We start from the raw sequence: 144,179 nt of genomic DNA, 5'->3' as shown, positions 1-144,179 counted from the left end.
CCATGGGATTTAATAACCATGTGGAAAGCATTGTTCAGTGTACTAGAGGTGGCCCCTTCAGGTGAAATCTTAAATGTACCAGCAAAGCAGGATGGGAACCTCCTCTCTCTATTCAGTTCTTAATCTGTTTCTTTCTGGGGCACTAAATTCATAGCTTCAAGTTGATTAAATTAGAAATCCAATTAAATACATATTTTTGAGTGGACACACTTTCTTTGAATGGAACAGCATCTTTTGAATTACAATCAGTTTTCAGAAGTAATATTCATCAGATGCAGCCTGCCATGTTCTGTAAGAAGTTATTTAGCATGTTTTAAATTAGAAAATTTAATATGTACTCTGAAGATCAAAGGACAAATAGTTAAAAGTTGAATATAAATATCTTCAGGTAATTTTCTATTATTCTGTTATATTGAGGATAAAAGACTTCCTAGGATGCTCTGTTCAAAGAAATATCCTTTTATCATTTTTATATTTTAAAGTTTCCTCCTGCACTAATCATTCTGTAATGCTTTATTCATACTATTTATTTCAAAGTATATAATAAATTATTCTTTCACAAGTTTCCCTATAGGAAAACACCGTATACTTCTAACATTAATATTGTGTCACACTAGTTGAGTATTATTTTGATAGATTTATGAATTTGTATTTTTATAAATGTAGAAGGAAAAAATTCTTATAAAAAGTTAAAAATTTTCCAGTCTACCTTTCAGCAAAATAGAGATAAGACATTTTTTAAAAATAAAATATTATATTATATTTGAAGCTTTATTATTCAAAGATGTAAATTAAGTATACTATTTCAATAGTTTAATGTAAAGCAAACTAACAGATATAAAGTTATTTAATTAAACTTCTTTAAGAGATGTGTTCTCAGCATAACATAAATACAACTAAGATTTTCAGCTACATGAATGAACAAACATGATTCTGAAATACATCCTCAGTCAGCCACTTCCCCTAAGGAGATGAAGAATCCCAGGTTTCATTTTCCGTGTCAAATAGCTTGACATTCTAAAGTAGGACTGCTACAAATGCTATTCACTGAAAGACATACAATTTTGCCTCTGAAATTATACAAAATCACAATTATATTGAGCATTTTAAGGACAACACTTTCTCCTTTATTTGAATTCTTAGGACTTAATGTATCACATAAGAGTCACTATGTGATTAGTGATCAGTAAATACTTACTATGTTTGTTGGGTTTTATTGAATTAATAGCTGATCCCCATAAAGTAGTATTAAAGCAGACTAAAAGGAAGAAGCTCCTTGCATTGAATTGCTTTGAGCTTTTAGTTGTTTTTATTAGGTACAGCATGGATTTTGCTGCATGACCAAAGCATATTTATTGTACTTGCTCTACTTACTGAGAGTCACAAATATTTATCACATTTCTGAATAGTATTGAGGGAGTACTCTGCTAAATTTTTAGTTACAATGAGATCTATACATCATGTGTATTAGTTTTTAGTGGCTTTAAATTCAGACATAGGGTCAGCCTATAAAAAAGGATTGAAAGAGAACGTGGACTCCATCTACAGATTAACTTTTTGGCTACTGAGTATTTGAAAAACCAAAAAAAAATAATAACGACTTTTAAACATTTTCTTGTGTCTTGCTAAGAAGAAAGGAGATTTCTCATATCTCATATCTAAAAGATTAAAGCATAGAATTTTATAATTAATATTTATAAGGTAATTCTTTCTCAAATATAAAGATACAATTTTAAGAAAAATAACCATACTTCCCTTCTCCCTCAATGCCCCATTTTCTTTCTTCCCCTTCTTTTTTGCGGTAACATACTTCCATTTTTTTAAGATTTATTTATTTATTTGAAATTATGAGTTGAGAGAGAGAGAGAGAGAGAGGTCTTCCATTAGCTGTTCACTCCCCTAAATGGCCTCAACACCCAGGGCTGGGCCAGGCTGAAACCAAGAGCCAGGCATTTCTTCTGGGCCTTCCCATATGGATGCAGGGCCCAAGCAGTTGAGCCATTTTCTGCTGTTTTCCCAAGCCATTAGCAGGGAGCTGGATCAGAAATGCAGCAGTTGTGAATGGAACTGGTGCCCTTTTGGGATGTTGGCACCCAGGTGGCAATTTTACCTGCTATACCAAAATGCCAGTACAGCAGTAACCTCTTTTCAAATTATTTTATAATCACAGGCCTAATACATCACTAACCATCATGTTCAATAAGTAAAAACTAGAAAGACCACTGTTCCACAGGAATATAGATAGGGCTATAAACAATGATCAAATCATAAACTGTCAGTTTCATTCTTATACAGTTTCATATTAACTGCCACATTTCAGAGATAACATATGATATCCATCTTTTTGAAAAGGGCTTAGTTCACTAAGGGTATTCAGTTGCATCCATTTTGTTGCAAGACAGGATTTAATTCTTTTTTTACTTCTGAGTAGTATTCTGGAGTGAAACTAGCCCACATTTTCCTTATGCAGTCATCTGTTGATGTCTATCTGGATTGATTACATCAGCTATTGTGAATTGAGATGCTATAAGCGTAGGGGTACAAAAACTATTTCAAATGATGAGTTCATTTTCTTTGGGCGAATTCCCAGGAGTGGAATGGCTGGGTCATATGGTAGATATATTTTCAGATTTCTGAGGAAAATCCAAACTGTCTTCCATAACGGTTGTCCTAATTTACGTTTCCACCAACAGTTGAGTTAAGGTACATTTTCCTCCACATCCTCACCTGAATTTATTATTTCTTGATTTTTTGATGATAGCCATTATAGCTTGGATGAAATGAAACCTTGTGGTGGCTTTTATTTGCATTTCTCTGATGACTAGTGATCCTGAGCATTTTTTATGTGTCTTTTGGCTGTTTGTATTTTCTTTTTTTTTAATAAGATGCAAGTATATTTGAGACTTTTTTATTGGCATACATTTCATAAATACAACTTTAGGAATATAGTAATTATTACCATTGCACCTGCCCTCCCATCCACATTCCTGTCCCTCTTCTTCCCTCTCCTGTTTCTAGTCTTGTTTTTTACTAAGATCTACTTTCATTTAGCTTTATACACAGAAGATTAACTCTATTCTAGGTAGAGTTCAGCACTTTTTATGATGGAGAAAAAGAAAAAGAAAGACAGAAAGAAAATATCAAAAGAAACAAACAAAAAAACCTGAAACAAACAAACAAACAAAAAACCATGAAAACAAAAATGTATTAAAAGAAAGCAAGAACAAAAGCTGTTCTTCAGCATTCCAGACAAGGGCTGTCAAAGTCTTTACATCTCGATGATAATTTTGCTTTTTTTTAGAAGCTTAATTATCTTTAAAGAGGAACCCAATATTGATACATCTTTTGCGAGCACTTAGACATAACTATAATTTGTGTGACATAAAAATATCCTTCACGTAATACACTCAAATGAAGTAATTCTTTGAGAACAAATTTTACTATTAAGTCTCATAATACAGCTCTCTGACAGATATCCTGCATGGGAAGTTAATGCACAGTGACTCTCGTTTATTTAACAATTAACACTCTTATGTATGACGTCTTGATCACCCATGGCTCTTTAAAAGAGCTGCCTAGGCTGTGGAATCCTTTTGGATCCACAAATTCCATCAGTATTTAGACAAAGCCATAAGCAAAGTGGAAGCTCTCTCCTCCCTTCAGAGGAAAATACATCCTTCTTTGGTGGCCGCTTCTTTCCACTGGGGTTTCACTCAGAGAGGTCCTTCATGTAAAACATTTTTTTAGCAAAGTCTTGGGTTTCCATGGCTGAAATGCTCCCCTGGGCTTTTCCGCCAAACCAGAATGCCTTAAGGGTTGATTCTCAGGTCAGAGTGCTATTTAAGGCGATTATCATTCTTTGAGTCTGCTGTATGGACTGCTTCCCATGTTGGCACATTCGCTCTTTTTGAATTCTCCCTATTATAATTACCAAACACTTATTCTATTTATATGATCACTTTAACACTTAATCCTATCCATATGATCTGTATAATACTTAGAATGCTATTTTTACCACCTAGCTTAAGGGGATTTGGGGTCTTGGGCCATTTGTATTTTAATTCTTATGATGATATAGATAGAATACAGAATTGTTTCAACAACTAGCTCACTGAAAAATCATGAAAAAATGCTATTTTCTTAAGTAATTTTGAACACTTTCTTTAACAATATTTCTACATAGAAAATTCTCCTGATGCTAAAAATACAACATAAAATTTATTTTCCATTCTCCTGTTATTTTCAGTCACATTCTTAGAGAAGAAGATAATTAAATTACTCCTAAAGTATTGTTTTACCAAGATTTGTTCTATCTTAATTCTTAAAGAATTTTTACATAAATTCTTGATTATCTAATAGAGAAAATTGCATCTTATTTATAGTTTTTAAAAATACTGTTGGCATTTAAGAATTCAATGTTATTAACTCATAGAGACCCAAAACATAATTTAAACAATAGTCAAGCTTTATTTCTAAGCAATCATGCATTATAGTTTGTTAAACAAAATTAATACTTGTTTCATGCATGTATAAAAGGCAATTTTAAAATAATCCTTTATGCATACATTAATGCAAAGAATACTTCTATCTCCTCTCTCCTTCTTCATCTCTCTTCCTCACTATTTCCACCTCTCCTTTTCTTTCTCTCTCTCTTTCCAGAATCTGATGGAGTTCCTGGCTCCTGGCTCCTGGCTCCTGGCTCCTGTGTCCTGGCTTTGGCCTGGTTCAGTTCTGGCCACTGTGGTCATCTGGGGAGTCAACCAGCAGTTGGAAGATCTCTCTCTCTCTCTCTCTTTCTGTAATGCTTTCAAATAAATAAATAAATTTTTAAAAAGTTAAAGTAAGTCTTAAGAAAATGCATTCCGGATTTGCTGAAGTCAGGCGCAATTGCAGGAGCTATGGAGGAGCATTGCCCATGGCCAGTTGTGGCTGATGGAGGTGGAGCCTTCTTTGTGGTTGTCTTGGAAGGTGGTGTCTTCATAAGGTTTTCTGCAATGTTCCTGTTAGAATTCCATACCAGCTGAGAGGCACTGTCAATGCTATGAGGATCTGAGACCTGGATTGGAGGTAGTGTTGTGGTGTGTGTAGGGGTGGGATGGGTAGGAGGGGTGGCAATCTGTTCTGCACCTTCTTCCGGGACATGCTGTGGCTGCAGGGCAAGGAGGGTCCTAGAACTCCGTCACTGTAGATCATTTACTGTGGCTGTGCTGGCTGCCTGCAGTGGCCCATTGGCTGTGTGGGCTTGAGGGTGATCCGGGTGTCCCGCAGCTCTCTTTGAGATGGTTGGCATCCTCTTCACTAGCTACACTGTTTTTCACTTCCACAATGTGCCCATTTTTGTGGAGGACTCCAGCCAGCTCCCTGCTAAGGAGGGTAGCCTCAGCCCAAGCTATCCCAGCTATCAATACCACTAAGGAAGTGATTAACACCATCACCATGGGAGCTGCTCCTCAATTCCCTCCTAGATGGTACATATCCAATGGAGGGCTGCTTTCCACCTAGCCCTGGGACCTTCCAATGAGGGCCTTTACTAGATTCCTCTGTCCCAGAGTTGGGGTAGGACACCTAAGCTGCCCCTGACACTTGGGTCTCCCTTTTATCTTCCAGGGCACCCAGCCCCACACCACATGCAACAAGCTCTCAACCCAGCTCTCCAGTGTGGCAGCCTGATAAGTAATGAAAACCAGATTTTAAACGCACTTTTTGAGCCACCATGGGCTCTCTTCCTCAGGACAAGAGCTGGAACCCCCTCCAGGGACTCAGAAACCTGTGAAAATGGAGTTTCCCAATGAGTGTTCTCCAGTAAATATTTGTGGAGTGAATGGGTGGGAAGGAGTAATGAATGAGGGTGCAAATCAGGTACATGAATCAAGGACGTGGGTGCCCCCAAAACGCAGTAGGATCAAAATGTCATCTTTGACCTTCTCCGTATTTATAATTATTGAGAGATAGTTAAAAAATGAAAAGAAATAATATTCTAGGGGGAAATTTTCTGTATGAAATCTACCTCCAAGACACTGCTAATGTATGTCTGCTTGCACAGGGATAGCAAATGCATTTCAAGCAATGTGTACACTACTATTGCTTAGTCATGAAGACTTCATAACAGAGTGAAACCTTGGAGAAACACACATATTTGGCCTTATGTTGGCTGATTTGTCAGAGTTTGACATGGAGGCTGGTTGTTTTATCACTGTGCTTCAGAACTTGGAGGATTATTGTAGAAGGTGAATCAATATCGTGCTCTTGTACTTTCAACTTCTGTCTTTAAAAAGATAGCATTTTCTTGAATCTTGATGTGAATGGAAGTGGGGAGGGAGGGGGAAAGAGGAGGGTTGCGAGTGGGAGGGAAGTTATGTGTGGGGGGGAAGCCATTGTAATCCATAAGCTGTACTTTGGAAATTTATATTCATTAAATAAAAGTTAAAAAAAAAAGATAGCATTTTCTCTTAAACATTCACTTTGGAGAGATGAAGTTTTCCCCTAAAATGATACAACACTCTCAGGATTGTGAGAAATTTAGTTCACATGTTGAACAACTGCTTCAGATAAAGAAGGAAAACTAATTGTTAGTGAAGAATGATGCCGTCTTGCAGTAAAATACCTTGAAATGCAGCAACAGTTCCCAGCTTTCAGTTCATTCTCACCACTACCACAAAGCTGAGTTTATACCCTACACTTTCATAAGCACTGAAGACACTGTTGTATAAAGGTTAACATAATATTTTGTTTGACCTAATAATCCCCGCCTGTCCTACATATCCGAGTTGGACAACAGAGATATCATTGATGAGCTCTCCTCCCCCCAACAGGATCATTTGATGTCAGAATTTCTATTAACTCTCACTGGATATTTTCTACATACAATACTTTTATGAACCATTTAAAAGATATCTGTAAATGCCAATTGTTTTTTAAATTGATATATAACAGTAGGATTGGGAAATTTTTAAAATCAATGTACTTAATTTCATTGAGTTTTAGGTATACAGAAAACTGAAGCGGAAGTACAGACACTATTTTCACTCCCCACTCCACTTTTCCCTGTACTGTTCCCCTTTATTACACCTTGTGTTCCTGTGGACCATTAATTATAATTGATGAACCAATACTGATACATCATTATTAATAAAGTCTACTGTTCATAGTCTTTGTTGCACAGTCTATGGGTTTCTCTAAATAGATAACTTCATGTATTCACCATTATAGTATCATGCAAAATGGTTTAATTTCCCTAAAATTCCCTGTAATCTTAATCTCCAATCCCTGGCAATCACTGATCACAATATTCCTATGGCTCTGCTTTTTCCAGAATTTCATGTAATTGCAAACAAATAGTCTGTATTCTTTTCAGATTGGCTTCTTTTAATGAATAACATTCATTCAAAATTCCTTTATACATTTTGTATACTAATAGAATATTTACTTTTCTTGGTGGTTAATTTTCCATTTGATGGACAAATAATAGTTTGTTCAATTGTTCACCCATTCATTCCTTAAAGAACCTCCTGGTAATTTCCAGTTTTGTCATGGGGAAGCTTTGTAAGCAAATAAATAAATTTTAAACTCCTTTGAGTGAATAAGTTGTAATGTCATCACAAGAGAATGGTAAGAACATGTTTTGTTCTGAGAGGTTTAGTCTATTAAAATTCTTAACCTCACACCATTCACTATTTTTTAATTGATATTCTGGAAAGAGCTCAAAAATTCAACAGCCTCCAATATATAATATTAATTCACAGTTCAATGTACTATTAATAGCTATATTTGCTACGTTCTTAAACAAGTTCAAAATGTCAAATGGAGCCCATTAAGCAACATGACTTGGCTCACCTCAATGTTTGAGTAGCTCTACAACAATGTCTTTATCTGTCACTTCTTTGAGTAGTAGCCACAGCAGGATTTGAGTAGGAATTGTTGCTTTACGTTTGGAACATATCTTATATGATTTATAAGAATTTCCCAAACGTTTTGTTTAAAGTTGAAAGTATGTTTTGAAAACAAAAAGGGATATTTTTAGCTTTGTTAAGGACTTGCCGCATTGCTTTTCAAAGTGTTCATTCCATTTTGCATTTCACCAACAGTGAGTGTTTCTGTTGTTCCACATCATCACTAGTATTTGGTGTTGTTAGTGTTTTGGCATTTTAGTACTTATAAAAGGTATGTAACAGTAAAATTCATTTTATATTGCAGTTCCCTTATAACTAACAACCTTAAGCATCTTGACTTGTTTATTTGGTATCTGCATATTTTTGTTGTCCAGGTATCTCTCTGGAACTTCACAGAAAACATACATGAAAGAAAAATTTTGATAACTGGGCTTCATGAAAATTAAAACCTTCTGGTCTCTGAAAGTCACTATTAAGTTAAAGACAAGCACCAGAATGGGATAAAGAAATTGCAAACATTCATCCAATAAAGACTTGTATCCAAAATATACAAGGACTCTTAAAACTCAAAATAAAGAAAAAAACAAAATACAATAAATTGTGGGAAAAATATTGGAGCAATTTTTAAACAGTTATAAACATTATATACTTGCAATGTAAAATTAATTATAGGGCTATGTACAGTCTGAAGAGCTACTTGATTTTTATGTTTATCACTCTTTAATTTAAAAAATACTTACAGAAAGGGAACAAATATCATGTATTTCATACAGTCTTAAGAGCATAATATTTCCTGTCCTACCCTTTCTCCCTGCCCAGCTCCTGTCGTCTCTCCTTCATCCCTTGTTTTCAAACATATAGAAAATGAGTGCAGCACTCAACAATACATTATTGAGAAAAGCAACTAAACACAGTGTCAATAAAAATGAGAATATATTATTATGTATATAGATAACTGGAATAAAACCCAAAAAGAATGCTGTTCATTTATTAGTTTAAATAATGGATTTATTGGCTGGCGCTGTGGCTCACTTGGCTAATCCTGCTCCTGCGGCGCCAGCACCCCAGGTTCTAGTCCTGGTTGGGGCGCTGGATTCTGCCCCGGTTGCTCCTCTTCCAGTCCAGCTCTCTGCTGTGGCCCAGGAAGGCAGTAAAGGATGGCCCAAATGCTAGGGCCCTGCACCTGCATGGGAGACTAGGAGGAAGCACCTGACTCCTGGCTTCAGATCAGAGCAGAGCACCCACCGTAGCGGCCATTTGGGGAGTGAACCAATGGAAGGAAGACCTTTCTCTCTGTCTCTCTCTCTCTCACTGTCTAACTCTGCCTGTCAAAAAAATAACAGATTTATTGAGATATTATTTGCATGTCATAAAATTCATACCCTCAACAGGTATAATTGCTTTTATAATACTCCAAAGAATTGTGTAACTATCACCACCTAAATTAAAACATTTTCATCACCCCAAAAAGTCCATACTGATTGAAGTAGTTCCTCATCCATCTCAAATGTTAAGTAAAAGTATGATATTGTAAAAAATAAAAGAAAAATAAGAAAGGAAGGATGATGGAGGGTGAAAGTGAGGGAGGTAGACAGGGTAGGGTGGGAAGTATTATACTCTTAAAACTGTGCATATGACATATATGAAAATTTGTTTTTCCCTGTATATAAATAAAATATTAAAAAGAAAAAATGGCTCAGTAAAGACTCCCAGGCAACATATTATAAAACAAATATCTGAAAAATACATTGAGGGGCCGGTGCTGTGGCATAGCAGGTAAAGCCACTGCCTGCAATGCAGGCATCTCATATGGGCTCAGGTTCGAACCCCTGCTGCTCCACTTCCGAATCAGCTCTCTGCTATGGCCTGAGAAAGCAGTAGAAGATGGCCCAAGTCCTTGGGCCCCTGCACCTGCGTGGGAGACCAGGAAGAAGTTCCTGGCTCTTGGCTTTGGATAGGCACAGCTCTGGCCATTGTGGCCTACTGGGGAGTGAACCAGCAGGTGGAAGATCTTTCTCTCTCTCTTCCTCTCCTTCTCTCTCTGAGTAAATCTGACTTTCAAATAAATAAATAAATCTAATAAAATATATTGAAAGCCAAAAGTCTGGAATAGATTCTTAATTTTATGTCTGAACAGTCTTTGTATTTCTGCACAGATTTTTAAAATTGTGGCCTGGTTTTGTGTCACAGCAGGTTTACCTGCCTCCTGAGATGCTGCCATCTGATATCAGAGTGATGGTCCTAATCCTGACTACTCCACTTCCCATCCAGCTCCCAGGTAATGTACATGGAAAAGCAACAGAATATGCCTGGAATGCTTGGACAGACTCCGGTAGCTCATGTGGATGAAGTTCCTGGCACCAGTTTCTGTCTGGCCCAGCTGTGGCCGTTGTGGCCATTTGAGGAGTGAACCAGAAGATGGAAGTTCTCTCTCTCTCTGTGTTTCTGTCTCTCCCTCTTGATCACTCTGCCCTTCAAATAAACAAGTAAAACATATTTTCAAAATTAAAACTTGCATTATTATTTTGTAGCATGAGATGTTTACTTGCAATCATTTTGTAAAACATAATTTATACTATTATATCAATGATATTTGTTTCAATTTATGTGCATGTCCAGATAGTCAAATTAATGGTAGTAATGACTGCCTTCCAGAAAAGAAGCTTTCTTGTGATTTATTGCAAAACAAGTACCTATCCATGTGTCTGATATTTTCAGGGTGAGTCTTCCAAAGCAAAATTCTGGTATTTTGATAAATGCTGTATTTTGTTCTCTATGTTATTTGAATACCCATAGAACAACTTGATAAATTGACTAGATCACTTTGGAGTTTAACTGGTTTAGTGTTCTTTTAGGCACAAGCCAAAATTGTCATTTTTTTTCTCTTTCCTATTCAGCTGTTCCTGCAAGTGCTTATACATTTATCAGTAAAGGTAACCCATTTGCCAAATTTCAAACTGGATACCGAAAACAGAGATGCCATCTTAATAACCTGACTGTCTGAGACTTTTCAGTATTTCAGTCTCAGCTCTACTGTTATCAGATCATTAATTCCCCATTCTAGATAAACCCTTTCAAATAGTCACTATCTATCACATCACATTGTTTGTTATTCGTTCATGGTTTTCATATATTTCTATTATTTATTTAATTCTTTTCATAAACATAATCTGTTTCCTTCAATAGAAAGTCATTTGCCAAAGATCAGACCTTTTTCTGGTATGCACGGACATATAAGATGTGACAGACTCTTCCAATGGTCATGTTATCTAAGCTTCTAGACGGGGCTAAGGGCGAAAACTGGGTCCTAGACTTACTAAGTAAATTAATCGATCACACCAAGTGAATATGATAACTCAGGGAAATATTGGAAAGAGCTTTGGCAGATAAAATGTTGGTGGGAAGGGAAAATTTATGAACCGACTGTGAACATGTAGGGATGGTTTACATATGGGAGTAGCCATTCCATTGGTTCGCTCCTCAAACACTGTTACCAGGTAGGACTGATCAGCGACAAAGCTAGGAGCTGGGAATTCAGTTCAGGTCTCCTACCCAATTATTTGAACCACCACTTTCTGCTTCACATTTGTTGGAAGCTAGAATCTTGAATGGAGCTTAAAATAGAACCCAGGCCCTTGAGTTATGGGCTCCTTAACCACTAAGCCAGATGCCCACCCTTCCTACTCCTTTTTCAAAGTAGGAGTTCCAAGTTCCAAGTCTTACATGATGAAACATTTTAATCTGAGTCATCTGATTAAAGCCACCTTGAGGGGCCAGGACAGTGGCACACTGGGTTAATCCTCCACCTGCAGCGCCTGCATCCCATGTGGGCGCTGGTTCTAGTCCTGGTTCCTCCTCTTCCAGTCCAGCTCTCTGCTGTGGCCTGGGAAGGCAGTGGAGGATGACCAAGTGCTTGGGCCCCTGCACCCACGTGGGAGACCAGGAAGGGTCATCTAGCTCCTGGTTTCAGATTGGAGTAGCTCTGGCCGTGGCGGAAGGAAGACCTTTCTCTCTCTCTCTCTCTCTCACTGTCTAACTCTATCTGTCAAAAAATAAATAAATAAATAAATAAGGGAAGTAAAAATAACAGAAGACATAGCGACTTGTTTCATGAGGTGATGTGACAAAGTCTGGTAATTGTCCCCTTCCTAAAGAAAAAAATTACTTTAGTTCAACAATGATATTTAAATAAATCAAGAATATTGGTTATTAATATTCTAATAGGAGTAAGAAAATGTCAATATTTTCAAATGTAAGTACTACATTTCTTTAATTTTTTATTTATTTAAATAGAACAAACTTCATGTATTACATACATATACTTTTTTTTTTGACAGGCAGAGTAGACAGTGAGAGAGAGAGACAGAGAGAAAGGTCTTCCTTTTGCCGTTGGCTCACCCTCCAATGGCTGCCGCGGCCTGTGTGCTGCGGCCGGTGCACCACGCTGATCCAATGGCAGGAGGCAGGTACTTATCCTGGTCTCCCATGGGGTGCAGGGCCCAAGCACTTGGGCCATCCTCCACTGTACTCCCTGGCCACAGCAGAGAGCTGGACTGGAAGATGGGCAACCGGGACAGAATCCGGCGCCTGGACCGGGACTAGAACCCGGTGTGCCGGTGCCACAAGGCAGAGGATTGGCCTAGTGAGCTGCGGCGCCGGCCATATACATATACTTTTAAGAATATGATGATACTTCCTACGTTCCCTCCTCCTTCCTTTCTTATTTTTCTTTTAATTTCTGCAATGTATGCTAAATTACAGAAATTAGGATTTTTGGAACATAATTTATCCAATTCAGATTATGCTTATAATATCAGTAATTTATTACTTAGGGTTTATTTGCATAAATCATATTTGCCTTGTACTACATTCAATATCTGTACATAATACACTGGTATACATTGCTTATTTTATTTACTGATGTTTACAAATTATAATATTATTACAGTGAACTCAATTCTAACACACAGTTGTGCTTTTGGACTACAAAAAACAGAATAAATTATGTATAGGTCAGAATCAAATAGCACCTCTCCTACTCAAGCACATGTTTTAATTTTCAAACTTGGAGATAAACCAGTAAAAATTCATCAATATTTTCTTATTTAGATTTTAAATTAAGAACTCCTGAATCTAAAAGCTATTGTCCTTTTTTGAGTTTGCCCTTTCATGAAAAATCAGTAATTTTTTTTGATTTAACATTAACGCGGAAATGGAGTTAAAAGGAATAAGTTAAGATAACAATTATGTAACTAGAAAGATAAATAGCTTTTCTTTTCCACAACTGAAAAGAATTATAAAAATGACCTAGAAATCAATTTTTTCGTGACTAAATTTATCATTTTAGTTCATTGAAATTTATGGAAATCAATTATAACCATTTTTAACAGCTGCTTTCAATTTCATTTTTATTTATAATTCAAATATTCTATAAAATTTATTCAATAAACAAACATGAGTATAATTAATTAAGTAAAGCTCTTTGAAAGTAGTTTTTTAGCAAGTACAAGCAGGGCTTCAATTTGAAAAACGCACTTGAACAATAATTATAAATAATGGTTTATATCCCACGGGGTCTTGTCAGTGCAGTCATTTTTCTGTATAAAAGTCTGTCTTAGATTCTGAATGAAAATTAAGGCACTAAATGTCTGTATTAAAGGCTGACTTCTCTGAATCTCAACATGCACATCTACTGATTTTAGCTGCTTTTCTTTTATTTGACATTCATTCACCATGTACCTTAATGCGGCAGTCTAAAGAACACAAAGACAAATAGTCTATACACTTTCAGGAGACCCAAGTGACAGACATTAGGGCCTCTTGACTGCCTGTCTTGCAGTCAGGGGACATCCAGAGTGGTGCAGGTGGGGATTACATAAGGACAAGGAACATCTGCTTTGCCATGTAGAGAGTCAATGATACTGCTGCTTAATCCTGGAATAAACCTAAAGGTATAGGCATATACTTTAAAGTGGAAATTTCTATCAAACATAGTTAGTGCCAGCAGGTGACAATGAAATCTTGTGTGCATGAGGAGCTACTCTAATAAATAAGATCATATTGTATTTGCAATACACAAAGAAGAAGGATGAAAAGGACCATCTTGAGTAAGAGTACAAAGAAAGGAGAGAAACAAAGCAAATCTGATGTGTTCTTCAGCCACACTGCTCCGTCGCTTCTCAGAATATGTATTGAATACCTCAAGTCAGCTGGGCCTGACCGCCCTGTCACGGAAGAGCTGCTGGGAATTGATTTGTCGTAAATGTTAAGCAAAATAAATTGATTGACGCTAGAGATTTTGCTAAGAAATGTGAATGAACATGCTGTTTTTCACATTTTGTCACTTCTTAGCTTATTATTCTCACATGGTCCTTGAATGCATTTGCTGTGGATGCTTTTTTCCAGATTGGCAATGGGCACTTTTGAAGAAAGAAGGATTTTTTTTAAGTTCTCTAGTCAATTGTGCCTATTAATAGGCATATTAAATTTAGTCAGTTATGCCTATTAATAAACACTTGTAAAATAAATCTAATAATTTTATTAGATGTCTATGATCTTCTTGATACATTTAAAATTGGATTCTATGAAGAGTCAAGGAACATGATATTCCAAGATAGAATGAGGCAATCAGCTACTGAAGCTTTCAATAACTAAGAAATCTCAAAATGTACCTCCTAAGAGTGAATTGCAGGAGTTTTTAAGGGACATATGGAACTCCAGTGAGCATTAGAAATTTCATTTCAATTGTCTTGCATGCTAAAACAGATAGAACCTAAGTTGAAGACTAAATTGCTTTCTGTAGATTACTGAAAACCTGTACATCATCACTATATACTTCAAACAATATAATATGGTCTGAAGGTATGTACATTCCCTTCAAATTAACATGCAGAAACCTACTCCCAGGTGATGGAAACGGGAGGTAGGGCCTCTCTGGAGGTCATTTGATCATAACAGCAGAGTCCACATGAATGAACTTAGAGCCCTTACAAAAGAGTTCCCGAAAGCTGTTTTGCCCATTCTGCCATGTTGGGTGGTAGGAAGGAGAAGCCTTCTATGAAGCAGGAAGTGGGTCCTCATCAGACTGAATCTGCCAGCACCTTGATCTTGACATTTAAGCTTCTGGAATTTTGTGAAAAAACTTCCATCACTTATAAGTGGGCCATTTAATGATGTTTTGTTATAGCAGCCTGAATGGGCCAAGATCATATTTTAATCTTCAAAATATGACTGTAGTATGTCAAATTGGAGTAGTGTCATCTGAATTTCTATAATAAGGCTTTTTTTTTTCATTTTAAGGCCTTGTAAAGAGGTTGTACTGTACCTCTATTCTCCCAACCTATATTAAGAATGCTTACACTATAAGGAAAAGTTAAATGCTTGAAACAATAAATACATGTACCCTGATTGGACATTATACAACATATACATGCAATATTACATCATATAGTACTCCATAAATATGTACAGTAAATTTGTATATGTATGTAAATTTTACATGCCTATGAAATTTTTTAAATAAAAACGTTTCTAAAGAAACTTAGTCCACCCCCATCAGACACCAGGAAGCTGAAGAAAAGTATTATTGAATATTTTAAAAAATCTTGTGGGATACTAATATGCAAAAACTAATTACACAAAAACAGAAAACCACAAATCATACTCATGATAAAATGGAAGTTACATTTTTTCCAAATAGAATATTTGAAGAAAAAATTTAAAATTAAATAGTTGCATATAATCTGTTAAAGTTAAGTTATAAGGAACTGTATTTATTCAACTAATATTTTATACCTATAGATTTTAAAAGATCATTTTAAAAAGACTTTGTTGTTATTTGTACTCAATTTAATATTTTAAATCAAAGATCAAAAAAGATCTTGTTGTTATTGTTGGAGGGACAGATTCTGAAGATTTCTGTAAGATTTTTACATATTACAAGCTACAACCAGACAGAAATGTGCTCTTGGACATTTGTAAGCCAATTATGAATCAAGGAAGTACAGCTCTGCTTCCTGACCAAGAGGAAGCTACCCAAGAGCGACATTCTAACTCCTGAGAGTAATTTTTCCTTAATGGGTTTTACTTGAGTGACTCATTCTGATTATATAGGACGCAACACAATTAGAAATGCTTCGATGTGGCTTTGCACACATGTACACGTGTATTGGAAACAATGCATTGACATTTGCAGTTGCTTCCTCAAATGGCTTTAAAAAAGGAACAAGCAACAGCATACAGATTACCAATAGCCACTTCAGTGAAGAAGAGCCGGAGAGGCTAGATAGGACACGAACTTCAGGCAGAGGGAAACAGCAAGGCTCATGGAAAAGAGGTTGATTGTTTCTTTAAGATTAGGAGTCATAAGGCTGATGGGAGAGATGGGAGCTAGAGATGTGATTTGAAAAGAATCAATTAAGTCCAGAGAGGCAGGGAAGTGGTTCCAGATGGCAGGTAAAACATAGGAGGAAGAGAAAGTGGCGGCGTGGATAGAGGTGAAGAGGGTGCAGAGACGAGGGATGCTTTTAAATCTGAATTTAATGGCAGAATTAAATAGTACAAAAAAAAACCCAAATCTAATGTAATTCAAGATTAGAGTTTTAAGTATATTTGCAGTTACTGAGGTGTACAATATCAAAATCTTTCGCAAGAACCTCCTCTTTTTTGCCCTAGCTTCACGCGGTCACCACCACAACCCATGACTTACATGCACAGAAACACATGGCTTATTGCCTATATTTTAAAAAAAGCCTCATATACTTTAAAAGTTCTTTAACTCTGTAATTATTAGATTTACATGCATTATCAGGAAAGTAGAACTAAGCTGTAAAACTATGTTTTCCTGAGTTGGGCTGGATTTCCTATGCCTATCTACCAATTTCCCTTATGGGGTTTAAAACACAAGGGATACAGAACATCACATAAGCATGTCCTTGATCTCAACCTGCTGTTCAGATAATAGGGATGGCACCTCTTAGAATGTCAGTGATTTCCCCAGTATAGCACTCAATCTGTTATTCCTAGTGACAGCCCCTTAAGTAGAAGCTACCAGCAGTGGGGAACAAGTATCTCTTTGTTTGTGCTCTTATGCTGGGAGGCTTTCTTTGCACCTGTAGTCAAAGGCGCAGAGTAAATTTGATTTTTGAGAACATATGCACTTTTAAATATTTATTGTTTTAATTTTTTAAAAGACTTATTATTTTATTGGGGAGGGGAGATGAGACAAAATCGATCTTCCGTTTGCTGGTTCACTCCCCAGATGGCCACAACAGCCAGGGTTGGACCATGCCAAAGCCAGGAGCTTCATCCAGGTCTCCCACATGGGTGCAGGGGCCCAAATACTTGGATCATCTTCCACTGCTTTCTTAGATACATGAGCAGGGAGCTGGATTGGAAGTGGAGAATTAAAACATAAAGTTATTTTGACACTAAAACATTTGAAATGCATGCATAGTTTTCTCATAATATGTTTTCAATGAACTTTTTTGAGATTCCTTGTGGGGAGCAACCCGGACTGGACTAAGTTACTGGAATTAAGACTTATTCTATGCATCTGCTCTCCCACAATATGGCGCTGGGAGAGGAGAAAACAGCTTCTACGCAGCTGCCTCTTGCCAACTTGAGTGATGACCTCCAGGAGCTGATCCTGCTCCTGATTAGAGGAGAGCAGCGTACTCGGCGTGTGGGCAGCCGAGTTAGGATTGGCGGAGGAGGACTATAAAGGAGGAGAGAGACGGCATGCACCAGGAACATCTATCTGAAGGAACACCTGTGAAGCCCCCGAGAGAGCCGGCCGGCGGTGTGCCGCTCCCCCGCGGAAGTGGGGAATGTGGCAGGGGGAACCGCCCTTCCATGGAGGTGGAAGGGACGGTAGCCAACCCGGGAAGAACCAGCAGCAAACCCGGGGAGGGCCGAGCAGACGAAAAGAACAGCGCAGGGTCCTGTGTCATTCCTCCACAAAGACGGGGAGCGACAATTCCTCATGATGAAGATCTAATGAAGTAAGATTCTACGTGCATTAAGGTCTTTAGATTATCATTACTTTTTCATGCAAAGGTAGGTTTGGTATTTGGGAAATATTGGTTTAGGGATGAAAATTTGGAATTAAAACCAGTGGTAAGTTCTCCACCTGCATCTAAGCTGTGTCACTGTTCTGTGAATAAGGATCCAAACTTCATACCCTACACAGAACAGACTTAACCAGATTCATTTTTCTGACGCATGTGGTACAGGTTCTCGGTCCATGTTTTATCATATCTTCTACCTGATGTACTCAAAACAAAAGTCAACTGCATCTAAATGCCATCTGTGAAAGTTTGTGAGTTTTGCCACTGCCAATATCAGAGATGGATAATTCTTGAGAGTATAAGGAGGAGTTGAACAACAGAAGAGTTTGGATAGTAAACACGTTAATGAATCTATCAAATCATTCTTTTCAGCAAGTGTAGACTCAAAAAAAATTGCATAATAAAATGTTATTTTAACTCCCTTGCATTTTTTGTGTTCTGATCCATTATTCAAGAGGTACCTATGGGTTTTGCAAGGACTGAATGTGATGTCTGAGAATTTTGCAATATTAAGCAATTAACAGTAATCTTAAGGCCAGCACCGCAGATCAATAGGCTAATCCTCTGCCTGCGGCATCGGCACCCCAGATTCTGTCCCGGTTGCTCCTTTTCCAGTCAAACTCTCTGCTGTGGCCTGGGAATGCAGTGGAGGATGGCCCAAGTGCTTGGGCCCTGCACCCCATAGGAGACCAGGAGAAGCACCTGGCTCCTGGCTTCGGATCAGCGTGGTGCGCTGGCCGCAGCACGCCAGCCGCGGCCTCCATTAGGGGATGAACCAACAGAAAAGACGTTTCTCTCTGTCTCTCTCACTGTCCACTCTGCCTGTCAAAAAAAAAAAAATAGTAATCTTAAGTTTGTATATGTGTAGGTCTGGTGTGAAATGTAATTTTGATCCTTTAAAATGATTGCAAAAGAAATACTAAACTCTAGAATTCACTAGAAAACATATATGGAAAATATTCATTTAAAATGTATTTACTAGCCGGCGCCACGGCTCACTAGGCTAATCCTCCGCCTTGCGGCGCCGGCACACCGGATTCTAGTCCCGGTCGGGGCGCCAGATTCTGTCCCGGTTGCCCCTCTTCCAGGCCAGCTCTCTGCTGTGGCCAGGGAGTGCAGTGGAGGATGGCCCAAATGTTTGGGCCCTGCACCCCATGGGAGACCAGGATAAGTACCTGGCTCCTGCCATTGGATCAGCGCGGTGCGCCGGCCGCAGTGCGCTGGCCACAGCGGCCATTGGAGGGTGAACCAATGGCAAAGGAAGACCTTTCTATCTTTCTCTCTCACTGTGCACTCTTCCTGTCCAAAAAAAAAAAAAAAAAAGTATTATTTGAAGGAGAGACAGAGACAGACATAGAGATCTATCATTCACTAATTTATTACTCAACAAAACACAACCAAATTCACAAGACCATGATCCATAGAATTTACCACTAGCATACAAGATTTTCTAAATATATGCAAATCAGTTAGTACAATACACTATATTAATAAAATGAAATGAAATATAACATGATCTTTGTTAATGGATGTAGAAAAAGCATTTAATGAAATGTAATTTCAATTGATGGTAAAACTCTTAATAAACCTAAGAGTGTAAATTGTTAAATCAACAACGGGAGTCACTGTGCACCTACTTCCCATGTAGGATATCAGTCCTTAATGTGTTGTACTATGCGAATTAATGGTAAAATTGCTGCTCAAACAGTACTTTATACTTTGTGTATCTATGTGGGTTCAAACTGTTGAAATCTTTACTTAGTATATACTAAGTTGAGCTTCTGTATATAAAGATAATTGAAAATGATTCTTGATGTGAGTGGGATGCGAGAGGGAGTGGGAGATGGGATGGTTTCAGGTGGGAGGGAGGTTATGGGGGGAAAAGCCACTATAATCCAAAATTGTACTTTTGAAATTTATATTTATTAAATAAAAGTTGAAAAAAAGAATACACCTCAACCAAATGTCATATATGATAATCTCACAACTAATACACTCAGTGGTTGACAAATTTAAATATTTTTTCTTTAAAAAAAGACATAGAGAAAGGGTGCCTACTTTCATCATATTTACATACTAACATAATGATGAAAGTCCTAGTGAAAGCAATTAAACAAGAAAAAATGCATTCAATTGAAAAGGAATATGTAAAATTATCTTTGTTTGCAGATGGCATGGTCTTATATGAGGAAAACCCTAAAGACTACAGAAAGAAACTGTTAGAGCTAATAAGCAAATTCTATAAAGATGCAGGGTGTAACATACAAAAATTAATGGTGTTTCTATACAACAAAAACATGCTGCCCAAAAGAAATTAAGAAAGCAATATAATTTACAATAGAATAAAATATAATAATATACTTACAAATAAGCTAAATTAAGGTGGAAAAAACATACATAGACAATTATGAAATGTTGAGCAAAGAAATTGAAGAAGACAAAAAACAATGAGTAAACATCCTTAGATCATAGATTAGAAGAATTACATTGATAAAATCTCCGTACTGGGGCTGGCACTGTGGCATAGCTGACAAGGCTGCTGCCTGCAGTGCTGGCATCCCATAGGGGCGCCGGTTCGAGTCTCGGCTGCTCCACTTCCGATCCAGCTTTCTGCTATGGCCTAGGAAGGCAGTGGAAGATGGCTCAAGTTCTTAGGCTCCTGCACCTGTGTGGGAAACCTGGAAGAAGCTCCAGGCTCCTGGCTTCAGACAGGTGCAGCTCTGGCCGTTGTGTCCAACTGGGGAGTGAACCATATGATGGAAGACCTCACTCTCTTTGCCTCTCCTTCTCTCTCTTGTAGCTCTGACTTCCAAATAAATAAATAAATCTTTTTTAAAAAGAATATAAGAAAATCTTAAAAGAAAAAATACATAAAAATTAAAAATATATGTCCTATGGATCTACAGATTCGATGCAACCCCTGTCATCATCTTGAGAGCTTGTTTGGAGGTTCTAGCAGGTGAGCACAGCTACTCATCTACCCTTGACTGAAAACTGGACCTCCTGTAGTGGGAAGGTTGTCCTCTTCCATTGAGCACATAGTTTCAGGAGGGAAACTCGTGGAGCAATGAGGGAGGATGGGGACACCTGCCTAGCCAGTCAGAACAGAAGAATCAACCCTGGCAATGAATGGGGTGACAGATGTCATAGCCAGATTGCTCCTCATGTCCTGTCATCATTTTCATGGTTTTTTTTGTTTGCTTGTTTAAAAAGAAAAAGATTTAATTGTTTATTTACCTAAAAGGCAGAGTAACAGAGAAAGGGAAATCCAGAGAAAGTGAGAAATCTTCCATTCACTGGGTCACTCCTCAAATGAAACAGCAGGGGTTTGGCCAGATGAAAGCCAGTAGCCAGAACTCTATCCAGTGAGTGGCAGGAACCCAAGCACTTGGCCATCTTCTGCTGCCTTCCCAAGTGTATTAGCAGGGAGCTGGATCAGAAGTGGAACAGTCAGGACTTGAACTGATGCTCATATGTGATGCCAGCATCACAGGCAGCAGTTTAACCCACTGTGCCACAACATTGACCCCCACCAATAGCAATTATTTACATAAATTTAAAAAATTCTAAATTTTGTTTTGTCACACAGATATTGAATAGCAAAAGTACTTCTTGTATGAAAGAACAATATTGGATGCATTACATTTTCTAGTTGCAAAATACATTACAAAGTAATAGTAACTAAAACATTATGGCAATGACATAAAATAGATTTTAGACTAATGAATTGTACCCTAGAAATAAATTTATCTATGTTAGATCACTTGATCATCAGCAAGGTTGCCAAGAATACACAATGAAGAAAACAATGGTGGCTTCAACAAATAGTGGTGTGAATACTGGATATCCACATATAAATACAGTGAATTTGCACATGTCTTACATTCTACATGAAAACTAACTCTTTAAACCAGCAGAATATAAAACTCAAACGTAAGCCCTGAAACTAAAATTCTTCGTAAAAAGCTGAGGAAATTTTCCTTGACATTGTTCTTAGCATTGATTTATTGGATATGGCACAAAAAAAAAAAAAAAAGAAAAGAAAAGAAACAAAAGCAAAAAGAGATTAATCAAACTACATCAAACTAAAAATCCTTGCACGGCAATCAACGCAATGAAAAGATCTCCCATGGAAGGAAAAAAAAAAAAAAACATTTGCAAACCACTTATCTAATAAAGGATATCTTAGTCCATCCTGTCTGCTATGACAAAATATCTCTTGGTATCTAGCAAGAGCCTACTGGCTGGTCATGGATGGGTCTTTTCATTATAGTCTCACATGGTGGCAGGAGTAAGAGGTCTCTTGGACCTCATTTAGAAAGTCTCATGACATCCATAAGGACTCTGCCCTCAGAACCTAAACCCAAAGTCTCCATTGCATAATACCAAACCTTAGAAATAAGGACCTCAATGCATGGTTCTATCAGGACATAAGTGTTCAGACTCTAGTAAAGGCTGAATATCCAAAGTAGATAAGAAATACCTACAATTCAGAAGCAAATAAGTAGACATACAACAATCTAATTGACAAGTGGACCAAGTACTGGAGAAAATGTGGAGTTCTTGAAACCTTTGTACAATGTTGGTGGGAGTGCAAGATAATGTAACCACTATGGGACGAAAATGTGGAGTTTCCTCAAACATGTAAAAATGGGGGCTGGTATTGTGGTGCATTTGGTTAAACTGCAATTGTGATGCCAGGTTCCCATATTAGAGTGCTGGTTGGAATCTCAGATGCTCTGCTTCCAATCCAGTTTCTTGCTAATGTACTTGGGAAAGCAATGAATGATGGACAACGTACCCAAACCCCTGCCACCCACATGGGAAAGTAGGGTGGAGGTTCTGGATCCTGGCTTTGTCTTGGCAAGTCTTAAGCCAGGATCCAGGAATTTAATTCTGATCTCCCACGTGGGTGTCAGGAACACATTACTTGTACCATTACCACTGCCTCCCAGGGCCTGCATGAGCAGAAAGCTGAAATCAGGAATAGAGTTAGGATTTAAACCCAGGTTTCCAATATGAGGGTATACGAAATGGGATCTTAACCACTCAGACATTTTTAAATGTCTTAAGTGTCTCATTTGTCACTATGTATTCTTTTTATTAGAAAGAGAGAAAGTGAAAGGGGGAGAGAGATAGAGGGATGCAGAGAGAGAGAGAGAGAGACAAAGAGATAGAATAATCTCACCTACTGTTTCACTCCCCAAATGCTTGCAAAGACCAGAACCCAGAACTTGGCCAGGCTGAAGCCAGGAGCTGGGAACTCAAGCCAAGTTTTCTGCACAGGTGTTAGGAATCCAAATATTAGAAACCTTATCTGCTGCCTCTCACAGTCTTCATTAACAGGGAGCTGGATTTGGGAGTTAGAATTCAGTACTATGATGAAGGCCATTGTTATCTTAACAGTCAGGGCAAAAGTCCACATCTATCAATTTTCTTTTCAATGTAAATGAATTCTCTTTCTTAATCACAAGTCTGTTTACTTGTAAGATCTTCCCCTACAATAATTTCTGCACTTTCATTTTCTGTCCCTGAAGTTAATATTTCCCACTCTTTGTTGCCTTCTTTTCTGAGGTTTTAGTGCACTATCATTTGATATTCTAGTTGTAAGCTTATCAGAACTTTGAAATAAGATGTGCAGAAGGCTATTTATCAATCACTTGTTGGGTGTGATCAATGATTTTAATTGGGAGTAAAATGTTATTTCTTCATGATAAACATCTGACCATGAATTCAGAAATAAGAAATATTCCAATTATTGGCTATCAAATAAACACGAAAGAAGGTCATGTCTGAATAATGGGCTCTACAGTTTTTCCTCATATGTCACTACTGTTTTCCATATTCATTAATCTGCAACCCTAGCCAATAGTGATTGGACCAGGAATTAACATTAGGTAGCCATCAGTAGGCTGAATATGAAAGGGACCAACTGTGTATAAACAGTCTTATTTGAAAATTGTTACAACTAGGAATTCTCTCTTTAAGTTTGTAAATAGTCATACAATTAACCAATGGTCACAAAATCTTGTCCTTGGGGAGTTTACACTTTATCTTAGCCAAAAGGCTGAGCAGCGACTGAGGATTCTAATATGAATCACACACAGAGGTAGTAATGTAGAACTAATATAGACATTCTACATTAAAGAAAAACAAATTATACGATACAAAGTTCCACAAGTAAATCCTCAGGAAGAAATATTAGTAGAAATGGTAGCAGAAAGTTGAAGACAAAGAAAAGTTAGTCCTCAAGAAAGATGGCCACCTTAAGTTAGTGAGTAGGACACTGCTACGGCTGAGGTATCTGCATTTTTTTTTTTATTTCCCCATGTGTCCCTTGAGTTTTATCCCACAGGAAGTTGAACATCCATCTTTTCCTTGAAATAATGATTCTTCTAAATACTGGACATCCAAAGCTACTTTACTCTGAAATCTACAATATTTTGAGTTGTTGAAGTAATTAAGGAAGGGAAATCCATAACTGCCTCTGTCCATCAGCTAATCTTTTTATAGCTCTTTGTTTATCCTTGAAATACTTGGAAAATATTTTTATTTTCCTTGTGAATGGCCTTATGAATGACCAAGCTCAATTTTAGTATATTTTAAATTAGCATTGAAAGAGACATTGCACTTTCAAAATAAGGATGTTTCTAATGGACCTGATTAACTACATTTCATTGATCCCTTTAGATGTTGATGAAGGCACAGCAGGATAATTGCTACTGTATAATAAATGGTGTGTTTTTATTATGCTCATTCTTGGGAATCATAGTGTCAAATCTAATCTTATAATAACAATTATAATGCTATTAGGAGTAGAGAAAGACTCCTGAAAGAATCAGGCTGCTACTAAATTGGTTAGATTCTAGTGTATAGTAATTTGTTGCTCTTAGCTTAGAATTTCTTTGTTATCATATTTGTGACTTGACCGTAAGGACATAGATTTGCACTGAATTCCAGATGATGTAAAAAGATGTTAAAAGATTTCACTCTTAACATGGTAAAGAGGCACCGTATTTTTGGAATTAATTTTCAATCCCAGGAGATTTTCTTTGTAAAATGTGTATGAAAAGGAAAAATGTTAATTGAATCTTCTCATTTACACCTTCCATCTGTTTTCATTCCAGCTGTGTGTCCTTCAACACTTGAGAAACCAATCAGGTTTTCACTTGCACTTAAGGATTTTAACTGATTGCTGTTGTAATTTAATCAATCTATTACAAATAAAAGGAAAATCTGAGGAAATGTTTTATATATTATATGGTTTATAGCAAATGTACAAAATAATGATTCTTGGACTAATTCTGTATGAAAAATTTAATCTAGCTGATCAACTTTTCCATTAGGTCATTTGATTATATGTTGCATGCAGACCATACAGCATTCATATTTAGTTTAAGTAAGTCAGAGTTTTTCAATCTTGGTGCTATTGGTATATGGATTCTGTTTGTGTACATTATAAGATATTTAGCAGTATCCCTGGTTTCTATTTATTTAAAATCAGTAATAAACCATCTTACACTCATGACAATCAAAAATGTATTTAGATTTAGTCAAATATCCTCTGGTAGGCAAAGGCTCAAGTTTAGGAGTAGTTACTGTAAGTGAATAATGTAAAATATTATGCAGAAGGCTTTTGTAGATGCCCTAATCATTGAAAATATATTTATCTATTGGGTGAAACCAGAATCTAGAAATTCATCACTTTTTTTTTTTTTCCTGGAGTTCCTTATGTGCTAAAAGTGAGTAACTCTATTCCTGGTCTTTTTATTGCCTTAATTTCTGCAAGGAGTAAATATGTCAATACCTTCATCAATATATGCAGATTCATCTACTTGACTACATAAAATAGGAAATAAAAAATGTATTATTAAAAAAGAATGAATTACTGCTTGGACCAATACTTTCCATATAATGGAAATTTCATAAATATGAGGGTACTTCAAAATGTTAATGGAAAAATGTCATTAAAAGACATGTCTAGATGTGGTTATTGTGGGGCAGTGGATTGAGTCACTGCTTTGAATGGCTACATCCCATATCAGTAATGGTTTGAGTCCAGCTACTCCAGTTCTGATTCAGCTTGATGCTAATAATTCTGAGAGGCAGCAGATAATGGTCCAAGTAATCAGGTTTCTGCTACCCTTGAGGGAGATCCAGATGGAGTTGTGTTGGCCTGGTTTTGGCCTAGCCACACCCTGGCTATTGTGGGCATTTGGGGAGTGACCCAGCAGATGGGAAATCTCTCTCTCTTCTCTGTCTTTCCCTCTCTCTTTCTCTGTCACTCTGCCTTTCAAATAAATGAGTAAATCTTTTTTTTTTTTTTTTGCTTTCAAACTTTTATTTAATGAATATAGATTTCCAAAGTACAGCTTATGGAGTACAATGGCTTCCCCCCCAATAACGTCCCTCCCACCTGCAACCCTCCCCTTTCCCACTCCCTCTCCCCTTCCATTCACATCAAGATTCATTTTCAATTCTCTTTATATACAGAAGATCAGTTTAGCATACATTAAGTAAATATTTCAACAGTTTGCTGCCACACAGAAACATAAAGTGAAAAATACTGTTTGAGTAGTAGTTATAGCATTAAATCTCAATGTACAGCACACTAAGGACAAAGATCCTACATGAGGAGTAAGTGCACAGTGACTCCTGTTGTTGACTTAACAAATTGACACTCTTGTTTATGGCATCAGTAATCACCCTAGGCTCTTGTCATGAGCTGCCAAGGCTATAGAAGCCCCCTGAGTTCATTGACTCTGATCATATTTAGACAAGGCCATGGTCAAAGTGGAAGTTCTCTCCTCCCTTCAGAGAAAGGTACCTCCTTCTTTGATGACCCATTCTTTCCACTGGGATCTCACTCACAGAGATCTTTCCTTTAGGTTTTTTTTTTTTCCCCAGAGTGTCTTGGCTTTTCTTTTTTGAAAAAAAAAAATATGTTTATTGTGGTGCAAAACTTTGTTGAAATCCATGCATATAGGGAGAGTTGCCAAAATGTTTATGGAAAATTTGTATTATGAAAAAATAAGGCATGGCATGCAAAATTTTCTGCATCAAAGTATGATTATATTTCCATTTACTTTTGGATGAACTTTTTGAAGTATCCTCATATTTGTTGAATATAAATAAATGACATTAGTTCTTGCTAGACTTTATAGTAATTGAATTCATTTTAACATGATGGCAAAAAAATCAGATAGAGCAACTTATCTATTTTTTAAAATTTCTATTTATTTCTTTCTATGAAAGGCAGAGTAGCAGAGAGGGAGAAACAAAGAGACATGGAAAAAGAGAAAGATATTTCCATCTGCTGTCTCACCCCTAAAATGACCATAATAGCAAGGATACAGCCAGGCTGAAAAAGGAGCCAGAAACTTCACCCATGTCTCCCATGAGGGCAGCAGGGGCCTAATTACCAGAGCCATCATCCACTACATTTTCAGGAGCACTAGCAGGATGTTAAATTGGAAGCAGAGCAACTGGCACTCAAAATGGCACTCTGATATGGGATGTCAATGTTGCAAGTGGCAGTTTTAAATGCTGAACCACAATAATAGCCTCAGAGATAATTGCTTATTTTTAAAAATATGGAGAAAATTGACAGCTCAAAAGGCTAATGAGAAATCATGATTTACCTCCAGAGAGGCTCCACAGACAAACAATTGCAATTGTTTTTCCTTCTAACAAAATAGAAGACTCAGATTGAGATTCTCAAATGTTCAGATGACATCAAGTTGGTGCAGGTAGAATGAAAGAGTTAAACACTATTCCCTTACACTATCAACCAAAGAGAAAATGTGCTGCATAAACACTTGTGTTGTAGAATAATACAGAACCCACAGCAAGGATGTTATTAGATTATAATAATTTACTTTTATGAGTAGAAATATAAAATAGTAGTACTAAAATTTTATAAATCTCCCAAATTACTTCTTTTGTGGAAGTGAGAAGGAAAATGGAAGGAGACACAGTAGCCAAATTTTTTATTATTAGAACTCTGATAACTATTATTTGTTTAAGCTCTGTGCAACAAATTAAGAAAATAATTTAAATCATTCAACTAAGCAATCTTTAATAATTATTTCATGCTGCAAACATTATTATATTCTTAAACATCAAAAAAATGTGGTGACATGCTTTAGAGATCTGCTACAAATTCCTTAGTTGCTTTTGTAAGTAGTTACTCTACAGCAAGCAAGTTTAAGTAAAGTGATTCCAGAGTATCTGTAAGTATGTTACAAGATCATTATCAGAAAATCTAATTTTGAATTCATAGACTATTCTTTATTTAAAATATCTATAGTGAGAGGATATTGGGCTTTGGGATTCTTCAAATATTGCTTGCTTCATTTTGCTCTTATTTTTGCATATATATATCAAACCATATTAAATGCAACTATACTAGTGTAAACACTAGGTTCATAGTAGGTTTAATTATTGATGAAATAGCAATGTTTCTATTTTTCCCTTTAAATGTGAGGATTATAGAATAGACTAAATTTTATGAAGGCTACAGTAATGGATAAACTCAATAGAACAGATGTAACTCCATGGCATTTGGCAAATAATAGGCATTAGGACAGGAAAATAAGAAAATTGCTGAGGTCAAGATTTTATCTTTCCATCTTAAAGGATCTTTCAGTGCTCTCAATGAATGTTAAACTTGAGCTGAAAGTCATCCTTTTCAAAATACATACTAGTCCCTGAAAGATTTCACTACTTTTATCCAATATAACAATGATCTAAAATATGTTATAATGTAGACTTCTGTGAGCAATGAGTAGGCTTGAATTGTTTACTTCTGGCTTGGGATGACTCTCTGTTGATATACTTGGCAGACTAACGAGTCTAAAGCATACACACATTCTCTCAAAATCTGCGAATGTGTCTACCATAATAGGGATTAAGCACAACATCTTTTCCATCTTTAGGTTCTTGGCTGAGACACCTATAATAAAATGGAGATTAACAAGTAAAAATCATTAAAAATTGATTTAATGCAAATTTCAGATGACATCAGAGTCTTCAGAAATGAAGGTCCAAAGAAATCATGGATATTTGTATGCATAGGTTTGATGAAGAGTGGACAGTTCCACAGAAGCAGGAATGAACAAAGATGGCAATAAAGTGGTGGGAACTCAGCCAGGCCTGTTCATTCAGATTCTTGTCTGATTTCCTGTGTCTTCAGAGATAAAGGCATGGCTTTCCTCTGGGTATGAAGTGAGCATTCCTGAAATGGAAGTTTTATGACTTGATTTAGGAGAGAAAGGCAAGGGAAAGATGAGAGTGATGATTCTACTACTGCTTTGTCAAATGGCATAGTTTGCAACAGCATGTGCTAAGCCCCATCACTATCTTAGGTAACAAGGGAGACTCAATGTCTTAGGTGGAATCAGGATTGCTAAGAGGCTGACCTGAAAAAAGGAGATTACGGGGCTTTCCGGCAAGATGGCGGAATAGGAAGGGAGCACACTGATACTCTGGGGAGAGATAGTTTAATAAAAGTGGAGATACTGCAGGTTCAAGGAAGAGTAGGGGAGGAAACAGCAGAAGAAACTCTTCCGGAACGCGTGACTCACAGCAGACCTGCGTGGAGAGCGTGGGAGCCCACAGTTCGGGACATCAGCGGCAGACTCAACACACCAGCGCTGGAACGCGAGGTGAGCCGAACCTCAATAGCCCGAGACACCGGCAGGCAAGCGGAGAGAGGAGACTAGAGGGAACGACCCCCGGGGGGGGGGAAGTTCACAAAGCTAACTGGAAGAGAGAGAGAGAGAGAAAAAAAAAAAAAAGGTGACTAGTACGGACACGGGTTTCTCTCTCTCCGCTCACCTCTCAAGGGCGAGCAAGACAAAGAGCAGGCGCCATCTTGGACATACGTCATAAGCAGAGCGACCTCAGGTCTGCACCGGCCCTGAGCCTAGCAGAAAAACCTGACTCTGGGCGGGGCGAATTAACAGGACATTAGGACCTAGTAAATTTGTGGTGCTACTGAACTGAGACTGTGAAAAAAGAGACGGTGGGGGAGAGAACTCACGGAATTCACGTGAGCACTCTCCAGAGACGCTACAATTCCGTAACTTTGGCAACCCAGTGGGAGGCTGAAGGAGAATTTGAGCCCACTCTGAGGGCCGAACAGATTCCCTGTGGGGATCTTGGGAAAGAGCTTCCGATCTCTGGCTCCTGTGGGTATATCATTTGCCTGCTAACTACCTCCAACTTCGTTCAGCTGTGCGGAATTACTTCCCTTTTGAATGAAAAAAAAAAAAAAAAAAAAAAAAAAAAGAGAGAGAGAGAGATTTACCATGCCTAACCTGGGAGTGTCACCTTTGGCACACCAAACAGATCTCTCAGGCCACACCCATCTCAAGCCCTAAGGCTCCATCAAAAACAGATAGTCCACTTAATCTAGAGTCATAGTATAACAAGAAAAAGCACCACAGTGAAGAAACCAAATATCTCCAATATGCCAAATAACAAACGCAAAAACCGAGGTACTAAAAACAAGGAAGTCACTATGATGCCCTCAAATGAAAAAGACACCCCAATTCAAGATTATGAAGATGATGACATAGAAGAAATGCAAGAAGCAGATCTCAAAAAATTGATAAGAACATTAAAAAGTTCTCAAAAACAAATTCTGGAACTACACAAATCCTTAATGGACAAGATAGAAAATCTCTCTCGTGAAAATGAAATATTAAGGAGGAATCAAAATGAAACGAAACAACTAGTACAACAGGAAACTGGGATAGTGACTGAAGTGAAGAATTCAATAGATCAAATGAAAAACACAATAGAGAGCCTTACAAACAGAATGGGTGAAGCAGAAGAGAGAATATCGGACTTAGAAGACAGAGAACAGGAAAGGATACAGTCAGACCAAAGAAAAGAAGAGGAAATTAGAAATCTAAAACATATTGTCGGGAATCTTCAGGATACTATTAAAAAACCCAACATTCGGGTTCTAGGAGTTCCTGAAGGCATGGAGAGGGAGAAAGGATTAGAAGGCCTTTTTAGTGAGATATTAGCAGAAAATTTCCCAGGTTTGGAGAAGGACAGAGAAATCCTAGTACAGGAAGCTCACAGAACCCCTAATAAACACGACCAAAAGAGATCCTCACCACGACACGTTGTAATTAAACTCTCCACAGTGAAACATAAAGAAAAGATCCTAAAATGTGCAAGAGAGAAACGTCAGATTACTCTCAGAGGATCTCCAATCAGACTCACAGCTGACTTCTCATCAGAAACTCTAAAAGCTAGGAGGGAATGGCGAGATATAGCCCAGGTACTAAGAGAGAACAACTGCCAGCCCAGAATATTATATCCTGCAAAGCTATCATTTGTGAATGAAGGTGAAATAAAGACTTTTCATTGCAAACAGAAATTGAAAGAATTTGTTGCCACTTGTCCAGCCCTGCAAAAGATGCTTAAAGATGTGTTACACACAGAAACACAGAAACACGGTCATCAATATGAAAGAAGGTAAAGGAAGGAAATCAAGGAAGGAAACCTCACAGCAAAAGATCACAGGGAATTCAAAGCATATATTAGAACTTATCTTTGGCAAATGGCAGGGCAAAGTTACCACTTATCATTAGTCACTTTGAACGTGAATGGCCTGAACTGTCCAGTTAAAAGACACCGATTGGCTGATTGGGTTAAGGAACAAAACCCATCTATTTGCTGCTTACAAGAAACACATCTTTCCAACAAAGATCCATACAGACTGAAAGTGAAAGGCTGGAAAAAGATATACCATGCCAACAGAAATGAAAAAAGAGCAGGCGTAGCCATCTTAATATCGGACAACATAAACTTTACCACAAAAACTGTTAAGAGAGACAAAGAGGGACACTATATCATGATTAAGGGATCAATTCAACAGGAAGATATAACAATTATCAATGTATATGCACCTAACTACAGGGCACCAGTTTATCTAAAAGATTTATTAACGGACTTAAAGGGAGACTTAGACCCCAATACAGTAGTACTGGGGGACTTCAATACTCCACTCTCAGAAATAGACAGATCATCCGGTCAGAAGTTCAACAAGGATACAGTAGATTTAAATGACACTATAGCCCAAATGGATCTAACAGATATATACAGAACTTTCAATCCTACAGCTAAAGATTTTACATTCTTCTCAGCAGTACATGGAAGCTTCTCTAGGATTGACCACATACTAGGCCATAAAGCAAGTCTCAGCAAATTCAAAAGAATTAGAATCATACCATGCAGCTTCTCAGACCATAAAGGAATGAAGTTGGAAATTAGCAACTCAGGAATCCCTAGAGCATACGCAAACACATGGAGATTGAACAACATGCTCCTGAATGAACAATGGGTCATAGAAGAAATCAAAAGAGAAATCAAAAACTTTCTGGAAGTAAATGAGGATAACAGCACAACATACCAAAACTTATGGGACGCAGCAAAAGCAGTGTTAAGAGGAAAGTTTATATCAATAGGTGCCTACATCAAGAAATTGGAAAGACACCAAATAGATGAGCTTTCAATTCACCTCAAGGATCTAGAAAACCTGCAGCAAACAAGACCCAAATCTAGTAGGAGAAGAGAAATAATTAAAATCAGAGAAGAAATCAACAGGATTGAATCCAAAAATACATTACAAAAGATCAGCCAAACGAGGAGCTGGTTTTTTGAAAAAATAAACAAAATTGACACCCCATTGGCCCAACTAACTAAAAAAAGAAGAGAAAAGACCCAAATCAATAAAATCAGAGATGAAAAAGGAAACGTAACAACAGACACCACAGAAATAAAAAGAATCATCAGAAATTACTACAAGGACTTGTATGCCAGCAAACAGGGAAACCTATCAGAAATGGATAGATTCCTGGACACATGCAACCTGCCTAAATTGAACCAGGAAGACATCGAAAACCTAAACAGACCCATAACTGAGACAGAAATTGAAACAGTAATAAAGGCCCTCCCAACAAAGAAAAGCCCAGGACCAGATGGATTCACTGCTGAATTCTACCAGACGTTTAAAGAAGAACTAACTCCAATTCTTCTCAAACTATTCAGAACAATCGAAGAAGAGGGAGTCCTCCCAAATTCTTTCTATGAAGCCAGCATCACCTTAATTCCTAAGCCAGAAAAAGATGCAGCACTGAAAGAGAATTACAGACCAATATCCCTGATGAACATAGATGCAAAAATCCTCAATAAAATTCTCGCCAATAGAATGCAACAACACATCAGAAAGATCATCCACCCAGACCAAGTGGGATTTATCCCTGGTATGCAGGGATGGTTTAATGTGCGCAAGACAATCAATGTGATACACCACATTAACAGACTGCAGAAGAAAAACCATATGATTATCTCAATAGATGCCGAGAAAGCATTTGATAAAATACAACACCCGTTCATGATGAAAACTCTAAGCAAACTGGGTTTGGAAGGAACATTCCTCAATACAATCAAAGCAATCTATGAAAAACCCACAGCCAACATCCTATTGAATGGGGAAAAGTTGGAAGCATTTCCACTGAGATCTGGAACCAGACAGGGATGCCCACTCTCACCACTGCTATTCAATATAGTTCTGGGAGTCTTAGCCAGAGCTATTAGGCAAGAAAAAGAAATTAAAGGGATACAAATTGGGAAGGAAGAACTCAAACTATCCCTCTTTGCAGATGACATGATTCTGTATTTAGGGGACCCAAAGAACTCTACTAAGAGACTATTGGAACTCATAGAAGAGTTTGGCAAAGTAGCAGGGTATAAAATCAATGCACAAAAATCAACAGCCTTTGTATACACAGACAATGCCATGGCTGAGGAAGAACTTCTAAGATCAATCCCATTCACAATAGCTACAAAAACAATCAAATACCTTGGAATAAACTTAACCAAAGACGTTAAAGATCTCTACGATGAAAATTACAAAAACTTAAAGAAAGAAATAGAAGAGGATACCAAGAAATGGAAAAATCTTCCATGCTCATGGATTGGAAGAATCAATATCATCAAAATGTCCATTCTCCCAAAAGCAATTTACAGATTCAATGCAATACCAATCAAGATACCGAAGACCTTCTTCTCAGATCTGGAAAAAATGGTGCTGAAATTTATATGGAGGCACAAGAGACCTCGAATAGCTAAAGCAATCTTGTACAACAAAAACAAAGCCGGAGGCATCACAATACCAGATTTCAGGACATACTACAGGGCAGTTGTAATTAAAACAGCATGGTACTGGTACAGAAACAGATGGATAGACCAATGGAACAGAATTAAACACCAGAAATCAACCCAAACATCTACAGCCAACTTATATTTGATCAAGGATCCAAAACCAATCCCTGGAATAAGGACAGTCTATTCAATAAATGGTGCTGGGAAAATTGGATTTCCACGTGCAGAATCATGAAGCAAGACCCCTACCTTACACCTTACACAAAAATCCACTCAACATGGATTAAAGACCTAAATCTACGACCTGACACCATCAAGTTACTAGAGAACATTGGAGAAACCCTTCAAGATATTGGCACAGGCAAAGAGTTTCTGGAAAAGACCCGGGAGGCACAGGCAGTCAAAGCCAAAATCAACTATTGGGATTGCATCAAATTGAGAAGTTTCTGTACTGCAAAAGAAACAGTCAGGAGAGTGAAGAGACAACCGACAGAATGGGAAAAAATATTTGCAAACTATGCAACAGATAAAGGGTTAATAACCAGAATCTACAAAGAGATCAAGAAACTCCACAAAAACAAAACCAACAACCCACTTAAGAGATGGGCCAAGGACCTCAATAGACATTTTTCAAAAGAGGAAATCCAAATGGCCAACAGGCACATGAAAAAATGTTCAAGGTCACTAGCAATCAGGGAAATGCAAATCAAAACCACAATGAGGTTTCACCTCACCCAGGTTAGAATGGCTCACATGCAGAAATCTACCAACAACAGATGCTGGCGAGGATGTGGGGAAAAAGGGACACTAACCCACTGTTGGTGGGAATGCAAACTGGTCAAGCCACTATGGAAGTCAGTCTGGAGATTCCTCAGAAACCTGAAGATAACCCTACCGTTTGACCCAGCCATCCCACTCCTTGGAATTTACCCAAAGGAATTTAAATTGGCAAACAAAAAAGAGGTCTGCAGCCTAATGTTTATTGCAGCTCAATTCACAATAGCTAAGACCTGGAACCAACCTAAATGCCCATCAACGGTAGACTGGATAAAGAAATTATGGGATATGTACTCTTTAGAATACTATACCGCAGTAAGAAACAACGAAATCCAGTCATTTGCAACAAAATGGAGGAATCTGGAACACATCATGCTGAGTGAAATAAGCCAGTCCCAAAGGGACAAATACCATATGTTCTCCCTGATCGGTGACGACTGACTGAACACCAAGAGGGAAACCTGTTGGAGTGAGGTGGACACTATGGGAAACGGTGGCTTGATCAGCATAGCCCTGACTGTTAATGAACAACTTAATACATTATCCCTCTTAGTAGTTTTTTTATCTGTTCTACTTAATATGACTGGTTTAGATCTGTAATTGATGCACAGTTATTCTTAAGTGTTGAAAATTAACTGAAATGTGATCCCTGTTGAACATGGTGGTGGGAATGGGAGAGGGAAGAGATGTATAATTTGGGACATGCTCAGGCTGACTTGACCCAAATGGTGGAGTTGGAAGCATACCAGGGGATTCCAATTCAATCCCATCGAGGCGGCATGTACCAATGCCATCTCACTGTTCCAGGTGATCAGTTTCAGTTCACAGTTGGTCATGGTGGAGGGACTGGGAGTCAAAGGGAGCACATAGACAAGTCTAGTACCTGCTAATGCTAACCGATGGAGTAAATAAAGGGGAGAGTGATCCAACATGGGAAGTGAGATACTCAGCAGACTCATAGAATGGCAGATGTCCTAAATAGCACTCTGGCATCAGAATCAGCCCTAAAGGCATTCGGACCTGGCTGAAAACTCATGAGAGTATTTCAGGCATGGAAAGCCAAGACACTCTGGCAAAAGATCTCTGCGAGTGAGATCCCAGTGGAAAGAACAGGTCATCAAAGAAGGAGGTACCTTTCTCTGAAGGGAGAGAGAGAACCTCCACTTTGACTATGACCTTGTCTAAACAAGATAAGAGTCGGAGAACTCAGAGGGCTTCCATAGCCTTGGAAACTCATGACTGGAGCATAGGGAGATTACTGATGCCATAGACAGGAGTGTCAATTGGTAAAGTCAACAACAGGAGTCACTGTGCACTTACTCCTCATGTAGGATCTCTGTCCTTAATGTGCTGTACATTGAGATTTAATGCTATAATGAGTACTCAAACAATATATTTCACTTTGTGTTTCTATGGGGGTGCAAACTGTTGAAATCCTTACTTAATGCATACTAAACTGATCCTCTGTAAAAAAAAAAAAAAAAAAAAAAAAAAAAAAAGAAATTATCAACTCCCAACTTGACTCTCACTGGGATTAAACATGACAATAGGTCTGATCTGATTTCATCATCATTTAAAAAAAAATCATCTATTATTTTTCACTTTATGTTTCTGTGTGGGAGCAAACTGTTGAAATCCATACTTGATGTATACTAAGCTGATCTTCTGTAGGTAAAGATAATCGAAAATGAATCTTGATGTGAATGGAAGGGGAGAGGGAGTGGGAAAGGGGAGGGTTGTGGGTGGGAGGGACGGTATGGGGGGGAAGCCATTGTAATCCATAAGTCGTACTTTGGAAATTTATATGCATTAAATAAAAGTTAAAAAAAAATAAAAGCAAAAAAAAAAAAAGAAAGAAAGAGAAAAAAAAATAAAATCTATCTAGGATCCAAAAAAAAAAAAAAAAAAAAAAAGGAGATTACCTTGATTATCCAGGTGGTGTCACTAACACAGCCACAGGATCCTTTAAAGGGGAAGTGGGAAGCAGAAGTGTAGATCAGAGTGGTATGCTAACAGGAGGAGTGGACAAGCTGTTGCTGGCTTTGAAGCTGGTGGCAGGAGGACACATATTAAGGAATGCCAGAATTATCTAAAAGCTAAAAAATGTTAGAAAACATATTTTCTCTCAGTATTTATAGGAATACGGCCCCAGGAATACCTAGATCTTAGCCCAATGATAATAATGTTGGAGTACTCACTTACAGATTTGTAAGTTTAAAAGCTTGTAATTTTTTTTTGTCCATTAGGTTTCTGATAATTTCCCATAGTAGACACAGAAAATGAACACAGTTGTATGACAGTGCTTTTATTTCCAGTAAGTACATCATCATCTGCTTTTAATTAATTTGTATAAATTTATATCTGATTTGTACACTAAAAGTACATTTCCAGGTCAATTTCTTCCCTATGTCACCCAGGAATATCTATTCAGTTAATTGTAAATAAGCTTAAAGAGAATGTAAACAAAAATTTATTGTGGGATGAGATCTCTGTATGCATATCCCAAATCAAAAATCAATACAAATGGACCTTTCTATCAGTAAGATTTATTTGCAAATTCCTAACTTCAATGTGATGTCAACTATTGTGAGAAGTACTAGAATAATTTAAATGTTGGGATTTTCTACTGATACAAATTGTACACATAAATTAATGTGAGAAATCTGGAAAATCCATATATAAATACAGGCAAACATAGATATACACAAGTAAGTAGATGGGTCTGAGCTTCCAAATTCAGTGAACAAAAAATAACATTTTTACTCTTGTCTTCTATATCTTCTGCCTAGGCTTATGTACAATTTTGATTATTCTGAAATTCAATTATTATTGTATTCTGGACTTCTTGCCTAATATACTTTAAACTACTTTACTTTTTACATTTAACCATTACTTGATTGGTACAAATTTCCTTTTTGTAATTACTTGTTATTACAGAATGCACTTCAGTGAATATTCTGTAACATAAATTTGGTTTATTGCAAGGTAAATGTTTAGAGTTTTAAAAAGCTAGTTAAAGGTATGTATGATTCCTATGTTGATATTCTGCAGTTGCCAGCTCCTAAAAATCATGTAAAGAAGGGTCTACTTTTCCAAGTAGTCACAATACTGGGTCCCTGCATCAGTTTCTTGAATCTGTTAGAAACAAATGGCAGTTAATTCCACACACTCCACCTTTCCACACACATCATGAAGTTTCACTAGAGGTATAATTGCAAAACAAAACACATAAATTCCTCCCCACATGGAATCTGTAGAGTTCTTTGAAAGTTTTTCTTCTTAAAGAATTTTTTTCTGTTGTCATTTTGGTGAATTTCCTGTGAATTTCGTTATCAAATTATTTGCCAATTTTACTGTGGAATGTTTGGCTATTAATGATTTAGAAGATATGTATAGGGGTCTGTGTTGTGTCATAGCAGGTAAAGCCATTGCCTGACATGCCAGCATCCCTTATGGGCAGTGGTTCGAGTCCAGGCTGTTCTACTTCCAATCCAATTCCCTGCTAATAGCCTAGGAAAAACAGTGAAGATGGCCCAGGTGTTTGGCCCCCTTCCACCTATGTGGGAGAGCAGGATAAAGCTCCTGGCTCCTGGCGTTGGCCTGGCCTATCCCTGGCCATTGCAGTCATCTGGGGAGTAAACCAGCAGATAGAAGGTCTCTCTGTCTTTCCTTCTCTCTCTGTAACTCAGATTTTTAAATAAATAAATAAATATTTAAAAAAGTATGGGTATTAACTCTTTGCAACACACATATATGCATATATCTTCATACATATTCATACACATAATATATTCACACAATTGTATATATGTATAAATACATAATTTATGATGATGTATACACATAATTCTACATGTATATAATATATACATATATTTATACTTTTTTCTTTAATAAGAAAACCACATCTGTCTATTGTCCACCCTGGGCCTTTCACACTCCACTTATGTGCTTGTCCCTTCATGCATGTAACTTCCACAGCTGAGTAATTGAAGAAGGTTCTTGGGGAGGGCTTATCTTTGACGAGGTGAAGTTAGGTCTGGCGATGGAAGGATAACAAATGCACTATAGGGTGAGCTGAGGGAAAGGCCATCCCTGCAGAAGAAAAAACAGCACAAGAGACACCTGTCTTTCTATTCCTCACATTTGAAGGAAGGAGGCAGGCAGTAAACAGAGGAGTACAGGAGTAAAGAAAAGATGCATAGATTGCATTAGAAAAAAAAAAAAAACAGGAAGGGCTGAATAATTGCAGGTCCTGAAAAAACACTGAATTCAGGAGTATGTTCTTAGGAAAGATAGCTTTTAAAATTTGGCCTGAGGGATGGAAAGGAGCAGACATAGTAATTAAAAAAATAAATAAATAACTGGTTTGAGTCCCCATGGTGACAAAGCTCAAAGAGCTGTGACTGGCAGGACAGTGTGGTGCTGCCTGGGGCCTGCAGCAAACGCAGTGAGCCTGGACTGGGTCCCTGAACAAAATCTGGAAGAACCTACCAGATAGTGTACAGAACATATTGTGTGTGATTCTGGACAAAATGGAAAAAAAAATGAAAGTTTTTGAATTTATTTAACATGGCAGTTATTTGATATTATCTCCATTCAAAAATGATAGCTCTGACTACAAAAAGTGGGGTATCTGCCTCTATGTTTTTTATCTGAAACTTTCTTTCTCCAGGTATTTTCATCGCTCACACCTGAACCTCCTCAGGGGATACACTCAAACACCAAATTCCCAGTAAGTCTCTGTGTCCTCAGTTAAAGACTTACATTTCATAATTTCTGTTCTTTGCCCTTCCTTGTTTATTTCCCCCTTCTGACCACTTTTAACTATTTAAATCATACCTGTATATTTTACTGTGTTTCCCCTTTAGGGAATAAGCTTCATACGTATGGGAATTTTTATCTTCTCTGTTCAATATTGTGTCTCCCATATCTAGAACATTGACAGGTTCGTACGGTATGTGTACAATAACTATATGTCTTTTTTAAATAGGCAAAGAATGTGAGCAGACATTTCTTTTGGTTTTTTTTTTTTTTTTTAAGATTTATTTATTAATTTAAAAGACAGAGCTACCCGGTGGGGTGGGGTCTTCCATCTGCTGGTTCACTCACCAATTGGCCGTGACGGCTGGAGCTGTGCTGATCCAAAGCCAGGAGCCAGGAACTTCCTCTGGGTTGCCCACATGGGTATAGGGGCCCATATTCTACTGCTTTCCCAGGCCATAGCTGAGAGCTGGATCAGAAGTAGAGCAGATGAGACTTGAACCAGTGCCCATATGGGATGCTGGCAATGCAGGTGGCGGCTTTACCCACTATGCCACAGTGCCGACCCCAATAACTACACTTATAATTAATAAACAATGTGCAAAATTCAAACCAGTAAAAACGGGTCGAATTACCCTCAGTTCATGGAAGGGATTTGGTTGACTTGGATTATAAAATGGAGGAATGGCAGTAAGTTCAAAGCAAAGAAATGAATGAATGGCTGGGATCAAGGATAATTGCTTGATTTGTGCTGATGTCACATTTCATTCAAAAAGGAAGCAAAAGAGAAAGAAGGAAAGAAAGACTAAGAAAAGAAAACGATGTTGTATCAGTACTGCACTGTTTGTCCAATGCATGAAAAAAAGGTCTCCACTGAAGTCACTACATTTTCCTGAGGGCTTTCTATAAGTTTATGCCTTCAGAGAATCTCCCTGAATTTAGAGAAGTTATGTTTACGAAAGACCTTGATCCATTCTTAAATGTCCATTGTTCATGTTAATTGTAATCAGTACTGTCAACTCTGAGAGACAGTAATATGTTACCTTTCATCTTTTAAATCCCAATAAAGAACACTTGTTTTCAAGGTGTTGAGGCAGTGAGCATTCCATGTTTTAGTTCTCAGCATCGGGCCCACTGAAGGGATTTTCCACAAAGGAAAAAGCAATTTTTCAACAAAAGAACTATTTTCTTTCAAGTTAAAATTCATTGTGGAAATGGGGAAATATGCCTCAGGAAAATATTAGGACTTCTGTTTAGTTCTATTTTAGGCAGAAAATGTCTTTGTGGACTAATTATAGCCACTTACCATAATAGCTTTGCTTTCTATTTTATGCATGCCCTAAGTCATCACTTTTAAAAAGTGCATTTTTTTAATTAAGTGAAGTTAAGATGCACCTGTGGCTTAATGAGAAATATCTAATTATATTTACAAAATAGCCAACCATTTCCATGTTCTCTATCCTATTGTTAACCACTCTTCTCATTTCTATTACAAGTGGCATAATTGAGCAAAGTTCAGGAGGCCTCCTTTACTTCAAGAATAACATTGTAAATGGTCAGGTGGGTTAAAAGTACAACTTTTGTCATGATGACCCTGACTTAAATTCCATAAACCTTTTCCTGTTGAGCTATTGTACCGTGGGCTCTGTGGAGACAGCCACTACCTGAGCCTCTTGTCTCTTCTTCCTTTCAAGCACTCCAGCAGAATCTAGTATTGTCTATACTTTTGTACTTTCCACCAAATTGGCTTTTTTCTTTTACTCCTTGTTTTATATATATAATATACATATATTATATATAATATATATTAATCATTATCAATATCTTAGAATGTCTTTACACTAAACCCCTGCCCCTATCCTTCTTCTCATTTTTAAAATGATAATTTGTGCAACTTTGTTTTAAACTTCTCTGTCACTTTAAGTTAATGACATTTCAGTGCACACATATTTGGATCTAGCATCATACTCTCTACTTCTTTGATCTCAAGTACTTTTTCCCTACTCCTTAATTCAGGGCTCAATTTCATGTGGGCTGAAACATTATCCTTTCATTAGGCAAGAATCATTAAGTAGTAAACTAGGTATTTGCAAGTCTGAGAATGCATTTAATTTACTCTCAATATCGAATAATACTGTTTCTGGGTCTATAATCCTATGTGAAGGCTAGTACTTTATTCTATTGTAAAGATATCTTACAATGATCTTTTATATCTATATTGCTACCAACAGATCTGCTCCTTTATAAATAATGTATTTTCTCTCCTGGCGCTCTTTAAGAGTTTCTTATTTTTGTCTTTACTTCTTTATCGTTTCAATGTGCCTTGTCTAAATCTGAATGTGTTTTCTACTGCCATTCAGGACATAATATGCAACTTTAAAAATTCTCAGGTATTATTACTTTTTTAAAAAATTTTTTGACAGAGTTAGACAGTGAGAGAGACAGAGAGAGAGGGATAGTGAAAGAGAGACAGACAGAAAGGTCTTCCTTCCACTGGTTCACTCCCCTAATGGCCACCATGGCCAGCGCTGCACTGATCCAAAGCCAGGAGCCAGGTGCTTCCTCCTGGTCTCCCATGCAGGTGCAGGTACCCAAGCGCTTGGGCCATCCTCCACTGCCCTCTCGGGCCACAGAAGAGAGCTGGACTGGAAGAGGAGTAACCGGGACTAGTACCCAGTGCCCCAACTAGGACTAGAACACAGGGTGCTGGTGCCACAGGTGGAGGATTAGCCAAGTGAGCCATAGCGCTGGCCAGGTATTATTACTTTTAGCATTGACTCTTTTCTGTTTTGTCTATTCTTGCCTACACATATGTTGATGCTACTGAGAAGTATTTTGCTAATCCACTAATTTTCCCTGCTTTATTTGATCTATAAGCCATCAGCTTTCTATCTTTTTTTGGAAGAAGATTTATTTTATTTATTTGAATGGTGGAGTGATATAAGAGTGGGAGAGATAGTGAAAGGAAGATTTTCCATCTGCGGGCTTATTCCCCAAATGGCTCCACTCTTGATTCCAGCTTTCTGCTAATGTACACCCCTGGTGAAAGCAGCTGATAGCTCAAGTACTTTAGTCCCTGCCACTCATGTGGGAGGCCAGATCGGGTTCCTTATCCTTGGTCTTGGTCCAATCCAGATGTGGTTGTTGTGGACATTAGGGAAGTGAGCCAGTGCTGAAAGCTCTCCATCTCTCTTTGTCTCCATCTGTCTTTTTGACTTTCAAATAAATAAATAATAACCATAATAATAATAATAATTTTAAAGAAGAATGGGCATCACATGAGAGATTTTAAGCCAAGCTAAAGGAACAAGGAAGGTTAGTAAGGTTGCTGAAAAATAGACATTAGGTCAGAGAAGGAAGTAACTTATTGCAGAAAGTATTTCACTTCCAGAAAATCTTAGGATCAAAGAGTCACATGTAGTTTCAGCCTTGGTCTAAAACAAATGGCACAGAGATTGGAGTTTGGGTCATATGGAATTTTGAGGTCTTGTAAGCACCTCAGACTTTGCTTTGAAACTTCAGAAGAGCCATGCTGAGAAAGAGTGACCATATTTTAAGATCATGAAATTTGTCTCTGGAGCAGGTATTTGACCTAGCAATTGGGATATTGCTTGAAATGCCCACATCCCATATCAGAATGTCTGCGCTACTCGTGGCTCTCATTGTGCAACCTGAGATGCAGCAAATGATAGTTTGAGTAATCGGAGGATCACTGGATAACCATGTGAAAGACCTGGTTTGGGTTCCTGGCTCCTGGCATCAGCCTGGTTCAGGCCCTGTGATTGCAAGTAGTTGAGGAGCGAACCAGCAAACAGATGAGTTTACTCTGTTTCCCTGAAACTACATAAGATTATCTGGCCTCCCACTCTAGTGGCAGGGAACAGGAAACAGCTAGGCTCTTTCAGAATTCTAACTGCTATTTCCTTCTTGTTTATCGGCATCCAAATAGTGAGAAGAGTCACATGCAGATATGAGGTTATCCCTCTCTGCACAGACTTCCCCTCAACATGCAGGCATTCTTGAAGTCCAAACTCCTTTTTTATGACTCTGACCCAATAAAATCAAGGCTTTCTTCTTAAATTACGGCCTTTCAGTGTTGCTGTCTTTTCCTTTAGTGGAAAGCTGAATAAACAAAGATTTCACCCTGCATAGTTTCCTTCTTTCAGAGTCGCATCGTTTCCAGACTCAGTCTGCATTTGGTCCCTTTACAGTGCATTCAAGTTGTTGTTTTTAAAGAAATGTTCCTGGCCTTAAAATGTTAAGCCAGGAGAGTTATCTAGTACAAGATACATTGCTTTTACCAAAATCAGAAAATCCTTTAAATTTAAAATTTTTGCTTTGACTTTTAGTTCTTGAAGTTACATAGAATTGATAACTGCTTATGATAGAATACAGTGATCAAATTTAATATTTTCTATTCAGAAAAATTGTCAAATACTAATTGTTGAATACTCTATACCAATAATTTTGTAATAATCTCTATGTCATATAGTATGTGTGTGTGTGTGTGTACTATTTGTGTACTCTATACATTTTTTATTCTATGCTGCTATACTCAGTTGCTCACCAGTTAGGTACTGCTGCTCCAGTATCACAAATTTTAAATACCTTTGCTTTTAAAAGTATAATTGCTTATATGATAATTAAAGGACACAAAATATTCTTCTTCCTCAAGACTATCTTTCTGTTTGGGGGAAGTTGCTCTACCAGATTACCAGATGAATATCAAACTTTTATCATCATCCCCTAGAAATCAAAACCAACCAAACAAAAACATCCATTTATATGAACATGTAATAAATTATGAATTTGTGGAAAATGGTTTAATAGTACACTGAGCCTTGAAACTGAATTAGTTGTATTTTAGTATTTCAAATAAATACTAAAATTATGTCATACTTTGCCAAATCCATTTCATTACATTTATTTCTGAACATCTTATATGTGCTATAATATGACACAACAAATGCATTTGTCCGATTATATTTCTAGTTATTATTGATACAGAAAAAACAAATGGAATTATAAAATTTATTTAGATCTAGAGAAAACTCTACCTTCTCATCTTAGCTTTTGCTGTTTGCATGTCTATTCTTTTGTATTTTTTCCATGACCTGTCACATGGATTTTATCTGAAGCGAACATATAACGTACTTTTTGATTTGATAAAATTGCTCTGTTGTGCCTCTTTCTATGCAGGCAAGCCCTAGAGGACACAGCAGAATGGAAGATGGAAAGGTAGGCTTCCTTCCTAAAGGGAAAGCTGCTAATGACTTAACAACTAAGCATTGTATTTTCTATAGCTTGTAGTGGAAACTATCATTTTATTAAATTTTTCTCTTATCTCTGTGTCTTAGAGATTTTAAAATTTTATGTGCCCTCATAGCATCGAATGAAATGACTATATTTTAATAATTTCTAAATGTAATGAATTATGTTAAAGTGTTTTCTAAAACCAGTGAACATTTGTAATACTGGAAAATAGTCTGTTCACTGAGAATTATTTTTAAAATTATGACTGCATTTTATAAATTTAACTAAGATTTTCTTTTTTTTTCTTTCTTTTTTTTTAATGAATATAAATTTCCAAAGTACAGCTTATGGATTACAATGACTTCCCCCCCATAACGTCCCTCCCACCCGCAGCCCTCCCCTCTCCCACTCCCTCTCCCCTTCCATTCACATCAAGATTCATTTTCGATTCTCTTTACCTACAGAAGATCAGTTTAGCATACATTAAGTAAAGATTTCAACAGTTTGCTCCCACACAGAAACATAAAGTGAAAAATAATAGATGATTTTTTTTTAATGATGATGAAATCAGATCAGACCTATTGTCATGTTTAATCCCAGTGAGAGTCAAGTTGGGAATTGATAATTTCTTTTTTTTTTTTTTTTTACAGATTTTATTTTTTTTTAAAGTTGTAGTCATTTTTTTGGAAGGTGGAGTGACAGAAAGGAAAAGAGGGAGACAGAGAGGGACAACTTCCACCCACTGGTTCACTCCCCAGATGGTAGCAATGGGTTGGCCAAAGCTAACTCCAATGGGTCTCCCACATGAGTGGCAGGAGCCAAACACTCAGACCATCTTACACTGCTTTCCCAGGTGCATTAGCAGGGAGCTGCATGGAAAGTGAAGCAGTCAGGGCTTTAGTTGGCTCTCATAAGAGATGCGGGCATCACAGGCAGCCGCTTAACTCCCTGTACTACAACACCAGCCGCTTAAATAAGATTTTCAGGGCCATTTTTATAGAATGTTGGCCTTAACATTCTTTTTCGGGACACCATGACTTTTCATTTCAGTACCCATTTACATTTCAGCATTTAGCGGTTCTGACTGGAGAGTGGGAAAACGCAGCAGTGTGCAGGGTACCTAGCCCGCCAACCTCGGGGATCTGCCATGCACCCCGAGTTCTTTCTCAGTCCTTGCCGAACACCGAAAGAGGCCGCAGCACCAGCAGCAAGGTGCACGAATGGAAGGTTCTTTTTGTTACAGTTGTCTGATTCCAAACCAGACCCAATGCACTGAGAGGACAAGTGACCAAGCGACAGCCTGTTTAAAACGTCTTCAATGCTGAAAACCAAAACAATTACAGGAAAGGAGAACAATTCAGAGAGCTCCTGTGTGCACAAGGGTCTCCCAGTAGCCTTTCCCCAGGTTGAATGACCAGGGACTTGGAAAGCTGGCAGATCTGAGCTACCATGCTGACGCCATTCTGGTCACTCTATCAGACCCTGGGCTGCAAGAACACATCAGCGGCTGAAGAGAGGTGGAGAGTGAGTGAATGTGGTTCCCAGACTCCACCAAAGAGGTGGAAGACTCCATCCTTCGCTGATGGCTTCTGGCCAAAGCAAGGAAGTGCACGGGGATGCTGGGTGGTGACAGTTGGGAGTTGAGGAGGGGGGACATGAAGATGGCTTGAAGCGGGCATCATTTAAGACTCAAAAAAAAAAAAAAAATCCGGGTGCAGACAAAGCACCCCAATACCCAACAGTAGTCCCACAGGCTGCCACCTGAAACCTTCACCTCCATTCTAAGGAGGCACCTTAAGCTGGAGGGCTGATGTGGGTTGGGGGCAGGGTAGAAAGCAAAGACCCAGGCCAGGTTATCAGCAGCAAGCTGCCTGTGTGATGTGTCTTTTCATGCTTCAGTTGACTGTGTCCCACCCGTGATGATGGGAATCAATTTAAATATGAATTCTTGGTCGTGGAAGTGTGCACAGTGGTTACACGTGAGAAGATGATGTAATAGCACAACTTACATATTTCAAATGGACAAAAAGCATTAGTGTCGCTTACAGAATCTTCAGATAAATGGGAGTTCCACTTCCAGTACTTTGAGGTCGCTAAGATGAACCTAGAGAATTTACTGCTGTGGAAATTGAAGACTGATCAAACCGCATAGCAAGGTGGCGGGCAGGGCCTGTGCCTGGCCTCTCTGGTTAGTTACTGTAGCACTGTCCTTAGGGTGGCTGAGGGAGCTTTGTATTCTCTTAAGATGTCAGCAGGTGCCGCAGCTCTCACAGCAGACTTTGATGCTGTATGAGTTCTGCCATTTTGCTAGTACTGATACGGCTCTTGGATCCATCACTCCCTTAGAACTGTTAACTCCCTTCATACTAACTTTTCTACAAATCATACAAAGGGGGGGTGTTTCTGGATATTTAAGTCCACATTCTATTTTAAGGCTGTATATTTGGGTTTTGTAAATTGTTCTTGGAAGCCTAGTTATCACCTCTGTCCATCTTGTAAGTATCATGTCTCCCTCATCTGCTAGATCACAGCTAAATTTGCCATCTCCTACTCTTTTCTGACTGTCTTTGAATCCTTCCAACAGTGAGAAATTGCAAGGGACATTTACCCTTGAGTGGTAACTGCCATCTTGCATTGTTCTTTAAGACTTTTTAATCAAATATGTTTCTTGCATAGTTTTATATCGTAATTATAATTAGTCTAAGAATAATTTAGTGTTGTACCTAATTTTCTTTACAAAAAGAAAATCGTATAAATTTGGAACATTGTTTTGAATATTTTGTTATAAATCACTTGTAATGACATTTGCTCTTTTGTGAGAATAGAATTTTTTAAGACAAGTTCACGTTTTTCAATTTCTATTTAACTTTATTACACTTTTGGATAGAATTGATGCATTTCCCTGAGAAAATTATCCAGATCATCTGAGTTTTCCTGTGTGTTAGTATCATGAATTTACAATAATCTATTTGCATATCATTCTCTATAATACATATCCATACATATGATTGATATTTACTATTGTGCCATTTCTCAATTTTTCCTTTTAGTCCAGCCAGTGTTTGCTGCTGCAATGTATGCTTTTTTTTTTTTTCAAAAAACTATCCTTTACTTTGATACTATAGGATTTTGTTTGGTTGGTTCTTATTGTATTAATTATTATTCTTATTTTTAACATTACATTATTATGACATATTGAATGAAGGTATAATTATCTTTTTGGCAAGTGAGTGAATAATGCGATGAATGCAGCCAAACCCTGGGATTGATAACATGAGAAATAAACTCAGGATTTCACAGGAATTCAGAAAATTTTCCACCTTTTTCAGCAGATAAAAATAGATATCTATAAATTAGCATGGAAATATGACAGTCTATAAAAATCCACATGAGATATTTTATTTCCAGGTATGCATTTATATTATAATAAATAAAAAATGTCTTATAATGCCTTATAGACTATTTTAAATTGTAAGAATGATAAAGGGATTTTGGAAAAAAAAATGAAAGTTTTGTGTGAGCATTATGACACAGTGTGTTAAGTGCCATTTTGGATGCCTGCTTCCTGTATCAGAGTGCCAATTGTTCTGCTTTTGTTCCAGCTTTCTGTTAATGCATCCTGGGAAACAGTAGATATTAGCTCACGTGCTTAGGACCTCATCAACCACACTGGAAAGATGGACATAGTTCTGGGCTCCTAGCATGGCCTGATGTAGGCCTTATTCTTGTGGGCATATGGGTAGTGAATCAGCACATGGAAGATCTCTCTCTCTCAAAATAAATATACCAAAACATCTGTATTTTTCATAGTTGGTGTTGACACAGTAATGGAACAAAAGTTCAGTGGAACAAGAAAAATTTAACCCAAAATAGATACAGATATAGACAAGGATTATTATGAGATAAAGGTGATGTTAGTAATCAAATGAGATGAATATGATGAATATATGGTTTTTGTTCCTTTGTTTGTTTTACAGGCAGAGTGGACAGTGAGAGAGAGAGACAGAGAGAAAGATCTTCCTTTTTCCATTGGTTCACCCCCTAATGGCCGCTGCAGTCAGCGCACTGCGGCTGGTGCACTGCGCTGATCCAAAGCCAGGAGCCAGGTGCTTCTCCTGGTCTCCTGTGCGGGTGCAGGGCCCAGGGACTTGTGCCATCCTCCACTGCCTTCCCAGGCCACAGCAGAGAGCTGGCCTGGAAGAGGAGCAACTGGGACAGAATCTGGCGCCCTGACTGGGACTAGAACCCTGGGGTGCTGGCACCGCAGGTGGAGGATTAGCCTATTGAGCTGCGGCACCTGCCAAATATATGTTTTAATTAATTGTTCTTGGTGGGGTCTGTGATACCGCACTGTGGAGTAAACTGATCATAATGCTGGCTTCCTATATTGGAGTGTTAGTTCAAATCCCAACTATTCCGCATCTACCAGCTACCTGCTAATGTGCCTGGGAAGTGAAAAAAAGATGGCCCAAGTACTTTGGTTCCTTCCATCAAGGTGAGACAAATGGCGTTCCTGGCTCCTGGCTAAGGCCTGGCCCAGACCTGGTGGTTGTGGCCATTTAAGGAATGAACCAGTGGTTAGAAGACTGATCTCTCTCTCTCTCTCTCTCTCTCTCTCTCTCTCTCTCTCTCTCTGTCACCCTGCCATTCAAATGGATTTTAATAGATTAAAATAAATAAATAGTTCTTGGGGCAACTGATATTCTATTTAAGATACACACATAAGGATCTTCAAAAAGTTAATGGAAAATGCATATAATGAAAAAGTTATAATTTTTGAAACTATTTTGCATGAAATCAAACTAATACTAACATTTTATAACATGTCTAAATAGGATCCAGGTTGAGGAACTAAGAAGAATAAGAATTCAGCTGAAAAAGACTCCTTCAGAGTAATGCAAATTCTGCTAAAATTTAGTAAGAGTAAACATTAAATTTGTGGTGATGCTTGAGTAGAAGGATGGTGAAAATATTGATGCTTTCTGAAAATTTTATGAAAGCAAAACTCCAAAAGGATTGGCAGTTTACAAATGGATAATTTGTTTTAAGAACTATTGAGACAACATTGAAGATCAAGCTTGGAGCAGCATACTATCCATATCAATTAGTGAGGAAAAAGTTAGTCTTTTCATACGCTAGTTGAAGAGTTTAAAAGAAGCAACAAAAAAAAAAAAAAAAAAAAAAAAGAAGAAGCAACAATAGTCAACACCATAAACTTCCCAATTCTTACTTACAATTAAAGTGGAGCTTACTTTTTTCTGAATGGGGACTAAAATCTTTGTAGTCAATGAATATAATGAATAAATAGGAAAAAGATGCTTTAGAGTATAACTAGAAGCAGATACTTCAAGTTTCTTGCTCCTATGCTACTCTATCAGGAAAAATTACCTAAAGACTCAATTCATTATTAATGCTAAAAATCATATTATTTAACATATGTTAATGTATATTTAATTACCATTGAACACAGTCCCAGAATTTAATTCCCTATGCTTGGATTACTCTCTGATTAGTTGGGAAATTCCCAGTTGCTACTTGGAATGTGGAAGAATCTAGGACCAGCCAGCAATATATCTGAAAATAAGGGAAAAAAACCTCCATCCTAGGGTCAATTCTATCTTATGAGGTCGTTCTTATTTCCACATTGAAGTGCTTTGGGTAGGTGAAAATGGCAATGCTGACTGGCTTATGTTACCAAGGTCACAGAAGGGGCTCACCTTTCATTGAGAGCCACTTAGAGACTTCAGCACAGCATCCTGATGAGAAAAACTTCAGACTCCAACTTGCTCATGATCTGTCTGAGTGAACTGATTGGTAATCAATGCTATTGCATTCTGCATCTTTGCTTCCAGAATAACTCAATATCTCCAAATCAAAGGAGTAAAAAACACAGAACAAAAAAATTAGATGTAATCAGAATCAATTATCCAGATGGATCATTAGTATTAATTTGAATTGCTATACAATAGTAATAGTAATAGTAATTGTAATAGTCATTTCTTTTTTTAAGTTTTTATTTAATGAATACATTTTTTCATAGATACAACTTTAGGAGTATAGTGGTTCTTTCCCCTATACTGCCCCCAACTCCCATCCCACCTTCCTCTCACTGTTCCATCTCCTTCTTCATTATTGTTCACTTTTAGTTTGACTTTATATACAGAGGACCAACTCCATGCTAAGCATAGACTTCAGTAATTTGCACCCACACATATACACAACATATAGAGTACAGTTTGGGAAGAAAATTTGCAGTCGATTCTCATAGTACAATTCATTAAACACAAAAGTCCTACATGGGGAGCAAGTGCACAGTAACAATTGACACTCTTATTTATGAAGGATAGTCATTTCTAAAAGCGAATTTTGAGCCCCCTAATGGTAACCTTTTTGAAGAAGATATACCATTGGATATATATAATTTTTATTAACTTGATTGCTTAATTTTGATTAGCTATCTATTTGAGAAACTTTATTCAGACCCATTGCTAAATAATTCATGCATTTTTGATGTAGTAATGGTTAACATGGAACACAGGGAAGACATCCACCCATATATGCAGTGTGTGTGCAATTGGTACATAAACATTCACATACACACACATCTGAAAAGAAACGTCTGCATTTATTTAAATGGCTGAAAATAGCAAAAAGCTGAACAATGTCCACAGATTTATAAATTTCCATTCTGACAATCGAGAACCAAACTAAGACACAAACCGAAATCTTGTCTCACATAAAATGTAATGAAACTTTATTTCCTTAACCAATACAAGTCAATTATATGGCAGGACTCACAACCAAAACCAGATAAACTCTCTGGGAGAAATTGGGAATTTACCTGAGAAGGAAAGAGTAGCTGGAATAGTATCAGCTAAAGCTGTTGATGTGAAATCATATAACAGTTCAGATGAAAATTTAAAGTCATCTTTTCTAAGTTGGCACATAAAAACAAATTACATATGGTTCATGGCTTCAACAATCACTTCAGGAAGCATTCTGTACACTCTCACCTGAGGTACAGACTCCAAAACCCCTATAAAAGGATCATCTCCATATTTAGTCATAGCTACATGACTATGGCATACTTCTGTATCCTTCCTTTGACTTCCCACTGAACTACATACATAACCCTGGATTTTTATTATACTGGTTTGAAACACATCTTGTCTCTACTTACACTTCAGTTTAACTGTAAGGGCTTTTATCGAGTGAGGAGGTTCTGGGATGTAGCAAAAGTGGATTTCAGATGATAGATATGTATTAATAGAGTTCTTACTGGGAACCCAGGTGCCTGAAGCACTTCATTTGGCTTTTGACATTAATCAGAAATTAGCTAACACTTCAGAGGCATGTTTTAATACATGGATTTCTTTATTTGAAAGGCAGAGTGACAGAGAGAAAGAGATCTTTGATTTGATGGTTTACTCCACAAATGCCCACACAAACCAGTAGTGGGCCAGGTCCATGCCAGAAGCCAAGAACTCCATCTGAGGCTCCCATGCTGATGGCCAGAATCCAAATACTTGGGCTATCATCTTCTGTCTCCCAGACACAGGAGAAAGAAGATGAATGAGAGCACTGAATAGTGTGAACTCATTCAACATAAGATGCAGGTGTCTCAAACAGTGGCTTAACCTGGTACATCACAATGTCTGCCCACTGAAGCGTTTTTCATGGTGAAATTTTATTCCTTTACAAGATAAAATACAGTTTGAATAGACCATGACCTCTTTAAGAACTGGGTCTATTTTCTTATTTAGTATATTGCTCAATATACTATAAGTGGTCAATGAATGTCAGATGAAAGAATCAAAAAGTGAAAAAAAGTCAAACATACCTTACTTAAATAAATTTGTTCTCAACTACTTATGTAATACATATTGCTGAAATATTTAGCCTGATTATACAACTTTCAAAAATCAAACTATTACTGAAACATCTTTGATTTCCCCCATTAGATTCATGAGAAGTAATGTGTTGAATTTACTTTTAAAATTTAAATCTAAGCTTCCTATTTCCAGTTTTTGCTAAGGGTGTTTTTAAAATAAAGTCTTAGTTTATTTTAAATTTTAAAAAATATACCAAACAATATTTTTAGTTCGCAGTTTATATTTCTTAGTCACAGTGTTTCTTACTCTTAGTTCCTCTTAAGTTCCAGATCTTTCCAAATCTATTTCAACCAGTCTTTATTCCAGCAAATTAGCCCCACATCACTGAGTTTCTCTTGTACTTATTATAAAGGATTTTTGTTTTTGTTTTTCTATATGACACTTCTGCAATAGCAGCCTTGAAAAAAATACTAAAACCTTTTCTCTACTTTTAGCTTCATGATAATATTTCTTCTTTATCATGGCATTTAATTAATTGTGTATGTTCAAGTAAACCCATTTTCTCCAAACTTTATCTTCCAGTTTGTTTTGCAGCCTGACAATTGACAGGTAATAAAATGTTTAGATCAGCACTTTTCTACAAACATAAAAAGTGAGACTTGGTGTCAAGCTCTCTCAGACTTATTTAATCACTAAGAGTGGAAAGGAAGACGGATTTTGATTAAGACTTGCTAAAGCGATCAATAAAGACCTTGAACTTGCATAAGTCAGCACTGATGCAGTGATAGCCTGAAAGTCAACCTTTGAACTATGAGCATAAAGTGAGCAACAGAGAACTTGACCAAAGGTGGTTTTTTCCTGTAAATATTATTTCAAGTTTTATTCTGAGCATTCAAATTTAGCTTTTTTTTTTTTACTGTTGTCATTATTTTCCTTTCGGTAATATATTTTCTCTACCTTATCATTTAGATAACATTATTCCCAATGTTTTATTATAAGTACAAGTCGGGGTAATCACAGAAAGAACTCAGCTGCATACCTGTTCTGCCCACCAGTTTTACAAATCCCAATTAAGATGAAGTAGGTGAAGTTCAAAAGGCAGGTAAAGTCAAAGTGAAGGTGTACTACTTCAAAATCCTCAAGATACATTGGATATGAGACTTAAACAAACAAGAAATTACTTTCATTGATTAAATGTAGATTGAATTAGGAGGAAAAAAATGATAGACATGGCTAAGGTTATGTCCTCCACTCATTGTTTAACTCAGCATGACTGATTCAATCTACTGAGCCCCAAGGAAAGCCAAAGATGTCACTCATGGACTTCACACAATGCAGGATCCTTGGAAGAGCAAAATCGAAAAGTTGCACTTTATCCACTCACAGCCTGGAGCCACTGTTCTCATTCCGTCTTGTGTTAGCAGAACAATGAACTGCAGCAGGCATTGGGCTGCTCCGCATAATAATTATAGGTATCCCACAGGCAAAGCTGTTGTTGCTTTTAAGACTTGACAGAATGTGTCTTGTAGGCATGACCTAGCAGATGGGGACTTTTTCCTTTCATCTTTTCCCAAAAGCCACCTAGGTGAAATATATAAAGCAACTTGATAAGGGATATATTTTCTCCGATAGGGGTAGGTTGATTACTATAAGCTGCTCTTCTTGTTCATTCACCTTAAAAATAATTGCCACTCTGTGGTGGAAGAAGTCAAGTATAGCCACAGAGGAAGGGGTAGACCTTTTGCTCTATCCTGCTAATTTGTGTCACCTACTGCACTGCCTTATGTATTGATGGTAGAAAAAAAAAATGAAGCAGAAAATTAAGTCTGAAAGGATTTTTTGTCCGGCTGTCACTTTGTACAACATTTAGTTCAGTTGACATGACACTGTGCCTTTTGTTACATAAAACTGTCACATTGTCCTCTTCTAGTTAGCTGCAGTTACTGGCCAAATCAATAATATCTGTCAAAACTGTCAAATAATGAAAGGATCCTATGATATGTTGGCTGTGGTGAATGATATTTTAACTATCTTTTAAAAATATTACCAAATTAGCTTCCAAAGCATATTAGAATTATAGAAAAAATGTATACTTTGTAAATGATATGACAAACTTGCAATTGAGAATATTGGTTACGCATATTAGGTATATATTATTTGATATATTGCTTGCAATTTTAAAGGAAATTTTCAAAGATGAAATCAATTTCAGATGGATCATGTTTATAGCATAATACTTTTAATGCTTAAGCGAAGAAGTAACTAAAAAATCCTGAGTTTCTAGTAATTTTCTGCTACACATAATGATAATATTTAGCTGGTTATAGCAGACCAAGGGATAATTTATTGCAAGTTTAGTTACCAGTGAAGGAACACCTAAGATATTGATGGATTGGAAGCAGGACTTGTCACTTAATGTTAGTGTTTGTCATCTGGGAGACTCAGCAACTGCACTCTAATATCATTTGTAAGTAGGAAACTAAGATGGAAACAGCTGTAGCTGGAGCCAATGGCCTTAAATGTTCCTTATCAGTCCCCCTAATTGAATACTATCAGAGAAATCTCAAGAACTGTTCCTGAGGTGCTTCCTGTGAACAAAAGAATTTCATTTTGTATTTTAGCTAAACTAATCTTGATACACTTTTTCCCCTTAGGGATAGCATCCTTATGTCCTCATGGTCTTAGTCTGTAACCAAGCAGTGATCACACATATGAGATTATGTTACTGTGAGTTACCCGATCAACCTATTCCATGCTTTTTAAAATTTATTTTTTTAGCCTTTGAATTCAGCGTGATCTCAGTGCCCTTCTTCTAACCATCTACACTACATACTCCAGGTTTATCCAATTTTCAGAAAAATTCAGAAACTATTTCCTTCTTTTACACCTGAAGTGACTTAGAATATTTGGGTTCACAACACCAACACAGTTTACTGAGAATCCTCAGTTCTACAACATGTAAAAATTTGGTGCTAGAGGAGGTGCCAGATTTCAGTCTGAACTATGATTTTCAAAGACTTTTCCAAGTATTTTGCGGTGCCTATATCTTGTAGGGTTTCCCCAATGTTCTCTAATAATTTGATGGTGCCAGGTCATAGATTTAAGTCTTTAATCCATGTTGAGTGGATTTTTGTGTAAGGTGAAATATAGGGATCTTACTTCATGCTTCTGCACATGGAAATCCAGTTTTCCCAGCACCATTTATTGAATAGACTGTCCTTACTACAGGGATTGGTTTTGGATCCTTGATCAAATGTAAGTTGGCTGTAGATGTTTGGATTGATTTCTGGTGTTTCAATTCTGTTCCATTGGTCTATCCATCTGTTTTTGTACCAGTACCATGCTGTTTTGATTACAACTGCCCTGTAGTATGTCCTGAAATCTGGTATTGTGATGCCTCCGGCTTTGTTTTTGTTGTACAAAATTGCTTTAGCTATTCGAGGTCTCCTATGTCTCCATATGAATTTTAGCATCATTTTTTCCAGATCTGAGAAGAATGCCTTTGGTATTTTGATTGGTATCACATTGAATCTATAAATTGCTTTTGGGAGAATGGACATTTTGATGACGTTGATTCTTCCAATCCATGAGCATGGAAGATTTTTCCATTTTTTGGTATCCTCTACTATTTCTTTCTTTAAGATTTTGTAATTCTCATTGTAGAGATCTTTAACGTCCTTAGTTAAGTTTATGCCAAGGTATTTAATTGTTTTTGTGGTTATTGTGAATGGGATTGATCTTAGCAGTTCTTTCTCAGCTGTTGCATTGCCTGTGTATACAAAGGCTGTTGATTTTTGTGCATTGATTTTATATCCTGCTACTTTACTAAACTCTTCTATGAGTTCCAATAGTCTCTTAGTAGAGTTCTTTGGGTCCCCTAAATAAAGAATCATATCGTCTGTAAAGAGGGATAGTTTGACTTCTCCCTTCCCAATTTGTATCCCTTTAATTTCTTTTTCTTGCCTAATAGCTCTGGCTAAGACTTCCAGAACTATATTGAATAGCAGTGGTGAGAGTGGGCATCCCTGTCTGGTACCAGATCTCAGTGGAAATGCTTCCAACTTTTCCCCGTTCAATAGGATGTTGGCCATGGGTTTTTCATAAGTTGCTTTGATTGTATTGAGGAATGTTCCTTCTATACCCAATTTGCTTAGAGTTTTCATCATGAAAGGGTGTTGAATTTTATCAAATGCTTTCTCGGCATCTATTGAGATAATCATACGGTTTTTCTTCTGGAGTTTGTTAATGTGGTGTATCACATTGATTGATTTGAGCACATTAAACCATCCCTGCATACCAGGGATAAATCCCACTTGGTCCAGGTGGATGATCTTTCTGTTGTGTTGTTGCATTCTATTGGCTAGAATTTTATGGAGGATTTTTGTGTCTATGTTTATCAGGGATGTTGGTCTGTAATTTTCTTTCAATGCTGCATCTTTTTCAGGCTTCAGGTTTAAGGTGATGCTGGCTTCATAGAAAGAATTTGGGAGGATTCCCTCTTTTTCAATTGTTCTGAATAGTTTGAGAAGAATTGGAGTTAGTTCTTTGAATGTCTGGTAGAATTCAGCAATGAATCCTTCTGGTCCTGGGCTTTTCTTTGTTGGGAGGGCCTTTATTACTGTTTCAATTTATGTCTCAGTTACGGATCTGTTTAGGTTTTTTAGGTCTTCCTGGTTCAATTTAGGTAGGTTGCATGTGTCTAGGAATCTATCCATTTCTGATAGATTTCCCTGTTTGCTGGCATACAAGTTCTTGTAGTAGTTTCTGATGATTCTTTTTATTTCTGTGGTATGTGTTGTTATGTTTCCTTTTTTATCTCTGATTTTTTTGATTTGGGTTTTTTCTCTTCTTTTTTAGTTAGTTGGGCCAATGGGCTGTCAATTTTGTTTATTTTTAAACTTCTTATTAGACTGTTCTAAAGCATTCAATTTGGAAGTTAGAGGCAAAACTGTTCCAATTCATAGATGACTTGACTATGTGTATTTAGAAAGTTCTATGTAATCTAATAAAATGATCTACTAGAAATAATAACTAAATTTAGTAAATTTGATAAGTAATTGTATTTTCCTTTATTGGAAGAAAGTGGGCATGCTTGGGTTTGCAATTGATGTAAGTTTTGGAGGAGGGTGTTTTCTGTTCCTTTTTTCCTCAATGTTAAAGAGTAGAACAAATTTGCCAATGTTAGAAGTCAAGGCATACACTTTAGTGGGAGCCCATCATTTGCATGTTCTTCAACAGATTTATTTTATTTATTTCAAAGTCAGAATTACAGAGAGAGAGGTAGAGACAGAAAAAGAAAGAGAAAGCCGGCGCCGTGGCTCACTAGGCTAATCCTCCGCCTTGCAGCGCTGGCACACGGGTTCTTGTCCCGGTTGCCCCTCTTCCAGGCCAGCTCTCTGCTGTGGCCAGGGAGTGCAGTGGAGGATGGCCCAAGTGCTTGGGCCCTGCACCCCATGGGAGACCAGGATAAGTACCTGGCTCCTGCCATTGGATCAGCACGGTTCGCCAGCAGCGGCGGCCATTGGAGGGTGAACCAATGGCAAAAAAAAAAGACCTTTCTCTCTCTCTCTCTCTCTCTCTCTCACTGTCCACTCTGCCTGTAAAAGAAAGAAAGAGAAAGAAAGAAAGAAAGAAAGAAAGAAAGAAAGAAAGAAAGAAAGAGATATTCAAACCTCTGTTTCACTCCCCAAATGGCTGGAACAGCCAGTGCTGGGCTATGGTGAAGCCAGGAGCCTGGAACTCCATCAGGGTCTCCCATCTGGGTGGTAAGGGCACAAGTATTTGTACTTGAGCCACCATTCACTGTTTTCCCAGACACATTAGTAGGGAGCTGGATAGGAAGTGGAGTAGCTAGGACTCAGTGGTGCTCCAAAATGGAATGTTGGTGATGTAGGTCATGGCTAAACCTGCTGTGCCACAATTCCAATCCCTGAAGTAATCTTTCAATATGTCTCTGTATTTCAAATTTCTCATTATTTACATAGAATTAAAAGAATCACTATACATATCAGCCTTCCTTGCCTTGTGATACAGATTTCTCTTACCATATGAGTCACAATGGGGCTTTGATATAAAACTATTAAGCAGTCAAGTGGGAAATGCGCTATACATATTGACACTGGCAATAGCAGATGCTGAATACTTCTGGGAATGCAGACAGAAGGAAAAACTTCCAGGTACTATCAGCAAAGAAGGGTTTTGGTGCTAGAGGAGGTGCCAGATTTCAGTCTGAACTATGATTCTGGAGGTTTTTCCTGAAGCTTGATGAAATCCATTGTGCCTTGAACTTGATAGAGAGGATTCAGTGGTAGAAATCTGAGGATCCTGATGGATTTTACATATTTGTAAAATGGCATCTCTACCTGGTCTTCCTTATACTCCAATTAGAATGACACTTTCAATTTTATGCTGACTGTGTACTTTGTTCTAAAATGCATAATTTATTCTTAATGCCTGCCTTTACTTTTTGAAAGTAATATGTGTAGCAATTACTAATGTTTCACTTATTTTTGAAAGTCTTCCAATATCACACCAGAGGATGCAATTAGTTTCTGTGCAGTGCATAGATGTAAACATATTTAAGCCACATTTTGAAAAGTGCACTTACTTTAAGGCAAAATGGTACATATAATAAAATAAAAGCTTCCTCTGCAATAAAACAAGGACTGATATCCCGCACTTATGTGAAACCAAAGTTTGATACCTTCTTCCCTACTTCAAACAAAGGATCCCAAAGTAAAGTCTCTTTGAAATAGCAGTAGGGATCTCAGAAAACACAAATCCAGGAAAACAAGTGGCAGTAATACAGGCTGGGTATCTCTTACCTGAAGTTCTTGGGATGAGGAATATTTCAGATTTTGGAATTTTTCAAATTTTGAAATAATTTCATAGATTTAATCAGTTGAGCATCCTTCACATGAAAACTTGAAATTTGAAGTGCTCCAAAATCTGAAAGTTTTCAAGCACTGGTAATCCAAAAGTTTTGGGTTTCAGAGCACTTTGGATTTCAAGTTTTTGAATTAGAGATGCTGAATTTGTAGTAATTCTGAATGGGCTAACTACATAAGGAAGGTGATATGCTTTGAATATGTCCCTCTGAAATCCATACTAAAATTTAATCTCAATGCAAGAGTATTAAGAAGTGGAGTGTGAAGAAGGTGCTATGTTATGAGGGTTAGGTTATGAGATCATTGCTCTTACTTGTGGGCCAAAGGACAGAATTCAACACTTCTATTTTTTTTTCTGAAATATGAGGGTACACATCATTCATCCCTTTTGTCCTTCTGATTTTCTGTTTGTGAAAACATCACAAAAAATGCCCACACAGACAATAAATTTGCAGGTGCCATGATCTTGGATTTCCAAACACCAAGAATTGAGAGAAATACACTTTTCCTTAACCATAGTTTAGGACTATTTGTGAATTGGTGTTAAAAATCACTGAAGCAAAAATCAAAGAACATACTGTTTTCCGTTACAAGCCCCCAACATACAAACAGACACACACACACACACACACACACACGTATTAGTGTGGGAAGTAAAAAAAAAAAAACACTTTGTATGTGGGAGGAAGTAATATATATTCAAAATATTACAAATTCTAAAGTTAGCTCTACAAGTCATCTCTTTAAGAAGTTTCTGTATCCCAGACGTTTTTGAAATCCAAGGATTTCACCCCTGAAATGTTATCTATTTGGATTTCCAGGTTGACCGCAGAACTGCATAGAATCTTGGAATGTCCTTAAAGGCTCACTTAGTGATCAGGAAACCGTAAAACCCGAGTCCTTCTGTTGAAATGGAAGAGGGAGACGGACAGAAGAAACTATTCAAATTTCATCTTCTGAGCTGTTGCTTGTGGTCTCCACCACTTCCTCTGCCTCCTTGAACATTGCTCCCCTTTCATCTGTCATCAAATCCACTTCAGGCCCCTCACGACCACTCCTGCCTCCAAAGTCTCCTCTTCCTCCACCGTGGCCCCTAAAGCCACCCTTCACCATTAGGTTTGACCAGTCCAAGGTAACTTTGTTTCCACCAGTTTCACCAACTTTCATGTTCACTTTGGCAGCTTTGGAAACTCCCTCACTGTTGAAGTCTACAAAACCAAGCCTTTTGGAGGATCTGGTCTCCTGACCTGTGACTAACCTTGTATAAACAGAACAATCCAAGTGTTCTTACCATGTCTCCTCAGACAAACCTTTGACTAATAAGATCTTAGATGGTTGGATATTGCAGTGGATAACCCCTGAGGTGCTTGTAACTCCAGCTTGGCTGCTTCACCCTCAATTTCCAATTTAAATCTTCTTTATTATCTAATAAAGTTACACATCTTATAAATGTGTCTTTTAGGTTTGTCATTATGATTCTGTGGTGCTTTGATAAAAGTTGTCTTCTCAAATGCTTCTGAAGAGTTTCACCTGTTAGCACAGTAGGAGACATTGCTTAAACCCAGAGTTTTTGATTCACCACTCCAAGTACTAACTTTTCCACATCTATAGTCTTCATTTTGACATTTCTCTCCAGTGTTGAACAGGGAAATGGATTGCCCATTGATCTCTGATCCATGGCTTTCTTTTAAGGTGTTCTCTGCATCAGCTTAGGTTTTCAATTCAATACAAGCATTTCCTTTCTCCTCTCCATCCTTCCAAACTAATCTGATATTGATGGAATCTTCAGACACTTCTTTTAATTAATCTTGAGTGACTTTGTATGGGTTACTTTTGGCCAAAGTGGTTTTTCATCTCAATCCTTGCTGTCTTTTTCTTTTGGTTTCTCCAGTTTTGTTTCGTTACCAAATACTTTTAACCTATTGAGTTCCAAAGCTTTTCCCAGTATGCAAGCAGATTCAAAATCCATAAAATTCCTAGTCATGCCAGTCCTGGCATCCACAACAGAAAGATAATTTTTATCAAAACATCCCTGATACCAGTTTTTAATTCAGGAGCAGATTTGTTAGAATTCATGCTTCAACAAATAGATTCAACATTGTAGTTGGTTCTGTGGCTTCTACTTTCTGTTTCTTGTCTTCAGCAGCTGCTTTCTCTTTTATCATTTCCTTCTTTCAATTTCCAGATGTTTCTTTGATAGACTCTTCTTCCTCCTTTTCTTCATCGCCTACATACACCTCATTCACATCCTTGCTATCCTGTTCTTCATCCTCAGCCTCAGCAATACTAGGCTTTGCAGGAACAGCTTTTGCAGATTTCATTATTTTGAGTGGTGTAATCTCCATTCTGCTTCTTCAGAATCACCTCTCCCTCCTCCTGCTCCTTCTCCTCATCCTCCTCGTCATCCTCATCCTTTGAGGCAGGGGCACCCTTTCTGCTTTCATCACTGCAGGCATAAGTTCATCCTCACCTCATCCTCATCCTCATCCTCCCCACTGTTACCATCCTCTTCATCATGACTGTCCTTCTTGGCATTCCAACTGTACTTTACCTCCTTAGTTGGGGCAACATCACTGCACTGCTATCAGTGGTTTACCTAGCGTGGCTCCCTTCTTGGCAGATGTCACCACTGTTTTGCTGGTGTAACTGTCTTCATGGCCAGTGTGGCAGCTGCTTTTTTCGCCTGGGGTGATGACTGCTTTCTTAGCAGGTGTGGCAAGTATAGTTTTGGTTTTTTTATTATTATTATTAAGGAAACCAACACCTTCTTTGCTAGAATTGTAGAAACTTCTTACCTTTTATTCTGAGGCATAACAGTCTCTTCTCCATACCTGCTTCATCTTTTGACACTTCATCAACGTCACTATCCTCTTCTACATCCTTTGGGGGAAGAGTCGCTTTCTTGGACTCACCTTGATTTTTACCAGCCTTTGTGAGTTTCACCCTGATTTTGGCTTATGATGATGTGCTGAATGGTGCAGATGAGCCTGCAAGAGCCCAAACAATATTGAAGGAAGTTGCACATACTCAAATTGCCAGAGCACATACACCTGGATGCTAGCAATAGCTCGAGATGTATAGACATTTATTGTTTGTAAACTATCCAGTCTGTGGTAATTTGTTATAGCAGCCTGAGTGATCTAACACAGGAAGACTCAAAGGCAATACAGTTTGAGTTGATTTCTTTCTCCAGGAAAGACACTTGAGTTATGATCTATTTGCTAGTTTAAATATATCTTGGTTATGTTCGCATCAGTGTTTGCTGTTATAATGGACTCAAGAAGAGGATGAAAAAATAAAGTTGGAACAGATAAGTAAGAAGTGTCACTCAGTTTTTCTCCCCAGTTCCTGAGAAGGCAGTGTACCAAGCCAGTATGTAAGAATAGACTTTTGGTTCCAAAATGCCAATGAATCTGTGGTTGAATTTCCAGTGAGGTTTTTTGTGATAGGTATAATGACTATTCATCAACTTCTAGTTCTTTTTTTTTTTTTTTTTTTTTTTTGACAGGCAGAGTGGTCAGTGAGAGAGAGAGAGACAGAGAGAAAGGTCTTCCTTTGCCGTTGGTTCACCCTCCAATGGCCGCCGCAGCTGGCACGCTGCAGCCGGCGCACTGCGCTGATCTGATGGCAGGAGCCAGGTAATTATCCTGGTCTCCCATGGGGTGCAGGGCCCAAGCACTTGGGCCATCCTCCACTGCACTCCCTGGCCACAGCAGAGAGCTGGCCTGGAAGAGGGGCAACCGGGACAGAATCCGGAGCCCCGACCAGGACTAGAACCCGGTGTGCCGGCGCCGCAAGGCGGAGGATTAGCCTAGTGAGCAGCGGCGCCGGCCCTAACTTCTAGTTTTTTACATTGAGGAACATGGAAGATATGAACCTCTAGGCTTCTTTGAAGTTATGTTTAAGAATATGGTCTTATTTTCACCAATTGATGATGAATAAAAGTGGCACATGTCACTTTTAGAAAGAAACATGCAATATCGGGTCCTTGACTCTCCATTACATGTTTGCCTTTAAGTAGCAGCATTTATTGAGGTGAACCCTACAATGCCTGAATGTCTGAGTGACTATGACTAATGAACTCCTATGGCTGACCCATCAATAGCTTAAGCAAAATATAAGCCTTCAATCTCTGCATCCATTGAAATGGTTCAAAAAGTAAGATGCAGGGTGTTTTTGCCAAAACATAGTGAAGATTGTTTTGACTGAAAGGAGAGGAAAAACAATGGAGAGAGGGCACTACCTCACTGAACTAGTGTGAAGTGATATCGATTACTATAAATGACTGTGAAGTCATCTCAGAATTAAAATACAGGACAAAGAGCAGGGAGTGTTTTCTATGCCAGGATCCCTTAAATAAGGGATATTTGTGGCCTTAAGTCAGTGACTGTTTCTACCTCCCAAACCATATAGCCTCCTTTGCAGCCCTTAGCCCTATCTCACCTTCCATCTTCTCTGGGACCATTAGCTCTCATTTTTTTTTTCTATAGACTAATATCAAATGCATAAAAATGTAAAAATTGAACTTTGTTTATTTCTCTACTCCTTTTATGGGGCACATCCCGGTTCCAAAAGACCAATCATATAATCCCTAGCTACTGCCTCTTCGTGAGTGCAGGGTTTAATGGAAGCAACCTGGAAAGAAAAAAATATATTGGTTTAAATTTTAAATTTTTATCCTATTACATATTTATGCAATTTCTTCATGTAAGCAAATATACACCCTTTCATAGCACTTATAATATACAAATACTTATTTTAAAAATAACTAATGGGGCCAGTACTGTGGTATAATGGGTAAAGCTGCCTCCTGCAGTGCCAGGCATCTCATACGGGTGCCGGTTCAAGTCCCAGAAGCTCCACTTACAATCCAGCTCTCTGCAATGGCCTGGGAAAGCAGTAGAAAATGACCCAAGTCCTTGGGATCCTGCACCTGAGTAGAGACCCGGAGGAATCTCCTGGCTCCTGGCTTCAAATCAGCCCAGCTCCAGACATTGGGACTATTTGGGGAGTGAACCAGCAGGTGGAAAACCTCTCTTCTCTGCCTCTACCTCTTTATAATTCTGTCTTTCAAATAAATAAATAAATTTTAAAAAAACTAACAAAGCCAAAAATAAATCATGCAGAAATAAATTACGTAGGCCATATTTTTGGCCAAAAAAGATACAGAAAGTTAATTTTCTATTCTCAGTTTCTTAGTAATTTAAGAAGTATCAAATAACTGTTAGATTGCAGTCAGAAATCAACTGATTACAGACTTAAAAATCATAACAATGGAAAGTTCTATGTTGCAGCCAAAGCTATAACTATTTTAATAGAAATTTTCTCCCATCTTACTGTGGACATCCCAAGTGCCAATTGGACTTCAGTGTTTTCTTACAGCTTTTATTTATTTGCTTCCTTCTTTAAGGATATTAGTCCTCATCTATACTTGTAGAAACTATAATTCTAAAAGCTACCTCCTGTGTTCATAAAAGACTAAAATTAGAATATAACTTGGTTTTTCCATGCTGTTGTCTCCCAGCTGGCCAGGAACATGCCTTGTCACTCTGCTGCTCCCAACTGTAATTAGATAATATTGAAAAGCAAGTCTCTGTAATCCTGAATTTCCCAGAAGTAATCAAATTCTGTATTTTTATCAGATAAGTGAACAACCACTCAATAGTTCCCTCACATCCTCAGATTCTCTTTTAGAAAATGTTTTTCTGTATCTTTTATCAAAACAGAAACCATGGAATTACTAAGAAACCATTTCTTTCGGTGCAGAAGGCAGTTCCTGAGTTGACTCTGAATGAATGACTGTATTCAAACATAAATGTATTCCAAATTCTTTTTCAGCCATTGAATATTCTCAACCCATTGGGAATAGGAATGGTTTTTAGTAAAATGATCCAGGTTGATGTCAGTCAATAGTTGACCTTGACATATCCTTTCTGAAAGTGATTAACCTGTATAAAAATCCACCTTGAGGTTTGCCAGCTCAGTTTTCTCCACCCTCTACCAAGATATATTCTTGATTCTTTCAATCTGGTTCTTTCGTTTTTATTTATAGTTGGCAAATAACATTTTAGTTATTTATTGGCTGATTTATTATAACTTAATACAGTTACACATGGGTCAAGTCAGGGAAATCAGCAATTCCATGTCTTCAAATATTATCATTTGTATGTGTTGGGAAATGTCAAACACTTCTCCTTTAGTTGCTTTGAAATGTATAATGAATTATTGGAGGCTGTAGGTGCCCTGTTATGGGACTATATCACTTCAGTCCCTTCAGTGTGTTTTGCAACCCATTATTTACTTTCCCTCTATTTCTCCCACTACCTCTGCTTCTTAATCTCTAGTGACTTTCCTTCTGATCTCTATTTCCATGTGATCAACTTTTTCAGCTTCCACGAATGAATGAGAACATGTGGTATGTGTCTATCTGTACTGCTTTGTTTTACTTAACATGATATCCCATAGTTCACCTATGCTGCCATAATAGGATTTAATTGAATAATGTTATATTGTGCATAGCTGATTCATTTAGGTTTTTTTTTATTTTTTTGATTAATTAATTTATTAATTTATTTTTGCCAGGCAGAGTTAGACAGTGAGAGAGAGAGAGAGAGAGACAGAGAGAGAGGGATAGACAGTGAGAGAGAGACAAAGAGAAAGGTCTTCCTTCCTTTGGTTCACTCCCCTAATGGCCACTACAGCTGGCGCTGTGCCAATCCGAAGCCAGGAGCCGGGTACTTCCTCCCGGTCTCCCATGAGGGTGCAGGGACCCAAGCACTTGGGCCATCCTCCACTGCCCTCCCAGGCCACAGCACAGAGCTGGACTGGAAGAGGAGCAACCAGGACTAGTACCCGGTGCCCCAACTGGGACTAGAACCCCGGGTGCCGATGCCGCAGGTGGAGGGTTAGCCAAGTGAGCTAATAAATAAATCCACTCTTTGTTTTATTTATCTCTCTTGTTACATTTTAATTCTCTATTTCATATGTTCTGCTCCAGTACTTGCTATTTCTTTCCTTCTACTAATTTTGATTGTAGTTTGTTTTGCTTTTCTAATTTTTGAGTTGAATTTTTAGGTTGCTTATTTTTAATTTTTCTTTTTTTTTCTAATTTTTAGTGTAGGAAATTATTGCTCTCAGCTTGTCTTCTTACAGTATTGCTGTATCCCATATATTTTTATGTCATGTTTCCATTTTCATTTGTTTTCAAGTATGAATTGACATTAGAAAACAGGCAGAGAGCTTCTTTAAGGAATGATGATGTTTATTTAGTAATAACAGAGCATTGCAGTGGCAATGGCAGAGTATGCATACCATAATGAACTATGGGCTTTGTCAAATGGGCTGCAATTTGGAGAATGAATGAGAGGATGGAAGATTCTCTCTCTCTCTCTCTCTCTTTCTCTTTCTCTTTCTCTCTCATACTTTCTCTCTCTCCCTCTCGGTCTTTCCCTCTGACTTTGTAATTCTGACTTATAAATAAATAAAATAAATCTTAAAAAAAGAAAAAAATTTGCAAAGCTGTGAAATTTCCACACTCTGTGTTCAGCAGTTCAAACATAAACTTAGAGAAAAACTGTTCTTTGATTCTATTCAAAACTGAGCTTTTACTGGGAATATGACAAGTCAGAAAAATTGAATGAGGAACTGGTGTAGGTTGACACAAAGCAGTTGAAGGGATGGGCAATGCAGTCTAAACTGGAAAGAGAAAGATGTCAAGTTAAATGGTTTCTTACAGATAGGGATGAACTACAAGGATTGAGGACTAAAGATCCTGAATGCTACTTAACAGTAGTGACTCAATGGGAGTGTTGGAGCTGGAGGGAGAGGCTGTTAGAAATAAAAAATACAGCACAAATAGTAATACACACTTGTTCTAACCATCCCTTGGCCTCTTAATCCATTCTCTTTTTATCATTCTGATATTTTTGTAAGAACTGAATCACAGCATCTGTAATAATGTGTGTGTATGTTTGAGAAAATGCAAAAATGTGTAAAGAACGTATGTCTAAAATATAAAAAAATAAAAATTCAATTAGAAATTTGGCACAGGATATGAGCAGAACTTCACTAAAGAGATAATTCATGTCACTAATAAATACAATAAGATACATTTAATATCATTATTAATTACTTATTCAAAATATAAAACCACAATGAGATATCACTACCTACTTAAAAATAACAAAAATAATGAAAATACCAAATGTTTGCAAGTATGGACAAAAAACTGATACATGAATATTTCTAATGGTAATTCAAATACACACACACACACACTCAAACCAACAAGGTCAACCTGACTTTTACACTTTGAAGGTATAGGTCATGGTGTCTGGAATAGGGTTTATTTGAATATTCAAAGAAGATGGGTTGGGGTGACTTTAGTACCACTTTTTCCCACACGTTTTCTGGAACTATAGTAAATGTCATTGCATCAGGTGCAATATGGGCATGGAGTTACTCTTCATGGTAATTTTATTATAAGAACATTATAATGACCAGCAACCATATTGAAGTGTATCAATGCATCTCAAGGAGCTAGCAAAACAACAGCAAACTAAATTCAAAATTAGTAGGAGAAAAGAAATAATTAAAATAAAAAAACAAAATTGAAATGAAAAATTACAAAATATCAGCAAAGCTAAGAGTTGGCTTATTGAAAAAATAAACAAAATTGATAACTATTGGCCCAACTAACCAAAAAAATGAGGTACACATGAGTAACACAAAAAATCAGTAGCTTTTGTATACACAGACAATGCCACAGCTGAGAAAGAATGTCCAAGATCAATTCCATTCACAATAGCTGCCAAAAAAATTACATACCTTTGATAAATTTAACCAAGGACATCAAAGATCTCTACAAAAGGAATTATAAAACACTAAAAAAGAAATAGAAGAAGACATAAAAATGGAAAAATCTTCCATGTTCATAGATTAGAAGAATCAATATCATCAAAATGCCCATAGTACTGAAAGCAATTTACAGATTCAATGCAATACCAATCAAAATACCAAGGACATTATTCTCAGATATAGACAAGATGATGCTAAAAATAATATAGAAAAACAGGAGATCCCAAATAGCTAAAGCAATCTTCCATAACAAAACAAAGCAAGAGGCATAACAATACAAGATTTCAAGACATACTACAAGGCAGTTATTATAGAAACATCCTGGTACTGGTACAAAAGCAGATGGATAGATCAACAAAACAGAATAGAAACTCCAGAAATCAACCCATATATCTATAACCAACTTATGTTTGACAAAGAAGCTATAATTAAACTCTGGAGCAAGGACAGTCTCTTCAACAAATGGCACTGGGAGAACTGGATCTCTGCATGCAGAAGTATGAAGCAAGACCTTTACCTTACACCTTACACAAAAATCCACTCAAAATGGATCAAAGACCTAAATCTATGACCTGATACCATCAAAATTAGAAAACATTGCAGAGGGGCTGGTGCCATGGATCACTTGGTTAATCCTCCACCTGAGGTGCCAGCATCCCATATGGGTGCTGGGTTCTAGTCCTGGTTACTCTTCCAGTGTGGCCCAGGAAGGCAGTGGAGGATGGCCCAAGTGCTTGGGCCCCTGAACCTGCATGGAAGACCATGAAGAAGCACCTGGCTCCTGGCTTCGGATAGGCACAGTGCCAGCTGTGGCGGCCATATAGGGAGTGAACCAACAGAAGGAAGACCTTTCTCTCTCTTTCTCTCTCTCTCTCTCTCTCTCGCTGTCTATACTCTACCTGCCAAGTAAATAAAATAAAAAAATAAAACATTGTGGAAACTCTGCAACACATCGGCATAGGCAAAGACTTCTTGGGAAAGACCCCAGAGGCACAGGAAACCAAAGCCAAAATTGACAGATGGGCTTACATCAAATTGAGAAGCTTCTGTACTGCAAAAGAAACACTCCATAAAGTGAAGAGGCAGCTGACAGAATGAGAGATATCATTTGCAAACTATGCAACTGATACAGGACTAATAACCAGAATCTATAAAGAGCTCAAGAAATTCAACAACAACAAAACAAACAAGCCAGTTAAGAAAAGACTTAAACATTTTTCAAAAGAGGAAATCCAAATGGCCAATAGATGCATGAAAAATGCTGAAGATCACTAGCCATCAGGGAAATGCAAATCAAAACCACAATGGATTTTAACCTCACACCCATTAGAATGGCTTTCATACAGAAATCAACAAGTAACCAATGCAGGTGAGGATATGGTGTTGGCGGGGTCGGGGGGGGGGGAATATACTCAAATCAGCATATCAAAGAGTTATCTGTACCCCCATGCTTATTTCAGCTCAATTCACAACAGCTAAGATATGGAATCAACTCAAATGTCTGCCAACTAAAGACTGGATAAAGAAATTATGAGATATGTAAACCACAGAACACTACACGGGGTAAAAAAAACTATGAAATCCTGTTGATTGCAGCAAAATGGATGCAACTGAGAAACATTATACTTAGTGAAATAAGCCAGTCACCAAAGGACAAATACCTTATGTTCTCACTGATGTGTGGTAACTAGAGCACCTAAAAGGTATGAAATTGACACTTTGAGATGCCATGACTTTGAACAGCCCTTGTCTCAACTGTTAAGGAACAATTTTTTTTCATGCTATTTGTTGAACTCTTTACTAAGTATAAAGTTAACCTTATGAGTATAAAGTTAATTAAAAATAGATCTTAGTAAAAAATAAGAATGAGGGAGGAAGAAAAAGGGTGGGAGTGTGAGTGACTTGGCAGGTAGGGTGGGAGAATCACCATGTTCCTCAGTTTTATTTTTGAAATGCATGAAATTTGTATACCTTAAATAAAGGTTGCTGGGGGAAAAATGCCTGCCACGATTGCTATATTTCTCTAAAGTTTAATTGAACTCTGCTTCAGGTATTTTGAAGTTCTTAGTATATATGCACACTGACTTTACTCAGTTATAATTATAAGATAGCTCTTTTGTTGGGTACTATGGATATATAGATTTAAACTGATATTCATTTGAGCTTCCCTATGATTAATGTTTGCATTGTAATTTTTTCCATCCATTTTATAAATTTTATTTATTTGAAAGGCAGACAAACAAAGAGAAAGTGACAGAAAGAGATTTTCACATTCATTGACTCCTCAAGTACCAGTAACAGCCAGCGCCAGGCAGGGATGAAGCCAGTAGTCTGAAATGCAGTCTGGGTCTCCCACTAAGTGTGGTAGGGATCCAAGTACCTAACCATTGTGTGCTGCTCTACAGATTGTGCATTAGCAGGATTCTGGATTCAAAAGCAGAGCAAAAGTAGAACCAAGCCCTCCAGTGTGGGATGGATATGTACCAAACCACCTCAACCCACTGTACCAAACTCTCTCCGTTGTAACTTATTTGTATCTTTACAGTATTGGTAGTACATATTGTCTAGAGCTGTTTTCACATTAAACAACATAGTTGAGCACTTGTGATTGAAACCTGGGATATGCCTAGTAGGTTGTCCACTGATGACTAAATTGATGTGTCAACTTGGCTGACTCTGATGCATAGTGTATGCAATATTTGGTGCTATGTCTCCCATATTTAAGACTCATGGTTCCAGAAATCAACGGGTGAAAATCAAAGGGTGACATCACTCCCTATTACCCCTAATGATTCATTGACAAAACTTGTTTCCTGTGCTTTTGGCTTTACGCTCTTCTTATCAAGAGACCTTAATCCCAAATGGAAAGGATGTTTCCAATAGGAGACACAACAATACATTTGTTGAACTGAATGTTAGGACTGCTATCCAGTCACGGTAGTCTCCTCATATTCTAAATATACAGGCAAAGGGAGATGAGGTGATTGATCCTGCAAGCCAAGGAGGAGGTATACTGCTGGTCTACTAAGAAGGTAAGCAGGGGTAAGAATGCAATCCAGGAGATCCCTTTAGTATCTCTTAGTCTCACCTTATTCTATGATTAACTTACTGGGGAACCAAAACAACCTAATTCAGAATGGACTACTTATGTTTCTGACCATTTACAAATGAAGGTTTGGGTCACCCTACCAGGAAAGTACCACAATAATTAGATGTATTTGCTGAACACACACACACACACACACACACACACAAAATACAGAATAGATAGTAGAAAAATGTAACAGTACACTGAGAACTTCATCAAAAATAGAATTAACAAATCAATTTATCTCACTATATTTTTTAGACCATAAATACAAGAAGTCTTCTAAAAGTTAAAGAAAATTATATTATGAAATAGCTAAATTATCCACGTCCCATATCTAGTATTTTTTCTTTAATTTTAAGTAACTGTTTTGGTTTTTTTACTTTTATTTAATAAATATAAATTTCCAAAGTACAACTTTTGGATTACAGTGGCTTTTCCCCCATAACCTCCCTCCCACCCACAACCACCCACGTCCCATATCAAAATAACTTCTGAGTCCTGGCTTTGGCTCCTGATTCTGTTATGTGCAATAGTGCCCCCAGCTGGGCGTATTCCAAGTTCTTTCAGACATAAAGGTGCCCAGGAAACCAGAATTTATTTAAAGCAAAGGAAAAGTGCACTCTCAAGAATTAAGTACAGACAAGCTCAAGAGAGAAAAGTGAACAAAAGGCCCAGAAACATACAGAAACCAACTCGGGTCAAGCTGCCCTCTTCTACTTTTGGAGACATAGGATGTGGTTTCTTGAACAAGAATTAATTGAATATTTAAAGAGAGAAGGACTTGGGGTACAGCTTCAGTTCCTTCTATTTCCAGGCCTTTTTTGGAAATATAATAAGAGTCACTGCATCAGGTGGTACATTATGGGAGTAGAGAGTTGCCCTTCATTGTAATTTTATTATAAGGACATCATAATGACCTGCAGTCATTTTAGATATTTGGAGCTGCTGCTGGTTCTAAATTTGCAATACTACAGAACTTGCAGTTTCTGCTACATGGAAGACAGGAGGCTTGGTGGTGCATGGAAGGAAGGCAGGTTTTTCAGTTCACAGAAAGGAATGTTTGGATGGTGCAGATCAAGTTGGTACATGGATCAGTTCCGGCTGTCCTGAGGAGATTGACCACAGCTGCAGAGGTAGCCTGCCACCACTTCTTCAAGAGTCAACATGGTGAGCCAATCAGAACTCTCAAACTGCAGGTAGACTGGTGCCAACCCACCTCAGCTTGTCTTTCTAGCTACTTATTGCCCCAAGCTCCAGTTTCCTGCTAATGTGCACAGGTAATGGTCTCAAGTAACTGGGTCCTTTCCCTAGCCATTGTAAGCATATTGGGAGTGAATAGTTGATGGAAGCTCCATTTCTCTCCTTCTGTCTCTTTCTCTTTGCCTCTGTCTCTCTGTCATATAATGAAAATACAAATTTTTAGATAAAGTGAAATATAATTACACTACTCCACTAATATTCATTGTTAATTGAATTAATATGGAATGTGATGTATTTGTTCATATATTTTATTCAAAATATGCTAGGCATATTTTATTTATTTGATTTTTAATAATATATAATACAATTTAATTCATTAGAATATCACATTTTTAATGACTGTACCATTCAATTACCTAGAAGTAACAGAGTAAACACGTTTCATCTATGTTTTGGAACACTTTGGTTATTGTTTCCAGTGTATTAAGAAAACATACAAAAAAGCCTAACTGTATCCACATTTTTGTAATTCTGTTTTGGTCATAAAAATGTCAAAGAAATAGAATTGCACCTTCAAATGTTATGGACTTTTAACATTTTTATTCAGATTAATAAATTACCATTAATTTTGTTTTAAATATACTCAGCATGAGGTAAGTAGAATAAGGCCAAGAACACAATAAAAATATAGGCTGAAATCCAAAAACAAAAAGAAGATGCACATTAGACACATGTGGTTGGATCTCCCAGGAAGCCCAGGCAAGAGAAGAAAAGAACCAAGATGAATGAGAACAAGAGGAGAAATGTTTGACTCATTGAAATTTAAGAAAAAGAATGGAACTGTCAAGGTGTCCAGTCATGAAGAATGAGATAATGTACATGTGTGTAAAGTAAAAGAGAATTTCAAGAAGGATGTGTTTAAATTATGTATGAACACCAAGGAACTGTTAGTAGGCTAAACATGAATTCATTGAGTTTTTTGTTTCAAATGTTTAGTTATTTTGTTTCATTTGAAGGCCAGAGTGTCACAGAAAGTGAGGCAGAGAGATTGAACTTCCATGAGCTGGTTTACTTCCTAAATGCCTTCAACAATCAAGGCTGGGTCAGGCAGAAGCCAGGAGCCTGAAATTCTGTTCTGGTCTTCCATGTGGATGGTTGGGGTCCAAACTCTTGACCCATTATCATCTGTCTCCTAGGATATGTTAGCAGGATGCTGAATGCAAACAGGAGCATTCACGACTCAAACTGACACTCCAATATATGATGTGGGTATCCCAAGCAACAGCACTATACCACTATATCCACCCCATGATTGGGCTTTGATAAAAATATTCAACAAGTATTTGTTGAATGCCAGTTATATGTTAGGCACTATAAGAGGAAGCAAAGATATATGACAAAGTGTCTTATATATAAGATATATATGACACTTTGGTTATTGTCTCCAGTATATTAAAAAATATACAAAAAATCTAAATGTGGGGAGCAACTGAGACTAGACTAAGTTACTGGAATTAAGACTTATTCTATGCATCTGCTCTCCCACAATATGGCGCTGGGGAGGAGTAAACTTCTATGCAGCTGCCTCTCGCCAATTTGACTGATAAGCTGCAGGAGCTGATCCTGCTCCTGATTGGAGGAGAGCAGCGTGCTCGGCGTATGGGCAGCAGAGTTGGGATTGGTGGAAGAGGACTACAAAGGAGGAGAGAGAAAACATGCACAAGGAACATCTGAAGGAACACCTGAGCAGCCCCCGAGAGAGCCGGCCGGCAGTGTGCAGCTCCTCCGCGGAAGCGGGAAAGTGGCAGGGGGTACCGACCCTCCACGGAGGTGGAGGGGTCGGCAGCCAACCCGGGAAGGACCAGCAGCAAACCCAGGAAGGGCCGAGCAGACAAAAGAACAGCGCAGGGTCCTGTGTCGTTCCTCCGTGAATGGGGGAGCGACACCTAAATGTACCCACTCTTCTAATTCTATTAATGGTCCTAAAAGATATCATAAAAATGGAGTTGTACCATCAATGTTATGGACTTTTAATATTTTTATTCAAATTATCATTCATTTTATTTAAATATACTTAACATGAGGTAGCAATAATTTCAATAATTTAAACTTTAGTTATTCTGTTAAGCATGTCATGGACTCTAATTGAAAATAGATAGGTGAGTGTAGTAAAAAATAATGACACTATTATATCTACATAAAAGAAAAATAAGACAAACATTAATTTTTAATTAAAGTTTGGGTATTAATTAATTGGCAACTTCCACTTAGTCTTAGGTAAAGAATTGGTTAATTAATAACTCATAATTTTCAATTTCCCAGTGACAAATTTTCCAGAATACTGTTAACTAATTGTGTCTCTTATTAACAAATCCAATGATAATGCATTTGTTAAATAAGCTTGTTATTTAATTTAATAATCTCATGAGTTTATGAAAAACAAATTTGAACTTTTGCTAAGCATAAACAAGAAATAAATAATTAGCATAAAGTAAGAAAAATTTTTATTTCATTGTTTGTGTATTTTTTGCACTCATTAGATGAACTCCCTAATAGATTCTATATTCTTTATAGATAGAAACTATACATATCTTAAACCTTTTTGATATTTCTCCAGTGTCTTTCCAGAGTACTGTATACATAAGTGCTGAACAAATCAGTGATTACTTGAAAGAAGTGATTTCAGAAGAAAGATATGTACTAAAAACTTAATTTTTGCTGTTATATGGGTAAATTTAACATCTTCATTTGTTAGTATTATTTTTATGTAAAGGAAAATAATAAAACAAATAAAAATCAAATTCCACTAAAGGCATTTGAAAGGATGCCCTCATACTTGTGCACTTATATCCTCTTTGTTCTCCTCCTCTCATGATTTTATTTTAAAATAGAAGCAGTTTTTGGAATTGCATTTAATTTTTCCAGTTATACAGACTAAGTAATGTTGATGTTTATATTTTTTATTTTCTGAATATGTAATATGCATTAATATTGTATGTATTAATAATATGTATTAATATTGTTCCATATTTCAAAGCAATAAACATAACATTTTTGTTGTTTTGCTAATTTTCAGAATCAAATTTTAGGGACAAATTTTTCCTCATGGAAAATCGTGAAATCGCACCCACTAACCTAGTTATTTGCCTGAAATTTTAATAGTGAAGTGATTGATTTAAGATCCTGCATCTCCAAATAGGGAAGTAAGGACAGGTACAAGCATTTGAATATCATGTGTTAAGAGCTTACCTACCCAATTGGTGAAACACAGCATTCAGCCTGTTAAACTATTGGTTCAGAAGGACAGTGCTTATCAAATTAACAACAAAAGAAGAGGATATTTAACTTTCGAAAAGTGAGAAACATGAAATTTTTTCAAGCATGTGTTTTCTTTCACATGTCTACAAAAAGCTTTAGGACATAGATCCCTAACATAATTTTGTGATTTTTTTTTTTTTTTTTTGATAGGCAGAGTGGACAGTGAGAGAGAGACAAAGAGAAAGGTCTTCCTTTGCCGTTGGTTCACCCTCCAATGGCTGCTGCGGCTGGCGCACCACGCTGATCCGATGGCAGGAGCCAGGTACTTCTCCTGGTCTCCCATGGGGTGCAGGGCCCAAGCACCTGGGCCATCCTCCACTGCACTCCCTGGCCACAGCAGAGAGCTGCCCTGGAAGAGGGGCAACCGGGACAGAATCCGGCGCCCCAATCGGGACTAGAACCCGGTGTGCCGGCGCCGCTAGGCGGAGGATTAGCCTAGTGAGCCACGGCGCCGGCCGTGATTTCTGTTCTACAAGGCAGCCTTTGTTGTATCAAGGAAAAAGTAATGCATTTGGCATGGATATAATTTTGGAAATGATGTAAATTCTGTGATGCCTAAGGCAACAGTATTTTAATGGAATTTCCAAAAACACAACTCTTACAGATTAATTGTAGACAACCTAATGGCAACTTCTTTTGCCAGTACATTTTTTCATGTTTTTATAGCTACTGTGATAAGGAAGAAAAAAAAAGCAAGATATACAACAATTTCCTGGAGTCTGTGCTTCTGGAGTCTCATAAAAAGCTCACAGAGAACTAAAGCGAGATTCTACCCCAAAAAGGAATTGCGGCATCCCTGCCACAATATTTGGCCATCCAGTGCCTCAATAATGATGGAATTTGCATCTGTAAAGACTCGCACATCTCTCTGGTGTCCAGCACATGTACAGGTCCAGTGAAGATGAAACACTTAAAGGTCAAACACTTAAGCCGGTTTCTCAGCAGCAGCACTAATGACATTTTTGGCTGGAGATTTCTTCATTCTGGAGGGCTGTCCTGTCTATTGGTATAAATTTAGCAGTGCTGTCTCTTAATCTAAATATCACTCCTCTCCAATTATGAAGCCAAAATGTCTCCAGATTTTACCAAATTCCGCCTGTTGGTCAAAATCATCTCTGTCAACAGCCACTGCTTCAAGCTAGCATCTCTTTAAACCAAAATAGGAGAGTCTGAGAAAAGTACCCTTCATAAAGAGAACATGCACATTTGACTTTCTTACACTCAAAACCTATTTGTATTTGTCTGGAGCTTTATGTCTTATATATATTTTTTCAAATTGGAAAATATTTTCATAGGAGCAATACGCATATGGTGAGGTTGATAAAAGTTGAGAGATTCACTCCCATTTGTCTAATTTAATTTGTCATATAATCAGAATTAGAATAGTCTTAATAGGGCCTGTATTGTTGCTTAATGGGTTAAGCTGCCCCCAGCAATGCCAGCATCCCATTTGAGTGCCTGTTTGGAAATAGCCGGTTTTATTTCTAATCCAGATCCCTGTTAATGCTCCTAGAGAAGTAGTAGAAGATGGCTCAAATCCTGGGCCCTGCAGGCTTGCAGGACACTTCTAGCTCCTGACTTTGGCCTGGCCCAATCCAGACTGTTAAGGCCATTTGGGTAGTGAACTATCATAGTGAATGGAAAATCTCTCTATCTTTCCCTGCCTCTCTCTCTCTCTGTAACTCTGCCTTTCAAATAAATATAAAGCTTTAAAGAATAGTCCTATCAGCTCTAATTTAAGAAGTTTTTCAATAAGTTAATTTCATAATAATATATAAATTTCATTTTATCTTAAATAGTATATGGGTTCCAATTAACAAAACTTCAACCATTCTTCATATATCTTACAAACACATACACATTTGTGTGTATACATAGTTATAGTTTAGCTTTAAAATAGATCTTTTTTATGCAACTTTACAAAAAAATAAAAACAAAGCTAACCTGTAAGTTGAAATATTTCAAATTTTTAAGTGCCTATATCATTAATCCAAATTTTTATATCTTCACAGATTCCTCTTTTATTTGGCCATTTTTAAATTAAAATCCACAATCTCAAATGTTCAAATGAATGACTTTTAAAATAGTTTTCCATGTGGATTTAGAGCAAGTGTTTTACAATACTACTACTAATAAATAAACATAATTATAATAGTAGTTGTAACAGCACATTTTTCCAATCACGTTTCTTTACACACGTTATTTATTGAATGTGCATAGCAATACAAGAACAATGTTACTATTTCTCTCACCTTACAGATGAGAAAACTGCATAGGGAAGCTAGGAAGTTAGGTAATTTTCCTGGAATTTAACAAAGAGGAAGTGAGACAGCTGACCCCAACTCACCTAGCTTTTGAGCCAGTATTATTAATGAGAGTCCCATAGAACTCCACTTTATTCACTTGCCCTCACTGATTCATACTTCATTTGTCAAAGTTTTGAAAAACGGAATTTGACTTTGTTTTTACTTTAGCCATATGCCTTACAGTGAAGATTTTTATTTTTGCAGTCTTGGAAAATTGAAAGGTTTTTCTTCTATTGCATGTTGAACAGCTAAATGCCACTTCAGCATTTCTAACAGAGGTGTAAGCGTCAGAAAGCTCATCCCTTGATCTTGAAATATATACTTCACAACTCTCCTTGTGATAGGTTCTAATCCTTTTTGAGCTAGATTTTAATTGTGCTATATGGTTTTTTTCAGGTATTGTATCTACAAGTGGGTGAACTGTAAATCTTTGAGATCAAAATGCAGCTCAGACCATAACACATCGAAGCTGTCTAAGAAACATGACATTTCACTCTAGATACATGTGATGATAGATAAGAATAAAGATGGGTTCTTAATTTTAACAGCAAAATGTAGCTGGAGAAGAAATAACCTATATGTAATATTTTATAAGTGGAAAAAAAGTAGGAGATTGACATTTGTATGATACTCCAAGGGCCTGAACAAATTGTATTTTTAAATAAAGTTAGATTTTCCATATTAAGATTTTGATTCTACAAATATAATGAGTGGATTTAGCCATAAATACTGCATTTCAGATTTTTATGGATTGTATCCTACTTTCTAGCCAGTAATGCATTGATTATTACACCAATGGTATGCTCTCATAAGCAAAAATGTGACATTCTCACTTATGACAAACCTCTAATGCTGTTTGTAACACTAATACTGTACATTAAAACAAAATGCTGTGTATTGTAATAAGACATACATTTAATTGCATTTTGTCTTAAATTCTAAAATCTAATTGCTTACACAAATTTAACAGAGGTATTTTATGAATGTATAAATCCCAAGGAAAAAAGTGCTTATGAAGGAACACAGAATTTTAAACCTCCACATCAATGCTTAGAAACACACAAGCACCTTGAATACACATAGATTTAAACAAAAAGGAAAATACCATCAACAAAATAGACTTCCTACAATGGTGATTCGTGCTATCTAAATATGGGGGAATTAACACAATGTATTCTTCTGTTTATAAATAGAAATTTAAGTAATTAAGTAGTGGCTCATGGAATAGTTCGCTTGTATTATGAAAATATTTTCCAGAAAGCCTTTGACATGCTAGAGTAAGGTATATAAACTGTATTGCTGCTCACGAATATTTAGAATATTTCAGATACTAGAAATGACACAGTCTTTGTGTTTGGTATGTCTTTAGTACAATTTAGACCACCATTTGTCCTCAAGTAGGTCTATTTAAAGTATAATTGACTGCCCTAGCAATTATTGTGAATAGCAGCTGTCTGCTGTAAAAAGGCATATATATAATGAGGGAGAAAGGATCAAATACACGCAATAGAAAAGAAAGGCATAAAGAAAATACCTATATGAGGTTGCTTCTTAGCCCAGATTTTATATTTGAAAGGCACAAGGACTATTAGCCGTTTCCAATTAGGGACTATAAAATAAATGAATGAAAGTACTCATCTATTTATGAAAAGCAGCTGGGATTCCCTAAATCCAAAACTAGTAAAAGTTTATTTGTTCTAAAATTGTTACAGCTCACAGCATTTCACTTATTTTCATTAGCTATGGTAGGTTTTGTGAAAACCTTTCTTGTATCATGTACCTTCTGCAACACACAAAAACACCTTGCTTTGTTTTTCTCCTAAATAGCTACATAATTAGATGGATTATTTCATGTGTCTGTGCCTGTGTTTGCTGAACAGAACAAGCCAGATAAATTAGCACTTAGCAGAACTCACAATAGCACATAATATGCCCTTGTGTTTCATATAAAGCTTTATTTGTCATTCACGGCTGGTTGGCAAAACTGACTTTGCTTTTGAAAATGACAGGTGGTACTCTGGTTAGCTCTGTATGGAAAAAGAAACAACCTTCACCAAGACAGTTTCTGTCAATAGCTTTCATGATTTAGCATTCAATCTGGTCTTGTGTTTCTTCAAAAGTTCTGTTTCATTTGCATCTCTTAGGTCTGGCTTCACCAAGGCTCTTTAATAATTGGGATTCTATACCACAAGGCTAGAAATCCAGGCTTCCTCTTTCTCCACAGGCCTGATTAAAAGACAGGTGAAGTTCAGTATATTTCAATAAGCCTCAACATTCCATGTCAGGAATCAATAGCCCTCCTTCTTTTTTTAGGGGTTATTAAATTGCAGCTGTAACATTAGCCTTCTTTATCTAATTGATTGTCTTTTCACAGGGCTAAGAAAATCAATAACAGTCAATGGGACTGCCCTGTTTTTACCTAATAGATGTTTTCTCCTAATTGGCTGCCTGGGTGGCTTCACCGAGCTCAGTATGTTTTCAGAAGTCCACAGTATGTTGCAACCCTTGTAAACTATTTTACCCTGTGCAACAGTTATTGATTTTATAATGAAATCTAGAAAAATCGATAGCAATCAGGAATATAGATCAGGATTCCTAGGTACGTTATGACAAAGGGCAAACTCACTTTGCTACCACTTCAAACTGTGATTCAATTAAATGTGTCCTTAAAACATTACATTTTCCAAAGACTTTGATCAAAGTCACTTGATTGTTGTCTAAGACGCAGCTCAAAATCTGAGAATCAAAAGATGCTAATTATGGAGTAATACAGAAGTTTTTAATTGACTATTTCATACAAAATGAGAAATGCCAAAATCGTTCAGCCTAAAGGATAAACTGCTGAGAAAAATGACCTATCAAAAGTCATTGTACAGAAGATACTGGCAACTATACTAATTTCCTAAAAATTACTAATAAAATGTGTAACTTCATGTTAAAATTTGAGTTTTCATTTGCCAAAATTTTTACATTTATATGATACTACAGGCAGTATTGCCTCAGTATGGGAGAGGCACAAATGTGTTTCTAAGGATCTTGGAACACAGAAGCTGAAGTTCAGTCTTTGAATGTAATTAGATTCTGCCCTCTGAAGCTATTTTGAACAATTACCTGTATAACTAAGACAATGTTAGAGATCAGTGAACGCTATCATCAGGGTAACAAGTTCCTAGGAAGAACCGTCTCTTCCTATGAAAGGAAGAAAAATCACAAATTAAAAATTGTTACTATGAATTATGGCCTTAAAATGTTTAATTTCTCCTAGAGAGAACAGTTATTTCAGCAATGCAAAGAGAATCATTTTATTTTGTATTTATTCTTTCACATTTAGTTTATTTTGTTGGCTTCTATTGTTTGCACTTATTTTTATACAAATTCATCTTAGGACCTTGTCATTTTCCTGATATCTTGAATTCTAGGAAAGAGATTTCTCTGAGGTATTTTAGATAGTGTCTATTTTTATTCCAATTCCAGATGAAATTCTTGGGTCCATATTAGTACTACTGTTTTGATTCCTAGTTAGTAATAAATCAAAGAGAAAAAGTCATAAATTGCCATTGACAGCCTGCAATTTTGTAAACAATTCTTCTTTTTCCATTGTTATGACAACACACTGGACATTGTCATTTCTCAAACTAGAATCATAGGATGCAGAGCAGTGTCCTAACACTTTCCAGATTAGCATGCATGTTGCTCGGTCTCCATCACTCTTCAATGAATTGACATGCCATACTAAAGTGTCGTGCCATTTAATATGTCTAACCATGACGCAGATGACAGTTCCATAGTCGGTGACAGTTAACCCAAGTCTGTGGAGCTGTCTCCAACTCCAACATTATACATCTGGTGCATTTCTATTTGACCTCAGCTCCACCATGGTTCTCCATTATCTAGAATATGAATAATTAAATCAATATACAAATAACACCACAAACCAAATACCATAGCAAGAATATTCTTTTAAAATCCAGAGCCAAGAGAAGATTAAGTAAAAATCTTTTCATTCCACTAAGCTTTATAGAATGGTGCAGGGATAGTGGGTGGAGAAGAGCATTGAGGATAATGATACCTTTCTCAAGCCTAACAAAGACAAATGTCACAGAAAGGCACCAAAACGTCAACCACACATTGTTGATAAGGTCCTCATGCTTCAGAGCATAATGCTGATTTCTCTACTTTTAAAGAGTAAATCAGAGGGCTTCCTCATATTGTAGCACAGACTAAATAACAGTGAAAATTGAGAAATAAACCAAGTTAGCTTCCAATTTCTTCTCCCCTCCCCTAAGGTGGCCTCAAATTCTAATGGAATTAAGTGCATGGTGTGTTCTTGCTCCCCTATCTCCTTATTTGTAGACTTTCAAGACAGGACATGATAAACTGATCCGTGTTAAATATGAATGACTGAAGAGGTCATCTCTTTAAAGCACAGCAACATTTAATGTGGATTAAAAGATAATGTCATGAGTTTGAATCACTAACACTGATTTATAAGTTATATAAACCTTAATTATAATATACATTATTTTTATATAATATAATGTTATATATAATATAATGTTTATATTGCATATAAAGGACTTGGGATATTAACCAAAATGCTAATTTTTCATGGAATTTTGAAGTTATGAGCACTGGTTGTATTCAGAAGGTTACAGTCAAGCATAATACATGCACATATATAGGAAAAAAAGATTTTATTGAGTTACATATATTCTGAGTTTGCTGTATTATTGAGCATGCTTACAAATGTTCAAAGAGCTTTTGCTTGGAATAATTTCTAACTTGGTTATTATACTAGTACAGGACCTTACAATTCATCAAATACACTAAAGTTTTTGAGCCAATAAAATAACTTCACTACCCCAACAAATGCCTCCAATTTTGATCAATAATCAATGATGTGATACAAAAGAAAGAAGAAATTTTGTGTTATTATAGTATTAGTCTTTACCATTGGAGATTTTTGGCTGTACTTTCTCTGATTTCTTCATGTGTGTGTGATACTCAATAAAACAAACAAATCTCCTTTTTGTCCCAAATTGATCTCAGTGCACTTTTAATAAAAGAACAATTCTCAATCCTAAATCTAAATGAATTAAACATATACTGTGTATGGGTTGGTATATGTATGTGTGTGTACTCATGTATATGTCCATATGTATACATAAATTTAACATTTAGCAATGTATGTATGTGCATATTCATATAATAGTTGCTGTAACTATATGAGCAGGACACATTTTCAGTGAAACTTTATCCTCCCTACATTTCCACTGCAGAGCTCATAGCAACAACAAAGATGATGTTGTCAAGTTCTACAACATTCACGGTGCACCTGCTGCTTCTCCATCTCCTCCCCCTCCTTCATTAACATCACTACTGTCATAATTATTGTTATAAATCCAATGTGATTATAGTTCTAATGATAAGGATAGTGATTTTGTGGCTGATTTCATTTGAAGGGCTGTAGTTATCTTTTTATACATTTTCTCACATCTCAATTAACCCAACTCAAAAGACCTCTTTGGATACCAAAACATAAAATATTTGTATCAGAGAGCAGAAGTAAATTAAGGGAAATACTCATCCCTTTGCTTTCTTCCTTGAGTGCCTTTTTTAGTAATGGGAATAAGCATGCTCTATTGTAATCCACATGATCAAAATATTTCTTGATTGCTTTTTTAACTTTTTACATACAAAAAATGGATTGCTGCCTTCAAATTTTACAGCATTTAATTTTCAAAATGAAGAAAAACAATGCTTTATTTATTTATTTATTTTTTGACAGGCAGAGTTAGACAGTGAGAGAGAGAGACAGAGAGAAAGGTCTTCCTTCTGCCCCCAAAATGGCCACTGCAGCCGGTGTACTGCACCAATCCGAAGCCAGGAGCCAGGTGCTTCCTCCTGGTCTCCCATGCGGGTGCAAGGCCCAAGCACTTGGGCCATCCTCCACTGCACTCCCGGGCCACAGCAGAGAGCTGGACTGGAAGAGGAGCAACGGGTACAGAATCTGGCACCCCGACCGGGACTAGAACCTGGGATTCCGGCGCCGCAGGCTGAGGATTAGCCTAGTGAGCTGCGGCACCAGCAGCAATGCAGTTTTAAACAAAGCAATTTTACATGTAAGCTTAGATTTCAGTCTTGTGTTTAAATTCTTCTGTGTCAGATCAGAAATACTTATTAATGAAGTCATTTTATTGTATTTCAAAAATAAGGTTTTTATTATGCTTTAATAACAAGCATATGAATTAATGATTTTTGTGCAAATATTCACTAATATCTAATAGAGAGGAGTAGGCTACAAAGCAACCTTACATGAATAAAGTCATACAATGTGTTCAAAAAAGGACAAGGTGCACAGTCAAGGAAGTGAATGAAACACCTTAAATGAAGAACCTATTGCTCCCTCTATAGTTAAAAGCAGCATCCTCCATTTGGGTTGCCTTTCTTCTCCTCCTTTTCCCCACCTTCAGATGAAAGCTGGAATGTGAAGAATATAATCATTAGGAAATCATGTGTTTTATACTGAGAACTGAGAGGAAGGACTCTTCAAGAATGTGCAAGAACAAGGAATTTATCTGATCTCTGCAAAGAAAAAAAAAAGCTGGATAATTTAGGAACTGAGACGAAATGATGGCAGTGTCATGGCTAAATTCTAACCTTTGCAGGATGGATTGTCACAAGTTATTGAAAGCCTGTTGGCAATAACACAGTCTGTCTTGAGTTGGAAATAGTTACTGAATACAGGTCTCTCTTTGACAACATAATAAGCCATAATTGTTACAACACTTGGACTTCACATGAAAATTAGAGTAACCTTATGCAGTATCAATCCTGAAGTGGGTGTTCAGGATTTTTAAATATTTCTTAGCTTTCTGCATCCAAAAGAATAATAAATCATCCATCTAGGGTGTTTATCAAATAAGAATGCTTGATCATGGTTCTTATTATGAACATAGGTAGCAGTACAAATCATGGAAATCATTTCTCTCAATACATTTCTTTATAATCTGCTTATATCACAAAGAGAACACAATTTCAAAAGAAATTAATAGCTCCATTGGGATACCAGCTGTGACAAAGACACTCTGCACTGTGTTGATGCTGTGTATACGTTGAAAATTGAATGAATCTCTCTTAAAAACTGACATTGAGAGATGTAATAGAGCAACTGAAAATTTTAAAACCCTTCCACTTTCTATGAAGTTATTAATTTTGTAGATATTTATTTTTATGTACACCAGAAGGATGGTATATATATATATATATATATAGAGAGAGAGAGAGAGAGAGAGAGAGAGACAGAGTTTCCCATTATATATGAAATAAAAGTAAATGTTCTATTGAAATGGCACAGAAAAGCCAAGTCTGCCTCACCTGGGAAAGTGGTTGCCCTCTAGCCTTAAGACCTCTCATAGTCTGTTCTTGCTTGGTCCTTGATTAATACCGATAGAGTCTTCAACAGTTTATTAACCTTTTTAAAGTCCAAACAGTGCTTTGTTTATTGCATTATTATCTGTTATTTTACTTTTTTATGCTTTGGTCGTTATTATCTCTTTCCTTTTACTTACACTGGGTTTGGTTTTAATTTTCTTTTCCTATTATTGTGTTGCTTCATTCTTGCCTTTTGAGCCTAACAATTATTTTCTTGTTTTTTTTTTTCCTTTGTTCACCATTTCATTTTTTCTTCTCCTTCTTGACTATATCATTTAAAAATAATTATTTTTAATTTTTTTCCATAGGGCTAATTATAGGTACCACAATGCCTTAAAATCCATATAAAAGCAAATCTCTTTCCGCCTACCTCACTTCAGGGCCTTCTCACTGCCTACTTCATGCTTCCCAGATCTTGGTGCCTACCTGACACTGTCTCTTGTCCAACTGTAATACACTTAAAACTGTTATGATTTTATTTACCCATCCACATCCTTTGTATTATCATTGTCATATCTGTGGCAATCATATGTCACAAATCCCTGCTTACTGTATATTATTTCTGCTGGGAACACTCATTTGTCTTTAAGAAAAAGTTTTAAAAGTGTTTTACGTTTATCCATTTATCTGGCATTCCTGACTCTCTTTTCTATAAATTTGGCTTTTTCAACCAATTTAATTTGTCAACTTGAAAATCATTTAGCATTAATTAGAGTGTACGTCTGATAAAAAAAATCCAGGATTTGTTTTTGTTTATGAGATTTTTTTTGTTCTCACTATTGTAGTGTGTTATCTCCAATATTATCTCCAATATTATAGTGTATTATCTCCAATTATAGTAGTTTTTGTGTTGGTTTTCAGTAGTTTGATTAGAAATTGCTTATCTTCTTGGTATTTGATATTTTTAGAGTTTGCTAAAGCACTGAATCTATAAGTAAATATTTTCATCAAATTTAGGAAAATGTTGGCCATTATGTATTTTTTTTTTTTTTTTGACAGGCAGAGTGGACAGGGAGAGAGACAGAGAAGGTCTTCCTTTGCCGTTGGTTCACCCTCCAATGGCCGCCGTGGCAGGCGCGCTGCGGCCGGCGCATCGCTCTGATCCTAAGCCAGGAGCCAGATGCTTTTCCTGGTCTCCCATGAGGGTGCAGGGCCCAAGGACTTGGGCCATCCTCCACTGCACTCACGGGCCATAGCAGAGAACTGGCCTGGAAGAGAGGCAACCGGGACAGAATCCGGCGCCCCGACTGGGACTAGAACCCCGTGTGCCAGAGCAGCAAGGCGGAGGATTAGCCTGTTGAGCCACGGCGCCGGCTGGCCATTATGTATTAAAACATTATTGCTGGTACATGTACAATGTAATACTTTATCCATTTTAGTATTTTTTTTTTGTTCTAGTACCGTTGGTTGAACTCTGTAATTAACTCACAATTATTCTTAGGTGTTTAAATCGTAACTGAAAAGTGATCCCTGTTAGGAATTTGGAAAACATTATGCTGAGTGAAATAAGCCAATCCCAAAGGGACAAATACCACTTGTTCTTCTTGATAGGTGACAACTAACTGAGCACCAAAAAGGAAACCTGTTAAAGTGAAATGAACACTATGAGAAACGGTGACTTGATCAGCCCTCACCCTGACTGTTGATCAGCAAATTGATATGTTATCCCTCTTAGTATTTTTTTTGTTTGCTCTACTTAATACTTTTGGTTGAATACTGTAATCAATACACAATTCTTCTTAAGTGCTGAAACTTAACTGAAAAGTGATCACTGTTAAATATAAGAGTGGGAATAAGAGAGGGAAGAGATGTGCAATTCGGGACATGCTCAAGCTGACTTACCTCAAACGGTAGAGTTAGAAAAATACCAGGGGACTCCAATTCAATCCCATCAAGGTGGCATGTACCAATGCCATCTCACTAGTCCCAGTGATCAATTTCTGTTCACAATTGATCATAATGATAGGACTAAGAACCAAAGGGATCACAGAAACAAGAATAGTGTCTTCAAATACTAGCTGATAGAATAAAAAAGGGAGAGAACGATCCAACATGGGAAGTGAGATACACAGCAGACCCATAGAATGGCAGATGTCCTAAACAGCACTGTGGCCTCGGAATCAGCCCTTAAGGCATGCGGATCCGGCTGAAAAGCCTATGAGAGTATTTCAGGCATAGAAAGCCAAGACACTCTGGAAAAACAAAAAACCAAATGAAATATCTCCGTGAGTGAGATCCCAGTGGAAAGAATGGGTCATCAAAGAAGGAGGCACCTTTCTCTGAAGGGAGGAAAGAACTTCCGCTTTGACCATGGCCTTGTCTAAATATGATCAGAGTCAGTGAACTCAGGGGGCTTCCATAGCCTTGGCAGCTCATGACAAGAGCCTAGGGTGATTACTGATGCCATAAACAAGAGTGTCAATTTATTAAGTCAACAACAGGAGTCACTGTGCACTTTCTCCTCATGTAGGATCTTTGGCCTTAGTGTGCTGTACATTGAGATTTAATGCTATAACTAGTACTCAAACAGTATTTTTCACTTTGTGTTTCTGTGTGGCAGCAAACTGTTGAAATCTTTACTTAATATATGCTAAACTGATCTTCTGTATATAAAGAGAATCGAAAATGAATCTTGACATGAATGGAAGGGGAGAGGGAGTGGGAAAGGGGAGGGTTGCGGGTGGGAGGGACGTTATGGGGGGGAAGCCATTGTAATCCATAAATCGTACTTTGGAAATTTATATTCATTAAATAAAAGTTTAAAAAAAAAACATTATTGCTGGTGACAACTGACTGAACACCAAAAAAGGAAACCTGTTGAAGTGAAATGGACACTATGAGAAACGGTGACTTGATCAGCATAGCCCTGACTGTTAATGAACAACTTAATACATTATCCCTCCTAGTTGTTTTTTTTTGTCTGTTCTACTTAATATGACTGGTTTAATTCTGTAATTAATACACAGTTATTCTTAAGTATTAAAATTTAACTGAAATGTGATCCCTGTTAAACATAAGAGTGGGAATAAGAGAGGGAAGAGATGTACAATTTGGGACATGCTCAAGCTGACTTGCCCCAAATGGTAGAGTTAGAAAGATACCAGGGGACTCCAATTCAATCCCATCAAGGTGGCATGTACCAATGCCATCTCACTATTCCAAGTAATCAATTTCAGTTCACAATTGATCATAATGAAAGGACTAAGAGTCAAAGGGAACACATAAACAAGTCTAGTACCTGCTAATACTAACCGATAGAATAAATAAAGGGGAGAGTGATCCAACATGGGAAACAAGATACTCAGCAGACTCATAGAATGGCGGATGTCCTAAATAGCACTCTGGCCTCAGAATCAGCCCTAAAGGCACTCAGATCTGGCTGAAAAGCCCATGAGAGTATTTCAGGCATGGAAAGCCAAGACACTCTGGCAAAAGATCTCTGCGAGTGAGATCCCAGTGGAAAGAACAGGTCTTCAAAGAAGGAGGTACCTTTCTCTGAAGGGAAGAGAGAACCTCCACTTTGACTATGACCTTGTCTAAACAAGATAAGAATCGGAGAACTCAGAGGGCTTCCATAGCCTTGGAAACTCATAACTGGTGCATAGGGAGATTACTGATGCCATAAACAGGAGTGTCAATTGGTAAAGTCAACAACAGGAGTCACTGTGCACTTACTCCTCATGTAGGATCTCTGTCCTTAACGTGCTGTACACTGAGGCTTAATGCTATAACGAGTACTCAAACAGTATATTTCACTTTGTGTTTCTATGGGGGTGCAAACGACTGAAATCTTTACTTAATGTATACTAAACTGATCTTCCGTAAAAAAAAAAAAAAAAAAGAAAGAAAGAAATTATCAATTCCCAACTTGACTCTCACTGGGATTAAACATGACAATAGGTCTGATCTGATTTCATCATCATTTAAAAAAAATCATCTATTATTTTTCACTTTATGTTTCTGTGTGGGAGCAAACTGTTGAAATCCTTACTTAAGGTATACTAAGCTGATCTTCTGTATATTAAGATAATCGAAAATGAATCTTGATGTGAATGGAAGGGGAGAGGGAGTGGGAAAGGGGAGGGTTGTGGGTGGGAGGGACGGTATGGGGGGGGAAGCCATTGTAACACATGAGTCGTACTTTGGAAATTTATATTCATTAAATAAAAGATAAAAAAAAATTAACTGAAATGTGATCCCTGTTAAACATAAGAGTGGGAATAAGAGAGGGAAGAGATGTACAATTTGGGACATGCTCAAGCTGACTTGCCCCAAATGGTAGAGTTAGAAAGATACCAGGGGACTCCAATTCAATCCCATCAAGGTGGCATGTACCAATGCCATCTCACTATTCCAAGTAATCAATTTCAGTTCACAATTGATCATAATGAAAGGACTAAGAGTCAAAGGGAACACATAAACAAGTCTAGTACCTGCTAATACTAACCGATAGAATAAATAAAGGGGAGAGTGATCCAGCATGGGAAACAAGATACTCAGCAGACTCATAGAATGGCAGATGTCCTAAACAGCATTCTGGCCTCGGAATCAGCCCTAAAGGCATTCCGATCTGGCTGAAAAGCCCATGAGAGTATTTCAGGCATGGAAAGCCAAGACACTCTGGAAAAAACAAACAAACAAACAAACCTAAATGAAAGATCTCTGGGGGTGAGATCCCAGTGGAAAGAACAGGTCTTCAAAGAAGGAGGTACCTTTCTCTGAAGGGAAGAGAGAACCTCCACTTTGACTATGACCTTGTCTAAACAAGATAAGAGTCGGAGAACTCAAGGGGCTTCCATAGCCTTGGAAACTCATGACTGGAGCATAGGGAGATTACTGATGCCATACACAGGAGTATCAATTTGTAAAGTCAACAACAGGAGTCACTGTGCACTTACTCCTCATGTAGGATCTCTGTCCTTAATGTGCTGTACATTGAGACTTAATGCTATAACGAGTACTCAAACAGTATATTTCACTTTGTGTTTCTATGGGGGTGCAAACTGTTGAAATCTTTACTTAATGTATACTAAACTGATCTTCTGTAAAAAAAAAAAAAAAGAAAGAAAAAAGAAATTATCAATTCCCAACTTGACTCTCACTGGGATTAAACATGACAATAGGTCTGATCTGATTTCATCATCATTTAAAAAAAATCATCTATTATTTTTCACTTTATGTTTCTGTGTAGGAGCAAACTGTTGAAATCTTTACTTAATATATGCTAAACTGATCTTCTGTATATAAAGAGAATCGAAAATGAATCTTGATGTGAATGGAAGGGGAGAGGGAGTGGGAAAGGGGAGGGTTGCGGGTGGGAGGGATGTTATGGGGGGAAAGCCATTGTAATGCGTAAGCTGTACTTTGGAAATTTATATTCATTAAATAAAAGTTAAAAAAAAAAATTATTGCTTCTATTTCTTCACTTTTTCCTCCAGCTGAGAATTTTAAGAAAACATATAGCAGCTGTTTTTATTTTTGTACCCAAAGAAATCAGAGTGATAGAGAAAGAGAGATCTCTTTCATTTGCTGGTTCAATTCCCATATGGTTGAAACAGCAAGGACTGGGCCAGGTGGAAGCCAGGAGCCCAGGATTTCATCTGGGTCTCCCACATGGGAAGTGGAGGCTCAGATACTTGGGTCAACACCCACTGCTTTCCCAGGCATGTTAACAGGGAACTGGATCAGGATTAGAGCATCCGGCACTTCAACCAGCATTCAAAATGGGAAGCTGGTGTTGTAAACAGCAGGTTAACCTGCTGGGATACAAAGGTGACTCTTAATTGATTTTAAAATATAAATAAATAAAAGTAGTAGACAGATGTTTTAATCCATTGGGCTTAGTTTCAAAAAATAAGCCAAAACATTTTTGAGGTGTAAAGAAACTAAAAGAAACAGCTAAAATCATGTCTAGAGTTTTACATATAATTTGGCTCTATGGAAACATTTAAATTTAAGTGTTAAATATGCATAAGATTTACACAGTTATTCTAAGTCATCAGTTTAACATTCTTCACCAGTTTCCAAAATATTCCATTGAATTAAACAAATATTTTTCCCAAAACCTACAATATGCCTAGTTGCTACATGGAAATTCCATCATGATTGGTTTGTTTCATATTTGTTGAACACCCACCACGTGCCATACACAAATCTAAGTGGTGGGACAGAGACTTGAATGATGCAAACATCCTGCCTGTACATTCAACACCAGCCACACCAAGCTGTTTTCTAAATCCCATAACACGAATAAAGGTGCAAGTTTCCTTTAAATGTGGTTTGTCCAATATTTTCACCTGACAGTGAAACACACAAAGGCAATATCAGACCTGCTGCATATGCATAGGAGAGCCTGCAGCATGTGTGTTGTAGATCTCCATGGTTATTCAAAAGCAGCTGTGAACTCAAGGTGGACATCAACATCATCCCGAAGTTCTAACTAAAACTTCAGTTCCTTTGCACGAATATAGTAACACAGGAATCCTCTCTTAGGCACAGGGATGTGTTCTGAGATCCTTTGTGGATACTTAAAACCATAGATAATAACAAACCCCAAAAGGTCTTTTACTTTATATACACACCTACAATAAAGTCATAAATTAGGCACAGTAAGAGATTACCAACAATTGCTAGCAGTAAAATATATACTGATCTCTTCTAAATCATAGCGACTCTTCCACTTCGCCTACTACAATCACCTTCTAAGAACTCTCATTGAATTTGTTTTCCTTTCTGTCATAATTTTCATTCTGGAGTTTGGAATGTCCATTTGAGACTTGTTTTATAGTTAATAGTCCTTCACTAAGACCTTACGAGCATTTATTTTAATTCTTTGAATATGTCTCCCTTCTTTCTTTCCTTCTTTCCTTCTTTCTTTTTGACAGGCAGAGTTAGACAGAGAAAGGTCTTCCTTTTCCGTTGGTTCACCCTCCATGTAGCCGTCATGGCCAGCGCACTGCACCAGTCAGAAGCCAGGAACCAGGTACTTCCTCCTGGTCTCCCATGCAGGTGCAGGGCCCAAGCACTTGGGCCATCCTCCACTGCCTTCCCGGGCCACAGCAGAGAGATGGCCTGGAAGAGGAGCAACCGGGACAGAATCCAGCGCCCCAACCGGGACTAGAACCCGGGGTGCCAGTGCCACAGGCAGAGGATTAGCCAAGTGAGCCGCGGCGCTGGCCTCCCTTATTTCTTTAAACATGTTTATAGTAGCTTCTTTAAAGACTTTCCCTTTAAATTCAACACAAGGGCCATCTTAGGGTGGATTGCTATTGAATATTGCTATTTCAGGGTTTTTTGTTTTTGTTTTTGTTTTCCCTCCTGGACTCCAGTCACATTTTCCTGTTTCTCTGCATGTGTTACTGATTCTGTTCTGCACTTTGGTTCTGGCTTGTTTAGGGAATCTGATTCTGTTATCCTTCTGAAGGATTTATGTTGTTGCTGTTGTTCCAGTAGGCATTTCTCTGCCTTGCTGATCATCTCAAACATATTGCAGCCTTTGTCTCATGCTCTTTTAGGGCAGTTTTGGAGGACCCCGAATGTGTTTTAACCCCTATTACTTAGCAGGACTACACATTCTCTCAGTTGAAGATCTTATCAAGGTTTGATCTTATACTTTAACAGAAAGGGAGGGTAGAATAGCCTTTACAGGAAGACAATACCCTTATCTTTAAATTTTATTTATTTATTTGAGAGACAGAGAGAGAGAGAGAGAGAGAGAGACGAGAAAGAGAGAGAACATTTCCAACTGCTGATTCACTCCTCTAATTCCCATAGAGTCACCGTATATGAGTGAAACTGCCATCTTTTCCCTTGGTTATTGTTTATAGCCCTTGCCTCTATTCCTGCTGAACTATGCTTTTAAATTCAATTTTATTTTTTATCTTGTACTTTTGAGCTTTTTATTTAGTGGAGCATTAAGCCTTTGATTATAATGTAAATTAAAAATGTTATCTCAAATTTAGATAGAAAAAAAGGAAAGAAGGGAGAAAGGAAGGAAAACATCACTATATTCTTAGAATTGTATCAACGAACTACACTGAATTTGTTGTTTTGTATGAATATCACATTAACACGATACTTGATGAAAAAAATAAAAATAAAAATGCCTAGGAAAACTTTGGGATTATTTTTGGCTTTCCCATATTCCACCTGAGAATTAGTTCATTAAAGTATTTCTTATGTGTATTTCTTTATATTATACTTTATGCATATATTTATTTATTTATGGAGAATTAGTTTTTAACTTCTCAAGTAAGAAATGTATTACTTTGTATATGTCATTAAATATTTAAAAATTTTATTCTCACAAATCTGCTATTTTATATTATTCCCCAAAGTTTATATATTTGATTGTGATAATGAATGCAATTTTTCCATTTTAATTTTCTCTAGGTTATTAGTAGATATTTGAAAGCCATCACGTTTTAACTTTATTAGATCTAGCTCTCTTGGAGATGATCCCTTTTTTTTAAAAGGTTTATTTATTTTACTCAAAGAGTTACACAGAGGAGAGGCAGAGTGAGAGAGAGAGAGAGAGAGAGAGAGAGAGACCTTCCTTCTAATAGTTCACTCCCTCAAATGGCTGAAATGGCTGTAACTGCGCCGATCAGAAGCCAGGAGCCAGGAGCTTCTTCCAGGTCTTCCACGCAGATGCAGGGGCCTAAGGACTTGGGTCATCTTCTACTGCTTTCCCAGGCCACAGCAGAGAGCTGGATCAGAAGTGGAGCAGCCAGGACTCAAACCGGCGCCCACATGGGATGCCAGCACTGCAGGGAGAGGCTTTGCTCACTACACCACAGCACCGGCCCTGAAATGATCCCTTTTGAAGAAAGGATATCTTTGGGAGTCAGATTTACCATTCTTAGCAAGAATTGTCTTATGGAGATTTAGCAAAACATTAAAAATCTAATTGTCTTCTCTAGGTATGAAAAGATTGTGGGAAGTAACTACTAGAGATAAAGTTTTTAAAAGTTTAACTGTATGCTAAAACTATGGCAGGCTATGGCAGGCCTTCAACAGGCCCAGTGAGAAATCAAACATGGAAAACCTAGCAAGGATATAAGAGTTTACCTTATAAGCCAGTAAGGAACCTCTGTGAGTACTGACATAACTTCCTTCTGAAAGTAATAGTACAAAGACAAAGATGCCTTCGATCTTTCCTTTTTCTTTTTTTTTTTTTTTTTTTTTTTTTTGACAGCCAGAGTTAGACAGTGAGAGAGAGACAGAGAGAAAGGTCTTCCTTCCATTGGTTCACCCCCAAATGGCCACCACGGCCAGTGCGGGGCACCAATCTGAAGCCAGGAACCAGGTGCTTCCTCCTGGTCTCCCATGCAGTTCAGGGCCCAAGCACCTGCGCCATCCTCCATTGCCTTCCCGGGCCACAGCAGAGAGCTGGACTGGAAGAGGAGCAACGGGTACAGAATCTGGCACCCCGACCGGAACTAGAACCTGGGATGCCGGTGCTGCAGGCTGAGGATTAGCCTAGTGAGCTGCGGCGCCAGCAGCAATGCAGTTTTAAACAAAGCAATTTTACATGTAAGCTTGGTTTTCAGTCTTGTATTTAAATTCTTCTGTGTCAGATCAGAAATACTTATTAATGAAGTCATTTTATTGTATTTCAAAAATAAGGTTTTTATTATGCTTTAATAAGAAGCATATGAATTAGAGATTTTGTACGAATATACACTAATATCTAATAGAGAGGAGTAGGCTTAACCATAGTTGATTTGTATATACATTGATTTCAACATAACAGATGTTGGTATTTACAAAAAGGAATTGCATGTCTTTTGTTTTTTTTTTTTTTTTTTTTTTTGATAGGCAGAGTGGACAGTGAGAGAGCCAGAGAGAAAGGTCTTCCTTTACCAAGTTGGTTCACTCTCCAATGGCCGCTGCTGATCCGAAGCCAGGAGCCAGGGGCTTCCTCCTGGTCTCCCATGCAGGTGCAGGGCCCAACCATTTGGGCCATCCTCCACTGCCTTCCCGGGCCACAGCAGAGAGCTGGACTGGAAGAGGAGCAATTGGGACAGAATCCGGCGCCCCAACCCGGACTAGAACCCGGGGTGCCAGCGCCGCAGGTGGAGGATTAGCCAAGTGAGCCGCGGCGCCAGCCTATCTTTCTTTCCTGAAATGGAGAGTTCTGTGTTCCATGCAGGCTGTAGTGAGCACTGAATTTCCAACTTTGCTTCATGAGGAACTAAGTCTGAGAACTTCATCTGTACTCTTGTCTCCATGTCTGGTGCATACTTGCATGATCAATATTGTTTTGTAATGATTTAATAACAAACCAAAGTTCAAAATTCTTGACACTAAAGTTCATCAATATTGACAATTTTCGAATTAGTGATAGTCCATTATTCTCAGCCCTAGCTCAGCCAACACTTGAAAGTGTGATTTAGAGTTACTTCAGTATTTGAAATGTTTATAAATTTGCAGCATATACAAAACCATGTGTCATATTTGCTATTAATTTTATATCTGCTACCAGAACACAAAATGCTATTGCTATAAACTTTGAATTGATTACACTGTCACTTCAAATGTAGTAGTCTGTCCATTTTGAAACCATGTCCCATGGAGATTATTGAAAGCTTATTTTCAAGCTCTATGAAAAAATTTCTGCATTGTGGGGCTGGCACGGTGGCATCTATATAAACACTGGTTTGAGTCCCAGCTGCTTCATTTCTGAACCTGCTCCCTAATGGCCTGAGAAAGCAGTGGAGGGCGGCCCAAGGACCTGGAGGAAGCTTCTGCCTCCTGGCTTCAGATCAGCTCAGGTCTGTCCTTTGAGGTCATTTGGGAAGTGAACCAGCAGGTGGAATACTTTCTCTCTCTCTCTCCCTCTCTCTCTTCCCAACATCTCTCCTCCCTCTCTGCCTCCCTGCCTTTCTCTCTCTCTCTCTCTTTGTAATTCTGCCTTTCAAATGAATAGAGGAACCTTTAAAAAAAGTTTTATACACTGTAACGAAAGATTAAAGGGAAGATTTTAAATACTTGAGACATACTAATATGTATCTTAATTTTCCTCTATTCTTTCAAATTTTGTTTCCTGATTCATCAAGTAGCTGAACATGAAAGATCAAGCACTGAGAAAGAATAATGTCTACCCTTCCCAAGAAATACAACTAGATCCTAATCCCCGGGATCCACCTTAAATGTCAAAAGCAATGTAGCTAATTGGATTAAACACCTTGGGAAGCGGAGAATATCCTTGATTTTCAATGAGCTCAGTGTCATCAATTTAAATCCTTATCATGGAAAAACCATTTTCAGCTGTGCTCAGAGGAAGACATAACTCTGAAAGAAATTTTGGAGAGATGCAATGTTTCTGGCTTTAAAGATGGAGATTCGTGTCCTCAAGCCGAGGAATGTGAAGAGATTCTAGAAATCTGGAATAACAAGGAAATAGAGTCTAATTGCTGAATTTATAGTGCCAATATTATCACATAATATCAGTGTGTTAATACTGTTATTTTAAACTGCTTTGTATGTTTTCTTTTAACATATAGATAAAAGAGATCCAGTTTGCTTCAGAAATAAATCAGGAGAAAACACAGCGGCATTCAGAAGAATGTTTCCTAATTTTACTCCTCACACTGACAGATATGATGTGACTCCAATATTACCTGGCAAAGGGTGAGAAAGCCAAAGGAAAAAAATACATCTCATATCTATAGAAATAATTCATGTTTTAGCACAATGATCCCTCCAAAAAGATCTTGGCAACTGACTAGATTGAATACCGCTATTGCATTCATATTTCCAAAATGCATTATGCATATTCCAAAAGATTTATAGCTACTTGGTTTCAGTTACCCTCTGTATTATACTATATGCCCATGCAGACACAGACATCATCTGCCTTTGTTACTGTTAAAGCTCCAGTACATATGACATCATGTTGTATACACTACACTCATTGTAGCATTTTTGTGTGGCATAGTTTCTGCTCCCAGCTATATAAAAATACATAGGAATATGGGGAATTAAACAGATATTCTAAGCCAGTTTCCTGATATAGAAAATTATGATATTTTGAAATATTGAAGACCTGAGTTCTTAATTTCATTTCATGTACATCATATGTAAATGTCATGTACAAGACATAATTAAACATAATTAATGATTTTATTTTAGAAAACAAATAGTGGGGCCGGTGCTGTGGCGCAGTGGGTTAAAGCCTCTGCCTGAGGCATCAGCATTCCATATAGATGCTGGTTCTAGTCCCAGCTGCTCCTCTTCTGATCCAGCTCTCTGCTATGGCCTGGGATAGCAGTAGAAGATGGCCCAAGTCCTTGGGCCCCTGCACCCACGTAGAAGACCTGGAGGAAGCCCCTGGCTCCTGGCTTCAGATCGGCACTGCTTCGGCCGTTGCGGCCATCTGGGAAGTGAACCAGCGGATGGAAGATCTCTCTCTCTCTGTCTCTACCTCTCTCTGTAACTCTATCAAATAAATAAAATAAATCTTTTTTTAAAAAAAGAAAACAAATAGTATAACAGTGAGCATATTGAGTATTCAGTAATTTTAAGCTCTTTTATAATTTTCATTTTCTCCTTAAATACATATATAGGTAATACGTTTGTTATTTAAAATACTTAGAGACTATAAGAAACTGAAGTATTTTCTCATGTCTCAGCCTTACTTCCTAGAGCTAAATAAAATTGATTGTTATTTTTGTGAGCCATCTCTTTAAACACTCAAAATTTGCTGTAATGAAAATAAGACACAGATGTCTTTCTTAGAAACTTAAGTTTTTGAAAAAACTACAGATCATATTTATGACTTCTGTGATATATAAGACTTTATAATTAAATTATACAATTTGAGGAGGGTATGGAAGATCTCTCTGTATGTCTCTTTTTTGTTGCTCTACCTTTTAAATAAATAAATAAATACATATTTTAAGGGATATACATAAGAATGTGCTTACTTGGCCTGCCAGCTAAAATTACCAACTTCTATGTAAAATAAAACACTGTTCAGGTTATTTCTTAACTGATCATATTAATAGGCTGCTTTTTAATGTTATAAAGAAGATATATCTGAAATAACTAAGCAGGAAACAGATGATGCAAAGTTATATTTTACACACACACAACATATAATCTAGTTTCCAGACAACATCACAAGCTTGAGAAAATTTTATTATATAGATCCTATTTATTTTGCAATATAATGCAAGAATATCCATTTTCCCCTTCATTTCTGTTTTTCCTTTAACAAGGTCAACTGTAGAAGAACAGTATATTGTTAGTGTACCTGCCAAGTTTTAATTGAAATGTTGTGATGAATTTCACTACTGGGTCAGATGTTATTTTCTGGTTAAGGAGGGTCAAGTTGGTCTCTTAAAGAACCACTTTTGATTTTTATGGTGTCCAGTGATTTGTTCCTGGAAGTTGATTTACTGCAGATCTGACCTCTGTCCTTTCGGCTGACCTCTTCCAGCATTGTCAAGTCTCCAGTTCACCTATGGCCATTGGTAAAGCAAAGTATTTTATTAAACTGGTTTTCTGATTTTATTAGTGTGAAATAGGCCTTTCCAAATCAATAGGAGAGGAAACATTCACTTTATTGCTTTAGAGTACAGACTAAAGGTCATTTAACACAAATAGAATGAGGCACATAACCAAAACAGCAGTAAATATTTGATGAGCCAGCATAAATAACTTGGCTAGCATATGAAAAGTCTGCCATCTTGATTATATTCATTAGGTTAATAAAACCATTAAAATATTTGAAATTTAGAACTGTAGTTTGGATGATTCTTACACATGGCTAATTTTAAATTATACATTTGGTTTTCTTTGCTTTTGACATCTTTATCAAAGTTCAGCAAAAGGGTTTTAAAAATGCAATATTTATAAATTTTTACTCCATGAGTCAAAGTGGTTGATTATTACAAATACTATAAAATTTCCCTTAAGGCATAGTGAGTTTTGGACAGCTTTAGTAAACTACAAAGAAAGAGAAACAAAGAAGAAAATGACAGTAACTCTGCATTTCAGTAATGAAAATGTCTTTGAGATGACATTAGGAAACAAGGAATGTCTTTGTCTTGTTTAGCACTTCTCAAGGTTGCCGAGCTGGATGTGATCACTCAGAATTATCTACCTCAATCCAATAGACACTCTGTAAGATCTACATTGTTCTATTTCAAATTTATATCTTATGCAGTTTATATTATAAAACTTCAATAATAATTGAAAGTTCATTTATATTACATAAAGAACAGCTTCAATTTTACCATTTGAAAATAATTTATTCAGGTCATTTTTATGACATGTTAGTGTAAACAAATGCTGATATTATGGCCATTTTTATTCATATTTACAATGTCTTATCAATGTTTTTTGGCCAATGTTTTGTTGAAATATATCATAGATATTAAATATTATAAATACATACATTTATGCATATATACAACCATAAATATATCCAGAAGCAAAAATTTTTCACAATAAAGGATTTAATCAATATGCAATAATAAAAAGATGATTGAATCCACATACAAAATACCCTTCTTTGAATAATAAATAAGGGTTACTAGAAGAAAATTCAGAAATTTTAAATAACTGACTTAAAATTTATGATTTTAACTGACTTAAAGTTTAAAATTTTTGATTCTTCTTGAGCAAGTGATTGAGATCACTTTGAAATATGTATAATTTAGAATTTGAAACTGAAGGATTACTATTTTTATTCAGAATCACACAATTTATGTGTTGTTACTTTCATTATTTCTTGGTGGATTTTATTCATGATGCTTACTAACCAAGCTAAATGTAATGCTGTTTTTAGTACCCTAGAACTCCAATGTGTGCACTTCATTGCTCTTGTTATTTATGTAAATTATTGGCGGTCATGAAGAACTCAGGAAACTTTACTATTCAAGAGATAGTAGTGAATAGAATGCTGTGTCAGACTAATCTTTTTACTATGACAGGTAAGCAAGAAATTTGTGTAACAAAAGAGCAGGGTTTTACAACCAGAGGCTATGGATCTTCAGAAAAATATCAGTCTCTGAGATGCAAATACGCAACTTCAGTTTGGTTAACTTCTATAAATTCATATAAAATCAAAGAGATAGATTCTGTTGGTCTACATGAACCATAATTAGCACTAATGATGGTTCTATTTCCCCCCGTGTATTTAGCGTCATCAAAGCTCTGGATCATGTAAAGAACAAGATCATGACAATGAAAAGGATGACCATGAGTGTGATTTCCTTCAGACTGGGGCTCTGCATTGGGTGGGTGCAAAGGGAATTGAGAGTTATGAGCCAATTTCTGAAGAGTTTCAAGGCAGGAGAAGTGTCCTTGCTTCATGTGACAAGATATTACAGAGAATTACAGAGGATATCTTTCCTCTATTTCTGCTGGGATTCCACAAGAAAGGGAAGCTTTAGCGACTCTTGAATCTTACGGTAGCAGTGGCAATAGTGAGTTACTTTCAGGTGGCTTTGATAGTACTTCATATAAAATAAGGTGAACCAAAGGACAGAACACACAAGGAGACTGTCATATTATTGTAGTGGTCATACAGGGAATTGTCTAGTAAGTATGAGGAAGCTGTGGGACATGATGATGATGGTATCTGTGTGCTGGTAGTGATTATTATAATAATATTTAATATCACAGATAGGTAAGTTTTTCAATTTAAAAGATCTCAAAAGTCTCAGAAAGAGAGGCAATAGAAGAAAATCATAACAGAGGACTTATTATGCATCAGGCACCATTCTAAGGGCTATGCTAAGTGTCTTGAAAAATTCATGGGAAAATGGAATTAAAAGAAAGGTTTATTGCAGTGGAAAGTGTTGCTCCCCCTCTTCGCGGAGGACCGACACAGGACCCTGCGCTGTTCTTTTGTCTGCTCGGCCCTTCCCGGGTTTGCTGCTGGTTCTTCCCGGGTTGGCTACCGACCCTTCCACCTCCGTGGAAGGGCGGTTCCCCCTGCCACTTTCCCCACTTCCGCGGGGGAGCGGCACACCGCCGGCCGGCTCTCTCGGGGGCTGCTCAGGTGTTCCTCAGGTGTTCCTGGTGCATTTTGTCTCTCTCCTCCTTTATAGTCCTCTTCCACCAATCCCAACTCTGCTACCCACACGCCGAGTACGCTGCTCTCCTCCAATCAGGAGCAGGATCAGCTCCTGCAGGTTACTGGTTGAACTGGAGGCAGCTGTGTAAAAGTTGTTTTTACTCCTCTCCCAGCGCCATATTGTGGGAGAGCAGATGCATAGAATAAGTCTTAATTCCAGTAACTTAGTCTAGTCTGAGTTGCTCCCCACAGAAAGGAATTTTAAAGTTCATGCATAATTTTTTCAGAATTTGCATTTTTCATAATCATTTTGAATTCCTCTCATATCTAGAGAGACTCAGTCCTCACAATAATCCTATGAAGTAACAATAATAATTCTTTCCATTTTATATATTTTAAGATTTATGTTAAGATTTTATTTATTTGAAAGGTAGAATGACAGAGAGAGAGGCCAACACACATACTCACACACACACTAACACACACACAGAGAAAGAGCAAGAGAGAGAGAGAAACTCTTCCATCCATTGGTTGACTACCCAAATAGTTGCAATGGTTGGAGTAGGGCCAAGCTGAAGCCAGGCACCTGAAACTCCATCCAGGCCTCTCATGTGCGTGGTGGGGGCCCAAGTACATGGGCCATCTTCCTCTGTTTTCCCAGGGGCATTAGCAGGCAGCTGGATTGGAAGCAGAGCAACTGGGATTCAAACAGGTGCTCTGATATAGAATGCCAGTATTGCAAGTGGTGGCTTAATCTGCTGTGCCACAATGCCAGACCCATTATCCACATTTTGTAGATGAAGATACTAAATCAGAGATATAATAAATAACTTAGTAAATTGCATAGTTGTGATTCAAACATAGGTAGTTCATGTCCTGAAGTGGTTAGCCCTAGGGTTGGTGTTTGGCGAAGTATTTAAGACACCAGTGGGGAAGCGCACATCCCATGTCAGAGTGCCTGGATTTGAGTCCAGATTCCACTCCTGTTTCCAGTTTCCTGCTAATGCACACCCTGAGTGGCAGTAGGTGATGGCTCAAGCCTTTGGGTACCTGCTATCCACATGAGACATCTAGATTGAGTTTGGGGCTCCTGGCTTTGGTCTGCCATAGCCCCAGCTATAGCAGGCATTTGAAGAATGAAGCATATGGAAAATCTTTCTCTGTCTCTCTGCTTTTCCAATAAAATAACTGAATAAAAATAAATAAAATGGCTGATTAAATACTCCTCATGTTTTGAGCCGCAAAAGCATGAGTTAAGAAGCTTAAGCCACTTTTCTAGGCTCACAGAAGTAGAAAACCACAAAGCCAAGATTCAAGCCTCAGCCATTCTGACATCAAAATACAATGCTTTAGCCTCTGTATTATTCTGAAATATGAGAAATTGCTACAATAGTGAAGATTGGAAGACTGGGAGCTTTTTGGTAGTCTTACCTTGTGTGATAGTGCTTCTACTGGTGGAGAATGACTTACTTGGCCAAACATATTTACCAAATTAGCTATGATGCAAGCCTCTATGTATTTCTTAATTGCCTCAAACAATCAGTTTCTCAAAAGTGAATGAATTATTCCAAGCTGGTTATCAAAATACTATATATTATGCAATATGCTGTGTCCATATACATACTATACCTGTTAGTACTAAAAATCATGCTAGCAGTAATGTATTCACTTAATTTTGAATTAAAAAAAGCTGGATTTAAGAACTTTAATTCACCTAAGAATACCCAGCTGACATAGAACAAACCAGGTCTGTCTGAGAGTGCCATTACATCTAAATCAGCTTCCCTAGATCACCAAATCCACTCAATCAACTCTGGTGTGCGGTGACATGGACATTGGGCTTATATGGTACAATATTCTCTGACCTTGAATTTATCATGTCTGTCACCCCTACTTTATTTAACAATTTCATTAGTTTTCATATTTAATCAATCAATGAAAATAGAAATAAAAAGGATGAAGAAAACCAAAATAATATATATAGATACACATATAGATATGGATGGGTACATCAAAAACTTGTAGTAAAATGGAATTAAAATATCAGTTTATTTGTGTGCAAAATTTTTGCAATCCATGAATAGTTTTTCACAGTATTCATTTTCTGTGAACTTTTTGGAAACCCCTTGTATTTATATAAATATGTAATATACAACTTATTTTTTTAAATTTTCTTTTTGACAGGCAGAGTAGACAGTGAGAGAGAGAGACAGAGAGAAAGGTCTTCCTTTTTGCCATGGCACCAGCCACTTATATTTATTAATAAACTTATATAATTATGTAATATACAACTTCTAAAAGTTCATGCAAAATGGAATTAAAAGATAAGCTCAGGCCGGCACCGCGGCTCAATAGGCTAATCCTCCGCCTTGCGGCGCCAGCACACCAGGTTCTAGTCCCAGTCGGGGCACCAGATTCTGTCCCGGTTGCCCCTCTTCCAGGCCAGCTCTCTGCTGTGGCCAGGGAGTGCAGTGGAGGATGGCCCAAGTTCTTGGGCCCTGCATGGGAGACCAGGAGAAGCACCTGACTCCTGGCTTTGGATCAGCGTGGTGCGCCGGCCGCAGCGTGCCAGGCGCGGCAGCCATTGGAGGGTGAACCAAGGGCAAAGGAAGACCTTTCTCTCTGTCTCTCTCTCTCTCACTGTCCACTCTGCCTGTCAAAAAAAAAAAATATATATATATATATATAAAGATAAGCTCATTGGGATGTGAAAACTTTGCTAACCATGCCTAGTTTTTCATAATACGCATTTTTCATGAACTTTTTGAGGACTCCCATATGCATGGATTTTAAATTTTTATACCAACATGAATATCTTCTAATTCCATTTCCCATTAACTGTTTTAATTACCCTTATATACACCTCCATTCTTGTGAAAATACTTGTTGCTATTGTATCTCCAGGTAGCTAACAAAAGCTGTGGTTACTTTGTAAGACATATCTCATGTTTTTTAAAATTCATATTTATTTATTAAGGTATCTATAACTGCAATGTGCCTCTATAGTTTTCACCTGCCTTCATGTACTTTGTCCTTTGGCTTATAAATTAATGAATGACTATTTGAGAGCATGTCTCTTTTCTCTTTGACATTTAGCAGATGCCACCTGTTTCCAGAGGACAGGTTGTTTGTTGTTATTGGGGCACAATACAGAGTGCAGAGCGTATGAACACTGTTGTTGGAGTATAATTACTTGAATTATTTGTGAAGGTTGGATCATCTCACAGTACAATGCTCAATGAGACAAAATAAGGCCAACTGTCTTTTACAGCATCAGCTGTCACACCAAGTTTGGTGTTTTGCCACCTACACCAAGTCCTTTGTGTTTCTCAGGTAATTAACAGTAATGATGTCTTGGAGCTTGGCTTTGTTTCAGAACTAAGGCTCGCTCTTTGCAGGTTTGGGCAGCTTCTAGGCTCAGGCCATGGCGTGACTGTCATAAGCACCAGCAGGCAATTCTAGGCTTAATTACCTCCCCGTTTTGTTCTTTACATTGGGCAATAAACATCCAGTCTAAAGGCAATTTGTAGGAGAGAGGGTAAAGAAAAAGGAAGTGTGTCTCTTCTCTCAGCAATGCATCCATCAAATAAACTAACTTAAAAATGTTTTGACCTTGAGTTCTTAAACATTATTATAATTCCCCATCTTATAAGGAAAAGCATTTTAAAGAAAGTTTTTAAATACAACACAATGCAACAGATAGGCAGTCTGTTTATGAAATATGAGGGAATTCAATTACCCATGAATGGATAAATGTTTTTTTTTTTCCCTTGCTTTGTCTGGTCATCATTGTTACTGTGGATTTCTTTAACAAAAGATATCAAAATAAACAGAAATGTGTTCGATGAACTGTGAGCCCACAGTTAAGTGGCACATGTATGGGAGTGTGCCTTTCTGGGATGCATTTAGTATAGGTATGATTTTTTTAATGGTACGCTATTGAATTTTTAGCAACATCACATTAAAAAAAAGATGAAATTACTCATAAGAATGAGCAAAACTGTAGGAAAATACCACATGTACCTTTTTAAGTCTTTTTCTTGCAAAATCCAGGAGCACATTTCATTATATATCAAATAAAATGTTAGATATTTTTTGTTAAATTCTGTTAATTATAGATAAACTTACATGGATAATATGGATTTATTTTAGTAATCATAATTATTGAATCACTGAGTATTTTATTTTTTGTATATAAATATTTTAGAATGGAAATCATTTTTTAAAACAAATTCTTATATGGATATTTACTAGTGATGATCAGTTTCGTTAGGGATATTCGGAGCATTTTGAATGTCAAAATCCTAAAATTAAATGGGAAATTTTCTTAATTATAAGCTGCAATATTATTACCCCCACTATTTTTGTTATTTAACCCTTTTGAAAAATGATCACCATTTAAAATAGTTTGCTTGTTTATATATTTCTTAAACATTCTATTACTACTCAAGGATATTTCCTATTTTGTTCTCTTTATAGAATATATGAATCAAATTACTTAATCTGTATATATAAAACTAATCTGTATATATAAGACTGTACATATTTAAAACACAGAAGCAATTTCTCATCACATTTAACAAGTCTCAGTAAGCCTGGCATGGAAGGTCTCATATGAAAGAGGGAGGCTATTTGTATAAAAATTCAAGTTTTATTATTTCCTAAGAAAAATGAGTGAAATTCTTCTAGCACTGTTAGCTGGAAATGCTCCTATTTCCTATCAGCGTCCCTCAGATTTTCATGGCTGGGATATTTCATAAGCATAATGCATGGCCTCCTTTCCAATATTAAAGCAAAGAAATCAATGCTTTTTGGTGTTTGTCTTTTTCATTTTTAGCTGCACTTTGAAAAATGTTTCCATGCTCCATCCAATATTATTTCATTTACATGTGTAGTAGAACAGCAATTATTTGAAAAGTGAAATAGTATTCATGTTATTAAATACAAAATGACAGAAATATCATGGGACTTTTCCTGCATCTGTAGTTTACCAGGCTACCGTAAGGCCAATGGAGAGATTTGCATTAAAACGTGTTTGAGTTACTTCTAAATTTATACATTACTGAGTTAGAATGTCTAAAGTTTATTCTACTGAAAGAAGAAATGAATAGGTTGTTCAAGAGGGATAGTGTGTAGAAGAATATATGTTATAGAAGTAATTATTTTGAGAAACCCTAAGTTCATGGTTGAAACCAAGAATGCTTTATACCATTTTCCCCATACACATAATAGACATAAAGGAGTTAGATTAATAAATCACAGTTATTTAATTACTCATATCATAATGATGGTCTTGATTATTTGCAATTTCATGTGTGTGAAGAGAGGCATTATAATAATTATTGTTGACACTGTGAGGTCAATTGTAAAAAAAAAAAATAGTTTCGCATCTAAGAAGAATGGCTGTAAGTGGCTGTGACCTCAACATCACTGAGGATATAGGGGAACCCTGGATAGAAAAATGCAACTTCTCTAATCCTATGACCCTCCCAATTTTCTGAATTGCCATGCTTTGAGCATCCTATACCCTTAAACCTATACCACAAAACAATGCCAGGAATGGTGAGGGGTGGAGTAAGAATCTCTAATCATAGTGTACAAGTGCATGAAAGAGATTCCTAAAACTATGTCCTTTTTTAGGCCATCTTCTTCCAACAACATGCCAGAATGGAAGTCACATGTTTAATGAAGAATAACAGCAGCCAAGTCCACTAATGTTTCTTTCTTTGCTTAACACAGTTCTGAGAGATGGGACCATGTAGGCAGGTCATAGTGACTTTATATGAATCTCTCTAGGAATATGCTTTGTTGATGTGGACAGTTAGAGAAAATCCATACACACTCAAACTCACGTTCACTCTATTACTTTAGGATTTTTAGGCTAAAATTAAAATTTAAACTTCAATAAGAATCTAGGAAAATTTATATGTAAGCAAGTTTTCAGGTGACATTAAATTACCTAAAATGATGGTGACAGTATACAAATTCCTAATAACCAGTGGATATTAAAGTATTAAATAGCACTGGTGGGCACTTAGCTTGGTGGTTAAATGGTGCCTGAGAGGTCTGCATCCCTTATTGGAGTGCCTGGGTTCAAGGTCTGCTCTTCCTCTGACTCAGCTTCCTGAGTTAGAACGGAGTTCTGAGGAGACAGCAGGTGATGGTTCCAGTAGTTCCTGTTGTGGGCATTTGGGTAGTGAACCATCAAATAGGAGACTCTCTCTCTCTCTCTCTCTCTCTCTCTCTCTCTCTGTGTGTGTGTGTGTGTGTCTGCCTTTTATTCAAATAGAATCAATGAAAAACATTTTCTAACTAGAACATTTTAGCACTGATTTTTGGAGATTTTGTGGTTTTTGTCTTTTGGGATTTTTGTTGTTGTTGTTATTTTGTTTTTTTGCATTTCGACACCAAATTGCTTTTGCATTTTCTTCCCAAATCATGGAAAGGAAAGGAAGTAATAATAATGACGATCCATTTTGACCATCTTATTATTTTCCCCTCATTCATCTCGGAGCCACAGTGCAGTCTTAACCATCTCGTAAATACTTATTTAGCAAAAGGAAACAGGATATATTTTCCCTCAGACTCTCTGCATTGATATATTGAAATAGCAGGGAAGGAAAAAAAAGGCTCATAATGCTTCATTAGTTAATTGTGCAGAGTACAGCTCTTTAGGGGTAAACAAGTGAAGGACATTTGCTGAATGGCCCATCCTAGTCATGCATATTATGGCCTAATGATGCTAGTAATGGTAGGAGGCTCCTGGAGAGTCATCTGTCAAATTAGCACATTGAATTATTTATTGCCTCAGAATAAAATTGTTGAAAGGTAGCAGCTGAGACATGGTTTTTATACACCTAAAATTCAGGAAAAAAATACTAGAAAACTCATACAGCGGCTCAGACTGTATCTTTGCTTTTTAACACTTGCATTTATGGACACGGTCATTCTTATTGGATAAACAGACTGTTTATTTCTGTCTTTAAATCTCATAATGTGTGTGTGTGAATTCCCAAGTATTTCATGCCATTAATTACAATATAATAAAAAAATTCAAGTTGTTATCTTTTTAAGTTTTTACAAATCATTTAAACTATATCACATATGTCAAACGTTAAGACAAAATATCAGTTTGTACTAGGCACTATTTCAGGAACTAACACAGAGAGTGTGTTTCTTGACTTCTAGTTCTCCCAGCTGTTCATATTTTTATGCTAGAACAAACTTGTCTAAGATACAAGATCTGCCTCCTTTGGACTTAGGGAGACAAACCTGTTCAAATTACCTAAATTCAGAGGAATCTAAACATTTGGAGGACTGAGTAGGCTAATAAATTTAAAGCCATCCCACAACATTGCTTTACTGTTTGTTCAGTATTTATTTAGTTAATATGAGCAAATTTTTGTGTTAATAAATATTTTATGTAGAAATAAATTTACTTATCAGTTTTTTCCATTGGACAATGAAGAATCATTATTCTGATTTTTTTTTAAAAAAAGAAACTCTCTTGCGATTATCTGTGGCCTCTATTATCTTTTTATTTCTAGTTTCAAAAATCCCACCCTTAACTAGATAAGTAGATGGAAACAATAAAATAAGTGACTAATTCTTTTTTCTTAAGATTTATATATTTATTTGAAACTCAGGGTTAGAGAAAGAGGGGCCAGTGCAGAGACAGAGAGATTTCCATCCATTGGTTCACTCCACGAATGGCCACAACAGCTGAGGCTGCACCAGCCAAAGCCAAGAGCCAGGAGCTTCAATTCAAGTCTCCCAGGTGGGTGCAGGGAAGTAAGCACTTGGAACATCCTCTGCTGCTTTCCCAGGCACATTAGTAGGGAGCTGGTTTGGAAGTGAAATAGCTGGGATTCAAACCGAGTCCTTATATGATGCTGGTATCACAGGCGGCACCTGAACCCACTACACAACAATGCCAGCCCTGACTGATTTCAAGTAAGCAGAGATAAGATATGTGTTATATGGTCTGAAAGTAGTAATTAAATGATTTTCACACACACACACACACACACACACACACAACCACTGAATTTGAATCAAGATCAGTGATTGAGGCTACATAGATGTGTGATGTGTCAATTTGGTCAAAAACAGATTCCAGTTATTCCAACGATATTCTGGTAGTCTAACAGACTGGCACCTGCCAACATCTGGTCTGGCCAGCCTCTTATTAGCTAAGAGATCAAAGAGAAGCTGTAGATCAGGATCTTGAAGTCTAAACAGGTTTTGATGTGCAGAGACAAAGACATTAACAAGTCATGTTGGAATAAACAATCAAGAAGAGGCTATGTGGAAAATACAAACAAAATCATCTTAAGAACAAGTTGTGCAAAATCATGGCCTGCCTCATAATCTGTTAAGAAATATAGACTTTAGTTTTATGGAAAAAATTTTTGAGAGGATATTGAGGAGATGAATGCAGAAGAAAATCTTTGGGAGCAAGACTTAATCATTGTTTAACATAAGCAGAATGTAAATTCTAAAGTACTATATATACATCCTACCTTTCATCATTGTAATAACCACTACTTCCACAAACAATACCCCAAGTTTGAGGGTAATATTAGAGAAAGAAAAAGTACTGAGTTAAGAAACCTCTGTTCTGGGAAAACGGTGAAGTTACTAATGAAGAACAAAACAGTCAGAGAGAAGCATCAAATTTGACAACAAAGAGAATAAAGTTATTTGATGGACATTTTGATTTGTATACGTAGGTGAAATATTCAAATGGAAACATGCAGAAAATCATTGAAAAGTCGAAATGTGGTACAAAGTGTTCTGAAAATTTATATGTGAAAATTGGAAATGATTCTCTTATATGTAAAAAGTTATGAGAATAGATAAATTCGTAACAATGTGATTTGGCCAATTGCAAATGTTGGTTGCATATTTTAACTTCCTCTGATAAGCTAGGTATCATATTATACCAGTGCTGCTTTTATTACTGCATAAGTTTTCTCACCAAGGTCTGGCTTCTCCTTTCATTGTTATTAATTGCATATTGTATATTAATATTTTAATTCTGGTATATGTTCTTAAATTATTTTTTAACTTCTTTTACTGTCCCTTTTATTTTAACTCTTCACTAAGCGTTATGGTTGATAATTTAATAAAAACAAAAATGATGAGGGAACTGTTATTTCTGACTTGTAGCAGTTGAAGCTAGTCATTGGCTAAGCTAAGAAGCTCTACCCAGTCCACACTTCTGATGATCCCTGATCTATGTGATTCCAAAGTTTTAACATTTGTCTTCTATTCCTACCATATCACAGTACTCTTGTATAGCTATTGTCTCAGCTTTAAACCTTCATTTCTAATATTTAACTTTAATCCCTTGATTTTATTGCATTTTCTCTTCTCCTTCACCTCTTTCATTGTATATTTATGCCTCTGGTTGGCATTCTTCCTGCTTTTGCTCCTTTAATAATTATTTACTTTGTGTTTTCTTTTACTGATGTACTTGAACACCAACAGGTTATATTAACACTAATATTTAAAACACTTTTGTCTTTAATTTGGTTGTGGAGTTATAACTAGTATCAAGCCACCCTTCTTTCATATCTGAAAGATAGTTGAAATCTCTTGCTTGTTTTTTGAAAGGCCATATTGTGACAACTAAACGGAAATGTATAACTTGTGCTATCTACATTTTGTCCAGAAAATCATCAACACCTTTAATGATCAGATGGATGAATTTTAAATCGAATTACTCTTCTTACTGACATGGATTTAATATATGGCCCACAAAATATTTCAAAAATGAATATTTTATAGACAGTAGAACTGCTTCATGCTGCAGGTAGCCAGATTATGTTTTAAATATATTACATGTTTTTCCTTTTAGAACAGTTATGTATTACATATACAACATCCTAGTTGGGTTTTATTGAGGATATCAGCTGATGTGTATTTGATATCTCAAAAACCAGAATTCCCTCCATTGTACTCCAAAGAGCTATGAGACAGAGATTAGTGATAGCCAAGAGTTGAGGCAGCTCATGTCTGGCTCTCCTGGAGGATAACTAAAATAATTTCACATCTAGGAGCTTCTGTTGAAATAAATGTGGGAAGATTCTGTAGACACAGTGGGGCTTTATTTTCAAAATAAGTTATTTTTAAAAAGGAAGTGTTTCCACGTAGGGCCAGAGGGAGTGGTGTTAGCCTTCCAGTAGGTGGCAATCTTCCCCCAGAATATGGGTCAAACCAACCTCTAGGCTTGGGATGTTCCGCTTGCCTAAATTAACACCAAGAATTCTGTCTCTGAAAGTTCACAACTCCAACAAAAGAGCAAACCTCCTCAGAACACTTTCTGGGCTCTTAATGAGCTCAACTTTAGTGATTCCACCTTTCTTTGCCATACTAAACAAGACCTTCTTTGGTCCTTATCTTCTTGTCATTAGTTAAATAGGCTTAGCTGTATTAGTATAACATCTCCATCATCCTTCTCAAATCACTCATGTACTGTGTATTAGAAACTGCTCTTTGCTGAACATTGATTGGTAACACTTTCAGGAGAGTAAATGAGAACCTGTAAAATGTGATCGCCCTTGACATATTTTTAAGGCAGAAATTTTAAATGATTTCATGGACTATATGTGACTCTGCCATATCTTTCCCACCCATTGAGAAGGTTTTATAAAGCCAAACTATCAAAACAAAATGCATCAGTAACAAAAAATATTTCTCAGTGGAAAGTTTGAAAAACTATATTTTATGAGGAAAGACAAACGTAATCAAAATGCCTAAAAGAGAGAACATTGACTGAATATTTTCCGTGCTGTGACATTTGATTTCTGTTGTAAAATTTTCTCATAGTATGTAATGTAAAGATTTTAAGGTCCTTCTTCCCAACAAATGCAACATGGCTCATCCACAATCTTCAGTCTCCTGCCCACCCCTGCTATTTTTTTTTGTCTTTAACAAATCTATTATTCTACTTAAATAATTATTTTGAATTGAGTCTCCTCGGTATGATTAGTGTGATGCTACTATTCTTCAGTTCATATTACACACTTATCTTTTGAATAGAAGAGGCACCTATGCCTGACTGCTCCCTGATGTTGTGTGTGGTGTGACTTACTGCAGCAAATAAATGTGTGTGCAAGTGACGTGTTTCACTTCCGAGTAGAGAAGTGGCATTGCTGATGTGAGTTTCCATACTGTGGCTCCGCCTCAACCTCAGTGACTTTGTGGACTCAGAGTGGAAGGAAGTCAGTAGTTTCTTACAACAGATATGTACAATCTTCACTGTGTTAGCATCTTTTTCATAGTTCACACAACTTAGCATCACCTGGCTGGTAGCATTAATAAGATTTAAACTTAAAACAGAGGATAAGTGATATTAAATCATATACTCTGTTTAACTCTTCCCTTCTAGGGCAGGAAAGAAATGTAATGCACATGTAGACAAAATATACCATAGAAGTACACACTTGAGCCCTAAAGTTATCTGAAACTGCTAAAATGCTTTCGTCATATGGAGGGGGAAATTTCTTTCATTCTTCCTTTCCTTTGGGTGAAGTTTGGGCCTCTCTATACAAAAGCAGCAGCCTTAATTTCCCAGAAGTTTTGAGAATGTTCTAGCGCATGGTATTTTCCAGTTCAATATTAGAACATTTGAGGTTTAACTGAAAAATATAGATATTAAGTTTCAGAACTAAGTTGAGATGATTAGAATTGAAATACAACAAATATACATGCTGGTTAAGTATTTTTCTTTTTCTTTCTTTTTTTAAGATTTATTTTATTTATTTGAAAGACAGAGTTAGAGAGAGAGAGAGAGAGAGAGAGAGAGAGATATCTCACTTCCCAGATGGCCACAACGGCTGGAGTTGTGCCGATCTGAAGCCAGGAGCCAGGAGCTTCTTCTGGGTCTCCCATGTGGGTACAGGGGTCCAAGGACTTGGGCTATCTTCTACTGCTTTCCCAGGCCATAACAGAGAGCTGGTTAGGAAGAGGAGCAGCTGGGGACTAGAACTGGCACCCATATGGGATGCTGGTGCTTCAGGCCAGGGATTTAACCCATTGTGCCACAGCGCCAGCCCTTAGATATTTGTCAAGCTACATGGCTACTATAGGGCTTTCACATATTTCCATATTCATTGAGAATTTCTAAGAATGGGGGCTGGTTAAGCATGGCCTGCATCACTGGTATGCCATATCTGGAAACCAGTTCATATCCTGGTTGCTCTGTTTCTGACTTAGCTCTCTGATAATGCACCTGGGAAAGCAGTAGATGATGGCCCAAGTACGTGGATCCCTGGCATCCATGTGGAGACCTAGATGGAGTTCCAAGCTCCTGGCTTTGGCCTGGCCCAGCCCTGGCTGTTGTGGACATTTGGGGAGTGAACCAGTAGATATAAAATCTTTCTCCCTGTGTCTGTCTCTCTGTTTTACAAATAAATTAAAATAAAAAAATAAAGAAAACAGTGGTGTCCATCACAGAGATGATTTCCTTCTTAATTTATTTCCTTTTAGGAGTATGCCATTGAAAGGGTCCCAGAAAATGTTGTTAATTACATTCTTACTTTCAAATAAATTCATGATTCTTTCTAAATATCATCTCTCATTCACTTGCATTCTGGGATATTTCCTGATTGGCACTACAGTGCTGGGGTAGGGGGAGTTTAACGTCTTGGAAATTGAGCACCATTCTCGATTGACCTTTGATGTATGTTGAAGATTTAACTACCATCCTTAGTTCATCCAGGTATTAGTGAAATGTTGAAACTTATTTTGTTAGAGCATAGCATTACAGCTTTTTTTTTTAACTTTTATTTAATGAATATAAATTTTCAAAGTACGACTTATGGATTACAATGGCTTCCCCCACATACCGTCCCTCCCACCCACTACCCTCCCCTTTCCCACTCCCTCTCCCTTTCCATTCACATCAAGATTCATTTTCGATTATCTTAATATACAGAAGATCAGCTTAGTATACATTAAGTAAGGATTTCAACAGTTTGCTCCCACACAGAAACATAAAGTGAAAAATAATAGATGATTTTTTTAAATGATGATGAAATCAGATCAGACCTATTGTCATGTTTAATCCCAGTGAGAGTCAAGTTGGGAGTTGATAATTTCTTTTTTTTTTTTTTTTTTTTTACAGAAGATCAGTTTAGTATACATTAAGTAAAGATTTCAACAGTTTGCACCCCCATAGAAACACAAAGTGAAATATATTGTTTGAGTACTCGTTATAGCATTAAATCTCAATACACAGCACATTAAGTACAGAGATCCCACATGAGGAGTAAGTGCACAGTGACTCCTGTTGTTGACTTTACCAATTGACACTCCTGTCTATGGCATCAGTAGTCTCCCTATGCTCTAGTCATGAGTTTCCAAGGCTATGGAAGCCCTCTGAGTTCTCCGATTCTTATCTTGTTTAGACAAGGTCATAGTCAAAGTGGAGGTTCTCTCTTCCCTTCAGAGAAAGGTACCTCCTTCTTTGAAGACCTGTTCTTTCCACTGGGATCTCACTCGCAGAGATCTTTTGCCAGAGTGTCTTGGCTTTCCATGCCTGAAATACTCTCATGGGCTTTTCAGCCAGATCCGAATGCCTTTAGGGCTGATTCTGAGGCCAGAGTGCTATTTAGGACATCTGCCATTCTATGAGTCTGCTGAGTATCTCACTTCCCATGTTGGATCACTCTCCCCTTTATATATTCCATCGGTTAGTGTTAGCAGGTACTAGACTTGTTTATGTGCTCCCTTTGACTCTTAGTGAAATGTTGAAACTTATTTTGTTAGAGCATAGCATTACAGCTTTGACTGATTGCTATATTTGTTTAAAAACCGATGGCCTTTTTTTTTTGTATTATTGTATCCTAATGTAGAGCAGGGTGAGTTACAAATATGAAGGATCCTTGATCCCTGGTCTGTATAGGTCACTGTTTATCTGAGAATATAGTGACTTTAATGTGCAAAATAATATCTTCAAACACTTCGATATCAAAGTGCTGGAGTAATCAATGGCACTCTAGGGAGTATAAAGAGAATGATCAGAAACACAAGTCTGACATTTGTATTTATGATTCTTACACAGTGATAATTTGGTTTTAGATTTGCCTCTTTCACGAACCTTGCTGAAATGAAGGTATTTAATTATTTTAAGGAAAATAAGTTGCCATTACATATTTCCTTGAAAATAAAATATGCTTTCATAAAAATATCAAAAATCTTATTTTTTTTCACTTAGTAAGCATGTGTAAAGAAATTGTTCAGTTAATCTAACTGCACTCCAAAGGGGAGAAATAGCTGTCACCTTCTTAGATGTCTTCCTTAATCTGAGATTTGTTTTTGCCGTAAACAACTCACTATTACTTTTTCTACATCTTATTTTTTCTGGCTAATGTATCTCTCTAACAAAGTCACCAAAGCAGAAAAATGTTATTAACTATCTGATATTTAATGCAATATAAAAACGGTGCCCTAATGGATAGTCAACCAAAAATTTTGTTTCACTTTTGCAGCAACACTCACAGCTATCAGAAGGGGCCCTGTGGCTCTATGATCATCATTTGTGTGGACTGATAAGTCTTCCACTGTCTTCATTCTCATTTTCTTCTAGTCTCATTAATTGATCATAATTGTAGCCTAAAGTATTAAAATTAATTTTAGGCTAAACATTCTTCATATGCACCCAATCTTTGGCTATCATTTTCTGTCTATTCTTCTTTCATCAAAATTTCTCACTTACTTTTGTAAGATGCGTCACCAACATTGTTCTACCACAACTTGTGCAGGCTGATCAAAATCTAATAATACAGGGTCTGGCTTTGTGGTGTAGTGAATCGAGCCACCGCCTACAATGCCAGCATCCCATAAGGGTGCCAGTTCACGACCCAGCTATTCCACTTCTGATCCAGTTCCCTGCTAATGGGCCAGGGAAAAGCAGTGAAAGATGGCCCTCATGTTTGGGGCCCTGCCACCCATGGGAGAGACCCAGAGGAAGCTCTCGGCTCCTGACTTCGTCCTGGTTGAGCACTGGCCATTGGGGCCATCTGGGGAGCCTCTCTCACCCCCCACCCCATTCTCTTTTCCTCTCTCTCTCTCTCCCATCCCGTAATTCTGCCTTTCAAATAACTGAATAAATCTTAAAAAGACAGACTTCATAATACACACAAATATAAATGAATACAATCAGATGGCAGAGAATCCTATGGATTGGGTAGGATCAAGTTGTGGTTAAGGCTGTTTAATGCCTCTGCCACAAAATGTGGCTTTCTGGCAAAGTTGTGAAGAGTTCAGTACCAGTGCTGCCCTTCAACTATAGCTGTCATAACCTGCACCTACTCTAGCGAGGTAAGGAAGAGGGAAATATTTCTTAAGTGTTCTATCCGTGGCAGTGAACATCTCTAAAATCAAGGAGTTTCCCAAGTCCAGATGCAGCCTGTGTCTGGCATCAAAGACGCGGCAAGGCATTCTACTTCATGGGCAAGCCCTAGTAACTAGTCCTTTAAGATCTGTTTGAGATTGCAGGCAGATTATGCTTGAGCCAACACCATCTTTACATAGTATAAGCACATTTTGTATGCAGATATCTGAAAAAAAAAAACCTTAAATCTTAAAGAGGAATCAATCAAATCCATATGAATATTAAGTTCATATATTATGAACACCAACAAAAAATGTGACATTTAAACCTTTCTCTCTAATTTATGCTTTCACAGCAAATTTAATGATTACAGTAATACAAACTCTCCCCATCCAAAATAACAGCAAATTAATAGCAACTAAAAAGCTTTTTATAACATATTATACCCAGTTATTCAATTTTTACTAACAAATGCAAATTTGAATACTTCATTTAAATCTATTTTGAAAATTCAATATTAACGAACATAAGAATCTCCAGTCTTAGGGAACACTAAAGCTGTAAGGCAGAGTTTGTAATATTGCCCCAAGATATCCTATATCATCTTTTCCTTTGCATTACTCAACTCTGACAAGCAAAAGAAGTAATGCCTTAAATAAAATGAATGCACAAATGACTTATGTGTATAAAAATGACAATGTGAATAAATTAAAAATTGCAGATCATAGAATATTTTACCACCACTAAAATTTGATAAATATAAATTACTAGTGCCCCAAGGCTGAGAATTTCTAACATACAGAGATAACAAATTTAATTTGTGCTTGTTTTAAATAATTAAACATATATAAGTTTCAGTATTATTTGTAAGGTGCTTATATTCATAATCCCATTATAATGATTGACTACAATAGCATGATATATGGACTATAAACATGTAAGAAGGAAGGTATGACTATACTTTAAAAGGCAACTTTCAAGGCCAGCACTGTGGCATAGTGGGTTAAGCTGCCTCTAGCACCTGCATCTCATATAGGCGCTGATTCAGGTCCTGGCTGCTCCACTTCCAAGAGAGCCCCCTATTAATGTGCCTGGGAAAGCACTGGAAGATGGCCCACGTGCTTAGGCTCTTGCACCCACACGAGAGACCCAAAAGAAGCTCCTGGCACCTGGCTTTGGATTGGCCTAGATCCGGCTGTTGTAGCCATTGGGGAGTAAGCCAGTAGATGGAGGACATCTTTTTCCTCTGTCTCTTCCTCTATCTCAGTACCTCTGCCTTTCAAATAAATAAAATAAATATTTTTTAAAAGGCATTTTCAGTATTCATTCAACAAGTAGATACTGATTATTATACACTAGCATCAATCAGATCAAAATTAACACAAACTCATACCTTATTGGAAGTAGATACTTTTCTCTACAAGAATTATAGTTTGGGTAAATATGAAATAAGCTCCATAAACTTTCATCTGATATTATAAACAGATAGCCACAGCCTAAAATGTGGACTACAGATGTTTGGCATGTAGGGGCAAGGAGTTTAAGGAGTTTAAACCATTTGAAATGCTATTTGAAAGATTTCACTAACAATCTGGCTTCCTAGTTTCTTGGGAAATATAAAATGATGGCCGCAAACACATGGATTTGAATAGCAGGCTACATGCTCTCCAGTGCTGACCATCTCCACAGCTCACCGACACTCAGCCAGTTGTGTTCTTTTGTATCACAGGACTGGCCCCATGAGATGCATGAGTTTTAGATCCCTGTCTTATGCAGCTTCTTTTGCAAAAGATGGAATAAATCGTGTGTGAAATATGTGTGTCTCCCTTTCAATCACCTTCCTCAAGAGTCATTTTTCTATCTCTTTTCCTGTTCCAATCATTATTCAAGGATTTCCCAGATTTGAAGCAGTATATCTGTTAACAACATATTTATAATCTTATCATACCATATAATTAAGATAAGTTGAGGGTGATAGCCATTATATATTACTTGAATATGTACAGTAAGCAAATTAAAATTTAGGTAATTAAAACATTCTAAGAACAAAACTAACTTTTTAATCATTTTTTGTAAATGAGTATGTCTCTGTAAGCCTTCTGGTATAAAAATATAGTTATTAATAAGAGTCTCTGGATCAGGTTAAATTGCTTGGTATACCATTTAAAAAATTATCAACATTATCTTTTGCCAATGGATGATCCCATGAGCATAGTTTGAAATTTACTTTCTACAGTGTTAGGGTATTTCAGTGTGAAGACCCAGGCTCCTCTGCAATGTTCACCTACAGCTATCTGTCACCTTTTTAACCCTGCAAATAGAATTTCATTCCTAGGATTCACTGCAAGTACCATTTTTGTCATGCCAAAATTAAACATGTAGTAGTTGTTAGGATGACTTTTGTTTAATAGTGGAGCCAGCAACAAAGACTCAGAAAGTGCACTCTGTCCTGGACATAAAGCTAGCAGAGAAACATTTTTAGAAAACAGATAGCTTTGGAGATAAATCTAGTCAGATGAATCCATAGATCTATACACACACACAAACACACACACACACACAGTAATGAGATACAAGTTTGCATACTGAATAACAAAGGGAAAAAAGGAAACAATAATGGCCAATGATAAAAGGAACAAGAAGGAGAAGGAGCAGGAAGAGGAAGAAGAAAAGCAAAGCCAGGAAATCAGATGATACTGTTGTACTTGTGATATCAAAGGGACACTGAGAAAGTAACAGTTGCGGGGAAAATTAAAGGCAAGCATTCCACATTGACCATCATTGTATGAATGGCAAAGCCCAAACCAATGGGATGTTCAAAAGGCAGTGTTGGCCACAGGCATTCAGGTCACAGAAAACACATTATAGAGACTCACACAAAATGTGTTGGGGCCAAACAAAGCCATATGAGCAAAATGGACTGTTGGAACAACACACTACTTGGTGTGTGCTTCACTCAATCTACCTATACAGGAAAGTTCCCCTGGACTTTCAGGCCAGACCAATGGATTTACCCCTTTTGGAGCTTAAACAACCACTTTCATCTGATGTTTATGGCTGGTCTTCCAGATACCACAGTAAGGACAGAAGAGTCTAAATTTCATCAGAAGGCAGTCATGGCAATGGGTACAGTAAGTACTAGGCTTATAGGGACTTTATCATCACTCATTGACACCCATCATGTGCTATGGATACTGTTATGTGTGTAATGTTTCAATACTAAGCTACATCTCCTGTCCATTTGAAAACAATTCCAGTCCGTACAAAGTTTAATTGTAGTCTTTTAGGCAAAGTATAACAGAAATAACACCTGAAAGCCTATTAATGACCATTGCAATACAGAACTGTTTATCTGGCTCCTTCCTAGGAGCACATGAGTGGGATTAACTGACTGAGAAAGCAGGGGAATCTTCAGAGGAGAACACAGAAGCAGCTGGGAAGGTCTGAAACATGGGACATTTCCTGCCTACTCAGGCTTACCTCTCCCTGAAAGTACAAGAAACATTGAATCTGTCACCATAGGTCTCCAGTTGTTAAGATTTTACCAGCTGTATGTAGTATTCTTTTGATAGAATGTAACATTTTATCAAGAAAAATACAGGAAAAACCTTTAAATTTAACATAAAACCTAATTTTTTGCTCCTATTGAAGCTTGGAAGACTGGATCCTTATTAGAGTGCATTTCTACAAAGAGATAAACATTTTAAAAAATGAGTATGAATGGAATCTCAGATAAAATGCATCCATTTGTGCAAGAAAATAGCTTTTACTGAAAAAATGGCACAAATTCATCATATGTAGAAAAATGTCACTTCAAGCCTATTTTCACGATCAGAATGTAGAACTTTTAACACAATATTTTAGCTTTTTAGCTACTTGAAATCCACAACTTTTTAAAGACAAAGATTTCTTTCAATCTTTCTGAAAATACAATTACTCATTCCTGTTAATAATGAAATTAGCAAAACTAGATTAAAACTGAGGAGGAGTATCACAAAATACAGGCTTTGAATATTGTTGCATACCAATGAGCTATAGTTTTATCAAATGACATTAATTCATCTTTGTATGTAACTAACCACTAAATGCAAAGTACTAACTTTTTGAAATAAACTCTCTTGTCGGTACTGCTAGGTTTTGTCTCATCTGTGTTAAAAGCAATTCAGCATGCCGTGACATACAGCTAATAAAAGGGCATCTGTCAAGGGAGTAAGTACCAAAATCAACAATTTGCATAGCGAACAAGGTTTATATTGTGGCAACTCATGTTGTCTTGTACTGAACAATGGGATGAACACTCCCTTATGGCCTCTGCTAAGTACTAGACATGTGGCCTTAGAAAAAGAAATCCCCTCTCATCCCACTTTTTCCCAGTGGTGCTTTGTTAGTTCACAGCAAGGATTTGACTTCATGCCCTGGTCTGTGTCTGAGAGGAAGTCCAGCTCAATTCAATTTGCATCTCTCTGCCTTTTAGTAAGGAAACAGCTTCCATTTGAGCAGGCCCCATGATAATGCAGAGCAGATGGGCAGAGTTGTGTCTAATTAGATTCTGGAAGGCCTGTTTGCTATTGTAGATGTGCATGTATTTGCTTATTTCACACTTGTTTCAATAACAACTGCCTAGTAGAAACAAGATAGAAATGAATATAGGTAGAAAGCCTCATTAAAGAGTGACCCAATACAAATCTATAATTTTAATTCAATTACTATCACTTATTTGATGAATTGATTAATTGAACTGATTTAATGAATTGATCTCAAAAGAAAAAGGTCATTTCATTAAAAAAATTGTTTTCCCTTTTTCTCTTCCTCTCTTCCTACTTTCCTTCCTTCTCCTGAGCTTTTTTGTTCCTTCCTTCCTTTTCCTTCTTATTCCACTCAAAGATTGTTATCAGTGAATTTTTATATCTAAATGAATTATCTATTTTTAAAAACTGCTTTCCTGGTAGATGTAGTATAACAGTGATTAAAGCTACTGCTTGGGAGGCCTACATGCAACATTGGAATGCTTGGTCTAGAGTCACTGCTTCAATGCTGATCCTGCATCCTGCTAATGTGTATCCTAGCAGGCAGTAGATGATGGCTCTAGTACTTGGACACTGCCACCTATGTGGGAAAACTGGGTAAACCTGCCGGCTCCTGGCTTTGGGCTAATTCAGCCCCAGCTCTTACAGGCATGTGAGGTGTGAGTGAACCAGCAGAATAAAAGATCTCTCCCTCTGTTGCTCACACATTGAAACAAATAAATAAAGAGCCAGGCTATTCATTGGACTCTGTTTTTTTTCAAAATGCACATGTAGATATTATGAAACATGTCTTTATGCATTTACTCAAAAGTTATTTGTCATCATCTCCATCATCATTTGCAGAAGTTTCCAAGGGTATGCTGTGCATGCTCCTCACTAGTTAGAGAATCATCAGAGAGCATATATGAGGTTTTGATAGTTTATGTAACTGGTTTCACAAATAGGATTTTCAGGCATCCAGTTTTGACCCTTTTCTCACTAACCTTGTAGTTTCTTTATTTTTCCTAAACACTTTGCACTTAGACACACAAAGTCTACAGACTTGGACTGAGATAATGGAAATGGTAAGATAAAAAAAGTTCATATTTTAGCAGGCATAGTTTTATACTTCAATTTTGTCCCTTTAGCTCCTTGTTCCTTCAGGTACCTGTTAACTGAGAATGTTACCCCTTCAGCTATTCAATCAATTACATCATAATGTAAATTTTAATCCTTTCCTATCTGGAAAATAGGAAATTAAACACCATATACATGTATTACATAATAAAAGTTGAAATCTTAAAATAATTTCATGCTTTAAAAATAGTCATGTGTAAAGCCTTTAGGAAGAGAATTTTCTAGATGCAATCTCACCACATAGATTATAGACTACTTCATGTGCTCATAAAAAATTGAAACATAATATTCAGAAATACACATTGGAAAAGCCAGATGTTTAATTTAGATTGTGGCTATTGGATTATAAGAAAAAAATCTATTTCCTGAATATCAAGGTACCTGTAATACAAGCATTGTCTTTGAGCTGCATATCTGTGGATATTTCTAGTCCCACCAAGCAAGACAACATTAACCAGATACTGAATGTAAAATGTTCAGCTAACCTCTCCTCCCCGTGAACTATTTCAACAGGAAATTGTAAATGACCAGCTCAATTCAAACAACAAGAAAAGTGCAAACCATGGTCTAGGAATATGCAAGGCTAGTTTGAGAATCTAAATTTTCCTTATCTAAATCAAAACATTAAATGTCCTGGAACAATTAAATTGCACTGATAACCCTGTTATGAACAAAATGAATCATATTCTCACCACAGATTCAAGGAAAAATACTGGATAACCACCTTTATCCCATCATGTCGAAGAGTAAGAGAAGTCCCATCTGTGGATTTTCTCCCCTAAAGAAGAGTGTCATTGGCAACTCCATTCTAACAGACACCAACATGAATTTACTGTCTACCCCTCCTCCACCTGAGACCTGCTTCTCTTCCAATCTTCCATATCTTGGTAAATGACACAACCACTTTATGTCACACAAACCAGACACCTTGAAGTCTTCCTGGGAATCTCCCACTCGCTCGCACTACCTGCCCCCCTTCCCCACATCACATTTCTGTTAACAAGCTCCTCCCCAGCTCCTGAATCTGTTTCCTTTTCTTCAGATTCTCAATCAGCCTCAGAGGAGGGCCCTGTCTTCTCTGAAAGAGAGCAAATTCCCAAGCACTTCCTTACACTTTCACTCTCAAAATCAACCCAGAATATGAATATAATCCTGTTATTGCTCTGTGTCACAAACTTGCCATGTTCCCCTTGTCCAAAGCGAATCTGAAGTCTACATTATCACCAATATCTTCTGTAATCTTCTCCCTCTCACATACACAACCTCACAAAATTTCCAATCAAGAATCAGAGAACTCACTACTCTTTGTTTTCCCATGGCTTCTAACATTGTACTCTGATCATTAAAATCCATTTTGGATTTTCTGGCTTGCTGATTCCCTATTAAATCTTTATTACACATCTCAAATAGACCCTTCTCTGTGAAAAATTCTCTGTCTCCTCTTGCCCCAACTTTGACTTGCTTTCTGCTTTGTGTGCACCATTCTATATTGGAATTGTTTCCAACAACATATAATTTCCCAGAAATTATGAGTACAACATATATTGTTTTCTTCACTGACCTCTTGATGCCTGCCTAATTGTACAGAATATAAATGATAATCTTCAAATATTTGTTCAATCAATTAATAAAGATACCAATGACTTCTTTTTAAATTTTCCTTTCTTTCTTAATGTTGCACCATTTCAGTAGATTTACTAGACTAAGAACTACACAATTGTCTTTAGGACAAACATTTCCTCCATACCCACATCAAGGTTGTATCTTTTTATCATTCCAAAAGTTCCTTGTGATAAAGGTTGTCTGCAATCTATTACACTTCTGGATCAGCTGATTTTAATGATTTCCTGAAACGTTCACTCCTAGTCAATATTCTACCCATTTTTACTGACTCTGAATTGATGACATTGTGTCATTCCTCTTGGTGGGATCATTTGTAATTTTTCCCAGTGAAATCATCCACTACATGTATTGGAATTTCACTGGTGTGAAAATTAAGTCTTCACTCATCTTGTTTGCCTTATGAGATGCTGTATAACTTCTTTCCTTGATGTGATAACTATGTTTAAGCTTCAGATTTTGTTTGTTTGTTTTTGGTTTCCTTCCAAAGTGTTTCTAGTGGACCCCTTTGCCTGTCATGGAGTTTAAGTTCCAAATATTTTTTCTATATTCCTATTTATCTAGCTGTTCTATTCTATTCTATCTATTTGAAAGCCAGAGTCAGAAAGAGAGAGAGAGAGGGAGAGAGAGAGAGAGAGAGAGAGGTCTTTTATCCACTAGTTCACTTCCCAAATGGTCACAATACTTGGGGATAGGCCAGGTTGAAGCCAGGAACTTCTTCCAGGTTTCCCACATGAGTGCAGGGGCCCAAGCACTTGGACCATCTACTACTGCTTTTCACACACATTAGCAGGGAGCAGAATCAGAAGTGGAGCATCTGAGTCTCGAAACCACACCTGTAACCTGCTATGCCACAGTGCCTCTCCCCTACCTATCTATTTTTTAAGACAAGCTGAAACTTTCTTGAGCAAACATTACCAGTCAGCCCAGTCCTTGTCCTTTGTCTCTGAAATACATGCAGAGATAAAGTAGAACTTAATTATCCATTGTTCTAAATGTAAATCATAATATTGATATGTTCAGTTACAGCAAAATTTTGGGATATGTAGTGGTCCATCTTAGATATCAGAGGATAATGTGTTAGGCAAAGTTGTCAACTTGAAGCTGTGGTGCCCTTTTGTCAATTATTCTTGAGTGTATCCTATCTACATCCTTTCTAAATTCTTCCATAGATAAAATTAATATTTCTTATTGTATGATGAAATTTTCTATGTAATACATGACCTTATATATTACTATCTAGCTGGCACCGCGGCTTAATAGGCTAATCCTCCACCTGTGGCACCGGCACCCCGGGTTCGGGGCGCCAGATTCTGTCTCCATTGCTCCTCTTCCAGTCCAGCTCTCTGCTGTGGCCCAGGAAGGCAGTGGAGGATGGCCCAAGTGCTTGGGCCCTGCACCCACATGAGAGACCAGGAGAAGCACCTGGCTCCTGGCTTCGGATCAGCGCAGTGTGCCAGCCGCAGCGGCCATTGGGTGGTGAACCAACAGAAAAGGAAGACCTTTCTCTCTCTCTCTCTTTCTTTCACTGTGCACTCTGCCTGTCAAAAAATATATATTATTATCCATAGGTTTCCCCTGCATATTCAAATATTTACTGCAACATTTAGTTCCTTCATAAATGTAACTAAATTCTTAACTTTAAGACTAAACTTTCCCACTGCTGATTAATCACTTTGATTCCATAGAGAATAAGTTTTATTAAAATTATCAAAATCAGATTTACAATTTATGTGTAATAATGTTTGGAAGTGAAAGATAAAATTCCCCTTTTTAATTTTGAAAGGAAGAATTTCTCTTTATTTGATATATACAATAGAGAGCAGGACTTATTTTTTTTTCTGGTTGCAGAGGAATTGATGACCTAGTAAAACTACTTCTCATTGTTGTCTCCTCAACCCAAGTTACCCACATCAACTAAACTACCAATCATGATATTTTCTTAAATGGAGCAAATTCTCAGCATTGCGAGTAGCTGCTTTTTTCCTTTGAATTTAGATAAAATAATGCTAGTGATAAACTAATATGGCTCTTTAACATCAACAAATACCAATCTCCTTAGTGTATCCTTTAGGCTCTCCCTGATTCTCAACTTATCCAACATTTCAGCTCTCCTTCCTATGTGTCTATCTACAATCAAAACTACAAGCCGCAGTGGTGTAGCATGCTTAGCCACCTCTTGGAAAGCCAGCATCCCATGTCAGAGTGCTGCTTAGAGACTCTTGTTCCACTTCAGATCCAGCCTCCTGGTGATGATGCTGAGAAGGCAGTGGAAAATGGCCCAAGTGCTTGGAGCCCGGCCACCAATATGGAAGAGCAGGATGGAGTTCCTGAATCCTGGTTTCTGGCTTCAGCCTCACCCAGACCCAGCTGTTGTGACAATTTTGGGAATAAACCAGTGATAAAAGATACTCTCTTTTTCCCTCCCTCCCTACCTCCTTCCCTCCCTCCCTCTCCCTTTATCTCTCTCTCTCTCTCTCTCTTGTTCTGCCTTTCAAATAAATCTTTAAAAAAGACTACATGAAGACTACAATGAATGGTGACAAGACAACATCAATTGACTTGTTTCAATTGGCTTGTTTCAACATGTATACCTGGTTTCTCCTCACCTCATCCTATCTTTACCCATACATCCATCCAGCAATCCATTCATTTTACTTGGATTAGTCTCCTTGATTCTTTTTTTTTTATTTTTTATTTTTTTTTTATTTTTTGACAGGCAGAGTGGACAGTGAGAGAAAGAGACAGAGAGAAAGGTCTTCCTTTGCCGTTGGTTCACCCTCCAATGGCCACCGCGGCCAGCGCTGTGGCCGGCGCACCGCGCTGATCCGATGGCAGGAGCCAGGAGCCAGGTGCCTTTCCTGGTCTCCCATGGGGTGCAGGGCCCAAGCACCTGGGCCATCCTCCACTGCACTCCCTGGCCACAGCAGAGAGCTGGCCTGGAAGAGGGGCAACCGGGGCAGAATCCGGTGCCCCGACCAGGACTAGAACCCGGTGTGCCGGCGCCGCTAGGCGGAGGATTAGCCTAGTGAGCCGTGGCGCCGGCCTCCTTGATTCTTTTTTAAACATTGGCATATAATCAAATATTATAAAATATATCCTTTAATTGTACATGGATTATATGTTCACAAAGTTATTCAAATCATCTCTACTAATTTAATTCTAGAATATTTTGATCACCTCAGAAAGAAACCCCTATTGGAAACACACAATATGTGACCTTTGTGTCTGGTTTATTTCACTTTAAAAAAAAAAAAAAGATTTACTTTTTTATTTGAAAGGCAGAGTAAGGTGAGGCAGAAGCAGAGAGAGAGAGAGAGGTCTTCCATCCACTGGTCCACTCCTCAGATGGCCACAATGGCCAGAGCTGCACTGATATAAAGCCAGGAGCCAGGAGCTTCTTCGGGTCTCTCATGCAGGTTCAGGGACCCAAGGACTCGGGCCATCTTTTATTGTTTTCCCAGGCCATAGAAGAGAGCTGGATCAGAAGTGGAACAGAAGGACTCGAGCCGGTGTCCATATGAGATGCTGGCTCTGCAGGCAGCGGCTTTACCCGCTAAGCCATAGCACTGGCCCCCTGGCTTAATTCATTTAACATAACATTTTAAGGTCCAACCATGTGTAGGATGTGTCAGTGTTTCATTTCTTTTTACAGCTGAATAATATTCCATAGTAGAGATATTTTATTGTGTGACACTCTGTTTAAAAAAATCATCATTGGGGGCCTGTGCTGTGGCACAGTGGGTTAACGCCCCAGGCTAAAGCGCCAGTATCCCATTTGGATGCCAGTTCAAGTCCTGCTGCTCCTCTTCTGATCCAGCTCTCTGTTAGGGCCTGGGAAAGCAGTGGAAGATGGCCCAAGTCCTTGGGCCCCTGCACCCATGTGGGAGACCTGGAAGAAGCTCTTGGCTCCTGCCTTTGGATCAGCACAGCTCTGGCCATTGCGGCCATCTGGGGAGTGAACCAGTGGATGGAGGATCTCTCTCCCTGTCTCTGCCTCTCTCTGTAACTCTGTCTTTAAAATAAATCTTTTTAAAAAAGTCATCATTGGATGAAAATCTGTTTTTTTCTACTTTTGGCTATTATGACTAATGCTAATATAAACATTTCTGTACAAATTTTTGTTTGGCATATGTTTTCAGTTCTACTGGATGTATATTTAATAGTATGATACTGGGTCATATATTAACTCTATTTTTGACTTTTCAAGGAACTGACAAGCTTTTTTCAATTTTACATTCCACCAGGTATTTTCTCTACATTTTTGCCAATATTTTATTTTTTGTGCTTTTTAATGTAGTTATCCTAGTGGTTGTGAAGTGATGTCTCATGGTTTTGATTTAAATTTCCCAAATGACTAAGATGCGGGCCATCTTTCCATGTGTTTGTTGACCATCTGTACATAATTTTTTGATATAGCAGTCTTCATTATATACATGATTTTAAAACAGTTTCTCTATACTCTGACTTGCCCTTTACTGTTGATACTGTCCTTTGAAACACTTAATGTCCCCTGCATCTAATACATTAAGATTATGTTCATCTCCTCCCTCTGTTATTCCCACTCTTATATTTAACAGGGATCACTTTTCAGTTAAAATTTAAACACCTAAGAATAATTGTGTGTTAATTACAGAGTTCAACCAATAGTACTAGAACAAAAAAATACTAAAAGGGATAAAGTTACAATCCCATTAAGGTGGCATGTACCAATACCATCTCACTAGTCCAAGTGATCAATTTCAGTTCACAATTGATCACACTGATAGGTCTAAGAGTCAAAGAGATCACACAAACAAGACCAGTGTCTGCAAATACTAACTGATAGAATCAAAAAGGGAGAGAATGATCCAACATGGGAAGCAGGATACACAGCAGACTCATAGAATGCCAGATGTCCTAAATAGCACTCTGGCCTCAGAATCAGCCCTTAAGGCATTCGGATATGGCTGAAGAGCCCATGAGAGTATTTTAGGCATGGAAAGCCAAGACACCCTGAAAAAAAAAAAAGAAGAAGACCTAAGTGAAAGATCTCTGTGAGTGAGATCCCAGTGGAAAGAACGGGGCCATCAAAGAAGGAGGTAGCTTTCTCTGAAGGGAGGAGAGAACTTCCACTTTGACTATGACCCTGTCAGAATAAGATCAAAGTCGGTGAACTCAAAAAGCTTCCATAGCCTTGGCAACTCATGACTAGAGCCTAGGGAGATTACTGACACCATAAACAAGAGTGTCAATTGTTAAGTCAACAACAGGAGTCACTGTGTACTTACTTCTCATGTGGGATCTGTCCTTAGTGTGTTGTCCAATGTGAAGTAATGCTATAACTAGTACTGAAACAGTATTTCACACTTTGTGTTTCTGTGTGGGTGCAAACTAATGAAATCTTTACTTAATATATACTAAATCAATCTTTTGTATATAAAGATAATTGAAAATGAATCTTGATGTGAATGGAATGGGAGAGGGAGTGGGAGATGGGAAGGGTGGGAGTGGGAGGGAAGTTATGGGGGAGAAAGCCATTGTAATCCATAAACTGTACTTTGGAAATTTATATTTACTAAATAAAAGTTAAAAAAAGATTATGTTCATCATTCCATACTATTTTAAAATACCATATATTTCCTGGGTTTTCCTAACTTTATCAAATTAATGTAATTGCTTTGTTTGGGAAGGGGGCATGGGCAGAACATTGCTTACCACATGCTATTATAGTTATAACATGTTGACTTCTGGAAGTGTTCTTTCTCTTTACACTCTCTTCTGCTCAGTGGCCACAGTTTATACACTTTTCATTCTCTGTTGTATTTTTGCTCACAGCAGGAGTCCCAAAACATATTTTGTTACTTTGTCAAAGAAGCAAGAGATCTAATAAGGGTCATCTATATATGGTGATATAAGGTGCATGAGAGTCTAGAAAGCAGGTTGCATTGATGTCTCTACTTGGAGAAATTTTGGGGAAAATTTCTCACTCCTAGGGTGGAGATGTCAAGGAGAGATGACATTTGTATACGCTTAAACAAAAACACTGCCAGGATTCACACTATCTGATTTATTTACATGAATTCTTATTTAAACATTTTTTAAAAATCCATATTTATTTACTTGGAAGGAAGACACACATTCTCTCTCTGTCTCTCTTTCCACCCCCACCCCCCACGTACACACAGGGGAAAAGGGGAAAGATGGGCAGAAAAACAAACAAGAAAGAGCTCTCATTCACAATTCATTCTCCAAATGTCTATAGTGGCTGAAGCTAAGCCAGGACTGAAGCTGGGTGTTGGGAACTCCATCCAGTCCTCCCATTTGGGTGACAGAAATGCAATTACTAAAGCCGGCGCCATGGCTCAATAGGCTAATCCTCCACCTTGCGGCGCCGGCACACCGGGTTCTAGTCCCGGTCGGGGCACCGGATTCTGTCCCGGTTGCCCCTCTTCCAGGCCAGCTCTCTGCTATGGCCAGGGAGTGCAGTGGAGGATGGCCCAGGTGCTTGGGCCCTGCACCCCATGGGAGACCAGGAAAAGCACCTGGAGCCTGGCTCCTGCCATCGGATCAGCGCGGTGCGCCGGCTGCAGCGGCGGCCATTGGAGAGTGAACCAACGGCAAAGGAAGACCTTTCTCTCTGTCTCTCTCTCACTGTCCACTCTGCCTGTCAAAAAAAAAAAAAAAAATGCAATTACTAGAGTCATCGCTGGTGGCCCTTAGAGTCTGCATTGGTAAGAAGCTTGAGTCAAGGGTTAGAGCCGGGAAGTAAACTCTGGTACTCCAGGAGGGCCTGTGGGCATCTTGAACACTAGGCTAAATGCCCACTGCTCAGCTAGATTTTTTTTTAACAGAGTTAAGAATGTTTTATTTATCAGCACACAAAACAAACTGCTTTTGGCATGTTTCTAATCATGTGTTCCTATAATTGCATTTTCTTTTACCGTTCACAACTAGAAATTTGCCTTGTTTAAATGTGTTTTTAAAACCATGAGTTCTTGATTGCTCACTTCTCAGAGCTAAATTAGCACTGGTCTTCTTTCCCTTATGACTAGGTATTACTGTACTAATGAAAAACAGGGCCTCTTTATTTAAAATGGCCTTGGGGTCAATTATCAATTTATCATCATGTCCTGCAAATTTAAAATAAAATATGCTGTGCAGTACAACCACTATACAAAATTGACATTAAGTAGATTCTCGGAGTTTGGACTTAATAAAAAATACAAAGAGTGCTGCCTAAAAGGTTTCTCCAACTATAAATTCTATTAGGTAGCTTTTAATACAAGACAGGAAACTGAACAACTAAATTAGGGGCCTCTTTTTCACTGCTGTTTTTTGTCTCATACATGTGGACAATCATATAAGGATAGTTTGCTTATTCAGAGAACCAATATTTTATTCCCCCATAATAATAATTCAAGAGCTGCTTAAAATTTTACTTATGTCAATTCTGTATGGATCTTAAAATACTGAAGTCCAGTGTCAACTTTTTTACAGAAAACATTGTTAACTTAAAGTAATATATGTATGAAATATGAGGAGCAGTAGTTTCTTGTGTCAAAAATAACCTAAATCTCTTATATTTACCCATTAACCTATGCACACCAGGCTCCAACCACCTTTCTTAACTTCCACACAGTTTTTGCACTACTTGTACATACTAACTTACACAAATAAGGAAAAACACCTGGTATTTGTCTTTCTGTGTTTGGCTTATTTTACTTAGCATAGTGATTACCAGTGTGGATGTCATATCATTGGGTTTTAGTTATAAATATAGCTTTAGCTTTACTGAATCATACTTTGTAAAAAAAATCTCCTCTTTCACATATTATTACTATTGTCATGAATTCTCACTCAGATATTCTTATCTCTGTCTTCAAGAAAAAATGTATACATATGTATGTATATTATGTCTATATTTGAATGTAGCAAAATGTTTAAAAAAATTGTAAAATAAGAAAAAAAGAGACCATTTACTTGGAAGATTGTGAGATAACAGAAAGTTTAACGCCTTAGCACCTATTGCGAATAATATAGCTATGTTACTATCTGTGGTGAAACACAGATCCTGCTTATTTTATTAGATAAAATTAACATATACTCCATGCACTTGCTAACAGGCTCAATGAGAATATAAAGGCAGAAAGAGAGTTTAAGGTTAATTGGATATTTGAGAGTCTGATGGGTTTTTTGTTGGTGGTGGTGTTACTTCTGGAGATAGACTCTACTTCAATGCTACTTGGTGAAAGAAGGAAATTCTGAGTACCAGGCAGTCGGTACCTTTTCAGTAGTAGCTGCAAATCAAGGGCTTTGCAGCAGCACATGGCTATACTGGTTGCTGTACACATCGTTATACAGCATTTCCAGTTTCACAGTGCTGCTCCAGAAAGCGAGGCTCCAATACCTTACTAAACCTTAGGGCCCGTTGTATCTCCGTTTGGAGAGTGACTTAGTCTGGGACTGGAACTGTTTTTCTGACAATTTTATATCTCTGTTTGTACCTTTCAGTTAAAAATGCATATAAAATAAAAACAGAAGAAAAATAAACAAAGGGCATGATATGATGCTTTTAATGATGATTCAACATATTACTGATGTCAATACCTCTGACCCTTACTTAGTTCCAACATTCTGTGCATTTCTATAAGAAAAATATTTTAAATCTCACAGCCTCAAAAGATTCAAGATGGAAGTAAAATGGTACACTCTATGTGACTGCCAAATCAATATTACATATTTTTCCAGTAATTAATTTCTTGCTTATAATTGCTTATAATTTTTCATATTATTTTTAATCATAAAAATTGAAGCACTAGCAAGTAAGTTGATAACCATAGCCTTATGGGAATATGAATCAAGCATCAGTTTTCCATGAAAATATGTTAACATATTATTTTTAGATACTTTCTAGATTTTGACTTATAGTAAGAATGTTTTTAAGTGATGTGAATGAATACTGGAGTAAAAATCATGAATTTCAGAAAAAAGAAATCTTAGTTCAGAGAAACACTTCAAGAAATAGACTTATCACAGTAAGTTTCTTGCGTTTTGTGAATAATTGTCTGGATTATTAGTTTAAAGGAAACTTTATTTGCTGTAAACCCTTCACTTTTGCAAGTGTAGTTTAGCTAGCCACAGGCTTTGATTATATGTATTTATTCCTTTTTAATGTCTTTTTGATCATTTACTTTCAAAATGATTCCTTGTAAAAAAGTAACGTCTGACTTCCTATAAAGAAAATCTTCATAGGAAGAGACTTCAAAAGTTCATGGAAAATTCAATTTAGAAATAAGTTTTAGGCAAGCTTTGTGGCCCAGCAGGCTGTGGGATGACTATATCCACCATCAGAGCTCCCATTCAAATCCTGGCTTCAGCCTAGCCCAGCCCTGACTGTTGTGGCCATTTGGGGAGTAAATCAGCTGACCGGACATCTCTCTCTTTTCTATCTCTCCCTCTTTCTCTGTCACTCTGCCTTTCAAATAAGTAAGTAAATCCCTTTAAAAATAGTTTATTTTAGAATACAAATATTTGAAACTCATGCATATTTTTTCTCATCATACACATTTTCCATGAACTTTTGCAGTTCCATTCTATATTGATGGGGCTGAGGGAGACAGCTCTCTCAGAAGGAAGCGCATTACCCACGAAGGAAGCACATTACCCACGAACCACTTTCAGTGTTGGTCTAGACTCAGGACGTTGTTATGCAAAGAGCACCGGCAAGTTGTCCAGACAAGGAAGGTTTTCAGCAGCACCTCTATGGAGTCTTCCGCAGCACGCCAGATCCTGTCTGTGCAAGTGATGAATGTACTCTGGGCAGGGCTGGGACACAGCTCAGTACAGTTCTCTAAACGGTGATAAATGACCACCTTTGTGTGAAATGGGTGAGGTGGGAGGGCCACCCTTTGACAAGGCAGAAAATGAAATGATTACTATTGGATTCTATTGACTTGTCTGGTTAGAACAGTTGTGCCTCTTCCTAGAGGTTAATTGGACTTGAACTCAAGAAATTAAGAGGTCAGCTAAGGTCACAGTGACAGCAGGCCCACTTTTAACTTGCTACTAATAACATTTGGCAGAAGGAGGATGAATCTGGGAATTTTAGACTGGGTGCAGTTCGGCCTCTTTAAGAATAATGGTTTACACAAATTATTAGGCAAACTTTAACTTTGTAGTACTTGCAGATATGCAATGCGTTTCTATTCCTATCACACATATTCTGGCTCTTCTTGGAAACAATAAACATTAGTATACACATTGTCTTGGTTTACCTACATAAGTACAAATTACTGGAATAGTTGGAAAGATTGTCTACCAATAAATTAAGAAGTAAAGAGGTTCAGAAATGCTTGAAAATATTTCAAGATATGTGTATGGACTAGGGTCTTTATTTTTCACCCAAAACTAAATGCTACTCATTCTCTGTAATATAAAATGTCAGGATAGCTGAGTGAAGTATTTTACAAAATATATAATAAGGCATATCTTAATACTGTGACTAATTGTCTGCAAACTTCACATATTATGATTTGAGAATTTAGTAAAAACAATTGAACTGTTTTCTGCTTCCTAAAAATATATCCAAATCTGGTCAGGCAAGTCTTACTTCAATTCACTCTTTTTTTCTCACTTGCTTTATGCTTCAGAGTGTCTTGTTGGACACTGACTTTAACACTTTCCCATGGGACACTTGCTTAACCATGGAAAGCCACAATGAGGCCCAGTGACGGACAGAGGCACAGAGTACGTTGCAGGGGAAGGGACACAGAGTACAATGTCAAGAAAGAACTGATGCAAGGCGGACTTGGGATGGGACCAAGCAATGTCATCCCCATGCCAGACAATCTCATCCAGATGGTGGAAACAAGACACATCATCTAATTAGTGGAGCTGCTCCAGCAGCTGTGCAACTAGGGCAACATAAGGGAAGGGGGGAGCCATGCTTGGAAGCTCGGAGTCTTGAGACTGCTTTGTAAGTCCTGTAGCTTTTTGGAGATCAGTTTGTGCCTGTCAGTTACTTATAGCTTGTTCCTAAGAAACTAGGGTGTGATGGATAAATGCTTTTGCTTCTTTATCCTAGAGTTAAAATCCAAAGAATACCACAGATTTGGAGAATGTGTACACAGCTCATTTTTTCTGGAAATAGCCATCTTCTCTTATATCCTACAGGTGCCAAGAAAGAAAAGTAACACAAATGAAGTTCTAGGAATGCTATCATATCAAAGGAGCATGATATACTCACCAGACCCTTCTAAAAACCTCTACTCCAAATCTCATTACCAGTTGACTTAAATTACAAAAATATCTAAAGCCATCATAGGAGATAGGCCAGGTTTTGATTTATTCAGTATTGGAGGAAGTGCTCTGTGCTAGAAATCAAGAAGTTTTTGCTTTAATGCCATTTCTGCCAATTCCTAAAGATGATCCTATAGAAATCATTGAACCATGATGGTCCTCATTCCCAACTTGAAACGAAGGCATCAGTTTTGCTATCACTAAAAGGTCTTATAGACTTGAAAGTCCAAGAGAAAATGGCAGTGGGACTCAATCTTGCCTGCGCATTAGAATCACCTGGGGAGCTTTAAAATGAATTAATATCTGGGGTGGACATGGACATTGGGATGACTTAAAAGTTCCCCAGGTAATTCTAATGTGTAGGCAGTGGTGTGACACACAGCTTTATGATACCACCAAATGCAGGCCTTAAGCCCATAACTACAACACTACTCACATTTATAGAGCACTTAGCATGGCCATTGTGCTTGTCATCAATTATCTAAATTAAGCAGTCTTCCAATCTGCTATGGATAGAATATTATTGGCCCCACTTTATCCTATTTTACAAATCAGGACATGGACATATAAACAGATGAAGAAAATCAGCTAGAAGTGGAAAATCCAGTGAAATGTAAGCCTGTCTCAGGGACTATCTACTGGGCTCCTAACCACTGTAAACCATGGTCTAGAAACAGCTTTAATCTGCTTCTCTACTGCTTAGTTAGTACTAGAGAATCTGCAACTGGAAGTACCAATATCTATGACACTCTTTTCTGTCTTTCTGTGTCAGTACTTGCAGAGAAAACTCCATCCTCAACTTAAATCAGTCATCATAACTCCCCATTTGGGTAAGAGTTTCCAGAAGATGAACAAATGATCTCCAAGATTAAGGGGATATCCTCTGCAGAAGGTTGATGTCCTCATTAAAAAAAACAAATCTTTGGAGTCATTGGTTACAGGGCTAAGAATATCTAGTGATGCCACACCCCAATTCAATGTGCTCACCAATGACAGAATATTGAAGCCTCTAGTTAATCTTTGGTGTTTTTATTTATTTATTTATTGCTTAAAGTAGAAATGATTGCATAATCAGGGTGAATCCTAACTAATGGTAAAAACTCAGTACTTTTCCTTCATATCTATTCAGATATAACTTTTTTTTTTTTTTGACAGGCAGAGTGGACAGTGAGAGAGAGAGAGAGAGAGAGAGAAAGGTCTTCCTTTTCTGTTGGTTCACCAACCAATGGCTGCTGCGGCGGGCATGCTGTGGTCATCACACCGCGCTGATCCGAAGCCAGGAGCCAGGTCCTTCTCCTGGTCTCTCATGTGGGTTCAGGGCCCAAGGACTTGGGCCATCCTCCACTGCCTTCCTGGGCCACAGCAGAGAGTTGGACTGGAAGAGGAGCAACGGGGACAGAATCCGGCGCCCCAACTGGGACTAGAACCCGGGGTGCTGGCACTGCAGGCGGAGGATTAGCCTATGAGCCGTGGCGCCGGCCCAGATATAACTTCTTATAATTGGATTATATCAGACTAAAACATGCAAATATTGCTAATTTGTAGGGCTAGTGAATATAGCAGTTGAGTACACATCCTTGAAATATATTACCTGAAATAGAATATTTCCAAGAATAATGTGTAACTAAATCACCCAATCATTCTTTAGTAAGAATGTTTTGATATTCCAGACTCAGTCTGAATTTTTATGTGATGTCCTTAAATTTTTTTTTACTTAACCAGAAAACTTAAATAATGTGAATTATAAACAAACCTGAACTCACTCTCTATAGTTTGTCCCATTGTTATCTTGTGGAAGGAATGCCTAAACATTCTTTTGCTGGCTGCTCAATACTTCAATGCCCTTCTGCTATTTGGTTCTTCCCTGTAATAGGGGGTAAGCCAACTGCTTCACTCCATCCTGGCTCACTTCAGAGAAAACTGAGGGTTTGCCATCAACTCAGCCTGGGTATAATTCAAAATGAAAAGCACCACATCCTATTTGCAGTTAGGACCAGGTGGGGACAAATAAATGCAAATGCCCATGTATCATTGTACATTCTGCACAAAGGAGAAGGATAGTATATGCCTTTCCTTTGAACTATAATTTCTCTAATTAGCCTATCAGCGAAGTGTTAATATATATTTTACCACAAAGTTTGATTCAAGATAGGATAATAGACTATCACTTTAATATAATTCACCAAGTAGAATGAATATATTCAGGGTAAAGAAAAATAATAAATAAGACAATGAACTAATTTCAAAAATGTTGATTAAATACCTTCTATATACCTATTTGGTAGTAGCAACTGGGATAGTTGCAAAAATTCTGCCTGGTTAACTGAAACATGCATTTGTATTTATGCCGTTTTTTTTTCTTTATTTTTTCCTTTTTTTTAATTTAGTAAATATAAATTTCCAAAGTACAGTTTATGGATTACAATGGCTTCCCCACCATAATTTCCCTCCCACTCGCACCCCTCCCAGCTCCCACTCCCTCTCCCATTCCATTCACATCAAGATTCATTTTCAATTATCTTTATATACAAAAGATCGATTTAGTATATATTAAGTAAAGATTTCATTAGTTTGCACCCACACAGAAACACAAAGTGTAAAATACTGTTTCAGTACTAGTTATAGCATTACTTCACATTGCACAACACATTAAGGACAGATCCCACATGAGAAGTAAGTACACAGTGACTCCTGTTGTTGACTTAACAATTTGACACTCTTGTTTATGGTGTCAGTAATCTCCCTAGGCTCTAGTCATGAGTTGCCAAGGCTTATGGAGGCCTTTTGAGTTCACCGACTTCGATCTTATTTTGACAGGGTCATAGTCAAAGTGGAAGTTCTCTCCTCCCTTCAGAGAAAGGTACCTCCTTCTTTGATGGCCTCGTTCTTTCCACTGGGATCTCACTCACAGAGATCTTTCATTTAGGTCTTTTTTTTTTTTTTTTTTTTCAGGGTATCTTGGCTTCCCATGCCTAAAATACTCTCATGGGCTCTTCAGCCATATCCGAATGCCTTAAGGGCTGATTCTGAGGCCATAGTGCTATTTAGGACATCTGCCATTCTATGAGTCTGCTGTGTATCCTGCTTCCCATGATGGATCATTCTCTCCCTTTTTGATTCTATCAGTTAGTATTTGCAGACACTAGTCTTGTTTGTGTGATCTCTTTGACTCTTAGACCTATCAGTGTGATCAATTGTGAACTGAAATTGATCACTTGGACTAGTGAGATGGTATTGGTACATGCCACCTTGATGGGATTGTATTGAAATCCCCTGGCACGTTTCTAACTCCACCATTTGGGGCAAGTCCAGTTGACCATATCCCAAATTGTAAATCTATATTGCCAAATTTTAAAACATCATATTTGGTCACTGTATGAGTAAAGTTTGGATTTCTAAATTTTCCATATTTAATGTACTATTCTTTTCAGACAACTAATAATGCTTCTTATTACTCTTACTGTGCCATCAAAACTTTACACAATAAGGAAGTTCTAACAGTAATACTTGTGTACCTAATTTGGGAAATATAATTGCAATGCCTTCTTATACTTTGAAAAGCCAGTGCAACAGAGATAAATCCAATTAAAATACAACTATTGTACTCCTATAAAGAAGACTTTACATAACAATGCAAGGCAATCTCTCTTTTCCTTGACATTCTTTCCTCTCCACTGCAGTTGAGCACTTGGATTCAAGTTTGGAATTATAAGCTGGATAGGGTTGGGAAGAGAAGAATTGAAATGTTCAAGGGCAGTATCTGAGTTAGAGTTACAACAAGCAAGATAAAAAAAAAAAAAAAAAGCCAATAGAGGAAAGGTTGGGACAATGGAGTGTGAACTTGTGCCTCTCTCTGTAAAACTCATTACATTGAAATCCTCACCCCCAATGTGACTGCATTTGGAGATGAAGACTTTAATGGGGTAATTAAGTTTAAAGGAGACCATCAGGGTGGAGCCTGAATTCAACAGGACTGGGATCCTAATAAGAAGAAAACACAGGGAGCTTTCTGTCTGGTCTCGCATAGAGGGAAGGCCATTTGAGGATGCAATGAGAAGGCAGCTGTTGTATACAGAAAGCAACCAGCCATGCTGGCACCTAACCTTTGGCTTGTAGTCTCCAGAAACAACTAATCTACAGTGTCTTGTTATGGCTGCCTTCTAATACATAGAGAGAAGACTAGGTGTGGGAAGATGAAAGGAAAACCACTGTGGACAGGGTTCCCAACATAACTGTTGTGAATGGAATGTTGAATGTGGGACTGAATGTGTGTGCGATGCACCGTGAGATTCCTTATTATGGCTGCCACATCTTCAGTAGAACTCGCTACACTTAGGGATGCTCATTAATTACCTTTTTTGCTGGATACAGTGTGCAGAGAGAGAAATCTGAGGGCAGCTGGTAACCACGGAGCATACAAGTCCAGAAAGAAAAGATGGCATTTTAGAAAATTGCGGGACAGAGAATATAAGCTGTAAACTTTAAGAAACATCATTTAGGTCAAAATGCATTTATGATAGAATAAAGGTCAAATGCTGTTAGCAAATCAGAAATTATGTCTTAATTACTCCTTTGAAATAGAAGAAATTGGGGTCCTGAGAGTTGAGGACCAAATTAGATTTGTCCTATATTCTTGCACTCCTAGCAAAAGGCAACAGAGTTTAGAACACAAATTCAATGCTGTTGTATTTTTTGTTTACAAAATATTAGCTTTATAAGTATTTTTTCAATTCCTAGACCTATGCCATCTCTTTAAAAATTTCCTTTTTTAACTAGTCTTAATTTCAAAATTCATGTAATCATTATCTGCTATGCTTAGCATTATTTTTTAATGAGATAAGTAGTCATAAAAGTGCCTTACAAACTATAAAGTTGTATGCTACTTAAGGTGTTGTTATTACCTATTATGTAACTTTGTAACAAAAATTATGTAGATAAGTTCTCTTTCACCTGATGTGAGAAATCAGATTTTCTTTTAAAATCAGATACAGTTCAAAATTCTCCTACTTTGTGTTGGACATATTGTTGCCAATGTTTATCAGACTACACATGTACATGTACAGTCTCACTAGAAATTCACATACTAGGGGGCAGGAAAATAGAAACAGCACTGGCTTTGGAGTTAAACAGACCCAAGTTAACACTCTGGTTACTCAGTTAAATAGTTGCTGGTCCTGGAAGCAATGCCTAAACCTTCATATGCTTCAGTTTTCTTCTCTATGAAATTGGACCAATGCCTTTTTCATGGGTTTGCAGTTGAGGATAAAGGAGATAAGGCAAATAAAATGTGACTTCATGATATGGTTTATAGACATGGATATTTGCATAATCCTTGTAGAAAAGACTCATCAATGAAAATGGAGTTCAGAGGATCAACATCACAAAATTGCCAAAAAGAGGAAAGGAGAGAATGCACACAGAAAATGTCAGTTCCCTTCTTTCTTCCTTAAAACCAACTTTAGTGAAAGAGTTGTGTGTGTGTGCCTCTGTGTGTGCATTCACAATTAACTTAGGACTTGAGTTCCTTCATATAATCAAAAAAGGTTGGGAATAGGTATTGAGGCAGAGCAGGTTAAATTGCCACTTGGGACACTCACATCCTATAACAGAACACCTGGCTTTGATACTTGCTACAGGTTTCAGATCCAACTTACTGCTTATACACATATTGCCTCCTGGCAGGCTGGGGGTGGTGGTTCAAATGATTGGGTCTCTGCCACCCACATGGGAGACCCAGGTTGAGGTCCAGTCTCCTGGGTTCAAGCTGGCACAACTACAGCTGTTGTGGGCATTGGGGTATGAACCAGAAGATGGAATAATAGTCTTTGTCTCTGTCACTATCTTTCATACATAAATGAAAAAATAATTTAAGGCAAGAAGAAGAGATAAACAAGGCTAGGGACACAAACAAATGTATTTTGCCAAGTGGGTTTCCAGTTAGTCCTCAAAGCTGTTTACCTCAGTAAAGAACTGTCTTCTAATTGATTTGCTTTTCTGTCAGGGGGATCATGCTAATGTGCACAAAGCTCCACTGGGGCTGGCACAGGCAAGTGTGGCCTTGAAGGGTGAAGGCAGTTACTAAAAGGGAAAGGCTAGAAGGGCTTTTAAACTCTCCAGTTTCTAGCATACGGGAGATCATGTTGGATGTGGTGCAGACACTGCTTTGCCCTGAACAGTGGGGCAATTCAAAGACTCTTATATTTCTGCATCACAAGTACCAAAGAAAATATTTACATTTTCATATATTGCATTTTTAAGCTTTTTAGTGGACATTTAGAATATGGCAATTTTGTCTCAACCTGAGTTAATGTAAAGACAAAAAATGTTAAAGGTAAACATTTATTTCAATAAATGTTTTGATTTCATTAAAATTTAAACAAAAATATTCACACGTAAGTGGAAAGGTAAACCAACTTTAAAACTGAAATAGTAAGAAAATATAATTATAACAAAGGTATCCTGTTTCATATATTAGTTGCGTAGGAGAAATTTAACTCTTGACAAGCTTTTAGATACTTAGAAATCCTCTTCCCTATACACTATTTAGCATTTGTCAAGGATTTAAGTTGCTTAAAACTTTGAACATAGTTTTAAATTGAGTATGATAAAAAGAGTTTTAAAGTGCCCTAAATGTTTTATCTGAATAAAAATATTAATTTTTTTCAGTGTAAATATAAGATTAGAATGAATCAAGGATATAAAAAGGCTGTAGCAATCTCAGTACAAGTATATTGTATTCCCATAGAGTACTCTCTAAGTATAAGAATGAGAATGCTACATTACTCCCTGAAGTAGCAGTTTTAAAAACAAATATTGTTATATTTATTCTAATTAGATTGTAAATCAAAAGCCACTGTGAAAGGGAAACTAAAATATTTTAATTACCTAGTTAATATTAGAAAACCTATGCCTTATTTGGGAATGTTAGAGAAAAATAATAATAATAATGAAGACATAAAGTGAAATGAGGAATCATCTTGAAGTCAAATGTATTTCAATAAAGAACAAAGCCAGAGTTAGGACTTAGACTCATGAAATAGTCTTTAATTTTATCCAATCCCTAAAACCCCTAAGAACTTTTTTGTTACTCCAAGGCATGCAATATTCATAATAACTAACTAAATAAAAGAATAACAAAAACAATGTATTTAGGATGGGCTAAGTACACCATGTGGAAATAGGCATCAAGATTATTTTGTGATATTGTCCTTAAAGTGCATGTTGATTTCTTCTATTGAAGTTGTCACCAAGATGGGTAAGTCTAGGCTGTCAGCACAGTAGGGAATTTCCCATCCTGCATATATAAACAATAAAATAATTGATTTGCTATTTAATTGAAGCTTTTGATCTTGGAAAAAAACCTGACAATTATTATTGAAAGTATTTTTAAGCTGAAAGCAATAGATTAATAGAGATACTATCTCTTAGACCATCTACTCAAGGAATATAAATGAACTCTGACTAGCAAAATGTCATCTTGGTGGCAGTGTATTACTTTTAGGCTACCTGGAACTAACAAGTTGATTTCTAAATTTCTATAATTTCTTGAGGTGGGTGTTTGCAGCCCAGTAGAAATGCCATGTGAGACGCCTGCATCCCATATTGGAATGGCTGTTTCCAGCAGCGGCTGCTCTTTGCTTCCTACCCAGCTTCCTGATAAACACCCAGATGGAGTTCCTGGTTCCTGGTTTTGTCCTGGCTCTTCCTTGAGAGGATCGTCTTTTGATTTTTGTGCAGAATGAACCTAGAAAGTACTAAATTAAAATCAAGTTGAAAAAGTGATGGCATGAGTCACTGTCCTTTTGGAAAAATGCCTGTGTATTCCAATTCATCAGAAGGTTTAGCATCACCTGATTCATCATTATGGTTAGATAAATATCTCCAAAGTATATGGGAACATTTTCTGCAAGTAACTTAGATAACTCGTCCTGATTGTTAAAATTTTTGGTACAGTTTTTCCAAAATTTAATGATATCAATAATAGAATGGCTTATTATATAGACTATAATATTCAACAGACTTCTGTTAGAATTTTTACTCTGGACTTGCTACTTAAGGAATATAATAATAACTTGTTATAGTTTCCTCATTAGAGAAATGAGGGGTACAAAACCTATAAAATATTTTAAGGCTTAATTTAAATAATGAATAAAAGCATGATGTGCATCAAATATTTGATTGTAGCTTAGTGTACGTCAACATTATCAATATCGGAAACCATGAGTTTTAGGATTTATATCAATTTTCTGTGGAATTGCACAGAGTTTCTGCATTAGGGATATTTAAGGTGTCTCCTATGTGACCTAAGCACAGAATTACTTGATGAGTCAAGGTTTGAAGGGCTACAAGATTGTTGGTGGAACAAAGGAGGACACAGTTGTTGGGCAACAAGAAGAAGTAGCCCT

General features: G+C 37.3%; 1 protein-coding gene and 1 pseudogene across 1 annotated transcript; both read right to left on the bottom strand.

The window, feature by feature from the left end:
* Window positions 1–47,183: 47,183 nt before the first annotated feature.
* On the bottom strand, window positions 47,184–49,494 carry LOC108177259 (ubiquitin-conjugating enzyme E2 variant 1-like). Its single transcript, XM_017344538.2, has 2 exons — window positions 49,472–49,494; window positions 47,184–47,544 (listed from the first exon to the last, which is right to left on the bottom strand). Exons 1-2 carry the CDS (start codon window positions 49,492–49,494, stop codon window positions 47,184–47,186), a joined length of 384 nt encoding a protein of 127 aa, XP_017200027.2.
* An 11,102-nt stretch (window positions 49,495–60,596) lies between these two features.
* LOC100341947 (nucleolin-like) lies at window positions 60,597–117,339 on the bottom strand (annotated as a pseudogene).
* Between the last annotated feature and the right edge of the window lie 26,840 nt (window positions 117,340–144,179).

Source organism: Oryctolagus cuniculus, chromosome 14, assembly GCF_964237555.1.
Source record: "Oryctolagus cuniculus chromosome 14, mOryCun1.1, whole genome shotgun sequence".
NCBI classification, from domain to species: Eukaryota; Metazoa; Chordata; class Mammalia; order Lagomorpha; family Leporidae; genus Oryctolagus; species Oryctolagus cuniculus.
Note: the sequence above shows the minus strand (reverse complement) of the source record. Positions and strands in the feature narration are given on the sequence as shown.

What these genes read in the sequence shown, in the direction of transcription:
- LOC108177259 (XM_017344538.2), bottom strand. Translation starts at nt 49,494, where the DNA reads ATGGCCACAACCACCAGGTCTGG. An exon ending in GCCACAACCACCAGGTCTGG is followed by an intron (nt 47,545 to 49,471) that starts GCCAGGCCTTAG and finishes TTACCACTCAAG; the next exon opens with GGTAAATGTCCCTTGCAATT.